The 129,891-nt window shown below is 38.5% G+C and overlaps 12 protein-coding genes and 1 pseudogene across 15 annotated transcripts in view; 6 read left to right on the top strand and 7 right to left on the bottom strand.

Annotated features, from left to right (window-relative positions):
* Positions 1–24,519, bottom strand: part of LOC146490102 (uncharacterized) — a 179,016-nt gene extending 154,497 nt beyond the window's left edge. The window contains exons 1-4 of one of the 2 annotated variants that reach the window (XR_014865802.1): positions 24,370–24,519; positions 22,424–22,753; positions 20,017–20,283; positions 17,933–19,674 (exon numbers count right to left, since the gene is read on the bottom strand). Coding sequence is in view for 1 of the 2 variants with exons in the window: in XM_085114759.1 (XP_084970885.1) it covers positions 19,313–19,674; positions 20,017–20,283; positions 22,424–22,753; positions 24,370–24,430 (1,020 nt within the window). In the remaining variant the exon portion in view is untranslated. Of the gene's footprint in view, positions 1–17,637; positions 19,675–20,016; positions 20,284–22,423; positions 22,754–24,369 lie in introns of those variants that run through there. The other variant, XM_085114759.1, reaches the window with a different exon arrangement.
* LOC146490112 (histamine H2 receptor-like) lies at positions 8,312–14,682 on the bottom strand. The gene is made up of 2 exons (XM_085111867.1): positions 14,422–14,682; positions 8,312–11,575 (listed from the first exon to the last, which is right to left on the bottom strand). Exon 2 carries the CDS (start codon positions 11,313–11,315, stop codon positions 10,287–10,289), a length of 1,029 nt encoding a protein of 342 aa, XP_084967993.1. The 5' UTR covers positions 11,316–11,575; positions 14,422–14,682; the 3' UTR covers positions 8,312–10,286.
* Positions 24,520–34,831: 10,312 nt separating the features above from the next.
* LOC146490113 (uncharacterized) lies at positions 34,832–38,420 on the bottom strand. The gene is made up of 4 exons (XM_085104840.1): positions 38,312–38,420; positions 37,704–37,893; positions 35,607–35,728; positions 34,832–35,431 (listed from the first exon to the last, which is right to left on the bottom strand). Exons 1-4 carry the CDS (start codon positions 38,330–38,332, stop codon positions 35,216–35,218), a joined length of 549 nt encoding a protein of 182 aa, XP_084960966.1. The 5' UTR covers positions 38,333–38,420; the 3' UTR covers positions 34,832–35,215.
* Positions 38,421–47,135: 8,715 nt separating this feature from the next.
* LOC146490114 (G-protein coupled receptor 54-like) lies at positions 47,136–50,693 on the top strand. The gene has a single exon (XM_085104918.1). It carries the CDS (start codon positions 47,324–47,326, stop codon positions 48,287–48,289), a length of 966 nt encoding a protein of 321 aa, XP_084961044.1. The 5' UTR covers positions 47,136–47,323; the 3' UTR covers positions 48,290–50,693.
* A 3,180-nt stretch (positions 50,694–53,873) lies between these two features.
* On the bottom strand, positions 53,874–58,486 carry LOC146490115 (uncharacterized). Its single transcript, XM_085108371.1, has 3 exons — positions 58,474–58,486; positions 57,436–57,683; positions 53,874–54,998 (listed from the first exon to the last, which is right to left on the bottom strand). Exons 1-3 carry the CDS (start codon positions 58,484–58,486, stop codon positions 54,180–54,182), a joined length of 1,080 nt encoding a protein of 359 aa, XP_084964497.1. The 3' UTR covers positions 53,874–54,179.
* Positions 58,487–59,575: 1,089 nt separating this feature from the next.
* Positions 59,576–63,890, top strand: LOC146490116 (uncharacterized). The gene is made up of 2 exons (XM_085108008.1): positions 59,576–59,669; positions 61,911–63,890. Exon 2 carries the CDS (start codon positions 62,002–62,004, stop codon positions 63,628–63,630), a length of 1,629 nt encoding a protein of 542 aa, XP_084964134.1. The 5' UTR covers positions 59,576–59,669; positions 61,911–62,001; the 3' UTR covers positions 63,631–63,890.
* Positions 63,891–67,430: 3,540 nt separating this feature from the next.
* LOC146490117 (uncharacterized) lies at positions 67,431–68,721 on the top strand. Its single transcript, XM_085118728.1, has 2 exons — positions 67,431–67,791; positions 67,904–68,721. The coding sequence occupies exons 1-2, from the start codon at positions 67,751–67,753 to the stop codon at positions 68,646–68,648; spliced, it is 786 nt and encodes a 261-aa protein (XP_084974854.1). The 5' UTR covers positions 67,431–67,750; the 3' UTR covers positions 68,649–68,721.
* Positions 68,722–68,802: 81 nt separating this feature from the next.
* Positions 68,803–71,091, bottom strand: LOC146490118 (uncharacterized). The gene is made up of 2 exons (XM_085110851.1): positions 70,290–71,091; positions 68,803–69,818 (listed from the first exon to the last, which is right to left on the bottom strand). The coding sequence occupies exons 1-2, from the start codon at positions 70,948–70,950 to the stop codon at positions 69,406–69,408; spliced, it is 1,074 nt and encodes a 357-aa protein (XP_084966977.1). The 5' UTR covers positions 70,951–71,091; the 3' UTR covers positions 68,803–69,405.
* Positions 71,092–71,102: 11 nt separating this feature from the next.
* On the top strand, positions 71,103–76,106 carry LOC146490119 (uncharacterized; annotated as a pseudogene). Its single transcript, XR_014857061.1, has 2 exons — positions 71,103–71,199; positions 73,813–76,106. The product of XR_014857061.1 is annotated as an uncharacterized LOC146490119 (transcript).
* A 1,220-nt stretch (positions 76,107–77,326) lies between these two features.
* LOC146490120 (protein canopy homolog 2-like) lies at positions 77,327–86,894 on the bottom strand. The gene is made up of 7 exons (XM_085122578.1): positions 86,770–86,894; positions 83,696–83,807; positions 82,889–82,956; positions 82,389–82,436; positions 80,674–80,871; positions 79,253–79,349; positions 77,327–78,993 (listed from the first exon to the last, which is right to left on the bottom strand). Exons 2-7 carry the CDS (start codon positions 83,790–83,792, stop codon positions 78,881–78,883), a joined length of 621 nt encoding a protein of 206 aa, XP_084978704.1. The 5' UTR covers positions 83,793–83,807; positions 86,770–86,894; the 3' UTR covers positions 77,327–78,880.
* A 63-nt stretch (positions 86,895–86,957) lies between these two features.
* LOC146490121 (GTP-binding protein Rheb-like) lies at positions 86,958–95,268 on the top strand. The gene is made up of 8 exons (XM_085129903.1): positions 86,958–87,123; positions 87,230–87,301; positions 87,469–87,536; positions 90,739–90,821; positions 91,850–91,906; positions 92,059–92,106; positions 92,606–92,687; positions 93,970–95,268. Exons 1-8 carry the CDS (start codon positions 87,072–87,074, stop codon positions 94,063–94,065), a joined length of 558 nt encoding a protein of 185 aa, XP_084986029.1. The 5' UTR covers positions 86,958–87,071; the 3' UTR covers positions 94,066–95,268.
* Positions 95,269–99,019: 3,751 nt separating this feature from the next.
* LOC146490122 (uncharacterized) lies at positions 99,020–106,709 on the bottom strand. Its single transcript, XM_085105004.1, has 4 exons — positions 106,526–106,709; positions 103,900–104,022; positions 101,983–102,108; positions 99,020–99,475 (listed from the first exon to the last, which is right to left on the bottom strand). Exons 1-4 carry the CDS (start codon positions 106,665–106,667, stop codon positions 99,093–99,095), a joined length of 774 nt encoding a protein of 257 aa, XP_084961130.1. The 5' UTR covers positions 106,668–106,709; the 3' UTR covers positions 99,020–99,092.
* A 2,547-nt stretch (positions 106,710–109,256) lies between these two features.
* On the top strand, positions 109,257–121,165 carry LOC146490123 (uncharacterized). 2 transcript variants are annotated; one of them, XM_085113863.1, is made up of 8 exons: positions 109,257–109,280; positions 109,578–109,827; positions 110,372–110,547; positions 111,762–111,876; positions 112,834–113,006; positions 114,657–114,869; positions 116,297–116,486; positions 117,968–121,165. In XM_085113863.1, the coding sequence occupies exons 1-8, from the start codon at positions 109,271–109,273 to the stop codon at positions 119,469–119,471; spliced, it is 2,631 nt and encodes an 876-aa protein (XP_084969989.1). In that variant the 5' UTR covers positions 109,257–109,270; the 3' UTR covers positions 119,472–121,165. The 2 variants fall into 2 exon arrangements, with proteins under 2 accessions (XP_084969989.1, XP_084976483.1); XM_085120357.1 differs by having other exon boundaries at positions 112,834–113,000.
* The last annotated feature ends 8,726 nt before the right edge of the window (positions 121,166–129,891 follow it).

The following is a 129,891-nucleotide window of genomic DNA, read 5'->3' on the forward strand; positions in this document are numbered from 1 at the left end:
GGACGGAGGCGACACTCAAAAGCTTTGCATTGATACATCGGGAAGGAACGACCATGGCTTTGATTATCCTGCTAACAATATTGAGTTTCAAAGAGTTCATCGTATTGGTAAAGCGAAACCGATTAAAGCAAAGAGGGCTAATTGCGAGATTACTGCGTTTTTCTGACCGAGAAAGGGCATTGAGATCCGGATTTACAGTTAGATCAACAAGGACACAAATTTTTAAGTCTTTGCAATGCTTAGCGGCTGTCTCGCTGCGATCCACACGTCACGAATCATAGCGAACAGGTAAGTGTAATTGTTCTTTTTTGTGTTTTTTCTTCTTCTTCTTCTATTTCTTCTTCTTCTTCTTCTTCTTCTTCTTCTTCTTCTTCTTCTTCTTCTTCTTCTTCTTCTTCTTCTTCTTCTTCTTCTTCTTCTTCTTCTTCTTCTTCTTCTTCTTCTTCTTCTTCTTCTTCTCTCCATCGTCCCTGCTTCGCCCTCGAAAGTCATGAGGGCACTGCCTGTAACCTTAATTCAGTCCAGGTAAAATAAAACCCTTGCTATTTTACCAAGGGAAATTTATACTGGGGAAGTCATTTTTACCCAGGGTGGTGTGACCACGTCTATTATTCACATCGCGACTAAACAAAAAATGTTTTTTATGTAACCTTATAATTTACGCAAACAACGAGGAAGTCGTTGTCGTTGTGGAAGTCGTTGTCGTTCTCAGACAAATATCACTAACGATATGCATTTTTCATTTGAGAAATACTTAAAAGCCCAAGACCAAACCGCAAGTACGTAGGTGATATTCATTGCATTCTACGTGAAGAAGTCCGTTTAATACCAAATTGTATGAAGGGAGCTATATTTTGCGATATTATTAGTCCTTGTTGTGAGCTTAACAGGAGAGTTAGATTGCTAATATGGAGCTATCCTGGATGAGATGACAACATTTCGCCAGTTGACAATTTCGAGAATACTCTATTTAAGTACGAAGTTGGGATTATTAAAGAGATATGATATTGAAGAAATAGCTATATTACAAAGTGCGTAGGTACTTGAGGTCACTTATAGGATAAAATGTAAAATGATTATCTCAGTGTATTTCTAGGGTAAATATGTCGCTCCAAATCGATTATTTAAATGACTTCAATCGACAAATTCTCTTACTTGTTATAGAGCTTGTATTCATCAAAAAACCTATACAAGTCAATTATCATTAAGCTTTCTGATTTAATCAAATAACATTTACAAACTAAGATGACACGGCTTGATTTCATCACTTCAGTAAGTCGAAAATAGGATATTTTCCAACATTCAAAGAGAACTGATATCTTCTTATGTTAAGACTAACCTGTAATATGAACAGTATAATTGTCAAGTGATTGAAAGATTTTAACGAAGTGAAAAAAAAAAAACCCAAGAAGGTTTATGAGAGCAATGCCAAGTATAAATTCACCAAAAGTTACTCCATCATCGCTTTATGTCTGTATAGAGCCACCTTAAATGTCTTTCAAAGTCGGTAATTGACTTTGCGCTTGCTTACATGTATATCGAATAATTTCCCGCAAATCGCAGACTAATAGTATTCAAAGAGAGCGGAATAGGCTTGACGCAGGTTTTAAAAACAAAAAAAAACCATAAGGTATGTAAATCTGCTTTTACTTTACGCAATTCTACTATCTTTAAACAACTTGAAATCTATTGAGTGTGGTACTTATTGTATGACATTAGAAATAGACTCAATGATTGCTTCAAAATATTATATATATGATATGGCTCTCGTCCTAAGTGGTGTTAGGCATAATGATGTTTCTTTATAAAAGCTTTTTTTAATTATGTTTATACGAATTATAGACAAAAATATCAAAAAAAAAGTCATCCTTAACCTCTTAACAGATCTCCTTAGTTTATTTTGTTTTCATAAATGACATTATTTGTTTTACTCAATGCTGCTAACTAACCATTAATGAAGCCGTGGATCGTTAAGGCTGATTTAGACGGTACACTGAGCTATGTTGTATGAGAAAAGATGGCTGTGTTAATCACAATTTCAACTTCCTTACGATTTTAATACTGTTCGCAAGTAGCTAGCTAGCAGCGTGTGCTAAAGAAATTGTACACGAATATCCTTATGAAAGACACCACTTTTCAATCACGCTTGATTGTAGAAAGATAGTCAATCTAGTCTTAGCCGTTTGAACGTTTTAAACTAGTTATAATTGAAAAATATTCTGCGCTTCGAGCCCGTCTCGGTTTTTCACCATAAAGACTTTGGAAATTTTATTTAATGTTTGGCTCAACCTTAACCTTGTGAAAAAAAATTAGTTGCAAGGAAGCGTCGATTTTTAGACATATTTTAGAAACCAACCCTTCAGTATTGGTATTTCTTTCCGACCCGTTTTCGAAAGGAAGAAAGGTGAGAGGAACAAGAACAGTTGTCACCATAGTGCGCGCACCGGCACATTGAATTTCTAAGGGCGTCTGTTACGCTGACTTTTCCTGTCTTCTCTTGGATTTGATACTTAAATCGCCTTGGAAACTTTGGATAACTGAAAATTAACTTCGTTTCCAATGGAGTTTCGAAAAGGTGCTAATCACAGGAATTAATATCAATGAAATTAAATGACTAAATATGTTGCATATGTGTTGTTTTTTTTTTTTTTTTTTTTACTTACTCTAAAAAGAAAAGACCTTATCGTGGCTTTTCTGTTCATCTTTTGTTAACGGCAGTAGTACTGATCAATAATTTACGGATAGGTAAATCATCCGAAATGTATATCGTTATGTATAGAGGTTTTGTACTGTAGAAATAATTATGAAATGTGAAGCAAGGTTTAGCTATTGATATTACGATTTAGTCTGGTGAATGAAGCCAAGTAAAAAAAATGTTTGCAAATTGTTACAAATATCAAAAATTGCGGGTTTTTTTTTTAATTAGGAAATTGCTCCTACGCAACCTTTGCCGCAAAATGTTTACAGAACAGCTAACATTTGACTAATTAGTTTCAGATGCCGTCATCACGAAAACAATTTAACTTCAAAAGCTGCACTGAACCAAAGAAAAGCATGTTTGTTTTTAGAGCAACAAGATTATAGAAGAATAAGCTTGACACTACAATCTAAAATCGTTTTCCATGAACGTGTTTTGTTCCCAAAGTCGAATATCGATTTTTTACTAGAATCGTTTAGCGTAATCAGTCATCACGATAACAACTATACTCAAAAAGCTGTAATAAGCATTGTTTAAAAACCACATTCGTTTTTTTTTTTGGGACACCAGTGGTTTGACCTTACGGTTTGTCGCTTTTTAAGAATGTTTTTTGCTCCCAAAATACGATATCGAATTTTGTTACCAGAGTCTTTTAGCCGAAGTCTTAAAAAAGGCCAAATGTGACATTTCAGTCAAATGAAAAGACTGGGATAACAGATTGGCCCAATTTGGGCATAGTGCCCAATTCCTATATTGGAAACTTTGAAAGCAGAGCTTTGGAGACCGCCCCCATCCCTCAATATATGTGGTAGCCACTTGTTTTTGGCACGATGACCAAATTAATGAAAATGGAGTGAGCCCTTTTTATGCCATTGATAATCATTCAAGTTGACTTCGGGGAAGGAAAAGAACGGCAGAATTCAATTCCTGGAACCTTGCTTATATGTGGTCCATATGACTCAACAAATGTCACAGTGTAGTGGAAACCGACTCGTACTGATCAGTATCAGGATTTCCACAAGTTCACCGTCGTCTACAATCTGCTACTTTGAGCTCAGACTTTGGTTTATGAAGAAAATAAGCGAGTTAAAAAAAAAACTCAGTTTTGAAAGCCAACGGCTATCCAAATTGGATACTAACAACACTAAACACTGAATCAAGCACAATAGAGTTCGAAGAATTCCGTAACAGAATAGAATACAAAATGTAAAATATATCCTAAGATCACCGATTCGCAACTGTTTTAACAGTCTTAAAGTTTCCCTTTGGGGGCAAGTTAGTAGCCTTGCTAACGGCTAGTCTGGTCTGGAATACTCCGGCAACAACGGATATATCAGAAGTGGCGGATACGGTTTGGAGTTACCCTACGAGTGTGTATTTCAAGGTGAATTATTTTCTTGCAACTGGTTGAAAGATAAACTGACCAAGGAAGGATTTATTGCAAACTGGCTGTAGAGGCTTCTTGTACGTGGTATTTGCATTTCCGCCGATTCTTTACTCCTTATTTTTTTTACCAATGCTGACGCAAACTTAGAAGTCTTTTGTCAAGTCACGCTTTTGATGACATATTCGTGGGTGTTAATCTTTCGCATTTCCGTTGTCTGCAATGCTGACTTGTAATAAAAGTTGTCGTTTAATATAGGTTTGTAACAATAGAAATGAGCATGTGCACTTTGGCCACTTTATTCGAGGTGTCCGCTTGATAAAGGTTTCATTTACAGTAAATACATGAGAAATGAATTTTTGGTATTTGGGTTCCTTTCGTTTTAAAGCGAAAAGCTCCAATTTAAAGAGAGGGCTCAGAACACACACAAAGGGCATTTAAATCTCACGAGGTCACAGTTCTCCGCAAGCCTTTCAAGTCTCTCAGGTCGCAATTAGAAGATGTAAGGGACAAAACGCAAAATCAAGTAAACGTGAGGAACAGAGAACAATATCTATTATGAACAATAGGTGGGTTTTTACTAGGCACGTACTTGAGTGTGATCGGGTTTCGCTTTCACTTGGGTGATCGCTCTTAGTTGCCCAGTAAACAGACTAGAGTTCAAAGGGCCGAAGTACAGTCTCAAGGGAGGCTATACCCTTCCTTACCAGCTCACTTATGAAATCAGAACATGGCAACCCAATTACTTGAATGTCAATCTTTCATCACCCAATATATCCTGATGGCGAGATTTGGTGGCAAACTCTTGTGGGTTTGGAAGATTTGTTTTAACAATACTTAGCCCGCACATAACGCTGTTTACAACTTCCTAACAGGATGAGAACGACCCCGTCGATTACAATTTGCTGTATTGTTAAATTTTCATAACTCGAAAACGTCGATAGCACTCCTTTATTTAGACACCAAGAACAAGATTTTCCTTTTGTTAATAGATTAATACCAATGTAAGGTTGCGAACAAATCCACTGACAGTTGAGAGTGCAACGGAATCTTTTCGTTTTGGCGGTGTTGATACGTTGCGGATCCCTCAAAGAAATACTATTTTTGCCGACAGCCTGCCGGCCAACTTTTTTCCTAGCGGCAAATACAGTTTATTCATTTCAATCAATCTCCGCTCGGTTCCTGCCTATATGTCGTAAGTGCACTTGAAGCGCTTAGTGTGAACCCCTTATTTGCGGCAAAAGTCTAAGTGCACTTCAAGTGCACCTAACCTTCAAGAGCACGGCTTCAAGTTCACCTGAGTCTTTAGTGTAAAATTTGCCTTATGTGACAAAAAAATATCGTTTATTTGAAATAAAAGTTAAGGAACACCTATCAAGGAATTCGTCAGCTGAACATTGCCAGCTCACGAGATACCAAACCTTACGCTCTCCTTGGTCAAAATGAGATACAAACATTATTACAATATTTTTAATGAGAACTATATCAATGTGCCTACAGGTGCTAAATAATGGTAATTGAACTGAGTGGAGTGCAATTTGGTCTGAAATCATACGCGGTATTTCAAAATCGAACGAGCGCGCTGCGCGAGTTTGATTTGAAATCACAAGTATGATTTCAGACCAAAATTTCACGACACAAAGTTCAATTACCACTTTATTACACCTATTTTGAAATCACAAGGTTTTATTGTCAATATTAATATTCTATTTGTTACTTCATTTCCATTTTGATGGGCTAAAGAAAGGATGCGATTTAGAGCAAAAAATGGTGCAATTTGGGAATGAATCGCAGTGTTGAGAGCCAATCAGATTGCAAGGATCACCAGTGATTTCAAAATGGGTGTAATAAAGCTTGGAAACAACTTTTCCCTGATTCGTTTGTCTCCTGTAAGGCCAACTTTTAAAAGATATACAAAATAATTAAAGACAATAAAATTAAGGCAATAGTTTTGAGCTTCTGCATAGGATAACTGTTACTAATCGAGAGTTGAAAAAATTTAAAATTACAGCCGATGATCACTGTAGTCAACGTTCAAGTCAAGATTCTGTAAGTCACACCTTTTTGGGCTGTCCTATTATGTCCTCAGTCTACACTGATATCTTGAAATGGTTCAATTATGTGAGTAACTTAAAACTTACTTCCCTGAATGAACAGATTGTATTCCATATGAAAGATGAAAAATACAGGAGGTACAGGAACGTAAGGCTGTAGAATTTGCAATGGCACGGCGATATCGCGACAGCTTACTGATCTGAGCGTAAGGATATGAGCTCTCTCTCTCTCTCTCTCTCTCTCTCTCTCTCTCTCTCTCTCTCTCTCTCTCTCTCTCTCTCTCTCTCTCTCTCTCTCTCTCTCTCTCTCTCTCTCTCTCTCTCTCTCTCTCTCTCTCTCTCTCTCTCCCTCTCTTTCTCTCTTTTTCTCTTTTTCTCTTCAACAAAAGAGTCACCTACTGAAATTAATCAACTTAATCAAATAAAGGTTTCCATATCGCTTTAATTCGTTTATTGTTAAAAGGAACAGGAAAGGTAAGGAAGACCGACTTTGTAGCTAGAAAAACATTTTCAGACGCTTTCTTTTGTCACTTTACCTACAGTTGAGGCAGAAATTGTAAATACATTAAATATAACCACTGAAAATCATGGTAATATGTCGCGTTCCCTTTTGCTAGCTTTGACTGGACCATGAATACATCAGAGTAAAATAGAAAAATAACAGTAAAAATAGATATGTTTCACCCTCGAAAGTCACTAGGATACCTGTAATCTTAATTATCCATGTCAAATAAAAGTCCTTGCTTTTTTACCAAGGTAAATTATACTGGGAAAATCATTTTTACACAGGGTGGTGTAACCACGACTATTATTCACATCATGACTAAACAAAGAATTGTTTTTTTATGCAACCTCAGAATTTACGCAAACAACGAGGAAGTCGTTGTCGTTGTGGAAGTCGTTGTCGTTCTTAAACAAATATCACTATTTATTTATTTAATTCAATATTTTATCCAGGGGCATCCAATTTAGCAGAGCTAGTTTAAATGGAGCCCTGACACAGCACAAGACAAAACACAAAACATTGAAACAAAAAAAAAAACTAGACAAATAATTAAGTTATAAATGCAGCTTGTACCGCGGGCGTTACTGCTTAAGATGGCACTTTAGTTTGGTTTTAAATTTACTGAACGCCTCTACCAGTCTAATGGTTCTCGGGATGGTGTTATAAGTTCGAGCACCGTTTATTCTGAAGCTCCCCTGATACTTGGCAGTTTTTGCGAAGGGAGGGCGCAACAAATCACGGCTTCTGGTGTTATAGCCATGGTAAAGATGCGCGTGCCTAAACTCTGAAAGTAAGTACGAAGGCGCTATTCCGTGAAGACATTTATGAACTAAAAGGCATTTGAGATAATTTCTGCGCGCTTGTAGGTTGGGCCAACCAAGTGTTGATTTTAATTCCTCAGCCCCTACTGATCGACCATCAATAATGCATGCAGCACGTCTATTTAGCTTATCTAGGTAATCTTTGCTTCCAGCCCCACAACTGTCCCAGACAGGCGAACAGTAATCAAATAATGGCAAAACTATAGTATTGTAGAGCATTAGGCAAGTTGGCTTGGGGAGAACCTTACGCGCTTGATGCAGAACACCTAATCTTGATCTTGTTACCAATATATTCTATGTGGTCCTTCCAAGATAGAGTGTTGTCTAGGAGGACCCCAAGGTACTTGAACTTGTTAACCCTTTCTAAACGCGTTTTAAGAAACACTTAAAAGCCCAAGACCAAACCACAAGTGTGTAGGTGATATTCAATGCATTTTACGCGAAGAAGTCTATTTTGACAATTTAGTCTTTGTTTTGAGCTTAACAGGAGTGTAAAATTTGCAAATATGAAGTTATCCTGGATTAGATGACAACATTTCGCCAGTTGACAATTTCGAGCATATACTTTATTTAAGTACGAAGTTGGGATTATTAGAGATATGATATTGAAGAAATAGCTATATTACAGAGTGCGTAGGTACTTGAGGTCACTTATAGGATAAGATGTAAAATGATTATCACGGTGTATTTCTAGAGTAAATATGTCGCTCCAAATCGATTATTTAAATGACTTCAATCGACAAATTTTCTTACTTGTTATAGAGCTCGCATTCATCAAAAAACCTATACAATCAATTATCATTAAGCTTTAATTCAATCAAATAACATTTACAAACTAAGTTTCCTGATTTGTATTACATCTGCAACCACCCAATCCTTGAACTATGGTACATGATAAATTGAAAGGACAAGGGTAGAAAAATTATGTACGTTGGATTTCAAGTAAATCAATAAAACATTTCAAAACTGGCCTGTAGTGGTATTTGGCAATAGTATCGCAAGTGGTATTTCAAAATTGAGAAGTAATTGTGATATTTACAAATCAGAGTGTACGATACCCGCCAATACCGTTATATAGTATTGCCCAATACCTTCCTTTTCTACTATAATAAGTATGTACAACATAATCATATCGAAAGAATTCCGCACGCATTAAAAGGAATATGTATTAACATATTATAACAACGTCTGTTTAGACGTTCTCTTGATACGTCCTTTTTATTATTAAATTCAACAGTGTTCCACGAAATCGATTTCAATAAAACTTAAAGGCCAAAATGTTGACATCATCAAATATGCGTGCTGAAGATTATTTGAAAAACAAAATCTACCGGGCAGTTTCTGTAAAAAGAAAAAATAAAAATTGCAAGAATTTGTAAGCAAGCGATTTGAAACTCTGAAGCTGGCAAAAGTGAAAACCAGAAAGGCTTTCATGCCGCCAAAGCCGAACAACTTCAAGGCACAGTTGGATACTATTTTCTAGTCATTTTTAAAAGGTATTCTTTAGTTTTTGTTCTATTAAAATTTACCTTACAAACTCTATAGTTTGAACGGATTTACGATTTATTCCAAATCAAACATACGCGATTATTTTATTTTTGTATATTTTGATTGCACACAACATTGTCCAAGATTTAAATCAAAGTTTTCTTTAAACTCAAATCTAGAACGTGCAAAATTCTCCATTAACTGATTTCGATTATTTTGGTTACTGACGTCATGGTGGTATCTATTTTGCCAAAATATATACACTTCCAAACTTCAATCCAACGCCAACCACTGGTGTAAAATATCACATCGATCGATAAAGAGAAGACTGCCCAGTAGTTGCTTGAAAAGGGGAAGTATGGTCCATCAAATAACTGTATCGAGCCACCTAAAATGTCTGTCAAGGTTGGGAATTGACCTTGCGCTTGCTTACGTGCATGTATATCGAGTAATTTCCCGCAAACCGCAGACTAATAGCCCTAAAACCCTAAAAGTATGTTAATCTGCATTTACTTTACGCAATTAGACTATCTTCAAACAACCTGAAATTTATTGAGTGTGGTACTTATTGTATGACATTAGAAATAGCCTCAATGATTGCTTCAAATATATATATATGGCTCTCCGGTTCTGTGATTGTACAGTCATGATTTATCAAGAAAAGTAAATAGTGTACCACCTCAAAGTGTTGTCGCATACACTCATTTCTTTTTATAAGAATATTGGTTTTCCGGCCCCGGCTGAATATTCTTATTTTTCTACCGATGTTAGGCTGAAATTATTCCAATGAATATTCTAAGATTATAGCGTATGGCATTTTCATTTTAGAATGTATTGGGGTATCAATTACAATTGTTAGGTGTCCAGATCTGTATCGAGCTGTAATTAGCCTCGAATTTTGGTTAGAGCAGGTTTTTATCTTTTTATAAGCTTGTTTTACCGTTTAGAGAAAGGAAGCATTTTACAGTTTAGTTTAAACATGTAATTGTAAAATTCTTTTTACAAATGTTCAAAAAACAAAATTATATTGTTTCAAAATTTTAAACTAAGGTTTGTTTTTAAAATATTCTTAAAATTTCGCAAATTTCAGCCTCGATATTCTTATAAAATAAATTATTATAATATTATAGAGTGTAGCCTGGGTTCAACCTCAAAGGGAAGTTTCAATCGTTATCATTGAGGTATTTTTATATATGTGTTCAAACTTTGTTTGCCTGCTATAATTTTGAAATTTATTCCATGTTTTAAACAACTATATACGAACAACTATCTCGTTATATGCAGGATTAAATTATTCTGATGGGAGGAAAACTCAGTAAGAGATGTCGTGTCGTTCTTAAGAAAGAGCGATACTACTCAATGGAATTTTGTCAAAGCAACCAGGTTGATTTTTGTAAAAGTAAGATTTTAAAACGCTTTTAAAATCCTCTTTAAAGAACGTGTACAACAGAGGATTGACAAGAGAGGTGCCAAATCTCATAAAGAGAAGAATCGTATCGACAATCGGTGGAACATGGATTGCAACATTCTCGTCATAGAAAATTCCACTTAGAAAGTATGAAAACCAACCTAAGATAAAGGCAAGGATCATTGAGCCAAAAATGATCACCGCTCGCTTTTGGCCCCGTTTTTGCCTCATGCGTCTTACACGCGTAACATGAGAGAGCTGTCGACCAATTTTCTTTAGCTGTGATCGAAGGACTAGAAAAATTCGGACGTAAATGATTGCAAGGAGGATCACAGGAAGCACGACCAGGAATACGAAACAACAGTAGCTGTAAATAGCGTCGGCACGTCGCTCGTGTGTCAGCGTTTGGGTGGAGTCTAGGCTGATCCAAAACAGCTGAATAAGTGACACACTGAGTGAAAAAATCCAGATGAGGATCAGTGAAGCCACTGTTGTTTGCTTGGAAATGATCTTGCGGTACTGCATTGGGTGGATTATCATCACATAACGCTCAAAAGTGACAATCACCAGATGTAGTATCGTGGAGAAGGCGATAAACCGAGATGCAAGATCCATGGCAATGCAAGCAGCAATACTGTCTGCAAATGGCATGAGATTGCAGGCAAATATCAAAGGAATTGGAATCAATCCTGATAGTAGATCGGAAAAAGCCAGACATGCTAGATATAAGTTGGTAGTTGTTCGCAGTTGCTTGTTTCTGTAAACCAAAACAATGACCAGTGAATTGGCGGCAATGATGAGACAAGCGAGGACGCCCAAAAACACAAGAGGGAGATGGATGTCACTCGAGGATGGAATATGTTTGTTTGTGGTATTGGATTCATTTCCCGACAGGTTCATTGTTTCGGTATCATCGTAATGATTTTGTATGCTACCGTTAAATAATGTGTTGTTCATGATTGACTTCTATCCAGTCGTCGTTTTGGATGTGATAGCGTCCTTTTATAACTAGCCCCTAGGATGCCCCTTGATAACTTAATCGTCTTAAGGCTAGGCGTACAGACCTTTGTTTACGTTATACCAATGTTTCTGAGCCGTGTAACAAAGGTTATTACTTTGTTAAAACGAGCCGTATTGCAATCTCGAAGTAGGCTTGTTATCTTCCTTTACGCTGAAGGAAAATCATCTCTGCAAGTTTCCAGGGACCAGTGACAAACCTGTTAAATAGCAAACAATTAATCAGTTTTCATTAATAATTTTTCAAAAAGGTACAGTGGATCAAAATGTACCATTATGCATTAGTGCAGTGTACCAGTGTTTCGCCATTCTATTTATCGTGTGCCATTTTGAAGTGTTTTTAATAATCTATATGTCTCCCAATTCCGTGAGAGATATTAAAATCATCTCGGAAATGAATATGTCATCAGGTTTAGCTTTTAAAAAAAATAAGCGACATATTCCATATTTGGATCAAAGGACACCCCAAAGCAGCAAACATAACTTTTGTTTAGCTCACTGAGATTACTATTCTAGTTTTCTAAACTTATAACAAACCTGTCTTTGGGCATGGAATCCCAGGATGCCGTTGGATTGCAATTTGAAAGAAAAAACATCTTTTGATTGTGTGTTGGAAAACTCGTTAAAACCTTTTATTTATTATGTGGGTCTTTTATCCATTTAAAAATAAAGATCACTTGAAATCTTTCTATTGTTGCTTTTAAGGCAGTTCGTGTATGGGTAAAAGCTACTTACTTTGATTTCACAACAAGGTTTGACTGAAAACCTTTAAAAATTTCCACCACATAGCGCCTTTAAGAAATGTTCCCTACGGCGTAGGGACCAACCAACCATCAAACACAGAAGCTATGTTAAAAGCTTTTTTATTAAATGCATAAATTTAGAGAATGTATGTAAAGCCCGACATATGGTCAATAGTCGGCTTATCGGATAGTTAGTATCTGCCTATCTCTCGCGGTTTTCCTCCTAAGCAACCAATTTAGGAGAGCGGAACACTCATTCATTTGACCACGTAAAAATTATCGAAAGAAAATAAAATTTGCAGACTTTATTCATCGTCCTGAACTTCTGGTCTTTTTTTCTTATTATTTTGCCACTCGTACTTTCCTTTATTAGTAATAGCATGAGTGGGAGTTCATTCGATACAAACCGGATAATAAAAAACTCGCGCGGTTTAAAGTTGTTGAGTCAAATACGAGGATGAAAAAGATCCTCAACGCAAAATCTAAAGAGTACGTCTTTGTAAATTATATATAACTCTGGTAATTTCTTGCTTGAGTTTTCAATCCTGTCCTGTAGGGTGTTGACTAGAGTCTTGGTAGACCATGATGACGTTGTTACACAGCTGTTAATTTCAATCAACGACAGCATACCAAAAATGCGAAAATGCCCTACTGAGAGATGAATAATTTTATAATAAATTTACCAAACTTGACTATGGCTCACAACTATAGTAAACGAATCACAGAGGGAATTGTTTATGGTCTTTTCACTTATCCTATGCCACCAACAACTGTGAAATTACTTCCGAATTACAAAGGATTGGCATCAATCCATATGACCTTTTGGTTTTGTCGGGGTCCAAGAGTTGAAAATCCGACAACGTTCATAACAATTGAAATGGCCATGTATTTCCTCTTCGTCGGTTCGTCCCAATAGGTTTAGGGCATTCAGTGATCAGTGCTTACAAGTACACTTTTTTATATAAAAACCTTTTTTTATAAGAACGTTGAGGCTGAGCTTACTAAAAGTTAAGAACATACTAAAAACATTTTAATTTCCACCAAATGTTTTTTTTAAATGAACAGTATAAAATAACAGAATATATACGGATAAAATAACGGATATACGGATAAAATAACAGTCTTCAAATTTTAAAACGCTCAACCTCATTCCCCAAATTAGACGTTCTTGTTAAAAGAAATAACGATAATAGTAATAATAGTAATAATAATAATAATAATAATAATAACAATAATAATAATAATAATAATAATAATAATAATAAATAGATAAATAAATAAATGAGTGTAGTCCATTGACGAAATTTCCTGATTCTGAGCGACCTCAAGCTTGGAATTCAATTTTTCAGGAACTTAGCGTATGAGACCCGGATTTCTAACCTTGTCGCTCAATAGTCAAACCTCAGTTGTTCCGTTGGAGTAATGGCTTCAACAAGTTTTCAATAATCTGTCCACAAAATCCTGCAATGTGATCATTCAAATGAAAGCTAGTGGGTAATACCGTCCGTAGCGATCGCTTTTGATATTTTAATTATTTTCCGTTGTTATGAACTCTGGCACGACATGATTCCATTGAACAATGAACTAAGTCTCAACGTCTCCTAAGTTTTCAATTTGTCCCTCTTGCTATCATCAAACCAGTCTGCCCGGAGATTAAACCGAACGACAACAATATAAATTTCTATCACTCAGTAGGGCCCAATAGGCGTTTCTACACAAGGTTCCCCGATGGCTTGTTAAATCGACTTTGTGTCAATGAGAAGTTTCAGATTAAAATTTCTGATATTTGTCGGTCTTGCTATTTCAGCTGTCTTACAGTTTATACTGTGGCTATTAGATTTTTTTATAAAATCGCTCTTGCATAAAAGAAACAATATTCTCCATGTAAATATATTCTTCTAGAGAAAAGCCGATGGGAAAATAAAGGCTACCTGGGATTACTGAAATGACAAGTCATGTAAAATGTGTTAGTCAAGTTTATGTTTCAACGAGCGAGAGGGATCGAGGCGAATCTCATCATGATTCAAGAAAATATGACATCTTGAAATTAAAACTGTAAAACACTCTCTTGCGACATTATGGTTATGAAGATTTCCTTATAGCCGTAACCTAAAGCGATATTCCGATCAGAATAAAAAATTCGGCGACTGCTAGGAGTCAAACTGTACACGAATTTAAATTAAAACAAAAGCGCGGGTTCGCCAAACGTTTCTACGATTCAACTGGAACACTGCCGGACTAAAAATCCAAATCCATAAACTGAAAGAGAAGGTCATTTAGGAAGAAAATGTCTAAGAACTTACCTTCTTTATTTGGATCTTTCATTACCAATGTAGCTTAAAAGAAATGTTAAAACATTTCCAACGTCAATTAAACGTCGCTTTGCTTTTTGCTAGTGGCTTGCTCAGCTAGAGTTTCAACACGACTGTCATTTGCTTAAAAAATTAGTGCTCTTTAGCCAGCTAGCCAACCTTGCATCTTATGTTTCTGTTAAATGCAACTGGAGTGAAGTTGTGTCAGCATTTATACTGATGTGCGGTTTCTTTTCATTGTAAAGAAACTGACTTTTTTTTAAAACTCCCCCGGTTAAAAAAATAGAAACCAAGCTTTCAATTTGCAAATGCATGCATTGAAAATCAAATGCTTGATTCTGATTGGATAACAGGTGTACCGGTGACATCAATGAATTGAAGTAAGTTGGGGCTTTTATAAAGGGGATAAATATTCAAAAATTCCAGGTGAATGACTGGGGTGTGTTTGTAATTTTATTCAAAGCCCTTAAACAATCTTGTCAAAGGTCCTTTTTTTATTCCCTGACAACCTTGTCTTAAAATTAACAATTGGCTTTGCAGTGTAAATAAATATTCATGCTGTTTTTTCTCCATTTCATTGTCTTCTTCCCATGCCCATAAACCCCATTAAGAAGCAAATGTTCTACTGGGACTCAAAATATCAGCGTGCTATCCATAATTTAACGCCGAAACAATGGCATCGCCCGGGAGAAACCAGACCCTCGTACTTCTGTACTATAAAACAATGATCGGTCATTTTCCTTTACCTCATTGATGTATAAACTGGAACTATGGAAAGAAAATATAAAATACAAATAATAATTGCCAAAAAATGTGAGCATATGCCGTTAAATCTCTCTAAACGAGAATCACACCTGAAAGTCACGAAGTCACTATTAACCCACGTTTTAATTCGTCCGGCTAAGTGAAACACTCTTTCATTTGGTCATGGATCGGAATTGGTCGCTCGAGAGAATTTTAACTGTGTTCATATTTGTAAAAATATCCATATGATATCAAGAAAAAAACAAAATAACAAACTAATGTTCTGAACCTTATTAAATTTTGTAAATTAAAATTGATATCTCTTCGACCCACGATTGAACTCTGCCGAATTTGCGGATAGTCTCGTTGGAGATTAGTATATGAATAAAACTAAAAATAGAGCAGATTTCTCCTGCCACGGTCGTAATAATTACAAGGAAAGAGCCGAGAATAGAACCTTTCATTTTCCTTTATTGGGTGAATGAAATTATTTTTTGGCTAAGAAGTAAGGAAACCCTTAAACATTCATAACACGACGCTTCAGGCTGATGAATAGGCCTTATCAAGGCCGTTTTCGGCGCCATTTTGACGAGTAGTCAAACACGGCTTGAAATAACAGTGTTTGTATGGAAATCCGATATCAAATAGTTTTCAGAAAACGTCACTTCTGAAAAACTCATGTATTGGAAACTTTTGGCACTAGGAAAAGGATTTTAAGAAAAAAATTGGAGGGATGTAGCTGTGCCAGAAAGCGGCCAGTCGTGTCTTGAACTTTCCATACATTCCCTGTATTTTTTCCCGCGAACTATTTTTAGTAGCAGCTCACGGCTGGTTCACTATACAGACAAATGTATACACTACATGCATTTCAGTAAATCCGCAACGCGGACGTGACGAGGAAACCTGTCAAAGTACATTGCCTGCTGAGATATGGTATCAAGAACTCAGTGCTGATTATGACAAACCGAGATGTGTGTCATCATTGTTAATGTTATACAAAACATGCCCTTCAGTATTTTGGTCAATTTACATTTGTTACCTTGATTTTATATGCAGATTAGAAAAATGAAAACGTTCTTAATCGACTCTCAACCTGAAGAACGTTCTTAATACGTTCTTAAAATTTTGGTTAATTTCAGCCTCGACGTTCTTATAAAAAAGGTTCTTATAAAAAAAAACAGAGTGTACTTTATCTGTATCTGTCTCCAAATAATAACCAATCTCGAAAGTTAAGAAAAAGACGGCACAATTTTAAGCTGTACAAAATAAACAAACAAACAAACCCAATCACAAGTCTGTTCAACAACGTTTATTGAAATAAACTGACTTCGCCAATTTTTCATCCGAACTCTCACATGAAAGAAGGCATTATTACAAGCCTCTACAAGTGATTCGGGTTTACTTAAATTAAAGTACCATTTTAGGAAATCCGTAGGGTAGTACACGAATACATGACCCCACCAAGTTGTGAGAGTCGCCATTTTCCTTAGGGAATTCTTACAGATGTTTCACCTGTATTTTTGACAGGTTCGAGCATATTACATGTACATATCATTATCTTCGTTGCACGTTGGACACAGTCGTCCTCTTTCAAATGAAAGTAAATACTTAATTGATTTATTAGTTAGATATGTCAAAATGTACTACTGCTTGCGCTTTCAAGTAAAAATGCATTCAAAAATACTGTCTCTTCGAGCCAGCAAAAATTTATTATTCTTGTTGTTCTTGTTGTTGTTTTTCACGGCAGCAAGTGTCCGGTAGGTAGATTTAGCCTTCTCTCGTCTCGTGCTTTCTTTCAACACTGCTTTTTACTACTGAAGAATTGGTAGCTATTTCTGATTTTATGACACTACAGGGGTGTCCATTTGAGATAGATTGCTTGGTATACATTGTGAATAAAATTTGGTTTAATTTTCCGGTCAGTCAACAACATTAAGGTGTTATCTCTTTTAAGAAACCCTTTGAAAATCCGAAGGAAACTTATCCATCAATGGAGCACAAAAATAATGGCCATATCTTCCTTAAAATGGCTATCATAATCCTCGGAGACTATTCATAAATGTTTTGGGGTGCGGATGGCAAGATGGAAATGGATATTCACTTCTGTTGTGTCTACTGATAAAATTGCTAATAACTGTTTGTGGCTCGTCGTTTCTTAACGAAGATTCGCTTTATTTCATCTCATTGGTAATTTACCAGCAAAGTTTATGTATGAGTAAGGTGTTTCATATAAATTAAGGTACCTTTTGACAAGGAGACGAGGTAATAATCTTGACAACGCTCCGCTGGCTAAATTTTGAACAGTTCATAACACATGGTAGTAATATGCAGAGTCGGAATCCAACATTCTCTTTCCTTGAAAAATTGACCTTCGACTTCTCGAACTTTTTTCACTTTCCATACTTCTGCAAATATCTTCAGTCGGTTGGCTTATGTACATGTAATCAGTCTCAACAGCGAGAGATATTTTCAATTTTGTTATTTTATTCTATATCTCAGTAAATTCCGGTAGATGTAAAAGGACATTTATTCGTTTATAAAAGAGTTTTTTACACATTAAAATGTCTTCTGTAGTTATGAAACTTAAAGTACAATTATTTTTTTTAAACTTATAAAGAGACAATTATTGTAACAAAGTAACTACATGACACCACATAAATCACATTGCATGCTACAATAATACTAATGCGGTGACAACGTCACAAAGCGCGAAAGGAAGTATAGAATTTGTAGATATTAGGATTGGGTTTCTTGCTACTCAGTTGTACATGGCTTTCATTGACGCAATTTAAAACGTTATTTGTGTGAGCAGAGTCTTTAATAGTGAGGCCTGAATCCACAGAACATACAACATGACAAGCCGGGCGTGTGAATATGCAATCATGTTAATGTTTCTGAACGTATAAAGAAATACCAGTCAAGGCTTTAACTAAGCTGGGTTCTGTTATATATTGTCAGTATGTTTTGTATCGTATTTATTTGTGGAATTGTAACGTAGCAGCACATCTTCTAACATTTCTTCGCTTGATCTCCTGTGCCATATAAGCTTGGAGGACTTCGAGCGTAATTGGATTTTCTGCAGGTTATTTTTTAAGGTTAGTTATATTATATTGAATACTGATTATTGTTATAGTTAAATATGTCAAAATGGAATTTCACTCTTTGAAGGAGCCGTTTGACATGTTCCAATTCACGATCACGGAGCTGAAGCGACGCCATCGAGCACATGGTTTTAAAATGCGAAGATATACTCCTAAGGTTACCTTTTTGCGTTTAATATCTCGTCTAAATCTTAAACATTGATCATGAATTCGTATCTGTTGGTAAAAAGCGCAATACTTTTTGCTGAAAACATCTTTTTTATTTGCCCGTGTGAAATTAGTCCCGTAATTTGATCAGCTGTTATGTTCCCGTGGAGAAATGCATTTCTTGACTGTGTTTTGATGCGATTGCATGGGAAAAAAACGCAAATCATAACTAATTTTAGATTTCTTCTTTTCCAGCCAAATTTTCAGGAAATGTTGCTGACACGGCGAGAGGAATCATTTTCTTTTTCAATTTTTTGTACAATTACAATGAATTATATAAAATTATAATAAAATGTTTTGGTTAATTTTTGTTATTTTACATGTTATAAGATTTGTTTTTTTTTTTCAGAAAAGTGCTGAGTTTCTATGATGGGATTTATTTTTTTCTGAGAAGCCCATTTTATACACTTTAAAATGAGATATTGTAAGCCATATTGCTGTAAATAGTTGTCGAGATATAGAATAAACTTTCGATGTAGTAAGCTATTACAGAGCTGTAACGTATATTGACAACAAACCCTAAGATTGCGTAGTACGCTATACGGACTGAAAATCATCTTCAACAGAGACATGCAGGTTTTTAATGATAATTACCCAACGTGATGGCCAACCAATTTCAATGCTCAACAAAAGTTTAATTGAAAATCTCTTCCTAACCCTTGGTTATTTCTAGTTGTTGTTATTAAAAAGGGATAAGTTTGCTGTTTTGTTGCAGTAGAAGGCATTGGTTGGTTTATTTACACGTTTAAGAAACGCCTACAATGATCAAGAGATCGGCTGAAAAAAACTGCCACTGTAATATATTTTCAATAGTTCCCTTTTATTTCCTTTTATATCAGGGAAGATCTGTACTCGGAGTAGTAGCAGAAGTAAAGTTTAATGTCTTTGGCAACCAATGATTCAGGCAAGTTACCAGACCACAGGTTTTTGTTTTCCTTGTCTTCACAATCCCAGAACAACCATTCCTCCGTAACGCGCATGCCCATGACAGCTTGACATTTGCTGGAGTGTTTTAACAGAAAGAAAGGATGACGCATGGGCAGTTCGATTGGTGCTTCCGCTGACCCATCTGATCTACAACAAAAATACACGACAGTATCCTTGCCATAAGTACCGTCCGGGAGAATACCAGTGTGCATGTTATCATTCTTCGTGTCTTCGTCGTCCCACTTGATCCGGCCTTCACTGAAACCTGTTGTCATGGAAACCAAAAAAGTAATTTACAGTCATTTAACTTTCTGTCTAGAGGAGACTTTCTTCACTTGCAATAATCAATCATCCACGTCTTTTGTTAAACTTATCATGTTGATAAGGATCATCCATCCCTTTCATGAATTATTTGAGTAAAAATCACCGAAAGCAATGGGGAAAGTAACTCCATTAGCGCGCTTAGAACGTAACTCCATGTAAATAAATTTAATAGGCCAGAGTACAGACAACAGAAATTAGCTTTGAAAAACTCAAATGAGATAATAAAGATGACCGGCGTTGCTTAACAACCATCAAGACCAACACATTTTCAGCTTATTCTTACCATGTGGGCATTTCCCCTTTTTGTAAATACAGTACTTTCCCGCCGGCCAGTCTCTGGATCCACCTTTGTTTTCTTTCACACAAAAATGCTGAGTGATCTCGTTGCTTTTCTGGCGACCTTTTAAGTGAATTGGCCGTGACCAGTTACTTAGTGGACTGGTGTCCTCCGTGTTTTGCTGGAGAGATCCCTCTGACCAGCTCACCCTCCTTGATCGTGGGCACCCACTGTCCGGCATTGGTAAAGCGTATGTCCCTCCCGGCCATCTTACTATATGAGTCAAAGAAACCATAGTTGCAATAAAGTTTTTGCAAGCGTCAAAGCGATATCAAAGATGCTGTAATTTATGTTGGAAGTAATTCAAGCGTATACCAAGTTATATACAGGCACGTGCTTCCCAAGGGATATATAACGAAATGTTTATTTTATCAGTGGCTCCAGTACCACAGGTTTCGTGATCTTCCAAGGAGCCGAGCAGTTCAATCTAAATTGCAATAGATTACAATTATTTAATATATAAAGGAAAATTACAATAAAATTATATAGTAGGTCACCTGGTGATATGTTAATAAGTTGTTTCAGATATAATGTTTCCAAAATAATATTAGCTAGTGGCTTGCTAAGATGTTCCGAGTCCCGAACATTGTAATTGTGGATAGTGTTTGCCATAATGAATTTTTCACCAAAAATATTTAGGTACCTTTGCAATCATAGTTTTCAACAGTGTTTAAAATTCGTGTTTATCTCGTCTCTCACCAAAGCTTGGCCAGTTAAGATCACGAAGAATCTGGGCAAATCTAACGTCCCAGTCAGATTCAGCTATAATGCGAACGGCCCTGTTTTGTATTTATAGGGTTTGAATCAATGATTTTGGTGTAAAATTAGGTCTCAGATTTCAGTGTGTCCTGCAAATGGCTATGGGGAGTCGTTATTACAAAGTATGACAATTCAAACGAAAGCTGTTATACTGTTTACAGCACCCTATTTCCCGTGTGGTTGACGAGATTGCATGCTTCAACCAAACTGCGACCATCTTGGTCTGCAATGGTGAGCACAACTTGAGAATAGCCCTAAAACTACCCAGGCGGCTCCTTGTCAGGTTGTATGCCGTGGGAGCTCGGTAGTTTTTTGTGCTCTTCCCAGGTTGCGCTCAAAAGTGCGAACTAAGATGGCGAAAATCATACGGGGACATATGGGAATGTAAACAGTCTAGAAAACTGTTGAGAACTTACTAAAGGCTAATGTGCTTTCTTCAAATTGAAAACAGCTACAAGATCAGGATTCCAAATGGATATTGTAACGGACAAACTTTCAATTCTCTCACGGAATCTTTATCAAATGATGGGGCTGGGGAGAGTCAAGTGACAGAAAGTCAAGTTGAGGTTCGATGGAAGTTCGTATCCGCTGTCTCTAAGATTTTTTCCCTCTATTGGAAAATTAGTAAGGGGGTGTTTCAGGGTCCGAAATTGCGCTTTCCTGGTCGCCAATGCGACTAAAAATTTTGCACTGGCGACCAGAATTTTACAACTGGTCGCCAACGGGCGATTAACTATTTCATGCCACGATCATTATACAAACAATAACTTTGATTTTCAGCCAAATCGATTTAAATGAAATTCAAAGCCGCCCGCCAATTGGTCACTTACTTTTTACCTTTCCGCTGATTTTGAAGTATAAAACCGATTTTCCTGTTGTTATAAATCTACCAAAACGTTTCACAGCTATGATCAGCGTGTTTGTATTTAATCTTATTCGTTAGCAGAAAAATTGCCATTGCGGCCCCAAATGCATTCTCTTCGTTCTGATTCTTAAAAGAAAAATTGGCAAACAAAACGTTCGGTTTGTGTTTTACTGCGAAGGAAAAATGTTATTGACACTTTTTGGTGACCACAATTTTCCATATGGCGACTGAAAAAAAATATTCCGTCGCCAGTTGGCGCTTGCCTAAGAAAGTTAATTTCGGATCCTGGGGTGTTACGTGTAAAAACTCGCACCGGTGCGAGTTTGATATCGGTATGACATTGTGATTTCATACCGTGTTTACATGAATGGACACTTCTTGTCGACCGAAGTGATTGTGACGCCATATTAGACTGGATTTCGAAGACTGCGCTTGCGCTGCCCGTTTCAGACTCCCGAGAAAGTGATTTCATGCTGGAGGGAACGGCCGTACCGCGTTTACATGACATCGGGATGAGTTTTCGTCCCGGAATGAAAATCTCGCTCCGGTACAGTTACCGGGGTGAACTCGCACCGGTATGACTCGCTCCCGCATGAGATTTTGTGCTGGTATCATGTAAACGAATACAGAGTCACAAGTTGAGAACTGGAGTGAACTCGTACCGGAATGAACGTCGCACCGGTATCATGTAAACACCACCTAAGAAACAAACATTATCAATAAACGTACCAGAGCCATACAACTTTATCTTCATGAATCCTTCTGCAACGTCCGCCTTGTTAAAGTTAGCAACAAACACGGAGCAGGTGTATTGGCCAACGTCCCTTTGTGAAACGTTCGCGATGTGCAACGTGAAATTGCCCCTTCCTCCTGGGAGCCACTTTTCTGTAGCTTTCTTGTTGGTATTGTCTTTGATTTCTCGACCTTTGAATTTCCATACCGACATCGTATCCAAGACTTCCACGTTACGACCCAAACACACCAGAGTGACATTGGAACCTCGCCTTGTTATTATGGTGCGGTGAACTGGGTTGATCATTGGTATCAAGGGATTGACACCTGAAGAAAAGAACGGAGATGTTAAAAGTTTACCATTTATCCGTAAAAAGACGGCTGTTGTGTATGGATGACGCAAGAATCCATACATACCTCAGTATAGAACTAGGCATTGATGTTGTTAACAGTTCAAGGCTGCTGCTAACACCAGATTGATTGATTGATTGATTGATTGATTGATTGATTGATTGATTGATTGATTGATTGATTGATTGATTGATTGATTGATTGATTGATTGATTGATTGATTGATTGATTGATTGATTGCTGACTAACTGACTACGGCTCCCCTAAAATTAGAACCGTGAACCGGGCACGGGCACCATGTCTAAACGTAGCGTTTTGCCAGGGTAGTACTCGGGCACCATTCCTGGGCACGGGCAAAACAAAATTTCGGGCTTCAAATGAGAGAACGAGTCGTCTGAAGAAAGTCCTTTTCAGTGTCCGGGCACATAATCATGAATCGATTTAGTGACTTTTACAGCGATTGCCTTTTTAGTGAATAAAACGTTTTACTGGCTTGTTCATTTCATCTGTCTTCTTAAACTTCTTGGTACAATCCAATCTTTATGTAACGGACACAGTGACTCAGTCAAGTGTCGCAAGGAAAATAAGCTAGGTGTCCATTTTAGAGAGGTGTCCGTCTTGAAATAGGAGCGGATGTATTTACTTCTACATTGTTTTATACTTTGGACGCTTCTTTCTTTTTTCTTTTCTTTCTTTTTTTTTTTTTTTTTTAATTTTGGGCCCTCACTCTGTTATCAAACATATAGGTCAGGACAAACATCGGGAACTGATTCCAAAACCTAAAGTGTCTTGATCTTTAAACAAATGCTTGAAACGACAGAAATACATGGAGAATAGCGAGTGTTGCTATTGAGGCTTAAAGGAAGCTTAAACACTCTCACACCAGAGATCGCTTTTAAAGCGAAAATGTCACCTATTTTGGTGTCACTCTGAATGCCCCAAAACAATATTTTATCGTTAAAATAATGGTTCAGTTTTATTAACAATAACCGTTCTAGTGCACAGAAACTAGCATTAATTATGTTTGGCTGCGGATGGCTAGGATGGAAATGGATTGAAACTTGAACACATTAGCCATTTTTTTATCAAGTTCTTACTGTGTATTTTAGAAAAGTCGCAAAAAATAATTATAGTTAGTTCTCCCTTGGAGAAATTACTTAATATTTTCTTCCTGGTGCTCTAACAGTAATTTCACGTTAGCAAAACGATTATTTGAATTATTTGAGTAGTTTTGATTAAAATACAGCGCCAGCAAAATCGTCGTGACAGTCCTCTTTAAGCGAATGTCAAGAGAAAGCTCGTTCTATAAATTCAAATCGTTGAGAAGGTTAAGTCGATATTATCTGGATAAGAGAGAGTGTGATAGAAGCGGAACCAATAAAAAGAGGATGGACAAAACGAAGGGAAAAGAGAACCTCATCGAAATACATCTGGTTAAACATGTTAATGCTCATGTGCAAACTAAGTCAACATACAAAATTCTTCAGAAATGTTATTGTGAAATTTGTTCACTCTGCTGTCAAATATGGAATTGTCTTTTTTTAAAAAAAAATATTTTCCAGTGCGAAGGCAAAATCACCGGCGATACTGACCTGATATCAGGCAAATGTAGCCTAACGTGTTTAAAACAACCACAGCAAATCTGAAGCTCATTTTCTGTCAATCTGGCATTCCCCCATAAGTAAAGAAACTGTCTATCGATGGGACTCTTTTATTGCCTTTTTCCCGAAAGCAAAAGTATACGTAGTATCAAGCATGATTAGTAATGAATGACTTCCAAAGGAAACGTTTTAAACGAAATTTTAGAAGATGAACATTGAGTGACACCAGCCAAAGGCAGCCGTTCGAACTCTAAATTTTCTTTAAAAGAATGTGTATTCTGGTTTTCTCGAAGTTATTCGGTTTTAGATTACTTTCTTTTTCTTTTTTTAAAGCGTTCGTGTTTCAATAAGTGGGACATAATTAAAAAAAACACTTTCTTATCTTTGTTCTGACACATTCTGAAACAACTGAAACAAGACTTTCGTTTTATTCAAGGGCTGTGTTTTGAAGCTGGATCGCAAGTACAGACAACAGTTTCCAGATTGGCGTGTCCCTGTGATGCCACAATTAACAGTCAATGTGAATTGACCTTGTTGTGAAAATTTATGTCGCTGAACCTCCCATTAATGGTGCTTTCTTTAAAATAATCACTTTAGCATCGCTTTCTGGAGTCCTTGTAGACCGCGGCGATAGACTGGTTTGTTTTTTTTTTTTATCTTGTTTGTTTGTTTGTTTGTTGTTTTTGTTTTTTTTTTTTTTTCATTATCATGTTTCCTTCAACAAAAATATTTTTGTAGTCAGCATTGCTCCTCCCTCCACCTAGGTGAAAAATTTTCGAACCCCGACCTATTATAGAAATCTTTAAAAATTCTTCTAGACAAGACACGTTGCTTCACATTCTCTTTCTCCACTATGGCGTGGGAGAGTGGGTCGAGAGTTCAATTCAAGGTTTGAACCTTAGCTGGCGTAATTGTGACGTGTTTTTTTGGCTAGACACTAAACTGTCACTTTGCCTCTCTCCACCAGTGGCATGTACAGCCTAGAGGCAAAGGCCCCAACACGAAGGGGCTGGAACAACGGGAGGGAGCCTGGGATTAAGTAGGTTGAGAAGAAACAATGGTGATGAGGATGATGATAATGATGATGATTTTCCGTCAGTTTTTTGCTGTAACGGTGTCATTGTGAGAACTAGTTCTGCAGATTCTTCTTAATTGGTACAATGTTGAACTGGTATGTGCCTTTTTGTAGTAATTCGAAGGTCTGATAAAAATAACCATTCCCGAAATTGTTGTATTCTGTTCGCGAACCAAGCGTCTCCAATTTAAGTCCATGTCCGCTGTAAGATCCTGTAACCACAGTTTTTGCTTTGCTGCGTTTTAATTTTAGATTGTTTTGGGAAATGTTTCAGATTCGCTTTAAAAATTGTGCTCAGGTAACGGGCTAATGCACGTTTACTTTCTTAAAAGCGAGAGCGAAATCTTTCTGTTACCATGTAAGCAAAGGATTTATTCTTACTGTCGTCTGTTTTACACGAGGTTCGGGAACAATGCCATGAATGGGGATGAAGGTTAGTTCGAACCTTTGCCGCAAATATTTCGATAAGATTTGTTGTTGGTTCTTGTATCTCGGAAGAAATATCTTCATTCGAATAAAATGAAGATCACCGAATTAGATGGAACCTTTGACGTCGATATTGTCAATGATTCCCTGTTCTTGTTCTCGGTTCCACATTACGTTGAGAAATAATGTCATTAGCTAAGATAATTCAATAGATTTATATGTACTTTTTATCTCGAGGTTCAGGAATATTGTCGTACAAACAAGAATACGTTTGAAGATTAAGATCGAACCTTTGTCCCCAATGTTTCGAAGGTTCGAAAACATTGTCACGTATAGGTAAGAATGGTTGAGATCGAACCTTTGGCGCACATATTTCGAGTATGTCTATTCTTCCTGCTTTTCACGTGGTTCGCATCTCTAAGGCCAGCACGTGTTCTTTTTGTTTCAAACGCCATCACTTTGAATGATTGATTATCACGATAACTCACAAACACGGTAAGTTTATTTTATGCGAGAGCAAGTTTATAGTTCCCGAGGAAAAATGTTTGGAAATTCAAAACTGTGTTAATCCTGCTCCTAATTAGTAATAATTCTAATGTCTAAACTAGTAATAATCACAGATTATTGGAGTGCGTTCGATTCCTTACAAAGGACAAAACTTAGGTATGGTAGGCACTTTCCTGTTCGTTTTAATTTGACTTATTTCGTTCGTTTTACTCTTTATGCAACTTTTCTTTATTGCAATAATCATCATGTTCACAGAATATTTGAAGTTTCCTTTCCAAATTAATAACCACAGTTTTACTGCTGGTTACCCAGCCTGAATAAAGCAAAGTTAATGGGCAAATAAAAATCTTAACTTTGAGGGTGAAGAAACATCTGGAGCATGGGGGATTATTTCACTCTTCCACCCTGAAGCTACGAGATTAGGGGCAAACCCGAGTACTTGACAGATCTGACAGAGAAAAATTATAATTAAGGTTGCATGACATTTGCAAAATATTTTCGTAACGTCGTTAATCATTGAAGAACGTACTTTAACACAACACGGTATACTTTTACTTCTACTTGCTACTACTATTTACTAACAACAAGATTTCAAGGTATTTCTTATACGCTACGCGAAAATCCCGCTGCTATGAAGCGATAAACATTTTGAATGTGGAGATCGAATTAGCATATTGGAGGTCTTGATCTCCATCGGATAACCAAATGCGCGTGTACAAGCATAAAAATCTAACACAGAGATAAAAATACTACCGCTGGCGATCGACTATATATTTCCCATTTGCTACTAAATCTTACTATTTATTAGCTACTAGAAAGGTATTTTTTATACTTAACGCGAAATTCCCGCCTCTAGGAAGCGATAAACATTTTTCAGGTTGGGATCTAATTAGCATTTTGACAGTCTAATCTGATCTCAGACACAACTCACCCAAGTATAAAAATCTATTGCTCGAAACCTCAAGAATTCAGAGAGATGAAAGTGTTACTGAGACGGTACACTATTTGCTTTAACTTGCTACTACTCTTTACTTGCAAAAAGAAAGATATTTTTGATACTCTACGCGAAAATTTTGCTGCTATGAAGCAATAAACATTCTGGATGTAAGCTTACTCTACGCGAAAATCCCACCGCTATGAAGCGATAAACATTTTGAATGTTCCGATCTAATTAGCATATTGAAAGCCTTGTACAAGCATAAAAAATTATTATAGAAACCTCATGAATTCAGAGGGAGAAAAACTGTGCTACCGCATTGTTCATCACAAATGATCCCATATATGTCCTTGTTCGTCGAAGAGTGAAAGAAACAAAACCTCTAAACTTGAGTTGTGAGACGAACACGGTCTGCTGGCCGCTTTACACAAACTCTAGCGAAGCACGAAACAGAATGCTTTGCGCAACGAAATTGTGACGTCACTCAAAATGGCGCTGAAAAGGTGAACGGCCGATCGAACGAAAAAACACGGGTCAGCTTTCGCTTGGGATGCACAGGATACCTGCGCGATCACAGGCAGCCCAGAAGATTAGGAAGCGTTCTTCCTTCGTCGAACGCAATAAACGTTAAACAGAAAAATACTCTTTGGTGTTTGGTAGAATTATTTCAGAGCTTTGAAACTTGTGTGTGTTTTCAAACTGCCATGAGAGCCGTGCGGTGCTCAAAAATTCAGTTCTCGTCGAACATTGGTGGTATCGAAAGCGATTAAAGTGTCCATGTAAAGTTATTTTAGAGTTCTGAAAGTTACCATAACTGATCACGAACGGGTGATATAGGCAAATGGGAGGCTTCTTTAAACTTAGTTTTCCGGCCGGCCTATTCCAACTTGCTAATCGTTGCTCTCTTCCACGTTGAACTTTGCTTAATCGTCTCCACTTTTCTGTTTTCTTTTTCTCTCTCTTTCCACTCTTTCCACGTTTGTCAACAAATCCAACGAATACATATAAATTGACTTTGTATTTGTATTTTTTTTTTCTTCAGCCTTTCTGTTGTAAACGCATCTCGCCTTGCAACTTCCCTCCAAACAAACACGGGCCCATTAGCATTGTGGAATTGCTTACGGACGGACGGTCGGGCAAACAAAAAGTGACGTCATAACCAAACCAAAATTTTTTGCATTCATGGGTTTCCCAAATTTTCTTAGCTATGAGGCTCCCCGCGCGCCGAGCTCCGCTATTATGCTACGAACAAATCTATGATTTAAAATGCCAATTCTAAAATTTCTAAAAATACACAATGGCTATCTCTAAGCCCAAAAGACGGCTGAGCACTCGAGATTAATATTTTCCAAACTTTTAGGCATAAATCGAGGAGACAGTCAAATTCAAGTTTCAGCATCTTTATACTTCAGCTTCATTCCAAGCGAACGTAAAAACTTCAGCTCGAACGTCGACATTATCATACTGTATTAGATTTACCAGGTTGTAACCGTGTGAAACCTCATCGACTACCAAAACCTTTTTTTAGTGAAGATTGCCACATCGTAACGCCTTTCTCCATCGATCACTTAGCCATTGTTCAGCATTGAGCCCACGGTAAACAATGTCGACGTTCCCTGTCTCAATTTCTCTGTCGAACTCGACGGATTCGCCAATTGTTACAGCAGTGATTCCACAATCCTTCCTTTTAATATTTTCGATTCACAACAACAGCATGTTTTGAAACCACTAGAAGGATATAATTTTTTCATCCTGACTTTTGGAATCAACTCATATATGACACTCTTGCCAAATCCTTATGGAAGTACGGCTAAAGCGTCTTCTTCTAAGCAAACGATTGTTCGAATACATTCTGTCTGTTCATGCTTTAACGATTTGTGGATGAAGTCTTCAAGAGACGAAGTAACAGCAGCGAAAAATTCGCTCTTCGTATCTCCATCGACGGCCGCTATAATTTTGAAATTATAACGGAAGTCAAACATACAAACATTTAACCATTTGAAACGTGGCTCAAACAATCTTTTGTTTTTCGACCACGGCAGACGACTCGTATAGTAATTGAATCAGACGCTCCTTGTTTCTTCCTTCCTCCCGACCGCAGTCTGAAAAAGAAAAAAGAACGCCTGATCGCAGGTTATTTGAACTGAAGTTGACCAGACAGTATAAACTGAAGCAGCCAGCAAATAGTGTGAGGAGATGAATTAAGTAAAATATTTTATTAACTGAACATTGCATTACAGTGAAATCAAGAATAAAATAGTTATTTAAAGGATAATGCTTAACATACATGTCAACCCGGGCATGTTTGTAACAATAGAATCACCGGAAAGTCGTTTATTTTTAAAAGTTATGACAACTTGGCCAGATCGTGGGATTCTATTACTTGCGCGGGATTACTTGACACCAGTTACCAAGAACTTTCATTCTGTTGTAAGTTTCTTCGGTTCGCCTGGAGCAAGCAGCAATTCCAGAGATACTGGCACGTTAATCCCTCCACCTTTTTTCCATCGACCTTTTCACCGTACGTAAGGTAAGGATGTATTCTGTTGTTATGACGGCACATTATGCAACCCACGTTATAGTGTGGAATTCTGAGCTCAAAACTTTACAAATGCAGTCTTGACCTACTTAATAAAAGCAGATAAACATTGCCTTTAACATTGGTCTTAACTAGGGAAATAGTTATAAGGCAGGTTTGAAACAGGGTATTTATTTAAGGATCAGGTCATAAACAGGGTGTCAAATTAGGGTAGGGAAAATCGCAGATTTTGGTCATAAATAGGGTAAGGGTTTTGGGAACGCGGGCTGCAAACCCCTACCCAATTTTTTTGGAGTACCCCACCCCCCCCCCCCCCCTTCCGGGCTACCCAGCGTTTCTTTGTCCGGCTATTTAGGAGGCAGTAAACAGCTGTTGAATTGGAGAGGTTCATCGGAGAATTGGAGCGAAACAGGGATTATATGCGGAAGAAGAAGTGAAATCAAAGACACAAAACAACAGATAACACGATTTGATGATTAATTTATTCGTGTCCATATAAACAGTCAGCGTTTTGCCCAAGACAACACAAAGGACAACACTGCGTATTCTCCCTTCCCACTGCTCACGAGGTAACCGAATTAGAAATGGATATCTTATAATTCTGTGGTAAACTCACGAAAATTTGAGACGATATAGCGGTCGATATATCAGTCGACTCAACCTATTGTAAACATGATCCTGTTTTTTAAAGGACTCTTGAGTCAACAACATGCCACGACTGAACGGCTTCTAAATTTGCATTTCACACCCATAGACGTGTGAAAGGAAGGAGGGAAGCAGAACTTCTTGTTTAAACTTACAGGAAAATCACGTTACTTGTCAGACACTACTTTTAAGTAATCATAGAACTCCGGACGTGAATGTCAGGGGTTAAGATTATGCTAAACTACATACAAACAAACGTTTAAAAGCCATTAAGATACATTAGTGGCACGTCACAGCGAGATAACTATTAACAGTTTAATTAACAGACAGATTGATAATATGCAGTCGGTCAATTTAGTCACTCACGCAAGACAAAATAATAATAAAAAAAAACAACTAACAGGATCTTTTACGTTTAAAGAATCGCATTGGAAATTCTGAAAAGCAGAAATAGAAACATATCCTTGAGATTGCTTCACTTTCAGGCATCGAAAAGCACACCCTAAAACCTCACTTTGATACGTCGGCAGAAAGTGGGTATATTTTTACGCCTCTCAATCGCTTCCGGGACTGAAATAAATGCATCGTATAGCGTTTGTTCTTCAGAACGAATCACAACGTCTTGAAAGATCTGTAATTCTAGAATGGAACGATACCGGTTCTTATACCAAGCACTTAGCTCACGGAAAGAATACATATCTTAGTATATCCCTTGCAAATGAAGTCACTAAAAACTACAAACCGTGTAAATGTTCCAAAGCATACCACTTTTCAAGATTTTCTTTTCCACAACTTTTATTTTGTAATATAATTCACCGCGATTTCTAACCTGGCTTTACCGTTTTTTTAGACTCATGAATAACTTTGAATAATACGAGAAGGACATCTCATATCTCAAAATATCTCGGGAATAACCCCTCTGTTTATGAAACCTGTTCTTTTTTTAAACGTCTGATATAACAAGGGGTTTTCCCCCGGAACATCAAACGGTACATCAGGCATTGTACTGAATTTTTTTGCCTAAGAATCTTTTATGCTGATAATTGTAATTCATGGGTCAACAGACTGCTGCGTCGGCAAAACCGAGAAAGAAAGAAACAAACAACCTACCATATTTTTCTAACACAAGAATATTTATCTTTTGTTGAATGAAATTCTACCAGTCAAATTAACTCAGTTTCATAAGAATAAGAATAAGATGCAAGAAGAATAAGCTTTCCTATTTCCTCCGCTGTCACTGTAGCTTGTATGTGGCCGTATTGGTTATCACGTCTGCCTTGAACGCAAGAGACCAGGGTTCGAGTCCCTGCCGGTTTCATAATCATATTTTCACATAGTACGTTATATCTTGATTTTACACCTTAACTTACTTTGTTCCTTTGATATAACAGGTCATTACAGTTATCCTATGTGAAAATATGGCTGATTCACTTGGTAGTAAAAATATTCCCTGCTGTCTGTTTCAAGTATCTCTCTCTCACTCTCAGAGTAATTCTCGATTCAAAACAAGGACTCGTTCTCACTTTTGAGTCTACATGGACGAAAAACTCAAGTTTGACCGTTTTATTAAAAAAGCTCTAAAACCGCCTCACCACGGTGGAGCTCTCTTCTGCACTGCATGAAATGGTTCCATGTTTTCGGTTTGTGGATGAGATCATCATTTAAGACGTTTGATTGTTCCTCTTTTATTTATGTTGATCGGTCAGCTGTTTATTGGTGTCAGAAAAGGTCAACCGAGATTAAGGGAGGAGAAACTGACAAGTCTGTTGCTAAGGAAACCTCCAAACCTCCTTTGTTCGGTTCCTGAACTCCACTGAGCATCAAAGTTTGCCGTGTTTGTTCGATTCACGTTTCCTTTAAGGTCGGGGTAAACGTGAATTTGAATGGAATTTTAAGAGGTTTGAAGAAGGGATAAAAAAAAAAGAAAATGATTTTTAAAACACCAACAGTTCTTTCTTTTCTTCCTTCTCCGACCGCCGACTCTCGCACTGCCACACTTTCTCGCTTCCCCGAAAACAAGAACGTCGGATCGCAGGTTACAGTTCAAAAACCCCTGGAGCCCGGCGCGTGACAAGCCTTTGCGGCACGTACACAGTTGCCGTAAACATCATGATGAAGAAGTAGGTTCTTCCAAAAAAACGAATTCAAGACTATAGTGTACAAATAGATACCCTATTTATGGCCAAAACAGGTGCAAAAACCATACCCGTTGGGTCAACATATACCTATATAGCCCATATAAGGCAGTACCACCCCCCCCCCTCCCCTCGGGTTCGCCAGGACGATACTGACTGACAACGATCGCCTCGTGGTATGGAGAGTATGGCTGACTGTTCCTACCATCCGGGGCCTAAACAGTGCTTTTTTGAGCTGACGAGCTCATAGTAAAATTTAAATACTATCCGATGTCTGAGTAGCCAATTGAGTACGCGGTAGTCAATATGCTCTCTGGTATCTTAGTCAAAAAGTTTTTATAATAGTAAAGACGACAAAGACATATCAAACACGAACAGGCCACGAGTCATGTTGTTAAGTTCTGTGTACTGCCAGACTTTCAAAATCAACACTTTATTTCTGTACACAACTTTACAAGAATTAAACACAAAAGAAGAAAATTGATTAACTACCGTATTTATAATTACGGGTTGAAAGAAAAAATTCTAACAAGCTTTTATAATAACGTTACTGTAGCTGCTACACAAATATGATTACATCAAATTCTGAATTAACGAGTTGATATAATTCAGTTCTTTAAAACCCAGTATTAATATACATTTTGTCCTCACTCTCCTCACATATTTCGTATGGCACTATTTCGGGAGAATTCATTTAAACTTCAAGACATTTTATCTTTTTGATCATTCATTTATTCTCACAACATTATGTTTCATTCGATTTTGACGTTGTTAGGAGAAAATGGACGTTGATAACTAACGATTAAGCCAACTAATCAGCAGGGCCAGGTTATTCAAAAGCCGATTGACGCTAATCCACGATGAAAAGTTAATCGAGGTTTTCAGCTCGCTCATTAAAAATGATTTTAAAGGCTAATTTTAAGCTAGTGGGAAAGAAAAGTCTAAGGCAAAACTAAGAGACAAAATCTTTTGGACGAATCCTTACGGATTAGTTAATATAATCGAATCAAAGTTCACGTTAACCCAGGATTAGCTTAATTGGGCTTTGAACAATTAGGCTCTGACAGCTATTTATAAAAAACACTGAGTCGCTATAAATGGTAATTAAATAGGGAACTTAAGGAACCCGACGGCAACGCCAACGAAATCGTCGTTTAAAAACATTATTTCGCGTCACTAGTGCTTCTTTGCGATTATTCCAATTCATTTAACTTGTAAAATGTGGCTGAACTATCCAGGTGAACGGGTGGGAACAGTGTTCAAGAAGAGACAGAGAATGTAAAATTTCGCCGTCGAGTGTTCACGTTCTCCACAAAACCTTGGATTTGGTCATTTCACGTTGTTAATTGGCTGAGTGCGGCTAGAAAATATATCAAAATTTATAACGCGCGTGCAGGGTCTTTGTTTTTCTTACAACACATACAAAGAATAGAAAAGATATTTTTTGCATTTTCATTTTTCATTGTTCGTTATACTCAAAAATTGATTTGACGACGTGATTGTTCGACATAAGCTTCATCATAGTATTTTTTTTCAGGAAATGTGTCGATGGGCGTCTTTAATTACAGTGCCTACTTTTGTTACTGCGCAGACGTTCTGCGCATCTCTAGATACTCGGGTTTCCTATGGGTGGTGTCTACTAATACAGGGATATTTTTGCTCGGTGTAAAACTATACGGAGAAAGCAGAACTGACTTAGCAAGTGCTTTTGGTATCCAAAAAGAAAACTGGGGGTAACCATGCATTTTTCAGAGATAATAAATCTTCTATTTTAAAAAAAAAAACGCCATACATTGCTTTGTACTTTACTGCCTTTTAGAATAATTCTTGTTCCTTTTTTCTTGTTCCTTTTGCTTACCCCTAATTTTCGTTTTGGATTTCCATAGCCCTTGCTAAGATCTGCTTTTTCCGCATAGTCATAAGCCGCGCAAAAATACTTCGGTATTGGTAGGCATCGTCTTAAAGCTAAGTTACTGCTAAGCGCTAAACTTGGCAGTGAAAACACTCGCCTGCGGCTCTCTCATGGTTCCACTTGAGTTTTGAACATTTTATGACGTCATTCCATGGCCTATAACTGAGTGTAGGCCATAAAAAACTGCCGTCGATTTGGCATATGCATAGACCATGGAACAAGATGAGAGACCCAGGAGAACGAAGAAAAAATAAAAGGCGAATCTCATCTTAAGATCGCCTTTTTTCAATCCTGGGAGAGAGAGAGGAGGTGGGTGACGCTGCCGCGAACCTCCAAAGTCAAAATGTACAAAGTCTGGAAATTGAGTGGCTCGTACAATAAATTCCATCGCATTTTCATCTAGTAGAAAATGCCGTAGAAGCCTTTTCATTCTAGTTCTACAACCTCGCTTGAAAAGCCCTCCACCCCAGGGGAAAGAGGAGGATGAGGGGGGAGGGTTACGAGCCCACATTATTCCCTTTTAAGTTTCCCAGGGATGGGATGAATAGTGCCTTTTCAAAAACAGTGTGTTGATTCTAAAAACTGTTCAAGTTGCAAGTCGTTTACACAGATGACTGGATGACAAATGGTTGCATGTATGTGATGTGGTAAAGATCATGCGTCAATTGTTTTGTATTTTGAACCAGATCTGAGAGTCCTTCCAATTCTTCCACTTGCCGAAGGTCGCTTGTCCAGATTTGCTGCTTCTAAGTACCGCGGGAGGCCTCGAACGAGTCCTGATGATGTCGTAGTTGGCCTTAACATTGCGGTAATTCAAAGAAACTTGGTTCTTCTCGAATTTGTGGTCATTTCTAATTGGGTTGACACTTGATGAATTCTGCGAAAAAAGAAATAATAATATTGACGGAAACTGAAGTCTCTACTGAGATGACATGTCTTTTTTTTTTTTTTTTTTTGAATTTGAAAAGTTCTTTTTTTTCCTTGACCAAACCTCGTGGTCAGTTCCCCTTATGCGAATGTGTGTGAAGAAATTTTGACCGAAACATCCATACCTTCAGCACAAGCTTTCCATCCTCCACAGTCAGAATGTACCCTGGAAATCGGGCAGGTCGTAAAGTGAAGTCCATTGTTTGTTTGTTTCCAGAAGGCGTCCACTTCATTGTGTAGATAAACCCTGCGGAATTAACCACAATTAAAATGAACAAGGTCCAAGAACGGGATAAGAGCATTACAAGCTAACTTCGTCTTACAACACAGGAATACACGTTACATTTCCAAACTATGAAAACGATTTGCCCAGTTTTTGCTCTCGCTCATAATGATTCAAGGCAGTGTCAAAGCTTTTAGTTACATTTAAATATTATAGCAGAGATTCAGTAGGCTTCTTTGTATTCCTTTTATCCAGCCTCCCTCGAAAAGCCCTGAGTGCGAGGACATTATCCGAACCGAACACCACAACACCGCAACAAACAATAGAATTTAGCGGGGCTTATTTTCAAAGTTTTACCCAGCCATTCCCATTTCCAAACACTTTCTAATTAATACAATAAAGAATTGAAAAATTGTCAAATACTTGTGAAATGTTCGTGGCCAGCCTGATGCGGCATTTCTTCTCGGCTAACCGACTCTTCAGAGACCTTCAGAATTTATAGGCAAATTCGTTGAGCATCACGCCCAAAGTCCCGTTCGCACGGAAAAGATTCATCTCCCCTCCCCCAACCCCTCGGCGGAGTGATAAAACTAGTTATTCTAAATAATAAACCCCCGAAAGCAGCAACCCTCCAAAAGGAAGAAGCCCTGAAAATAAAACTGAGTCTACGCCAAGTCGGCCAGAGAGAAATGTATCTTTGTAAGAGGCGTTTTTGGTGTAGGCTAGAATCATGATTAAAATTTTTTATAGCAGCGGGCTGTTTGCATTTTGAGGGTAGTTATCAAAATACAAACAACTGGTATTGAAGGAAATATAAGCAACGATTAGGAATATGTAGCCATACTACGCACCAAAATATCTAATAAAACTAATCAAGCCGATTAAACCTTGATAGTAAGCAACAGAGAAAACAAATATAACAAAAAGTGAAACAAGACGCCCACGCATGCGCATTGGAAACCAGATTGTACTAATAATTAACTGTACCCGACATCGTGCGTTGTTCGAAAAGTACTTAGTGGTAATGGAGAACAATATATGCTATGGTCTTTAAAGTCTGAAGGTTAATCTCCTTAAATTTTATTTGAAGAACGACCCTGTAAATCCTCTGGGTCAGTTTTCAAAAGACAGCTTAGACGGTGTTTCACAAGACCACGTTCTAAACCATTTTCAATTTTGCCAACAGTCATATCTAAACATTGTCTGCTGCTGACACTAACAAAAAAAAAGGCTTGCATCCCAGACTAGAAAACTATGATCTACTTAAAATAAACCACTGATAAACAGACTTGGAGGCTCATTGATTGTCGCGGCCTAAGTTAGACTCTGTTTAAATAACTGGCCCTTTATGTTTTCTACGGCTGTTCGGGTGATATGAAGGAAGATTGGCCAGATCACGTTATAAACTCTAGGTAACCGAAAATAGCCATCACCCAGGTATTTCCAGGCCTGGATTCTTTAAAAAAAAATTTAAAAAAGAGAGAGAGAGAGAGAGAGAGAGAGAGAGAGAGAGAGAGAGAGAGAGAGAGAGAGAGAGAGAGAGAGAGAGAGAGAGAGAGAGAGAGAGAGAGAGAGAGAGGAGAGAGAGAGAGAGAGAAGGGGGGGGGGGGAGGAAAAGAAAAACCCCCAAATTCAAAAGGGTTATTGCTATGGTAACTTTACACTGTGACGCACATTGATGCCCGAAATTTTTTTTTCTGGACGGATGAAAATATGCTTACCAAGCATTTGAGAATATTCTAAGGAGACGCTTAATTTTCGATCATGATCTCTTACAGTGGATTTCGAAGTGTAATGCTGACGACTGCTACTCTGAAATGGCGATCATTCTCACTAGACGTTTGATTGTGGGGCAAGCAACATTTCTGTAGACTCAATTGTTTTTGCTGTGGGCATGTGATGACTTTGTGTTCCCGCTGAAATTATTTGGACCAGTTTTCGACACAGTGATCATTAGAAAAGAGTTTAGAAAATAGAGAAACCAAAATATACTGCTTACTTGAGCCAGGTTCATCTTTTTTTCCAGTGAACGAAATTCTGAATACGTTCCCACTTTCTGGTCGTTTTTCACACTTAAGAAAACTTTTCGCTCTGTGCTCGCGTTCAAAGGATTGCACAGTAACTTGGAATGTTTTCTCAGAGGAATCACCAAGCGAAACTCCTTGACAAAACGTAGAAACCACAAGAACCTGAACAAAAAAAAAGAAAAGAAAAATACCCAAGTTAGTTAAGCGTAAGGTTTTTAATGACAGCAACGGAAATCAGTGCATAGCATGATCGAAAGTGACGATGCATATGCGGTGAAGCCAAGCCTATTCCATCGTCCGATATTTGTTTAAAATTGTAATATTATGACGAAAATAATTGAAGATCTTGTGTCTATGTGTATTTTGTGTCAAGCGATTTAAAAATAAGCCGTTAAATAGAAGTACTTGTAAATCCCGTCCTTCACGAGAAATTCCATACTGTAAAATAGTTCAGTGTGAACATGAGTCAGCCTCAACGCTAACGTATTAAATTCGTCAAACTGATACTGAAATCCTGTAGTATTTATCATCAAGTTGTCATCATTTTAAAGGTCAGAAATTAGGTTCAAGTATAACTCACCAAGATCCTTAGTACATCCATTTGAAAGATTTGTAAAATAGGTCAGTTTTGGATAGTTTTTGATCCTCACTTTTCACTACAAGACCTTTATCGCGACTGATGCGGTTTAACTGAAACAACGGGATTTATTTAGTACTTATAGAGAGATAACTTATTTTGGGGGAAATTTCCCGGGAACGCCAAATTATTTTCAGATTACAACACTTTCTAAAAATCTACCTCTTACGACACTTTCAGTATTTTTTCCTTGAGAACGCCCAAACCTGCAGTTTAACGTCATTATTTGAAAGGTCCTTATATGATACATCAGCATAGTTGCGGGCAGTTTCGAGAGTATTATGCCGGAAAAAGGCAGGAACCGGCGAAAAAAATAAACATTAGCAGTAAGTGTAGCGGTTTTCACTTTCACTTTCAATAGCTTCTAAGGAATCTGATGACTTGGCAACAGTTCATTGAAGTCCCTTTGACAAGCCAATTAAAGCCGTCACAATGGAAATGAGACGTAGATATAACTGTCAGAAATAAACAAATACTCCTTCGTGAAAATGTTCGAGGAGAAAATTTGTTGTATTTAGATTGACTAAATAATCAGCTTACGTTATGTTACGAAACTATGAAATTATATAAGGCAGTTCGTGAGGATTTGGAGCAAGTTTAACAAGATACAGTACAGCTACTGTCGCGTGCAAACTATCCTTTGCTTTCGAACCCTTATGCGGTGGCCAAATAACCTTTGTCGATCTCGAATGTCCTTACAGTAGCCAAATGACTAAAGCTGTAAAAGCCAAATATATTCGCAATCTTTTCTCTATCTGGCAATATCTTGGTTGTTTATTACAGGTCCGTTTCTAGTTGTAATTTGCGCGCTATTTTGGCCGTCGGCGCGAAGCGCCGGTGATTTAATCAAGTGTGGAATCAAAATGATTGGAGCCAATGCAACGGGTTCTTCAAAAGAAATTTTATGCATCGTAGGCGTGAAATTAAAATGAGAACTGTTTAACGAGTTTTATCTACTGAGAGTTTATATATTCTCAATCTTATCTGGCCGCAGTAAAACAAAACAGTTTTTGTTGTCAGGTTGTAAGAATTTAAGTCAACTCTTAGTAAGCGTGTAAACCTTAATCTGCATATGTCATCATCAATCTTGACTTGCTTGCTTCCACAGTCAATAATAATACCGCGAATGGGCAGCAAGGCCCTATGCAATTGCAATTTTGGATCCAGGGAAGAAAACCTAAAACGTGACCGTGAAGGTGAGAGTTAAGGAAGAGAACTTTCCCATTTCGTGATATTGAAAGCAAAAATTTGAACTATCCTGTTCATCGAAACCGGTGGAATTATTCAGTCACGCATTGATGGAATGTTTTCTTTTGTCAACGGACGATGCTTGGCAATGACAACGCAATCGTTTCATTAAAGCGGCATTCGAGCTGCGGCGGGCGAGCTGTATAACTTATAGCGAGGTAACTGAAATGCATTTTGCAGCAATTAAGATGTCACAAAATGGATTTTTACTTAATTATGTTGTGGTCATTGTTGATGCACGCTGATTGAAGTACTTCGCCTTTGTCTTAAAAGGCCGTCGATAAAACCAGGAACATGGAACATTCCGGAACATCCCGGAACATTCCGGAACATTCCGGAACATCCCGGAACACGAAAAAAAAAATGATAATAATAAAAAAAATTAAGATAAAAAACAATGAAATAAAATAAAAATTAAGGAAAAATGAGAAAAAAAGTGTTTTTTTTTTTTTTTTATATATAAAATGAAATTACATTGTATCCGAAGGAAATTCATATAAGAAGAAGTATGGAGTAGGTGGGACGGTAGGATAAATGTGTTGTACCTGACCACACTGAATGAAAGCGCAAGTACTTTCCCGCCATTTGCAGCACCTGTTTATCGTCCGCTGCACCAGAAATGGATCATTTCCAACTCGGCTGGAATACGCGAATGAGCACGAAACACCCTCAGGCGTTTCTTCATGGTATTTTCTCCTTTCATTTTGCGCGAAAGTGTTTATCGTCCGCTGCGCCAGAAATGGATCATTTCAAGCTCAGCTGGAATACGCGAAGGAGCACAGAACACCCTCCGGCCTCCATCGTATTTTCTCCTTTCGTTTTGCGCAAAATCCCTGTTTCAAAACCAATTATCCGGTAAATGGAAGGGGTTTTGAAGCTCCAAACAAGCCAAAGTAGCGTATTTTCTTTAGCCGTAAATAACAGTCCTCTTATTGTTAAGACACAGAGACGGTCAGGCGTCTTTTACTGACAAATAATTATGGCTTCACCTACATCTTGCAACCGGGGGTAGAGCGCTTCTTGAAACTCTTGCCTAATTCCACACCAAAATATGTGATTTTTCCTAACCTATTTCAGACACGACCTTCTTGTCAATTGCATACCATCCAAATTCTCCAAATGATCATGTTAACCCGCTACAAACATACAAGAAGCTAAATTGGTTCAAAGACCGATATGAATGTCAAACATGTGAGTAGGACTTCGTTAGGCCTTCCAACGTGAAAATTATATCCAATTCCAGACCAGCCTCACCCTATTCAGCAAAAAGTGGTCAAAATCTATGCACTACTTCACACAAAAAAAGGCTTCCGCGGTCAAAAGCGCACTTAAATTTGAACAGGACTTATCCTTGTTAATCACAAATTGATAGAAGACGTTGTTTTTATGTGCGTCATTCATGGAAAGTTTAAATATCTTCTTTTCAATTCACCATGAGGGTCGTTTTTCATTACGAAGGTATTACGTTGTAGGAGTAATTTAAGGAGGGGGTCTACCTGAAAGCCGTTTTCACGCCGCTTAAAATCGGTCCAACGGAAATATCTCGTTCGCGTTTCAAGCAATACAAAAACCCTATGCTCATTACACAAATCAATGTTTTGGGTTGTTTTGTAAATTTTTGGGTGATTTTTAGGTATATTTGGGAGGAGATAGTTTTTCTCAAAAGAGTAGTAAAATTAAGAGAAACAAGAAATATTGAAGATTTAGGGAAGTTTTAAAATTAGGATTTGTAGTTAATAATTAATAGACGGATACCAAGTTAGTCCACTAGAAACTCGGGGTGCTCTTGCGTGGGTATCAACTGTCTGTTAGTGTTCCAAAAATCACCGTCTTTCTTCTATCCATCCTTAAAACCTCTTCAAATTTCACTCAAATTCGGGTGTACCCCCACCTTAAATGTAAAAGCGCTGACTCGGAGAAGTTAAGCTTTAAGGATTGTTAAACACTGTAAAACATCTCTTCTAATGAAGACCTTACCTGATAATATATATTGCGAAATTTCGCTCTCTATGCAAACGTCGTCTTGAAGTCAACATTTAATTTCAATCATTTAAGTTTAAGTGGGAGGCTCCCTAAGTTCCTCATAACCCAAATTGCGCCTTCATTCAGTGTGGTCAGTTACAACACCCCATTAATCCTACCGTCCCACCTACTCCGTAATGGGCTCCTGTCCGTACTTCTTCTTCTTATATGAATTTCTTTCGGATACAATGCGATTTCATTTTATATAAAAAAAACACACACTTTTTTTCATTTTTCCTTCACTTTTATTTTATTTCATTGTTTTTTATCTATTTTTTTTATTATTATCATTTTTTTTTTCGTGTTCCGGGATGTTCCGGGATGTCCCGGAATGTTCCATGTTCCGGGTTTTATCGACGGCCGTCTTAAAATCTTTGTGCACGGTTGTCACTTTTGCCTGAGGGGACGTCACGTGAGCCTATTACGAACAAACAGTTATCTAATGGCTTTTGCTGCCACTTAGCTTTCGAGCGTTTGAAAACCGCAGTCACGTGCACGTCATGCAGAATATGTGTGCCACTGGTTCAGTGAAGATGGCTAAATTCCTTATTAAAAGCTCCATGACAGCCAAATAAAAGGTGGATTTCCACGGTCGCGTAATTCTACATAACGGAAGTAAATTTACGTTCCTAAATCTCAAAACCAGAGAAAACATATTGACAGTTTACCTCGGTGAAATACGTCGAACAGGGTCAAAGTTTAATAACCCAAGTAAATCAAAACAGAGAATGAGTACGAGGTTTATAATTTTTCCGCTGACACGAGACGTCTATACTTTTCCTCTATTTTGTTAACGTACGGTCGTTAACGCAGGTGGTTAACGAAGAAGGAGAATTGAAATTTTAAGCGCATCATAAAATCGTAATTATATATCGTGATTTTCATGAGAACATTTCAAACCTAAATGAAGAAACCTGCTTAAATTAGGCCATATCATAGGGAGTCGAACTTTCTCGTAATTTTATGAAAATAAAGGCTAGAGTAGAAGAAAATGACAACTAATTTATTTATTTTAAGAGCGGCTGACTGTAAGAATCGAGAACTGCATTTCAGCGACCACTTGGTCGAATTTCGTATATTTCGTCTGAAGATATCCTTGGATAAAAAAATCATATTTTAAAGTTCCAAGGTATTTTATTTTTTGAGAAAATTGCAAGAGTTCGAAATGCGGCCTAGGTGCCGTCACGGGCCGATGAAAACCACGAAAAGTTAGGTCAAAGGACGAAGCCCCGTTCACGGTGTAAAATAACTCAATGTCCTTGAAACTTTACACAAACCTAGACCAACCATCTCACAAGAAAATTAATACAATAAACATCCCAAACTCGCTGGCTGCTTTCTAAAGCATGCAGATTTGTGTACCGACGCTCCTCAAAATGGCCTTGAAACTAATGCCTATTTTCATTAAAATAAAAGTGTTTCTGGCATGTGATGTTCTCTAAATTAAATCTCATATCTCGAAAGACGAAGAAAAGAACTTTATTTGTTCCCAGTTTCAAGGTCTGATTCAAACTCTTTCCCACTCAAGGAAGATGGAATATGCGTACGATACTTGCGGCTCGCAATTCACGTCACGAATTATGAGATCAGGGTGTAGACAAAACCTGGACCCCCCCTTCTGGACCCCCTTCTGGACCCCTCAAAATTTCGGAAAAAATAAAAAATATATATTAAAATACATAACACTTACTGCTTGGTATCCGAAGGTTTCTTCGATTCATGGTACAGCTTAAAAACGCTTCACTACTGTCTCTAAAGTTCGTAGTTTCACAGGTAATTCTCTAGTGTAGTTGAAATTCGTTCTTGACAGCCGCCTGCTCCAGTAATTGCCTCTGAAATCGTCCCATAACTGTCAAGCCGATCTCCCGCCATTTTGTTCCGCCATCTTGATTTTTCCGCTGACCAGTACGAATAAGCCGTTACCTTGACAATCATAGCCCGACAACATGGAGGATTAAGGGACGGACCATTAGAAAAGTGAAGAAAGTGGGGGGGGGGGGGGGGGGATTTTCAGTTTGCAGGAATTTTTTTTTTTTTTTTTTTGCTCAGTGCATGTGCAGGAATTTTGTTTTCGGTTGATACCCTCTGCACGAATTTTTTTGTTGTGGTTGTTTTCCAGAAAAAAAAACTTTAAATAAAGGATTTTTTAAAAAAGTTGTACTTGTGGGCTTGGAATGATTACCTTTAACCCCTGAGACAATATCTAAAAATTACAGCATAATGGTCAAAACTAAACAAAAACAACGAAATTAGTGTCTAAGTAGTATCTAGTGCTGGTAGTAAAATCAGCCTCATACTTAAATAAAAGACTGGTCATCATTTTAAAATAATTTAAATCAAATTTCATGAACTGTCTGTTTATTGATTGTTTACTTTTCAACACATTTTAATAACAATTGATTCAAATTTTTTCAAATCTTATGAAATATTTCATAACAAACACTTCAAGTAGTAGTTTAATCTCAATTTACTTAAAATTTAAAAGTCAAATTCATGGTGGGATTGTTAATGTTTTTGCTTGATATTACATGGATACTCTTTTACATAACTAAATGCGTTGAGAATAGTAAGGGCCTTGAGGGTTTCAAATCTGACGCACAAAAAAACAATCCATTTTCCAATATTGATTCTGTCCCAGTTCGTAGTTTCAACGACCTCAGACAGATGTAATACAGCCGCGTGTAGTCCCAGTTATGCATCGGTTCAGCTTGTTATCTCAGTATTACTGGTGTCACCTTAATACCTCTACTCTCCATAAGCCGGAAACCTCTCTAAGCCAGACAGTTGGAGTCGGTTCCGACGATGTGCGTCTTTAATAGAAAGGGTTCTCCGTACTATATTGGAAGCAAATTTGTCCTACATCCTGATTTTTGCAGTAAAAGCTTTAAACATAAATTATTTTAAAACTATGTCGATTATTGACCGCCTTAATCCTTCAGTAAACAGCAAGTCATTCACAAGATACAAGGTACTTTCGACCACCAGATCACAAAGCACTTTGTGCGGTTTTAATTTGCCTACAGAGCACTTTGTGGTATTGACAATGAGCCACAGAGTATTTTGTGGTGTATTAAGTGAACACTTGCCCTTCAATCTAGATGCTCCTACAAACGTTTAACAGGACTTCTTGAAAATGACACAGTTTTTTAAATTTTGTAACCATAAAGCACTCTGTCGCCCAACGAATAAAACTACAAAGCGCTTTATGGATAAGCAGATATGCTGGAAGCGTTTTACTGACAAAATTGTTTTTCTTCAAAACTAATTGACCTATTGCTCGTGATTATTGGGTTTACTACCAGTTACAAACACAAAACAAAATACTGAGTTGTAGTAAGGGTAAATTCCAGCCAAAATTTAGATTTTCAAAACATTAAAAAGGCCATTTGGGGGCATTCTGGAAGATATTTTCTGTCACTAAAACACTAAAAGGTATTTTTTATATTAATTCTTTAATCTCCTTCTGCAAGAATTTTTTTTCTTCCGTCTCGGCTTGCAAGAATTTTTTTTATTCGGGCATTTTGGCTTGCACGAATTTTTTTTTTTTTTGTATTTTCCCCACCCCCCCCCCCCCCCCATCACTTTTCTAATGGTCCGTCCCTAAATTAGTTGTATTTCACGTTATGAGTTGAAATAAACTTATTTTTGCTGTTACTTTCAGTATTCCCTTTTGGTTTTCAATGGATACTAAGTCCCCTTTGAAGGAAATGGGAAATTCTCTTTGTATAATTACCGTAAAAGTGACCTCCATAGAAAGCTGGTTAATAATCACCTCTATCGTCCGAAACCAGGCCGAAACTGTCATCTTATGCAAACTGCTTCTATTTATATTCTGGTCACCTCAATCGTCAACTGTAAAGAGGGTCTCTAATAATTGTAAAGGAATTATCGTAAGAAAGACCATATTGGTTGTCAAGCTCGGTATAATTTCAATTCTCTCTACTGAATCAAAAAAAGAGAAAAATTCCGTGAGTTTTAATTTCTCTTATCGTTTAGTTATTTTTCTGCGAGTTGTTCGCTTTTGTATCGTATTTTCTATGTACTTACAAGGACATAATGGCACCCAAAGAAACGAAATTAAGCAAACATTTGTCTAAGAGCGAACAACAACCGTGTAGATACACAGACGTTCGTGAGCCACGGACGGCAACCGGAAGTAGATTTTTTCCCTATTTGGAACGTTTTGACGCCATCACGTTTGTAACGTCGAGCCACGGACGTCCAACAAGAAATTTTTTCGTCCGTTGTGAGGAGCAAAAACGCGCCAAGAAAGGAAACATTCGACTTCCGGTTGCTGTCCGTGGCTCACGAACTTCTGTGCTTAAGTTCCGAAGGACCCCGACCATTCACCTTCTTATAGCCCATCTTAATTGGATTGTGTCAATAATCCTTAAATTCAAGTATTTTTGCTGAAATCCTAGCGCCTTGCGAGTGATGACTTCTTAATTAATTATCCCGGCTCTGGCCTCCGTATATTATATTGATGTCACCTTATGATACAACCAGCAAAACGCCCTCAGTTCATCTTCAAGGTTACGAATAGTATATTTCATCGCATTGAAGCGACTTGCGTTTTACTGAGACTCAAGGAGGGTATCATTTTGTGAAAACATGGGACACCTCCAAGAATTAGTCAGTTGAGGCATATTTCATCATGATCACGTGATGCATTTTGGCCAATTGCACACAAATATTTCAAGTCTTCTAAGTTTATGCGTTTAAGGAAGCCTTTTATTGGGACTTGTGTCCGATACCCGGATATATCAGAACATCTCGAGTTTTCCGACATGTACACATCCTGACACCATGTAGTTTGTTGCAAGAATTCGTCGTTAATTTGTTTTTGCTCGCTTGAATACATTTATGTCCTTGGATCTGAAGGAGTCACTATGCCGCTAACATAAAAGAGAGTTAGGGATGGGATGGGAGGGGGGTTGTTGGTTTGTGTGTGTATTCATCTGTTTCGAATGTGCACGAAACACGTGTCGGTTATAATTGTGGCAAAAAACTAGAATAAGAAAAACAACATCGGGCTTTTTAATTAGCATCTAAAACCACTTTCGACCACGGCATGGCTATGCGTCAATAATATTTTCGTTTTTCCTCGTTTATACCTGAAATTGCGATTGATTATATTAGTTATGAGGAAAAACCTAGAACTTTTTAGTCCACGGGAAACGAATGAAAAAAATATTTGTTTTCCAGTGTAAACCAACCTGGGCAATTTTAGAAATTTGATGCCACTTATTGAACTTTCCACTTGTCAGTAACTCGAGCCGGCTATGATTGAGTGGTTTTAGAGTTTCGAATTAAAACCGCCAAAATCATTTTATACAAGATATGTCTTCACGTATAGGCTCTGTAAACAACGTCATAAAAACGCCTCTAATTCCATGTTAGTTAAAGACTTTCACCTGCCCATCATTCGAGCTGGAAATATCCCCACCCCTACAGATGTTCTTTGGTTTACAACTGGAATTTTCCGCATTGAACGATGTCTTGGAAAACAAAGAAAATATGCTTACTAAGTTTCTCAGCGAAAACCTGAAGTGCTCTAGGGATAATTTGAAAACAAAAAAAAAATCTACATACTGAAATCTGACAATATTTTCGTTTTTCATCGCCTCCGTCTTGTTCCAGCTGCGTAACTAAGCATCAAATTTTGTGGAGAAACCTTAAGCAAAGATGCTTCAAAACGTATCGGTGACAGTTAGCGACAACCAGACGAACGTCTCCTTCGAGCAAGAAAAGGAAAATGAATTTTCCACGGAAAAGGGACCATTTACGATTTGCTATCTGATTATGACTCTCATTGGTCTGCTGGGGAATTCGCTGGTAATAACTGCAGTGCGAAAAAATCGTAACATGCGGTCGACAACAAACATTCTGTTGGCGTTTGTTGCTGTGGCGGATTTCATCTCGCTCGTCTGCTTCATTCCGTTTGCGCTGCTTCTGAGTTTTAGGCTTCCCAGCGGAATATTTGGTGCTGTTTTATGTTGGATGTTCGCCTCGTGCAACGTCGCCAGCGTGACTGTAGTTGTTTCGATCACGACGTTGACACTGTTGGCTATCGAGAGATACCATGCACTCCTAAAGCCAATGAAGAACAGGCTGCGTTTAAGCAGTAGCAACGTTTACTACTGGATCTGTGGAATTTCGCTATACGCCATCGCTTTGATCGCCCCTCTCTTCGTCTTCACGAAGTACGACAAACCACGTAGAACATGCTTGTACGATTTTGGGCAGAACGGGAGGCGCATCTACTTTTCACTGTTTGGTTTCGGGGTTGCCTTGGCATTGTTCATAATTTGCTTCTGTTACTCGCGAATCATCAAAGGATTTTACTTTGGAAATAACAAGGTTTGCGCCAACGAAGAGCTACAACACAAACGAAAGGTTGTTAAGTTACTACTCCTGGTAACCTTGGCTTTCATCGTATGCTTCACTCCTCGCGCGGTGTATTTTTTGTTTTACACTCACGACAGGGGTCTTTTTCATCAAATTTCTTTATTTCTGTTGCATTGCAACTCGGCTGTAAATCCTATTATTCTTGGTTTTCAAAGTAAGAATTACCGTAGAGAGTTCAAAACGACAACTGGCGAAGTCGTAAGCAAGATGAAGCGGGTAAGATCATTATGTAAGGTGGGTTAGACTGAACTTTCGCATTCAAATGCAGATTTAGAGTCTAAAAAGCGCAAATAGACTTAAATCTTTTTCGCTTTTCAGCCGCAGAAGCATAAATAAGAAATATAATTATCGAACAGACAATTTGCTTCAGTAAACTAAAAGTTGAATATTTCAAACTGAAACAGGTGTTTCCCTTCGCCTTAAACACCGAGTTGATTTTTAATTAATTTTAACATCTATCAGAAGTCGTTTATCTAAGAGCGTTTTCCAATTAAAAAGAGAAAACGTGATTGCATGCTCGTTATTCACCAGGAAACAAATTTTATATTCAGGAGATTTAGCGAAATTAATTATAAAAGAGTATGAAGCCCGTTTATTCGACATAATTACCAGTTTCATCAAGGATTGGCATTCAACAGAGGATTTCGTTTACCTTGTTTAACTTTCTCCCTTTTTTTATTGCTCAAAATGGAAGTTAATTAAACTAAGCTGAAGGACAAAGCAAATTTGACAGAAATTTCCATTGTAAATGACAAAAATCGGCACTTTCATTCGGGTGGATCAGCATGAATGCTTCAAGACATTCTTGACTTTCTAAATGGATTTACCAAAGCGATTAAAAGAAAAGATCCGCACCATTTGCAACATCTCGCATTATTGGTCCAGAGAACAAAAGAAAGAACAACAAAACAATGCGTCCAGACACATAAAACAATGGAGCGGCAGGTTATCAGGATCTAGTAAAAATATAGCTTAGAAAAGGTGCAAGCCTACTAAATGAATCCAAGCCAGTCTACGGACCAAGCCGGAGTCGAATTCATACAGTTCTTCCTTGATCAGGCAGCTTTTGACGGAAGATTCTGTGGGATACAAATGTCATTGGCCGTTTTATACCAGAGAACGGCATTGTCCATCTGGACGTCGAACTTTGGCAAACATTTGTTGTTCTTCTGGTTATTGGTCTCTAGTATAAATACGGCAATTGTTAGGAAACAGAGCTTGGGATTCATCTTTGCCCAAAGTACAGTGTAGGAACGCTCGGTCCATGAGTGCAGCTCCTTGCGGGTAGATTGTCGATTTAGGATAAACGAATCATATTTTGTAGCGAATTATGTACCTTAATAACGAATCATAGACCCAGACCTTTAAGTGTCTCATGGAGACACACCTAAGGGGACCTGTGCCGTTTGCAATGTCTCACCGTGATTATTGTCAAGAGGACAAAAGAAAAAACAAGAAAAGAATTGGCCTTAGCACAAAAAACAGTGAAGCTGGGTCCAGTGAAAATAGAGCTCAGAAAAGATGCAGGCCTACTACTCACATAGACCTGGAAGAAATGTTAAAAGTGTTTATAAAGGCCACCTTAAAAGGCAGCATTACCAAAGATCAGCTTTGTGGAGGTCCCAACGACCCTTATGCAGCGACAACGACGACGGGGGGAACGATAACACCAGAAAACAATAGTTTTAATCAGCAGAGAAAACACTGGCTCTGCAGGTGCATTGCATACTTAATGACACTCCTTTGCCTTCCTCTGCAAAACAGCAACGTGAAACGACCACATTCAAGGTTTTATGGAGAACTTGAATGCATGATGATTAGTTTTCCTTTTCTCTTTCTGAACTTTAAAAGGCCTCCCCTACAACGTTAGTTTCTGGATAGTTCGGCCACATTACACAAACTAAATGAGTAAAAACTATCGCCAATTGATTCAGGAAGCGCGAATGTAACTTTTAAGTTCCGTTGTTGTTGGCGTCGTTGTCGCCTTTGCTTAAGGTCTCTATTACAAGTAGCTAATGAGACTGAACTGTCGTTAAGGTCGGAACACACTTGGGGACGTGTAATAGGGCATGGAACAACGGACAGGTCCCTTAATGTGCACTGCATACGAGCCCACGTTGCAGCGAGAGAACACAAGAAGAAAACCACAATGTACACGTTTAATATATATATTGGATATGTATCCTAGTAGTTCCGAAAATGCTACAGGAACCATTGTCACGCTATGCAAACTTTTCAAATGATTCCCGGAATAAAATTAAAGCAGGTAACTTTAGGGACTACACGAAGTTTAACCAATAGCTGAGGTAAAGCTAACCTAATTTACACGATGGTTTTACCAAAAGTAAAAGGCATCGCTAAAATATATTGTAAAAACGCACAAATATTTAAGCATCAAATACAATTAAAAACTTTGAATGAATTAAATATTTCTATTCATTATTGGTACATGGTGCTCATACAAAATTTCAATCTGGGTGACTATAACAGTGTGATTTCAAGTATCACATACTCTTCAGTGAAAAACAATCCACCGTTTGCCCCAGTAACTAAGGATAAACTCTACAGACGGCTAAGAAAAGGCTGAAGTTTTAACTGATAACTGGAAAATGACTAAACATTGAGCAAATTTCGGCACCCGGCCAAGGCATTTGACTTCCTCGTGATTTTCACCACCGCCCAACCCACCACCTCTCCCCTCCCCCCCCCCCCCCCCCCTTCCCTTTCCACCCGGAGCCTGTGAAATGTATTGGTCTACTTACAGTTGTACACTAACCTGAAGATATAGCAGATTAAATAACATGGACGAGAGACTCCGCCTAAATTCGTATTAGACACAATTTCTTTTAACGAACAAACCGCTTTTCTAAACCATGTGAAAGTATATTTTTAGGTGTTAAGCCCTGTTTGACAATCTTCAAACATGCAGTGCGTAAATAAAATCCCAGTTTTCAAAAGTCCTTGTATACGAAAGATTTTGTGCACCTCCTACAACTGAGATCTGGCCCTCGTAAATATATATATGTTATTTGCCGGGCGGGAGGTCCGTATGGGAAAAAACTGTGCCCGAGGTCTTGAGTACGGCCCGAGGCCGAAGGCCGAGGGCCGTACTCAAGACCTCGGGCACAGTTTTTTCCCATACGGACCGACCTAGACCGGCAAATAACTTATTTATTTTTTTCTGTTTGTTTGCTTTTTTTTCGCTGGGACGTTTGTAAGAGTGTAAGTTTAAGGCTAGAGGAGGAAAGTGGTAACAAAATCCTATGAAACAAATGTAAATAGGGCATCAATTTAAGTGGCATGTTTATAGGAAGTTTAATTTTATTTTCACTCGCAAGTTATCATGTAAAGAAAAAAAGAGAAAACCATTTAAGAGTCATTGAAATGACAATCATCTGTCAAACGTCGTGGATGAATGTTGACACGCTGCAAATGATGACACGCATGTCCAAAAAGTCTAAAAATATCGATCGAATGATAAACATTATGAATGAAGACTCAAACACGGCGAAGTTTACTTTTCTTAACGGTTCGATACATGTTTAAAACGTCCCTGGATTTGTCAAAACTAACTTTCCAAAAGCAAGTTCAAGTTAATCTGAGTCTGGGTCATCTGAGATGATAATGTGGCGTTTTTGAGGCTTTGACCGAGCCGAGCTTTCACCACTGCTGCAAGGCGCTGTATTGAAAGAGAAATTGAACGTGCAGCCTTCAATTTTACTGATGTTCGAACCAGCAAAAAAACCAGTGAAGGGATCCTCGCCTGAAGAAGCTTGCTTGTCTTCTCTCGGCTTGACTGGGTGCTGCGAGACTTTGACTGCTTGATTAAGCGGTGCATCGTTTGAAGAGATGGGAGATTTCGTTTCGCTGCTCAGTAGCAAGGACATCTTTCGCTGGTGGTCGTCGGAAGCAGTTTTGTAGGAATCTAAGCTTTTTAAATTCTTACCGGTATGTCCACTCCGCTGAGCTACATAATTAACAGGAATTTCTGCATCCATCACCGTTGAAATGTAGGTTTTTCGCACAGAATGGTTGATTACATTTTCAGGCAGTCCTGCATTCTTCGCAACCTTCGTCAAAAATTCTCCGATCTTGTTTTTTCCGAGAGGAGCTCGACTGTACCACACCGGATCTGCAGGCTTTCTTTTGTGGTTTATTGCCAGGAAGAAAGGCGCCTTGGGTCTCTTCATTTCTTCAGGACGTTGGCTGGCGAACTTTAGATACAAATAAACTAGCGCTGAATACTTCTCTGTGTACCTGGCTGTTACACTCAGCCATCTTTTTTATGGACGTCCATGAAAAATCTGCACAGCAGAATGTTGAGCTCGTTAGGAGGAATGTTTTCCAAGGTTCTTGTCTCTCCAAGTGAGGAACAGTATCTTCGCCAAATGTTCAGATCGTAAGTTGTCTTTTTTTTAATGTTATCAAGGCGAAGTGAGTGAATAAAATCTTGAATTTTGCTTAATTGCCTGTCTTGTTCAACTACTTCATATTTTAATGCCGTCGTTTCGTTGGAAGTTTCTTCTTCTGGGCAGTAAAATTCACTTTCGCTGTGTACACTCTCGTCTGAATCCATTTTCTTCAGAATTTATATTTTCCTTACATATTTCTACGGGAAGTTGTTTACGTGTAACTGTCGCCTTTGTTTGTAAACTTTCGCAACAATTTCAATTTGCCGCGAATAGCGCGGATAAAAATCCGGACCGTGGTCCGTATCGTAAAAAGCTGGACCGGTTACGAGCGCGCAATTAGCCAATCAGATTCGAGGATTTGAGATTCTGGCCCGCGGAGATGCTTCAGAAAAAAATAAAATGGCATACCGTAAAAGTGATGCTTCGATTCAATGGCTTACAATGATTCAATGTTTTTGTTCATGCTACAGAGACAGAAACACAGAATCTACCCACCATCTTGTAACTTAACGCACCAGTTCGATCTCTATCATTTTAATCAGTGAATGCACAAATCATTTTAAAAGTGTCGATATGACCTGCTCATAAGTCAAGGTGTTGGGATTATCTCGAGGCTTAGGCATTTTCTGCCTACAGTACCCTTTTAAGAATCTATCGTTCCTTAATTAAACCTCACATCTCTTATGGATTAGCTACCTGGGGACAAGCTGCCGCTTCCCATCTAAACAAAATTCTTCTGCTGCAAAAACGAGCCCTTCGTTCTGATAGTAGAACTCATGCCATCCTTCTGTTTGTCAGTTCCGGTCTTTTGCCTCTGAATATGCTCTATTTTAAACATATTGCTACTCTAATGCATGATATTTTTAGCCATCGTGCTTCTCCAAAAAACTCTGAACCGTTCACTCGTTCTGACCAGATCCATTCTCACTACACTAGATTTTCAGAGTCGGGTAATTTTCATGTCCAATTTTCAAGACTCAACCAACAGCTGCTGTCCTTTTCTAGAATTGGAACGAGAATTTGGAATAAAATTCCTCCTTAACTACGAAAGTTACGTAAAACACTTTTCAAGCGTAAACTGCATGAATTGCTTTTAAAGGTTCTGGAGACTGAGGAGGTGTATGTTGATATAAACGCTGCAACTCGTATCAATCTTATGTCACTACTTAGTTAGCTTGCATTTAACTTTCTAAATAATAATTAGTCATTTAGGTGTTTTAATTATTCATTTATTTAATTTTCTTATTTAATTCTCTTTCTCTTTGTTTAATGCCGGAATCATTTCTATTTTTGTGCTGTTAATTTTCTGTTCCTTTTGAGCGTGCAAACAACTGTAAATGCTACCCACCTCGAATAGCCCTTGCTGATTGTGGGTATGTAATATTGTAATTTGTCTTTTTCCTAATTATTTGTTGTTGTTGTTGTTGCTGTTGTTTGTTTGCTCGCTCTCCATATTTTTCCTTACTTCATCAAATAAATTCCGGATTCACTGAATGCTATGCTAATGCATTGTGTTTGTAAACGCACAAATAGTGAAAGAATGCAGCCAGACTACATCTTCCATGTAAGAAGCTAATGCTATCAAAGGGGCTTTAAGAATTTGAACAATAGAAGCCTACGACAAACCCAATCGGTGCTAAATAGACCGTCTTAACATGTCGCGGAAATGTGTACAGGGTACGAGTCAGTCCGCTAGCTTTATGTCTTCTGCAGTTTCAAAACTAAAAATCTCCAAGCCAGAACTGTGACGTAGACCTCATAGAGGAGGTGCAGCGGAAATCAGGATTGGTTGCGCCATAGAAACCGAAGTTATCCTCATTTGACCTTCCTCCATGAGGTTGCCCATTAAAGTCACAACCGTTGTCTTGGCCAAACCAGCTGTCAACATGAAGTGAAAGAGACGAACTGTATCCGGTCAACACTGTGCAGTTGGTACAAATATTTCCCCGGATATTGACAAACTCAGACAAAATGCAACCGCCATTATTACTGGTTGGTTCCGGAAATAGATCCAAACTTTGGAGGGACACTCTCCAGTAATCTCGGTAGTCCACGCCAACGGTCGAGAAATTACAAGTGGCTCGCCAGTGAGTGGAAACATTCCGGACGGACTTCATACGGGACATAGACAGGCGGTACCTGTTCCATCCAGGAGCATCCTGATTTACTGGCATATCGTGCAGAGAGAAGGCTTTGCGCCGGAACTCGGCATTATTTTCCAAGGCGTGAGACTGGATCAGAGTCCATGCTGCACCGGGCTCTGACGCAAAGTCGCAGTAGACTGGGAATGAGAAGTTTTGTTGGTCCATAATGTTGTAGATACCATTAGCCGTTACGTTTTGCTGCAGCATGATGTGTTTACAGGATTGAGGTGATGGAAATTGACACCTGTGTCCCTTAAAGCCAAGTGGGCATGCGCAGCTGAACCTTCTTTTGGTGACGTCACATACTTCTCGGCAAGTGCCGCCATTTTGGCAGAGGGCGGAGTTGCAGCATTTGGTAAGACAGCGTAGACCGTGGCAGGACTGGAGAGGAATTCCCTGAAAAGCAATATTTTAATTACTAGCTTGTCAAATGATGAACAATATTTGCTGAAAGAAGAGATGGAAACAGTTCCTAAGAATCGTCAGCAATCAAAACGTGGATTGGAATGTGATAAACTTACTTATTAGTTTACTTATCCAGCCTCCCATGAGATTTGCCTAGATATACTTGACAGTTATTCCACGAGCGAGCGTTGGATATGAGATCTATGACAAATACGTCGAGTTTGCTATTATTGTCTCTTATCCAACAAGTGCGAGTGGACAATTGTTTTATTAAAACAAATCAAGAAATATTTTAGATCTTGCTGATTTTCCTTTGCAAGAACAACCAGAAGACAATATAATGGTCGCTATTTCTCCGGCATGGTAAAGTGGCTCATATACCATACTGCCGCAAAGCCAGTCAAATTCCTGGGATTGTATTGCAGAAGACAATTTAATAGTCGCTATTTCTCGGGCATGGTACAATGGCTCGTATACCGTATGGCCCCTAATTCAGTCAAATCCTTGGAATTGCATTATGTCCAGTTTTTACTAACAATAATATATACTCTATGTTACTGACGCAAACAAAGCACTAAAAATCCTCTATCGCCAAAGTTCTACGATCCACAATGGTAAGCGAGTATAAAAACACAAGTCTTACAACAACGAGAAAGAAAATTTATTAAAAAAATATTAATCAAAAGTTAATATCAATACACTAACCCGCAAATAACTGTTGCTATTCACGGCGGGTTATCATATAAGCGCAAGAGCATAAGAATGTGACATACTGTCCTTTAATAGCGTTTGTTGCTGAAGTTATTAAACTCGTGGAGCCGCAGTAGTTCGCCCTCTCCTGATGCATGAACTATTGCTGGTGATTTGCTTAAAAGGAACCTGCTTACGAGAGGGGAAAATGCAGTTCAACTATGAATAGTAAATGAGAGAATTAACTCTGCAGTAAAAGTTAAAGTGCTGTGTTTCTCCCTACTGTACTTCGTTAACTTTCACTGCTGAGTCTGAGTCGTCAGTGTTGCGCGGTGTAACACTGATGCAATACTCATTGAAGTTAACTTTAACTGCAATAGTCACATCTCACGCAAGACGGTTTTTCTCACCGGTACAGAAACAGACGTAACGCAAAATTTAGTATTGTCTTTCAGTTTACATTAAGCAAGATCGATCAAAGTTAATTTGACGTTTTCAAGAAAATGTCATAAATATAGAAGCCAAAACCAAGCACTACTAAATACTTTTCATGCCACAGCCAGAGACGTAGCCAACCATTTTCTCCATTAAGCCCAAGTTGTACAGCGTAAGTCATGTAATATTATATCAAACTTTGCCAACGTCCAACTGACGTAGGAACAGGTGGTCTAACTAGTTTTAATTTAAAATTCATATAGACTGCCTGGCATGATCATGTGCATGATTATTACGGACTAACCATCACTCAAATGCAAGCCTTCTTGGTTTGCTCGCACAGACGTCGCTAATGACTCTCTCGGGGGTCAATCGGCATCTCCCTGTATGCGTGCATGAGAGCCAGAGATGATAGTCGCTTTGTCAGCATGGTGGACCGCACGTATGTTTTCACTCTTCTCACTGATGCTAAATGATTTCTCCGGTGTAGCAGTGGACACTGGCATGGTGAGGAGAATGGTAGGCACGATGCGACATTTGGATAGAGATCTTGTAAGGCGGAAATCAACAGTCAACTAAATTTTTGTGCGCAAAACGCTTTTAAAGTTCCATAGTAACATTTCTTTCCTTTATTATCTTTCCAGCATTTTTTGATATATAATGTTAAAAGCCATTATTTTATTTTTCAAAATTAAACGTTGATATAGCGGGTTTTCGCTTTTGAATAGTCAGGAAAAGAAAATACGGCCCTTCGGCTGTTAAAAAAATTAATTACGAAAATTCTTGTTAAGCCCGTGCTTATTATGGCTTTTAAGCCATAATAAGCCTAGCCTTTAAAAAGGCTAGCTACGCCCCTGCCCCTGACATCAAATCATTGTTTGACGGTGACAAAACTAGCGGGTGGGCGAGAATAATTTAGCTCGTAAAATAACTGAGTATGCCAACCCTACGCAGTGAATTGTGGCTCTTTGTTTTGCCATCAATGAAAATAAACCCATTTTTCACTTCAGTTTCACTTAATTCAGCTGTAAAGGGTAAAACGAAAAATGCATGTTCCTTCTTGTTTGGAGATCCTAAGCAAAACGAATTTGAAGACAAAGCAGTAAGCCCGGTTAGAGACTCCGTGACTCTTGAAATCGTCGTCACTATGCCAACATGGCCAAATGCCTTCCTAAAGAACATATTATTTTTTTTCGTTTTACTTCTAAAAGTTATACTTCTTATGTAAGAATAATATGAATGCTTCCGAAATAAATAATATCTGCGTGTTCTTAGTATGATGTTTTGATGACATTGTACTTACATTCTTGTTGTAATATGTTCTGACAAGTTCGTAGTAAGTGACTCCTTCCTTTTCTTTTAGTGCGTCTGGCGCCAGTTTTGTGGTAGCATCGTCTAGCTCACAATTCCCAGCTTTGTTACCCTCGTCGAAGTTGAACGAGAGACACTCGCATTTCCTCAAACAAATATTAAAACATTCCTCCCAGGCGGATAAGTTCAACGCCTCGAACACGTAACCCTCTAGCGAATGGTTTTGCTTCGTGTTGGTATCTAAAGACAGAGATATTTTCTCACACAATCCGCTTACACATTGGCAACACGATTTTGTGATGAAGAGCTGCAATATAGCTAAGAAAAACAGAATTAATTGACATTGAGCCATTCGTTGTGAATCTTAATGCCCATTCGTGGAATACTTCGTTTCTCTTTCTCTATTTGATACAAGAAGAACTGGGAAACATATAGTTAAATCAATAATTCAGATTCTCATTAAATTTTAACAGATTTTAACTTTATGCCCACATCAATAATAAAGCAATATTTACTTAATTCCATTTTTTTTTTCAGTTTCATTATTACAAGCTGAAAGTAAATAATTTATAAACACGTCATGTCGTCATGTATATAACAAAGACTCATAAACCTTGAACTCACTAACTGTGAGAAAGATAGCAGGTTGCAGCCAGTTCTTGCGTAAACCATGAGATAATTAAGGAGCTCAGGATTTGTTAACTATGACAGTTTTTAGTTGCTTTATTTTAGTGGTGCACAGCAGCGTTCAATTTAGTTAACTTTGCTCAGTTTTAAACGACTTCCCTCCCTTTACATCTAACCAAGATCTATCTAGGCATGAAATTAAATATTTTTTCCACATTCCACTGAAAATTCCCGAAGAAAACACCTGAGTAATCAAAATGGCGGTATAGAAAAGACGCTGGAACACTGTGATTAGAGGATTTATAGATATTTATTTTAATTCGCTTTGCCGATAAAAATATAAAAGCCAACGTAGAAAATATTAACTTCCTTAGTTTCAAGTTTAAGGAACCGTAAACATAACCTGTAGTATTCATTTAGGTGTAAACGGTTCCTATAAGATCATAACTGTAATTGAGCGTTGAAGTGTTATTGTAACCTGCGCTAGCCTTTTGTTAAACTTTTATCCACCTGTGTAGCTTTTGAAAGTAATTAATGTTTCAGAATAAGCTTAAGTTTCATCCAATAAACTTTCAGAAATGATTGTTGTATTCTGTAATCTGACTCGTTGGAAAATGATGTAATTCGAATGGCTTCTCTAGCTTAGGCTTAAATACAAGTGCTTTGTAAGATTTCCCTTGGTTACATCCTTGTTTATGTTTTGACTCTACTCGAGGTTATAGTTTTGGCCTACGTTGGAGTCAAGTTTTTTGTGGTTTTACTGTCTCAGAGAAATTGGCTTGCCGCAAGGGATCTCGGTCCTTCCCGCAGCCAGCGACTGTTCCCCAGGAAAAAGGGCTTTACCCAGGTGATTTTAAAGAGCTAGTTTCCCCGTCCGTCTTTGTGAAGGCAGAACCTGTTTTCACAACACGTTGCAAAAATATCCCACGAATTGAGGAGTATTTTGGGACGACACAGTTGTAGACTTTTTAGAGGATCAAATTTTGTTGTTGTTGTTGTTGCTTTTTTCACGGAAAAACTGTAGCGAAGAATAGCGAAGGCAAAAATCAAGTGTGTCACGTGACAAAATACCCCGGAAAAAAGGCTATTGTTTTTCATTTAGTTCACCTGATTTTTTGTTTTTACCTTTTTTGTTAGAGGCTCACCACCCAAGCACCATTTATGCAGGCGAAACGTTTTCACTTTGAAACTGGGAAATCGGAAATAGAGAATCCTGTTGGCACTTGAAAAGAAAAGTTGGGATAAAATAGCCATACTGCTCTGTCACTCTCCGCTTGTTAATGTTTCCCGGGCGCAATTTGAGTTCTCATGATAGATATGGCTTGCAAGCTGACTTTCCAAGGTTCAACACGGTAATTGCTTTGTGCTTTAGATTTGCCCAACACATGGTAGATTTTTCGGGCGCTTGATATGAGGTAATGACATAACTTCCGGTCCAAGACTTCCGCTTTTACAATCGATCACAGATTCCCGCCTTTTTGGTCACGTGATCACATGATATTTGGCAAGGTGAGGAGTATTTCTAACCGCACGCGTCGTTATTTTGGTCGTTTGTCGGGCTTACTTTCCTATCTCCTGTCGTCTCTACAGCTTTGCAAGGTTAGATAACATCAGTATATTTTACCTACTATGTTTCCTTTGTTCATATGTTCGTTTATTTCTGTTTTATTCGTAGGTTCAGTCGTAGCGCTGGCCTACTTCGGCGCGCGAATGAGTGCGTGGATAAATTTTGTTTGCATGCTAAATTTTGAGTCTAATAATTTCATAACACCGTGCCAGTTCGATTCTTTAGCCATAAATTTGACTTTAAAACGTTATAATTATTATGAGTGGTTCTTCCACTCGTCCTAGCTATAGTTAGCCAGAGTAAAATTTATTGGTGCTTTAGTTTCATCGATCACTTCTTCGACGCTGTGGCGTGAATTGAATAGCCCATTGACTCGTTGATTGATCCATTTGGAAATTTTTCACGGCCACTGTTCACTTTTACACCCATCATTTCCAAGGATCTGACTTTGTTTAGGTTTAGTGCCCTGTTATCAATTAAGATCCGGCAAACATCTTTGTACGCCATCCATGATTGCTCGCGATATTTGCTCTTTCGTTTATTAAGATGTTCGAAAGTCTGGGTGAACTAGATTGCTCGCAAACACCTTGGGAGTTGGTCTTATGCCGTTGTGTGGATTTAGAATCCAGTAGAGTGATAAAATTAACTTGCAACCAAAGTTATTAAACGTAGAAACTCCATAATTTCTACATCCGAATAAATTCCTGGAAACCCCGGAAGTAGGCTTTCTGATTCTCAGAATCAGTCACGCAACATAGGAGCAGTCTGTAGATACAATTTCGTATACGTTTCATTCGCCCCTTCCTTGCACAAACGATAATATGAAGGAAGAAAAAGACTCTGAAAATCATTTGTAGACCTTTTAAGCCAATGACGCGCGGTTTAAGTTTAATATGCTCAAATATTGTGTTTCATCAAATGTTGAACAGTGCTTCATGCTTTCTTTTGAATGTTGTCGTTGGTCATTCAACAGGTTGAACCGTGTCGGACATTGTTGCACGGAAATAAAACCATATTCTATTCTATTCTATTCTATTCTATTCTATTCTATTCAATAACATATAATGAGTCTATCGATTATTTAGATTATCGTCTATAAACCACCGATTGTTTATCGACTCTCGACATGTTTTTCTCGACTCTGCTCTGAGCACTTAGCCAACAATGTCCCAGACTTGCGATCAACATATAGTATGTGATAGTAAACTGAAATGTCCACGTTTCAAGTAATTTACAATGGTACCAATACGAACAGACGTAGATATTTTGCATTTGTTACTCATTGGGCAACAAATGTTGAATGATGTTGAAAGCCTCTACATAGTGGGTTACCATATAGCAACAGTATAGCTTGTCAAAAACAGCCCTAATTTTACCTGTAATTGGTTATAACTAAAAAAGTAGTTCAGTGACCCCCATATATTAGTACGGAACTGTAATCAGCATACTAAAGTACAGTTTTTTGCAAAGTTTGAAAAAAATTCCTCCAGAGCCACCTTAAATTTTCATAAAAATGAGGTGGCTCTGAACCCGTATGGAAGAATTTTTTAAAATTTACAAAATGTTATATCTTATGAACCTAGTTTAATGGCCTTAGCTCACACGAGTCTCCTGTAGCTCAGTGGTAGAGCATTCGAACTAGTATCCGGAAGGTCTTAGGTTCGACTCCTGATAGGAGCACTCGGATTTCTTTTTTCCGAGTATGCCTGTGTCACTTTCTAGAATAATACATCATTCTCATTCTCATTCATTCACCAGGCTGAAACATATACCATCACATTCATTTCATGCTGATTGTAGTTCCATAACAAAAAAAGTAGGGTTTACCGAGCTCGTTTTTCAGTTAGAACTAGGGGTGTTTTTTAACAGGTCATACTGTTGTTGTGGTAACGAATTATATATATATAAAAAAAAAATGATCATGACTTGTTCACAATTGTTTTGGCATGTTTCTGATACCATTATTGTTGTTTCAAGTGATAAAGAATGGTTCTTTTGGTCTTTCGAAGTATAAGTGCTGAAAAGTGATGGAAACCAGTGTCAGCCACCTTAAATATCTATATAAAAAGGAAGACCAGTGTTAAAAAGATCTCGACTTTTTCCTGAGGTTTGAAAGCAACAGTTTGCTGATAAAATTTATCGAATTATTTGGGAAAATCACAGGGTTGATACATCTTAGTCGACTTCTTCTTCTCTCTGTAAAATCTCTTCTGTTCGGAAGTTTTATTTTCTGGATATTTTCTCCTCACTATTGTATTTTCCTCCCCTATAAGGTGGGACAGAACTTCTTATTGCAAATTGTCAAAGATCTTAGACGCACTGAACGATACTTGAAGGACAACAGGTGCTTCTTGGCTGGAGACAATGAAAAGAGCAGCAGGTGAAGATTCCTTCCCAGAAAGCTCATCACCAAACGACAAGAGAAAATGCACGGAAACAAAATTGTGTACGCCATTCTGTCCGACTGATTGTAAGTTCCAAGGTGAGCATAACAGCTTGATACCATCTCTTGCTAACCTGCAAGAGTCTGTTAAAACTAGTCTAAATGATTGGAAAGCGTCCGTACTTGGAGCGCAGGATAAGGTTAATTTCAATCAGCCTTTAGAGGATCCGGATCCTGAGTTCTGTTATACGTTACTGCACTGGGCAGCAATGCTTGGAAAAGTTAAAGCCGTCGAGTGGCTCTTGCAACAAGAATTTATCGATGTCATTGGGACACCAAAAGATCTTGTTTGTCGCCAGCCAAATGTGGCCAATAAAACGGTTCTATTTTCCGTAGTGCGATGGCTTCATGAGGGTGTAAAGACGCGCAATATTCACGATATCTCGACAGCCTTGGTCAAAATATTTGACGTGTTCCTAAAACGAATTCCAGACGTGCTTCTAGTTCAAGAGGGTCAGAACCAGGATACTGTGCTTCATTTGTGCGCTCGGGGAGAGGAAGGCTCCAATGCTCCCTTCTTTAGCTACCTGAGACGAATTCTGGTGAAGCTGCACGAGTACTCTGAGGACAGAAAAGGAGTGCCACTGACAAACATACTAGAAAGAAAGAATAAAGCGGGTGACACATTTCTACACCTACTCGCCAAAAGTGATAATAGAGAAGAGGCAGCCATCCTCATTGACTTTGCGAGTGGAAAATTCTTTGGTGAGGAATTTTTAGAACTACAAAATGCCGAAGGGAAAACTGCAGATGAAATTTTGAACGAGGTTAAATCGGATCATGAGATTTTCCAGCCCAGCAGCCAAGAAATTGACTCTCATCTGCCATGCTCTTCAGAAACAACTAACGGAAGACCTACCGCCTGTGATCCTGTTTGTGGAGTTGATCACCAGGAATGTCAGAGCCAATCAGCTTCGCAATGCAATGCCGGAGTTGATCCTGAAGCTCACTCTGCCTGTGGAGAAAGAGAGGAAAAACGCGAAATTTCTTATCCCGAAGATTGTCGAATAATATTGAAGACAGAAGGAGATCTCCAAAGTTTGATGGAAAATCCGACTTGCTCTTTAAGACCATGGGAAGAAATTCACACTGGAAAATTTCCAGAACCTGTGCCAGATAGAATGGGATACCAGTTGCCACCTCTGCGATCAATGGACGACAAAAGTGGTAGCGAAATCCTTTCATCGGCTCAGAAACATGACGAAGGCCTGGCAAAGAATTTGGCTGCCAATGGCAAAGGCGGTACGTCAACCCAACCCGCAGTCAAGGCGCAAGGCTGTAATGAAGACAACAACAGGGACTCGTTGAGCAGAGCACAAGGTGCGGTCAGACAACTGGTGCGTGAAGAGGAATTAGACCTGAACGAAGACAAAAAGAAACTAGAGGAAGCGAGGAAGGCAGTCAACGAATACGATGAACAAATACAACGGCTTCATAAGGAAAGAGGTAAGAAAGAGGCTGAAGTTCAAGTTTTGGTGAAGAGAGTGGAAGCCAAAGAAAAAAGACTGGAGGACCACAAGGAATCTTTGTGGAAGCTGGGGAATAACTGAAATTTGTTTCCCCTAAACCCTCAATTTTTTCATAGGTGACAGCCGTGGGGAACTTGGAAGGTTGAGGGAAGCAAAACGTACTGTATTTCTGGTGAGCCTAATCATGAAGTGTTTTCTTGTCCCGAAAAATACTGCATGGGAGAGAAGCAACCACATCGGCGGCACTTGAGTGATGTCAATTCATGAGGGATCTATATCAGAGACATATAGCGATTCTCGAAAAGATAACAAAACCGGGGACGGCGACAGCAACGTTGCTAAACAACTCAAATGATTCAGTAGAAGCAAGATGGCTGTCACATTCAGCTTAGCTTAGTTAGCGTGACGTTGCGCATCTTTGTTGGTCTTCCTACGCTTACACAGTGGCTGCTAAGACACTGCGTGGTCTGTCTTCGGCAAATGCTTTTTATTGCAGCTATTCAATTAACAATAGTCGTCCGGTTTTGTTAATTTTGTTTTTAAACCAGTCAGGCACCGAAATTAAGATTGAAATGGATGGCGATTTGAAAACTTTTGGCCAGCTGTTGCAAGTTCTACCGTTGTGTCGTCACTGAACGAACTATCCAACGTATTAGATCTATTTCTTTTATAATTTTACGTTATAATTAGAGGGCCTGATTTTAAGGCTCATTGGCAGAGGCACATGTACATGCACCTGACTGGCGCGGTAATGCAATGAATCGGCCCGGCCAAATTCGTGCAGCGTGGGGGATGCAAACGACTTTTATGTCTCCTTTGTAGCTTTGACATTCTTTTAACGAGTAAAGATAACAAAAAATATATTCTACCGAAACACTAGAAGGGCGTTCGCACTTGGTGTCAGGACACAGTTCTCGTTTACTGGCATAGAACCGCGTGTTCTGTTGTCATACGGTGCCTACAAAACCTTGCAGGAACCTTTGTAGGTCGTCGGTAAAATGAAATTTCGAAACAGAGATCTGTGGCCGTACTAGGACCCGGGTACGCAAACAATTGTTTGCAGATTGGTTTCCGATCCACTCCGAGCCATTGCCAAGTACAAGGCAAATGTGCAGCCCCCGTTCCCGAGCACCATGTTCAGTTTCTGGTTTCTGTTCTCATTGCAACTGGTGCCCGGCAGTACCATGATCGGGCACGCTGCCTGGGCAACAAATGTGAACGTCGTCCAACATGTACATATTTATCGTGGACAATACATTACTACTTCGTGAATCTGATTGGTTCTGTCATAGTTAAGTATCTGACAATTATTGGACGAAATCGCGTCGTACATGGGCTGAGAGCCAACGAGGAACGAAGCGCTGCGTTGGCATTTCCGGAGCTTATGAACGACAAGTTGGACTCGAATGGTTGTCTTTTTATTACATAGACAACCCCCGTATTATTAGAAATGTTGTAAACCTATTCGAAGAAACTTTTCTGTTAAATAAAACACTTTCCTTCATTTTATTTCGCTCAACGTCTCTACTTGTAGGATATGGCTGATAGCATACCATGAAGGAGCCAATCGCATGCAGTGCGCGGCTGCTGATATCCAGGAGTTGCTTATGCAATAGTAGGGACCTTAAGCAGCGACGACGGCAACGGCAACGAAAACGTCACCTGAAAATACATCTATATTTCATTTGTGCTTCTTCGCGATTATTTCAACTCGCTCAACTTGTACAAAAATGGCGAACTATCCAGGAACCAAATTGGTAGGAGTGGCGTACAAGTTAAGGAAGAAAATGAAAAATTCACCGTTGTCAACGTCAACCGCGGTCTCCACAAAACCTTAAATGTGGTCATTTCACGTTGTTGCTTTGCAGAGGACGGCAAAGAAATGTACCAAAATGTAAAACGCACGTGCAGAGTGATTCTTTTTGCTCGTTAAACGTATTGTTTTGCGGCATTGCCGTTGCCGTTGCCGTCGTCGTTGCTTAAGCTCCCTATTCGCTGATAGTCAACGATGGCGTCCACGTCGCCTTTTAAAACTGAAGTTTGGTTTGACGCAATTTCTCTTGCATTTAAGTAGTCCAAGTTGGCTTGAATAGTTCTGCCCTAAAGTAGTTATAGTTTGATAGATGTATTTTGTCAGTCAGGAATACTGGCATACACGCTGAAAGAAATTCCGAGTACTACTTATAGGAGTCGAACCTGTGATCTTTCGATTTCTAGTTCGGATGCTCTACGTACCACTGAGCTACAGGAGACTCGTGGGAGCTATTTATAGTTTTCTAACCAAATCATTAGTACTCATCGGTGGCTACATGTTCCTGGAGATTACGTTATTGTACAGATGCTACAAAAAATACCTCAATTTTACCCATGTAAACATGATTATGATTTAATGTCACCAAGAATTAATATTTTTGTTTTAGCTGTTCAGTTTCTTAAAAGACTGGAAGACCAAAGAAGAATTAGCCCAATTTATAGTAATCATAAAAACACCGAGTGTAGAGGTGGCCCGGACAAATTACCCACTCAAAAGTTTTTGTTTTGGGTCGTTTAACATTCTGTCCTACCTTGTTTACGGTGATGGCGCTAAAGTTAAAATTGGCTCTTGAGGTGATGTTGGTCACTGAATCAACCAACCGTTGGTAGTGAGATACAGTGAAACCTCAAATTTGGAACACTTCAGTAAGGAGACACAAAGCAGTTTTAAAACGACTGGCCGCACCGGAAACAGTGAGTCAGTTTGTTTCCCCGAGACCCTCAATGTTCGCCTCGGGGAACATTGACGTTCTCGGGGAAACAAAACTCACTGTTTCCCTTAGGACCAGTCATTAAGTGCTTATTGTCGGTACCGGAGAAACATCTTTGTATCAGGGACGGGGACAGCTATTGAACGTCCGAAATGCTATTGAAACCCGCCGTTGAGGGGACAACTAGGCAATGATTTCCTGGTACACGAGCAACCACCAAAGAGGATTGATAAAATTATCGCTCGTAATCTAATCACAAGTGATAACAGCTTTCAAAGCTTGACCTAATTTATTGTTGATTATATTCCAGTCAAGAAAACGGGCTTTTTATTTAGGTAGTTAATTATTAACAAAATCGATATCAGTCCGACCATTTTTCATAGGAAACCTTTTTTAGGGGGTATTTTGATCTCTTTAATGTTGTCTCCACGATGTCCCTTATGGAGGTTCCACTGTGTGTGAAAGTCACATATTTGAACTGGGGATAATTGCAGAGGCAGGAGCAGAGCCTTTGTCAGCTTCGTGAAATCTACTGGTTATTTCACGTCAGTGTTTTCGTTCAGTCTATCCTTAGAAAAGCCCCACCAACCTACGTGGTCAAACAAAATGTTCAGCCTTGTTTCAGCCACTCTTTAGGCGCTTCGCTCGACTATCCGCGCTTTAATATGCGATTGTTTTTCATTCTGCAATTAGTCAGTCTGGGCTCTTTTTTCTAGGGGCTCACCATAAATGGCCAAGCACCTGCCACGCGGGCGAAACGTTTTTACTTTCAAAGTGGGAATAGAGTTTATTAGACTTTGAAAAGGAAAATTGAGAAGATATATTTGCAAAAAAGAAGAAAAAAAGCCATGCGGCTTTATCACTCTCCGTTTGTTTACGTTTCCCGCAATTTGTGTTCTCGTTCTATTGCTTGCAAGCTCAGTGTCGAAGGGTCGGCACAGTAGACGATTCGTGCTTCAGATTTGCCCTACACAACATGTTAGATTTAACGGGCGCTTGATCAACCTCTGAAATGTGAAATGATGACATATTCTTGACCCAGTCTTCCGCTTTACCACTCGATCATGCCCGATTCCCGCCGTTTAGGTCACGTGGTGTCAGGTAATTTTGCGCGGTGAGGAGTCAGTTCAATAATAGGGAACTTAAGCACCGACGACGAAACGAGAGGACGACGACGGCCGGAAGTCGAATTCTCACATTTGGGCGTACTGCGCATGTCTTTGTTTGAGATTTCGTCGTCCACGTTGCGTCCACGACGGAATTTTTCCAGGAAAGCCGTTCTCTTGAAAACGTAAGTAGAAGTAGCGTCGTTAGGACTATGTTCAAAGGATTTTGATCTATTTTCACGAAGCTTGGTACCTGCTAAGGTTTTAGATTGCGAGTGGATCGCATTGGATGAATTTTTTTGCTTCTTTTGCAGGCATATTTCACAAGTATTTATTGAAACTCTTCTCAATATGGCCGCCTCCCTTTTGCCAGAGGAAGAAACCGAGAAAACGTAAGCTACAAACAGCTATGTATTTTGGTAGATTTTTCTTTTCGATACAGTGACAGCTTAATACATTTTTCGACCAACTTGGAACTTATTTGTTGTTTTTTATTGCATCTAGAAGCAAGTACTTCCAGTGGACGACAGATCATGATGTTATTATGTGTAGGGAAGTGCTCGTGAGCGAACCCTACAAATTCAAGCTAAGAACCCCTGAAAGAGGACAAGCCTGGGAATCCTTAGCTCAGCAGCTCAACAGTATTCATCAGCCGAAGTTCAGAGTAACCGCCAGATCCGTGCGTGATCGGTTTTCACTGCTGTCGACAAAGTATGCACAAAAATTAAGAATGGAGGAGAGAGCTTCAGGTATCGAAGTGGAACAGACAGAGCTAGAGAAACTGATAGATGAAATCTTAGAGCGAGAGAAGGACGCAAAGAGGGAACTAGACTCAAAAGACCGTGAAAAGAAGAGTAAGGCCGACAAGGAAAAGGCTACAGCTGAACAAGTCAGGAAGCAAGCAATGGAGAGAATGGTTAAGCGAACAGGTGATGACCAGGAGAACAAACAAAGGAAGCCAAAGATCAGGCGAAGCACTGTTGATGCTATAGATTACTTGAGAGAGAGATCAGAAAATGAGAGGGAGTATAAAAAAGAAGAATTAGAGATCAAGAAGAGAGAACTTGCTGTGCAAGCTGAAAAGCAAGATCAAGCTCAAAAGCAACAACAGGCTATGTTTTCAGCATTAATGGCTCAAATTCAGCAGCAACAACAGCAACAGCAGAATGTGCAAGCAATGCTAGCAGCACAACAGCAGCAGCAAACCAAGCTTCTGATGGCATTCATGGAGAATAACAAGAAACAGTGAACTTGTTAAGCTTAGTTCAAGACTGTGAGTAATACTCTCTCATAAGATCAGTTTAAAAGCAATTTGCAGTTGAATTTTTTATGAACCCTCCCAGTTACTAGAGGTGTCTCTTAAGTTTTACATTTTACATTTGAATTGTTATAGAGCTGAACCAGAAAAATGGTTGTTGCACGGTGTAGTGTAACCAGTGTAGAATTTAATGTTTTCATGGCTTCTAAACTTCACACAAATGTCAGCCGTACTTCCTATTGCTTATTTTGCAATTCTCTAGTGCATGCAGATTGTTGTGTTTTGAGTTTTTCATGAATAAACTGTGTTTATTATATTTGGAATGGTTGTGTTTGTGCTTTTTATTCAGTTATTAACCTTAACCCTTTGAGCCCTAATTTCAAAGAACAAATTCTCCTATCTTGTCCTCATACTTTTCTTATAAAAGTACTAGGGAAAAGTTATTAAAATACGAAAATTAACCTTGGGTGATCAGATCCTTAACTCTCATGACCTCAGGGGTTGAATAAGCATTGATATTACAAGGAGAAATTTGATACGGATTACTGTTAGGGCTTAAAGGGTTAATTAAGTAAAAAAGGAGAAAGAAGATTCTTTAATGGATTTTTCAGTTCTGTTTTATTTTTACTCTCTAGTAATCAGTCAACCATCACTTCATAAGCATTTTTCTGAACTGCATGTACGTTTGGCTGCACAGCTTTCATATATAAGATATTACAAGCCACAAGTCGTTGGAACCTGTTCACTCCTAAGCAAAATAGTCTTCAAGTCTTGGTGGTCTGAGATCAAAATAAGTTGAAGTCAGGTTTCCATAGAAACATGTCAATGCATTTCGAAGTATGACAGAAACCACATACATTTTCCCAACATTGTTTAAAAAGATTTTCAAATTTTTTTTGAAGTCGTTAAATTTAAAAGAGTTAATAATGTCACCAAATAGCCATTCGACCGAGCTCCTAACAGCACTCATTTTGCCATTGTATTCCTCCATTTGAGGAGTTAGAACACCATACTTGAAAGGGCCTTGAAGGTGTATCCTTAGTGGATAAGCCGGGTCACCATACACACAGAGTGGCTGGCCTGCTGGATTAAACGCAAACTGCTCCAAGTCATGAAGCAGCCCTGAGTCAGCTAGCATGCCTGCGTCATGCTTCCTTCCTTCTAAAACACACACACCAAAAAACATTATTATTAGCTAATTGATAAAATAATTTATAAATAGGAGCTGCATTCATGTATATTTTAGTTAGGAAGGAACTGGACAAGGATTAGGGTTTGAGAGTGACTTCATGCACCACATTTTATCACCCATAGGGAGCGAAAATGTCAACCACTTTCCTGAGGGTAGGGTGCGGGTGGGGGGCGTGGGGCTTACGTAGGGGAGTATTGGGGACTTGTGGAATGTTTGTGCCCTAGAGGTGGGAGGCTTCATAAGATTTTTAATGGAAATAACTTTAAAAAGCAACAGGAGCATGCCTTAAAGCATTGCCTCACATCTGGGTGAAGAGTGAAAGGTAAGTGAGGACCCCACATGACAGTTGTTTAATAAACAAAGTAACAAGTACCCTTTGTAAGACACTACCCAGAACAGTCTGTCAATATTTTGTACTTCTTAATTATTTTATAACTTACCAATTGGACCATATAAGTTTGCTATCAAACCATTTGGTAGAGCCACGCTTTGAAACTTAAGGGCGTGAACCCGCTTGTGGCCATTGTAAAGAATTCGTTGGTGCTCTCCAGGCCGTGAAATGGGTCTAACGGTGCCATCTATGAACCCAAAACAGTTGTCCAAGGGAGCTCCCTTAGCTGTTATAGCATCAACGTAGGTCTGGAGGTTTGCAGGACTAAGAATTTCATGATTCCAGTGCAGTACCTTGTGTCCATGGGTATTGTAAATGTAGTCAAGCATTTGGTTGGTAATCATACTTAGAACTGGTACAGGTTTAGCAAATCTGTGAATCATATCGCCATACCTACAAGGGTACGACATTCGCTTGAGCAGCATGCATAGGCCTTCAATGCCGTCACAAACGGAGCGTTGCTCACAGATTATGGTGTCTGGAATCCGTAGAACCTCTGCCAATGCTCGCACGTCTCGTTTGCGAAAACGAAACTCTGCTACACTTTCAGATTCATCGATCTCGTCAAGGTCAAAAGGTGCATAAACATCGTACGGAAAATCAGGGTCTCTCGAAGAATAAAGATCATGAAGTATAATAAATTCTGCATCATCAATTAAGCCATCATCGTGGCTGATTACAAGCAAATTGCGAAAGTCTTTGAACGCCATAGACAAGCCAAAACTATCGTGAGTGGAAGTGCCGTTGACTCTCCGAAAGGTCGTCTGCTTAACTTTCAGTTTTCCCGCCGAAAACGAAACCCTTGGTCCAGTCCTTCTCGGGTATGAAGCGTCGTCGTCGTCCAATTCGTCGTCGGTGCTTAAGTTCCCTAATATTGGATTTCTAACCGTACGTGCCGTGATTTTGGTCGTTTGTCAGGCGTATTTCTCCATCTCCTGTCGTCTCTACAGCTTTGCAAGGTGAGATAACATCAGTATATTTTACCTACTATGTTTTCTTTGTTCATATTTTCCTTTATTACTGTGTTTAATAGTCGAAAATTCACTCGCAGTGCTGGCTTACTTCGGCACGCGAATTGGCGCGTGGTCTTAATACCGTGCCAGTTCGATTCTCCAGGCACAGCTTTAAAACCTTATGAGTGATTCTTTCACTCGTCCGTAGCTACAATCAGGCCGAGTATAAATTAGAACCTTAGTTTCATCGCCGATTTCTTCTATCCTTCCTCCTGATGCTGCTTTTGCGAAGACAATTGTTCGCTTGTTGATTATATATTGAGCCATTTTTTTTATATTGGCCATGTTCATGTTTACACACATCATTTCCACAGATCTGACTTTGTTTAGTTTTAATAACCTGTTGTCAATCAGAATAGATCGAAAATGTATCATGAATTAGTTAAAATGTTGCAAAGTACACTATTGGGTTACACACCATGATCAGTGCTGCGTTATTTGTTATTTTGTTAGGAGAACTGGATTGCTGGCAGTCGCCTTGGTCTTGTGTGTTTCCAGTTTCGAGTACAGCCGATAAAATCAGCTTGCAGCGAAAGTTATTAAAAGAAAGTTGATGTTAATTTTCTGTATGCGCTATTCGTCGAGAAATTTAGAGTACAATTTAGTAAATTCCTGGAAACCCGGAAGTAGCTTTCTTTTTCTCGGAATTGGTCACGCAACATTTCATAGAAACCATTTTTGAGACGATTGCTGTGCATTTACATGTTATTTGCTGTCTAATTTTGTACAAACGTTGATTTACATGATGAACGAGTCTCTATAAACTCAGATCAACAAATGGTTGATGTACCTGATGTACAACAAACAAACAATCAGTGTAGAATCATGCTGTCTTAAATGTTGCCATAAGCCATTGAACAAGTTGACAGTTGTTGAACACGGATGAACAGAAATATAGCCATGCTCTACTTGCAATACTTGCGTTCAAAACATTGAAAGCAATTTGTAATCAGGGTGCCAACAAGTCTAGACGTCCAACGTGTTTGAACCCTGGCGTGCCCAAAGCATGAGGAAAAGCATTCGAAATAAACAATTTAGCCAATTTATTGATTGAGTTTACTCGCAGCACGAGTCAAGCTCGAGCCCGAGTCAAGTTCGAGTCACGAGCTAAGTTCGAGTCAGGGTCCAACTTTTACTTTTCTTTTTTTCTTCTTCTTCTTCTTCTTATGTCTTCTAGTTGTTATTCTCTTTTATATAATGATGTGCTTGTGATAAACGTAAAAAGTTAACTTTCAGATTTGCAACATTTTTCGTTGTCGATCGCCACTAGAGCCATTAAGTACTGCTGTGATTCACTGCTATTGTGGAAATGTAGAAAGATATACGACATCCGTTAGTGTTCATAAATTTCCTAGGAAGATTAAGACCTGTCGGTTGCATACACCTGAAGCAGAGATCCCATTTCCACGACTGAGAAAACGGACGGTGATGAAGTATTTAACCTGCCTGACTTAAGCGCCATCTTGTTGCGTCCACAGGACACCCAGGATAACATAGAAAGAATCTATACCCTTCGCGGGAAAAATGTAGATTTAATTTTCCTAATGAGTGGGTTTCACAAGGCGTAGTGACTGACGCTTTAGTCACCAACAACATTGGACAAACCCTTTTAGGAAAATTATAGATGGCGAGAATGAATGAAGACTGGTTAATTTGCTGCCAACAATGAACAGAGGGCGCGGAAGCCGTGTGGGTTAGGGGGAGGAGACGGCTGACATTTCAGACTACTCGCGATCGCGTTGATAATAATACTTCGAACATCACTTGGCACATCATTATGAAAGCAAGAATCACAATCACAGCCTTTGATCAAGACGAAAACGAGGCAAAGGGGAAAATATAACAGAAGGAAGGGAACCTGAGTCGAACTTGACTCGAGCTCTAACTTGACTCGCACAACGAGTAATTAGTCGATTAGTTCAATCCATTGACAAAAATCTATACTCGCAACATCAAGTTTCATTAACACTTTGAAAATCCAAAGGACACGTTATAATCAATGGCACTTATGGCAGCTGAAAAAAATGACAGGCCTTTTTTTAACGGCTAGTTTAATGCAATTCACATGATTACATCACTTCACCTTTATTTTACCCCGGATTTACATGAGCAGCTGTATAGCTAATTTCTTCGAGAAATTTTCACTTAATTGTGCATGGATCTTGAAGCAGTTCATGTGTGAAAAAGCACAGCTGAAAATAAGCCTTTTGAAAAGTTCTGTATAGCAGCCTATTGCTTATATTCAAAATTTGAGACATTTGAAATCATTTTCTCAGGACGTTATCACTCAGGGGTTGAAAACGTGCTGCACAAGTAGCATCACGAAGGCTTCGAAAAGTCCTGTTTATTAAAAGCGTAAACTTTTCCCTATAAAACCATTAATGCTATTCATCACAATGACATTGGTATAATACTCTTTTAGTTTCTCATATCTCCACAATCCAAACTTTTCAGTTTGATTGCCTTGACATTTCGTCTTACTTCTGCATTTTCAGCCTTCTCTTTTTTAAAAGTTGTTGAATACCCTATTAATGAGTTACTTTCGGATTTGTTGGACAGTTTTGACACACTGAAAGATAACTGAAGAGTGAAAGTTACTTCTTGCTGGAGGATGAAACGCTCAGCAGATGACCAATCCTTCGAGGAAATTGCACCCCCAGATGACAAAAGAAAATGTACGGAGACAAAACAGTGTACACCATTCTGCGAGCCCGATTGTCCATCCCGAGGTGAGCATAATGAATGGATTATTTCCCTTGTTAACCTGCAGGAAAAATCGGGTATAAATAATTGGAAAACGTCTGTGGAAAAAGCCAAGGATGCAATTGATTTTAACCAGCCTTTGCCTGATCCCGTTTGCGAGTACCGTTATCCGTTACTGCACTGGGCAGCAATACTTGGAAAAGTGAAGGCCATCAATTGGCTTTTGAAGCAAGAATTCATCGTTCTCTACACCAATGCAGACGATACACCGAGAAGTCGTCTGAGTGTGTCCAATGAAACTGTGCTCTTTTCCACAGTGCGATTTCTTCATGAAGGCGTTAAAACTCGCGAAAAACACCACATCATCACTGTCTTCTCCAACATACTTGATGCATTCCTGAAACATGATCCAAGTGTGCTTCTAGTTAAAGAAGGGCAAAGCAAGAACACGGTACTCCATGTGTGTGCCGAGGGAAAGGAAGGCTCCCTCACTCCTCCCTTCATGTACTTAAAACGACTGTTGGGAAAGCTAAAAGAGCACTACGAGAGCAATCCGGAAACACCAGTGAGGCCAAGGGACTTATTATTAGCAAAACGCAACGATGATGGTGATGCCTTCGTTCACGTCCTTGCCAAAAACATCAAGAATAAAGAGGCAAGAGATGTCTTTAAAAAATTTAAAAAATCGCGACAAGAAAACCCATGACGACATTATTAATGAATTGAAGCCAGACCCTGAGGTTTATCAGACCAACAGCCAAGAGATTAAAAGCTGCTTCCCAGGTACTCCAGAAGGAGATGAAGAAGATGACCAAAGCGTAAGCACTCCTGGTACAGTAGATGACCGGGAACGTTCTAGTACAGGAGAATACATTGAAGAAGAACCTCGATGTACGTTATATCCTCAAGATACTTTTGAAAGTGGACAAGAAAGAGAAATCACGTCGCCAAGCTCCCAGGGTGACCGAAGGTTAAAAGACCCTCCTTCAGAGATATTTCCAGACTCAGGATCGGATGGAATGTCGCAGTCTTTGGAAGAAGCAATTGGAACCCGTTCTCAAGATTCAGGGTCTCAGGAAGAATTAGTCCAAGCAAATCCAGTCGAACCAGTCAATTTACAACCAGTCATCGTCACTGCCTCAAGCACACGTGAAGGAATACAAGCCTCCATCGATAATTATTTAAACAACAAGGAAGTTGAGCTGATCGAAGCAAACCGCAATTTGCTGGAATGTCAAGAAAAGATGGCTCACTGAAGAAGAGAAAAAAAGAAAGGCTGTCTTGGAAAATTTGGAAGAGGAAATCAATAACTTTAATGGTTTCTTGCAGTCGAAAATTGTGAAGCCTTTTGACGATTCTGTCCGACAGTAAAAGTAAGTTTGTTTTTAGCATCTTGTAGCCAGCGTACCTGGTAGCGCGATTTTATTGCTCAGGAGCTGTTTCAGGCAATGCAATGAGAATTAACGCAATGCCGCGTGACTCAGTAAGGCCTTATTTTTCCTTTGATGGCCTTCCTGCCTTTCCCATCACAAGCTATCTCAAGTATTTGTATCGCAAGGTTTCACTAGCAAAGAGTTTCTGCATGACATTGAAAGAAAGCCATGAATTATTACTGGCTAAAACTATACTTTCCAGCTTTATTTTTGGGATACGTTGATAGGAGGTACTGCATGCACTTTTTCCATTCCATATGTACAAAATTGCTATTTCCATTTTGTTTTCTTGTGCCGTCAACAATTTGGTGCTATTGTGACTAACCAATGGGAATCAAGTTCCCGAAATTTCCAACCGAAACTTGTGGAAAAATGGAAAGCACAGATTATGCCCAGTAGCACGATTTTGAAGTTTCTGGAGTAATTTATCGCTCAATATGCTGAATCGAGACATTAAAAATTGCATTAAATAGACCTGCACTTAGAAAATAGGAGCTGAAAAAGGAAACCAAAACATGAAGTTTTCAAGGTTATGACAATCATAGGAACACCAAATAATCATGAATGATATGCTGAATCGAAACAGCGGGCCAGAGACGGTAGAAGAACCTATAGCACCCGCCTCAAGACATCAGCCAATTAAAACATGCTTCGGCATATTCAAATGTCATTGGTAGTTACAGAATATGTTTAATAAAACTGCACTTGTGTACGTAAGGGAGTGATTGGTGTTAACTGACATTAAATACTTGTGCATCCGCTCTTGCCATCTTTCAATTCCATTAGTTCCCCTTTTGCCTTGCTCCCTCACTCCTCCTTTCCTAGGCTGACCCACGGGCGTTGGGATGTTTTTATAACAAACCGGCAAACGCCCCGCGCGCGTAAGTTGATTTGTTCGTTTCTGGTATTACCTTCATTCTGCATGAATTTAAAATTAATTAGACCAAACTAAGTATCTGAGTCTCAAGTCTTATTTGTCATTATCGTTCAGGTGCCAGTTGTTCAAAGAGCGGATAACTTTATCCACTGGATAAGTCAGTATCCGGCGGAGCAAATGTACTCCAACGAACGCTGTTGGCAAGTTTTCCACACAATCCCATACTTAAATTTGACATATGCTTCTACTCTATCCACAAATTAAAGGGCTATCGGGAAAATCTTGCACACATTTCATCAGCCGGATAGCGACCTATCCAGTGGATAAAGTTATCCGCTCTTTGAACAACTGTTCCGTGGATGACCATCTCATTTTTACTTCTGGCTTAGATGTGGTTTATCACGAGTTTATCGTCTTTACGATGAAAGTATCATTGAAAGGAAGTGACAGTACATGCTATTAGGAGAAAATCACCAGGTGTCGTCGTCAAATTCAATTCCCGGGAGTAGGCTAATGCCCATCCTCCGTGACGGACAATGTGGAAAAAAAAAATTGGGCGATTTGTACCGTTTGCAATGTTAACGCCTTACATGGTTGGTCGAGAGGACAAAAGAACGAGCAAAAGAACAATGCTCCCAGCCCAAAAAATGCAGCTGCATTTTAACAATTTCTCCTCAGTACTTTGATAAGAAAAATATGGGAGCAAGATAGGAGAATTTGTTTTTTGATGTTAGGGATTAAAGTTACGGTTAAAGCTCTTCCGTCCAAGGACTAATCAATCGGCGAAATTGATCAGATATCGAAAAGAGACCCTCTGAAGGGTGGTTTTCGCTAGCGACATAAGCAGAGTGAAAGCAGCTAAGAGATCAGAAGAGAACGAAAAACTGTAGTGACCGGATTATGATCTGGGAGCGAAACATGAAAATAGTATAAACCATGCCCCGATCTTATTATTGGGTCTGTCTCTTCAGCTCCCCCTCCCCCCCCCTGCCCTCACTTCACTACACCCCATTTTGTAATTTCACACTTTCAACACTCGAATAACAAGGACTAAGGAAGCTGATGGTCTTTCCATTTTGTTGAAAATTTATTTTTAATTGTGGTGCACTTGTAGAAAAACAACAAACTTTTAATTTACTTTAAAAGCTTGGTACAATAGAAACTATGAAAAGTCAAAAGCCTGAGGGCGCTTTCCATTCGACCAAAAAACAATACTTCAGGGTGCGAAATCGAAATGAACAGAAATTTTCAGGAACAAAAATTTCGGAATGTTGGGCATTCCTCGCAACGTTGTCCTGAGCGTTCCCGAAAATCGGAACAACAGGAAAATCCCGCTCCATTTGGCCACTCCTACTCGGGTCCAGTTTCCCCGGCATAATTTGATTGGGTTATTTCGCTTCACGAAGAAAACTCGTGAATGGAACGGGTTTGTTTTCAAGTCGGGTGCGGTTAGGCTTGGAAAATACTGTCCCATTCGCCACCTAACTTTTTAGAAACTTCAAACCGAAACGTTTGGCCGAATAGAAAGCACCCCTTGATTTATGCCCTACTTGAAATGCGCAAAACCCAGAAAGACCAATGCCGAGACTTACAACTTCGTGTGGTCATAAGCACTATCGATTACTTTTCCGTCGCACCCAAATACCGCGGTATGAATTACTTTCCCGGGAAACCCAAATACCGCGGTATCGATTACGTAGGTATCGACATCAAGCCTTATCGTCCCATCCCTTACGGGCTTGTACCATGCACTGTCGATTACTTTTCCATATTACCCAAATACCGCGGTATCGATTACTTCCCCAGCAAACTCAAATACCGTGGTATCGATTGCGTAGGTATCGACATCGAGTCTTATCGTCACATCCCTTACTGGCTTCAAGCTTGATAAGAGTCACTTGCCCAAGTAGCAGGCCTTTTTAGCACTTTCGTCGAGGCGCGGTCCTCGTCTAAAATCGTGCTCAAATATTGTGGAAACGCCCTCTACGCAAGTTTGCCTGCCAAAACGAACCTTTGTCCAGCAACTTTAAATTCAACCATGATTTGTAGACAAGAAAAAACTAAAAGTATATATTATGCAATGAATTCGAAAACTACGATTATTTATGTAATACATCAGTCAATTCTAGCAGTGCTTAAATCCTGGGCAAAAGCCTAATTATGGCAAATGTCTCGTAGTGGGGGTTAACCAGCTCTTTAAATGTCTCGTGGTTAACGAGCTCTTTAAATGTCTCGTGGTTAACGAGCTCTTTAAATAGACCTCGGGCCAATTGCAAAAAAGTGAAATCGTGGCTTCTAGGTTCATGCACATTTTATCGAACAAACAAGCTAAGAGAAAGACAATGGTGGGTCTACCTTTCCGTGAATGTGTCATCTCAATATGACCTCCTGAGAATCATTGGTGGCCACAAAAGATTATGTGAGGCTCGACTAATGCCGCATTCGAACTCAACAGAAGCTCGATCCTCGAGGCATGACAACGTGAACAAACGCCACACCAGTGCCAGAGCAGAGGGAGGGGGGAGGGAGTACAGGATGGGGCTGGAGGTGGGCCTTGCTAGAATTGACTGATACGTAGCTAGCTTAGTTCAGTGTATAAATTCTTTAGTGGAGGTCAGAGTTCATCATGATCTGTTTCTGAGGTGCCATTCTCGGAGTTGTCTTCATTATCCTCGTCATCTTCGTAATCAGATTCAGAAAATTCTTCGTCATCATCGATGCACAGGCCTTCAACAAGAAAGAAATGTAAGGTCAGTAAAAAGGAGAGATTTGTTAATTTAGATATTGGGCCGGGACGTGGCTTCACCTGAAAATGCTTCCTCAATTCAATCATTTGGATCTCTTTAACAGCAACAACAGAACCAGCATGCAGCATGTACACATGTCCGACACTGGACAGATAGCATCTTCAGACAAAAACTTCAGTTATTTCAAGACCCTGTAATTACTTGAAAACATCAGTCTTCCAACTGATGTTTTTCCTTACCTGTAGTGGTGCGACACATGTATCTTTTAGGATCTTTGCGTTCTTTCTTGAAGGACGCTATAATGTCATCATCATAATCTTCTATTATACTCTCACACTAAAATACAAAATAAAGAATAAGCAAAGTCTTGTCTGACCATTGATTACTAGAGTTACAAGCCAGTCTGCAGGGCACGGCACATGTACGCGCGAGTAGCGTTTGCGCAGGTTTGGTATGCACGTCAAAAGTTCCAGGACGCACGCCAAAGGAATTTGCTGAAAACGGCCCCTACCAATACATGTACCGTTCAGAATGTTAAGTTTCCACTCTAACTTAAGTATATATCAAAAAAGTAAAAAATGTTTGTTCTAGTGAAATGCCTTTGCACGGACGAGATCTCGGCGAGTTCTAACTGTTATACTCTGTAGACTGGGTTGCCAGTACGAATGCCTTAATATTTTAACGCTTTGTAAATTTTTCGCTCTGAAGTTTGAATTTCGAATCGGAGAAATCTCCCTCCCCCACGAGCTTACCTCTGTGCCCGCGTACAGCCGTACAAGAGCGAGTCATGACTTTAAGACAAGTCTCCCGTTCTCTTCAGTCGACGCTTACAAACACTCATTTTATGTAAGATCAATCCCAGCATGGAATGCATTACCACCTGACATCGTCAAGTCTGGCTCTTACTCGGAATTTATTAGTTCTTTATATGTTCTGCACGTATCCGTTGGCCGCTCCATAGCCGGATTAGCTTTGCTAATGGCAATTGTTATTATTATTATCGTGCTAATTAAAGATTAAAGAGAGAAAAACAACGGGTAAGCAAGATAGTAAAATGGGCAAGTCTGCGATTTTAAGCGCCACAATTCTGAACACATTAACAGAGATGGATACTATAGGAAATTACGTAAAGGTAAATTGTTATAATTCGCGTTAAATTATACGTTTATCCCTTTGGGTGTTAATCCTAATAAATTAAACGTCAACTTCTGCGATACTAATTTCAATCATTTTAACCCAAAAGTTTGAATCTTATCTTGCATACTAGGGGCGGTTTTATCTTTTCAGCAAACTACGATCTTTAAGTAGATCTTTCGTTATTCCTTTAGTTGAGTTAATTGTTACTCTTAGAAGTAAATGTCTCATGACAACTTATTTTTCCTCGACAAACTTTGACATTCCATAATCGTGTTAGTAACTTACTCTCTTAGAAATGATAGTTTCTGGCAAAAACATTCAGCGGCCGGTAAAGGAGAGCAAGGATTTAACCACTCAGCTGTGCATGAAGATAGGCAGGGAATTTAATTTTGCATAGGCAAACAGCAGCGTTCTTCTCATAAACGTCACTGAATCTTAATCAGTCAATGTAAGTACTCTGAAAAATACATGCAAACATCACCTATCCCAAATAAGCCATCAAATAAACAAAAAGAACACTTACTGCATTTTTAAGCTTTTGTGCTATGTCTCCACTGATGGCGACATTACTTAGAGTAATTGCCTCTCCTGAGCGGGACGAAGTTCTGATGTAAGACTTCTTGCCAGTTTCAGGATCAGTTGATTCTGCGTAAGAGTTCATCTTTTCGCACATTTTGTCCAGTTGTTCTATAAGATGGGTCTCTGATCTCGCATATTGAATCTGAATAGAATTTAGAAAGATGATCCAAATTAGCTTCATTCAATGCATGGTACTTACTAAATTTTATTGAACGTCATGAGCATTGAAGTGGACGGAAAAATGTTAATGTGTTTATACTCTAGTTTAAGGATGGTGCTTTCTTTTGCTACTGCGCATACGTTCTGCGCATCCCGAGATGGTCTTGGAAACTCGGGTTTCTTACCAGCAGTGCCTGCTAAAACAGAGATATTTTGCACGGCTCATAACTACGTATGAAAAGCAGATCTTGGCAAGGGTTATTGGAATCCGAAAAGAAAATTACTATCAGAGGTAACCACACATTTTTCAGAGATATTCAGGAAAAAATGCCATATCATTGTTTAGTATTTTAACGCTTTTTTTTTAATTATTGTTGCTTAATTATCTTTGAAAAAGGCATGGATACCCCCAATTATCTTTTTGAATTTCAACATGCCTTCCTAAGATCTGCTTTTTCCGGATAGTCATAACCTGCACAAAAATACCTCGCTATTCGGACTCACCGTCCTTAAATAGATTCCCCCCACAGAGAGGAAAATTTTGATTCGATCGCCTCCCCTCCCCCATGCCTGTGGAACGTCTATGTAAAGGCTCATGCTTTCCTGCTTTTGAGACCCCTGCGCCTTGGGGGTGAGTATGGGTGTATTTTGTTTTATAGGATCAAAAAAAAAAAGATCCTTCAAGTTCTTTGTACATCAGATTTAATAGGATCCTGCAATATTAGTCAAGGGATGCTTTCCATTTCATCAGATTGACCAGTCTGACAAACTGTTGTAAAATGGAGCAACATTTTCCAATCAAACCAAGCCAACCAAGAAAAATGTCTCTCACCATTTTCTATTCCTTTTCCCAATCCTACACATTAGTGAAAATCTACCTAGTGAAGAGAAGTATTTAGGCAACAAACCGTTTTGTCAAAATGGAACAGCAAATGTTGGACCGACTGGTCCAATCGGTCAAAGTGAACCTCCTTCAAAAGCAATCCTTTTATCCCGGAAATTTTCCCATTGTTCCGATCCATTTCATTTCATGGCTTAATCCCAAGGATTCCCTACAGGATCCCACAAGATCCTATGAGATCTGTAGAGCAACCTGGAAGATCTTTGCAGGGACTTCAAGGATTACTGCAAGACTATGCAACATCTCTGAGGATATGAAATAAATGACTTGTGATGGTATATTTTCCAGCCTGGTGAATGAATAAGAATGATGTATTATTCTAGAAAGTGACACAGGCGTACTCGGAAAAAAAGAAATCCGAGTGCTTCTATCAGGAGACGAACCTAAGACCTCCTGATAGGAGCACTCGGATTTCATTTTTCCAAGTATGCCTGTGTCACTTTCTACAATAATACATCATTCTCATCTCTGAGGATGTTTGATGATTAGAAATGTAGATCCTAAAGGATCCCTCCATGACAGTTTCTCAGCAGACCTTCACAAAATTTTTCCACCAGCGCAGCATTACAGCATTTAGCGCACTGAATAGTAAACATTACCTTTCTGGGATTTTGGTTTCCTTTTGGATCCACTCTAAAACTCTCAACCTATCAACACAGAGCACAACAGATGAGATGACAAATGGTACTGGTATTCATTCATCACACACCTGTCACGAACCTTAGGTGGATTCTTTCAATGCAGAGAGTGATAATATATTTTTGCTCAAGAAATCAACAACGGAAACATGTTCCATACTAAAAAATGAAGCCTTCATATGTACTATACTGCTTTACTACAAGAAATCAGAATGAAATACGTTACACCCATCACAAATCTGGTAATATACAGTACCTTAGGGTTGTAAACTCAACAAAAATGAAGGGTGACGGGAATACACTATACTTTTTGTCAATCCTAGAAAAGATCAAATCCAGGAAATTTCAAGCCCAAAAGAAGTCACTTAATTGCAAATTTCAACACCCCTCCCCCCTAAAAAGGCATTGCACCTTTGCACTCCACCAACTCCCCCCAGGCCCCCCTCCAATTTCAAACCTACCTCCAGGGTCTTTCTTGGATCGACTTGACTAATTTCCCATTGAAGTTCATCAGCAATAACATGGCATACTGAAAATTAACATACCGGTAATGACTGACATCTGTGCATATTGACCTTGCAGGAGTAAGTCTCTGTAATCTTTTATTATTATTATTATTATTATTATTATTATTATTATTATTATTATTATTATTATTATTATTATTATTATTATTATTATTCCTGGTTTCAATGGTTACCTTAGTTACAACAGTTACTGTTGATGATGGTTCTTGCAAAGATATGAGGTAATTTATATATTAAGTTGAACCTGAGTGCCATTACAACAGATGACATTGTCATTTGTGACAGTTACCGTCACTGCAGTCACAGTGTAGCTTCACTGGCATGACATTTACATGTAGGATTAACAATATTAGTAAACATTTGTGAAATAAATGTGATGCCTGTATTTCAAGCCTGGCGAATAAATGAGAATGATGTGTTATTCTAGAAAGTGACACAGGCATACTCGGAAAAAAGAAATCCAAGTGCTCCTATCACTCCTGATCGGTGTCACTTTCTAGAATAATACATCATACATTATTTGTCTTTCAAGCTACAAATTTGTGGTTCAATCAAGTGCTCAATTCAGGATATCACTTTTATGGTATCCCTTTTATAGTTTTAGTAGTTATAACTCAGCTATTTGAAATTGTACACTCTACATCACATGGTTTCTCTCCACCCAGAAATACATGTAGGTATTGTTGTTAAGGTCACACTATAATTATCTCATCAGAAAAGAAAGTTCAAATTTGAACATACCCCCACAATAAAGTTCTTTATCCTTAGCAGCTGATGCTGTGTAAAGAAGAGTTGCACTGAGAAGGAGCAGAAGGGAAAAGCCTTCTACAGCATCCATATTTATACTAATTCCCTGAATATATGAAACAAAAATAAGGTAAATAAGCATCTATCACTTTTTACAGCTTTCACAGGCAATATTATAACATCATGGCTTCAACTGACAAACGACTAATATTAAACATCTCAACTTTGTTGACCAATCACGTCAACAGCAAGAGGCATTTATACCATCTACTAATGTTCCACACTTAACTTGACTCTGAAGACGATTTCCTCTCAGGTTGTTGAAACCACATCTCAAACAGTCCTTCTCAGGACTACACTCAATCACCCAGATGATCATAATTTATTGTAATCCATGTACTTATGATATGACTCCTGGGTTCAAACCATTTACACGATGATTTTTATTCCAAATAATTTGCATAGTGATCAACACACTCTTTACACAGAACTTGCCAGAGCCCCCATATGAGTAGAGATCACTTAATTGTCCCAAAAAAGGTTCCATAAAGTATATTGACTCTAAAATACCCAATAAATAACCTAAAGGCAGCTCCCAGAGGAAGTTTTTCACCCCTCAGAAAACTCAGCTTTTGCACAAGTCAATACCACCCCCACCCCTTCACCCCTTGGAACGTCTGATGACATTTCATGTAGTTTCTGGAAACATCACACATTCATTTCAATACAACAGGTGGTTTATTGTAGCTCTTGAAGAAAATCTCTGAACTTAAGGTCATTTAATTTATTTACCAGGTAGGTCTGTCACTCAATACTGAGCATTTTGACCGCTCTAAAAAATAATAATAATATATTAATTAATTAATTAAGTAATTAAATTAAAATAAAAAAAAGGTAAGTAGATATAAAAAAATTGCACTTTTAAATACAGCCAGTGACCTGGACAATACAATTTCCCTTGGGAGATTGTTCCATTCTGAAGTTGTCCTTGGATAGAAAGAGTACGTATAATAAATTATCTCTTGTAGCTATCAGCTGTTTGTAAGCATACTCTTTAGAGCAAGTTGAGTACAAATGATCTACTGGTTGGAGTTTGATATCTTCGCAGAAGCCAAGCTTGTTTCGCATTTTATACAGCATTGGTAAGCGTGCTATGGTTCGCCTACTTTCAAGTGTCTTCCATTTCAGGGCTGAAAGCATTTTGGTGACACTATCTTTGCAGTTGAAGTGGTTTAAGACCCAACATGCAGCCTCTTCTTTGGACCATCTTGACAATGTTGATATTTTTGGCAGTATATATATGGATTTCATACAGTTGAACAGTATTCCTGAGTTGGGCGCACTAAGGCCTTGTATGCCCAACATAACTAATCGAACAGTTCGGTAATCAAACTTAATTGAACCCAACCGAACTTAATCGAACGATTGGGTTCGATTAGTTCGGAAATCGAACACAATCGAACCAAAAAATTTGTGTGAGAGTTCGATTGAGTTTGATTTCTGAACCCAATCGAACCCAATCGAACCTAATCGAACGATATAAAAAATCACTTAATATATGTCAGTTCAGCAGCGGGACTGTCTTAGCATGTGTATATAAGTAAAAATAAATAACAACTAATAATCACTTTATTGAAAAAACCTTTGGGAATAAAAAATACAGTGACTTTACTGTAAAATCGAAAATGACATAAGTTCAATGGACCATAAGATAACGCAAATTAGTTGCGAAGAACGCAGTCTTCAACACAACATCCACAAGATAACGTGAGACTAGTAATAATCAAAGATTAGGTAGGTGCTTTCGATCGTTATTTTTTTTTTTTCGTCGATGGTTTTGTACTGACAAGAGGAACAGCGAGGAAAAGACCGAACAATCAACATGGAGTGAGATCCGGGAATTCCGTGCCTTCATTACTGATGCCAACAGTGACGGCTGCACAATGTCGAAGCTTGTCATGTGAGATCGACGCCAAATGTGCCAGCCAAACAAAACGGCACCCTGAACTCGCATGGCATCACGATCGATACCCGCGGGGAATTTGAAACAACTGGAATAGTATGCGTTCTCCTGATTGTCGAACGCAATAAATTAAACTGCCATATTGGTAAGTAGAGGAATTAAAAGCAACAAGAGAATTGTTAACCGTGTAAGGTCGCATGGATTCATCAAAACGAAAAATAAACCAATTTTTGTCTGTTTTGTTGCTGGAGTCATCTCCAAAACAGTGTGTGTCCTCATACTCCGGACACAATTTTCAACCAACAATCGGACCCGGGGAATCCAATCAGAAAAATATATATTCACTGATGGAAAATCAAACCTAATCCGCAAACTCGACGGAACCCATCGAACTAATCGAACCCATTCGAACGTTCGATTTGGTTCGATTAGCCCAATTTTTTTGTGAGGGTTCGATTGTGTTCGATTATCGAACTCAATCGAACCCAATAGCGTGATTGGGTTCGATTGAGTTCGATTAAGTACGATTAATCGAACGTTCGATTTGGTTCGATTAGTTATGTTGGGTGTATGCCGTTTCCTTAGTCTTTGGTGAGCAGTGTCTTAGGTTCCGTTTGAGAAAGCCTAAAGTTTTGTTGGCTTTATTTGATATGTCATCATGCATCTCACAACCCAGCCCTATTTTATTCTACCATCATCCCACATCCAGTCATACTGAACTGACGCAATATACAATAATAATTATTATCAAATGTCAATGATTTTCTAAATTTAAAATTTACATGGCATGTAAAATGCACGTTGGAAGCCGGCTTAATTTCCTCAATTTCATTTTATTCTCCGCGAATTTGACAGTTCATGGATGGATGAATTCGACAATTCATGGATGGCATTTAACATCAATCTCATTACCATTCCTGCCGCTTTTATACTATAACTACCAAAAGAAATAAATCTCCAAAAGACTATTTAATTATTAAAAGAAGTGCAGACATTAAACGATATTAAAAATCGGTTTCCATTGAATCCAAATTGACACTGAACGAACCAGCAACACACCACAGGCATACTAAAATATGAGTTTAAACTGAAAATTAAATAATACCTCAATTCAAGATCCTCTAATTGCTGGAAAATGATCTTCGACTGCCAATAAATAACCAATATATTGAAGAAAGAACTGAAAGAATTCTTTTTCATGCAATCTTTTTCATCGATAGGTATTAACCGCTGTCTGACTGTCGACACTCCTCATCGTTAATAGCATTCTGGGTATTTATTTTTCTTCTTGAATTGCGCCGGCCATTCTAAAGATTTCCGAGAATGTAGCTATAGTTTGGTTACGTCGATTTTATTTGATATTTAACGAATTTCACCTCAGAAGAAAAAAGCAGTTTTAAGCTCACAATGGCACCAACAAAATCAAGGAAGATTGTTGTCATGGGCTTCCGTTCAGTCGGTAAAGGAGGCTCGTGTAGAACATTGCTTGTTCAGTTCGCGATCATGTAGCCTCTCAAGATTTTCTGCCAAGTTTGCATGGACTAAAAGTGTTTTTTATGTTTCAGGCAAGTCGTCAATCACGATCCAGTTTGTGGAAGGGCAATTTGTGGATTCTTATGATCCTACAATCGAAAACAGTAAGTGCGTGCATACAGTTTTCTTTATAAGTGCCATTTAATTTTCGCTTTCGATCTTAGTGCCAGAATTTTCTGGAATCTGAATTCCCAGGAAATTCATAAGCTTACTGTAAGTAAAGCTTATAATTTAGAAATGGCTCTTTCTTTATTTTATTATTTTTTTTCAGCATTTACTAAGAAACTGAAACACAATAATCAAGAATACGTCCTGGAACTTGTGGATACAGCGGGTCAGGTAAACATGATATTATGTTGTTTTTGGAGTGAATTTGATCATGACTTGTTAGATTTTGGTAAGCTAATGGTTTGTACTGTACTATTGTCAACCCATTGTCTTTATTGTTTATCTAGTGGCCAGTCCATTCAAGCTTGAGTGCACTTTTCAAGGAATAAGAATTAATTAAAAATTAATTGAGTCCTTGATCTTTTTTGAGTTTAATGTTTTGGTACGTAAGCTTAAGCTTATTATTTTATTTTATTAGATTCGATCGCCTATTACATAATACAGAAAAATAAAGGAATAAGTATATGTCGAAACAACGAATAATAAATGTTAAATTAGGCAGGGATTCCACAACAGCGGTAAGTCAATTACAGTGGTCCCAGAGTTTAAATATGGCGATTAAAAACAGCAACGAAAATGGACAGACACATTACGTGAAACGTTACATGACGGACAGATAGTTTTCCAGGCTCGTGGGTCCTCTGGGTTATGTTCTAAGGCGTCTACATAGTACTTGTACATGTTGCATTTGAGCTTATTCAAGCTTTAGTATACTTTATAAGTTATTTTAAGGCTTGTGGTTTTAAGTTACATTTAACCGCTTAAATCTTAACTTCTGCTCAATGCATATTAATTTCTGACATAATTTATGAGGACTACATGTAATACCAATCTGATTTAATTACACCCAGCTAGGTTATTAAGCACTTCAAAATTACAATATGAATACACCGATTTTTATTTCTGTTAAAAATTCAAAGCACAGTTTTAAAATTTAATACGGGTAGCTACCTTCAATGACAACTTTCTTTCAAAATAAAGCAGATTGAGGTACAAAAATGCTCTATCTGTAGTAACCGTAATAAATTTATTAAAACAAAAGAACAATGTAAAGCAATGGTCTTTGGAAACTGGGCAAGTCATCCTTCCCTAGAAAAGACTACAGTTATATGTGATCTATATTTAGTAACACTTGGAAAATCCAAAGGTCACTGTCATCAATGGTAACTGAAAAAAATAATTGTTGTCGACTTCTTTTGCAAAACAGCGCTTCTCATAGGTTTTATCACTTGTAAATAATCTTATTTTATCTCCTGCATGTAAACTATGGATAAAATAATTTTTACAGCTTGAAGGGGATATCAAATTGATCAAGTTGGGCTGGCATGTTCAAGTTCTTTCTTTGTGTCTAAGACAATACTTTCTTACAGCTGTCATTCTGTCATAAAAAAAATGTCACATTGCTGTGTTTAGTTGTTGGTCAAGAAGCATTTCATAAACCACCAGGGTATTTGTGAATATATTGAGCAAATTGTTGATCAAAGCAATAGGATAGTTTGCTATAAGACTACTGCCTTTAAATCTCTATAAAGAAGTATTAGAGTCGGGAAATATACTGGTCATATAATGAATGGACTATTGAACCATGAATTGTTTAGTTTTTGTGACTTTTGCATTTTGACATAAATTTCTGAGGCAACTAAATACAATAAGCAATAATATTTTCTTCACTTAAAATAAACATTTTAAATAATAATTTAGAATTTATATTCAAAATGTAAAATTTTCACAGTACTTTAAGTTTTTTAAACCCCCTTGGTTGTGAGAGATGTACAGCTACGCCTGTAAAAGTACCGAATTTCCCCGTTTTCTGTGTGGCCCCATATACATGTGCTGGGCAAGCAAAAACATGCACAAACTTCAAGTTTCATTTGTTAAAAGAAAAAAAACCTGGCAAGCAGGCAAACAATGTCTATAGCCGAACATGATATGGGTGTAGCCTGCAAGTGGTCTGGACCTGTCTTATTCAGTCAAACAAAGTACATAGTATCATAAAAATTATGTTGCAATACATATACATGCACTTAACACTTGTAGATCAAAGTACATTAAATTATAGTTATATTAATACATGCATGGACTTAGCTAAATTAGATCAAAGTGCATTAATTTGTAATTTATGTTGGACTTTCAGAGTGTAGTTAGGCTGTAGGGGCCATTATATCTCGAATCCATATTTACATGTATCATCAAATTTAATATGAATTGGATTTGTGTTTGATTGTTGAAAACATTAATTTTATGACTCTACATGTAAAGCCTTAGAAACTGATTTTGCATTCAGAGTGTAAATTAAATAGGAAATTGCAGTGTAATTCTGAATCTTTAAAATTATTCAAACGAACAAGAATCTTCTCAGGGCAAAGTGGAAATTTTATTCTCAACTTGTAAAGTTGTGTAAGCCAAACTGTAATTTCTCTGATCTACTGACCAAGACCCAATCGTTCAAAGTACGATTAAGCTAACCGAAGGTGTAATCTTTTATTCCACTTTAATTTCTAACCAACAATGATAATTTTTATTGATTTTGCCAAATAATGATCTGGCCTTTGATGTTGACTTATGGGCCGTTTACTTGAACTAGAGCAGACGATATTATTCCCGTATAAAAACTGGTTCTGCTTGCATACATGAGTGGTCTTATCCTGTGATTGCATGAGGAATTAATCTCGCCTGAGATGAAATTCATCCCACCTGAGTTGAATGTCATCAAAACATTACACTCACTGATAAAATGACTATCCCACTGAGGAGTATCACTCAGTTTTAAACAGGCTGAATATTGCTTTGTGGCTTATTATAAGGCTTACTGCTGTGTAAAATAATTATTTACAGCCCTGTAATTGAAACTGGAAACCAAACAATATTATTATTTGGTTTCCAGTTGCAATTACAGGGACATTTCATCCCAGGAAGCCCATTTACATAGACATTTTTGTTGTGTTTCATCCTGGTGCTTGAAAAACAGGGGTGAAGCCTCCCTATGGGTAAGGTCAACTCATCCGAATAGACAATACCATCATATGCACATATTGTACATGTGAACAGCAACATGGTACCAAAGTTATCCTGAGATGAAAATTCATGTCTGTAAACAGGCCCAGTAAACACTCTGTCCAGGCATGCATTTACAGTGTACAGCTGTACACACTGTACAGCTGTACAACTGTATACACTGTAACTAAGTGTATTTGCATGTACCAATTGGTAAATGAAGTATTCGTATATTGTATTTGAATGTATACTGTCATGCACATGTACAGTGTACACTTAGAGTGAATGAATTGATAAAAACAACACAACTGTAGAAACAGTGCAAGACTTGTTGATATAAATTATTAGCAGTTATTCTTCATTGTTCTTTTGTTCACAGGATGAATACTCAATATTCCCTCAATCTTATTCAGTTGGAATTCATGGATATGTACTTGTATACGCAGTAACATCAGCAAAAAGGTACACTGTTTGAAACAGATTTGTCCTATTATATATGAGATTGCACTGTGTGCTTAACTGGATGTTCTAAGAAGGAAGCTTTTGCGTAACTGCAATAGCAATAGTTTTATTATAAATTGTACATATGATCCATGGAAAGAATGTGCCTTATAACAGCTATTGTACATGTACTTTCCATTGCTGGACAAACCTAGTGATCATCATCTAAAAAATCTCTTTAAAATATCACTATTTGTTCAAACATTTAGATTAAAGAAGATGATCACCAGTTCTAGGCAGACAGTTAATTCTAATATTATCTAAACTACATGTAGATATTAATTCTCACAATCAATACCATAAAAAGTATATGGAGTGCTGTACATATGTATATGGAATGCTGCTGAGTACATATGTATATGGAGTGCTGCACATTGTACATATGTACAATGTAGACTAATGCATGATGATACTGGGGCTGACATGTAAAGCTATCAAGGGTGCAAATCACATTACCCTACTAGATATCCTTGAAATTGGCTTAAATTTAGTCTCTTTCAGGTGACATCATCAACATTTTATGGGCCATGAACTCATGGAAAAAAGATGTCTCTTCACCTTTTATGTCCACAGACAAATTGCCTAAATGCCTGGAACAAGATAATATGTGGTTCCAGTCAATTTTCTTACCTTGGGAATAGAAGGGGGGGGGGGGGTGGGAGTGGGGTGCAGGTGGGTTTCAAATGCCAAATTTTTAAAGGAAATTAACAAATTGGAATTTACTGTGGAGGTGATGGAATCCAAACTGAAAACCTTTGATAAGAGATATGGATGTGTGTATTTTCTACAATATCAATTTGCCAAAGATGCATAAGGGTGGTGGTAAGTCTGCCTGAAGAAATTGGCCACACGCATGTACTACTGCGTAAATTTGAGGTTAAATAAAGTTTATGATGTTATGACGAATTTGTGGTTCAAACACACTATTTTCTAACATTGTGATAACACCAGCACCGCTTAGCTTGCATTGTCTATTCTTTTGTCTTTAGCTTCGAGGTTGTAAAAGTCATTCATGAAAAGTTACTGGACATGTCAGGGCAGAATTAGTAAGTGCTCTGTTTAACTGAATATTCTATTAACTATATATTAACGATGGCTGTGCTGTAATAGTAGTGATTGTGTTGAAACTGCAGTTGATGAATTCCTGCAAAATGAACTTTGTAGTGTTTAACTTGATTCTCTTTATTTGTTCCCTTAGTGTTCCAATGGTTCTTGTGGGTAACAAGACGGATTTGCATTTGGAGAGGTAAACGCTTATTTTACAGTCCACTCTAATTCAATTATCAACCAAAGTTAAAAGTTGATTCACCTGATTTATTTATAAACTCCACTGACCACAGTTTGAAGACTGAGATGCAGTCAAATAAATTATTACTTGAGCTCTATGGCAAGATAACAGTCAATGTGTTAACAGTAAAAAAAAAGAAAATTAAAAAAAGAAGAAGAAATGCTTGTCCTATGCCAATATTCTGCAATATGTAGCAGTTTTTCCAGTGTATATGCGTGTACATGTATACACTGTATATCAATTTTTGCAATTACACTTTAAAGTTTAATGTGGGATGTCCAATTTATATCAGTCTTTTGGCTGAAATATATGCTATAGATGCATTGTTTCACATTGCCATGCATATTAATTTTACACAAACAGTTTTTAAGCTTGGGATAAGTTGGCTTCACAGTCCGGATGCCATAAGACTTTAGAAAGTCTCCAAATGCCTTTTTATTTTAATTTTGCCTTGCAGGGTTGTGACTTATAAAACTGGGAAATCGCTGGCTGACTCATGGAAAGCAGCATTTTTTGAATCGTCAGCTAAAGAAAATAGTGTAAGAACATTTTTGAATTCATTTATTTATTGTACTTGTTGCATTGATCTTAAAGCAGAGCACAAGTTAGCTCAATTCTGGGGATACAGTGTACAGAGAAAAGGGTTGGTTTTGATGCCTGGGTCTTGAAGAAAGTGTTACACTGTACTCTTGTTACAGTCAATCTACGTCACGCATCATGCATGACCAGTATATCTGAGAATGAAGTGAACATTAGAATTCCTCTTTGTCATGTCCATCATTTGAATGGAATGTTGATCATTTCTCTGGAAATCTTTCTGAAAAAGATGCATTAACTGAAAAAGTATTTGAAATGCTTGAGAAACAATAATATTATTGTTATTCTTGTTATTCTTGAAATACTTAATGCTGTATTGTAAAGAAAAATTAAAGCTTTATACTGTCAATAAACAAGGGAAATTTCTACTGGAACTCTGACATCTCATTGGCGATGTTAAAAACTGATGTAAATTTCAAAATTCTGTTCAAATTTCAAAATACTGGTCATGTGGCATGGATTGATTGTAATACACATACATTGTGTATACATAATTATACACAACTGGGTCATTATTTTGCAGAGTGTTAGACTCTCACATTGTGTGAAAAGGATGGTGTTTCATCCATTTGGACTGTTAAAAGGACCTTTGTGGGGATACAGTATAAAAACCATGATTGTAGTCACCCTCAGAGGGACACTTAAGACATTTCGAGGGGGTTAAGTGGTTGCAATGTGGTGGTCAGAATGGACAAAATGGTGGTTACCAATAGCAGCTTATAAGCTAACCTCAAATTTCATTTCAATAAATTCTGATCATTGTTATTTGCCTTTCAAAACTCGTTCTCAAACTCATTAATTCAAAACCTTGCCAAAGACAAACTAAGGAAATCTTGCACCATGATGTGTTTGGATATCTGATGAAAAGTCCTGCTTGTTTTTGCATCCTTAATTTCCCCTTCAAAATCAGTTTTTTTGAAAAGTTATATCAAACACTCATCACAGTGTTTCATCACAATATAAAAAACCTCAAATTTATCAAAAATACTCCGCTACGCGTCGTATTTTCAACTCTCTTCTCGGTGTTTGATGTGTGATGAACACTGTGTCTCGTGTTTGATATATTACATGAAACATGTCACTGTATGTACTTTTTCAAAGCAAGGGTACCACCACCACCTCCATCATCATCATCATCGTCATCATCATCATCATCATCATCATCATCTTCATCCCAGTCATCATTGTCATAGATGACGTACTTTCTGTTTCTTTTTCCCGCAGAGTGTGCAAGAAATTTTCCAGACTCTTATTAGAGAAATAGAAAACCATGATCAAGATGGAAATGTAGACAAAAAGGAAGACTGTACCATATTATGACAACTGCGCCAACAATCAGATTACCAAACATAATCTATTTTGTGATAAAATCTCTTTTGTCATCCACTCTCTTTTACAATACATATCTGCCCACTAATATCTATTCAGGGCTTTCAATAAGATTTGAAGTGCACTGTAGCCAGTGGCCCCCATTGTATAGGTATCTGTCAGAGAGCAATACATGAAGCTGAAAACTCATCCTCTTTCATAATAGGGAGAATTTCTGGTAATAACAAAATTTGCTATTACCAGAAATTTCCCCTAATTTAATGTTGTCTTTTACATATCCAACTAAAGAAATATGCAAGGAGAAAGAAAGAAAGAAATTATTTTACACTCTTCTAATATTCTCAGACTGAATTTGGCTCAAATGACACATGAGTTATAGCTAGCAAGGCTGGCGATTCGCAGTAGAATCCCAGCCAGATCTCCGGCGGGAGCCAGGTCTTATTGAAAGCCCTGTTATTATCTGCAAATTTATCATCTTGAACTTCTCTCGATCTCATACAAAACCCTTGGAATCTGCTGCATGGTAACTTGTGCTGGGTATATTGAACTCTTGCCATTACATTTTTTCCTTTCTCTTGTGTTTTTGTATTTACCTGCGACGGGTGTGGGATTTTTCTAAATATAACTTGTTGTGACAGCATCCCCAGACATGCTGTTCATTTTTAGTTGCTATGGGTTTTTCTTATGCAGTCATTCCTCTCTTTATGTCTTACATACATTTTCCTTTGGCTCATCACGTACGCTTGGAGAGAAAGAAATATATTATGTGACAAGTGCACTGCAGTGAACATCTATAACATCAGGGGTGCTTACTATCTACGCAAACCACCTGGATGAAAATTTTCGGCATAAAATAATTAATGTGAAATGATTTAGTTTGTCTTAACAGAAGATGGATAACATGCAAAATGTACTTTGACCAGAAGCCCATAATTTCAGAAGTACTCCAAATGCAATGATGCATACCATTTGATTTTCCAACTGGAATTTCCAGGTTTTCCATGTAAATGGTAAGCACCCCTGTTATGGCTTGTCGTGTAGCACACTGTATGTTTTACATTTGTTTCTGTACTTGAATGATGGCTATATGTATGAGAAGCTGCTCATTGTTTCATTCATGTCGCATGACTTTGCCAAATGAATTAGTCAAACAGCTTACAGTGTCTGGAAGGCAGGGTTTCCATGGCAACAACATGGTAGCTAAGAGTCACTCTCTTATTTCTTCAGGTATCACGTATAAGCTCCTTTAATCTTAAACACAAACTTTTGCAAAAAAATTGTTCTTTTCAAGAAGGGAAATGAAACAATGTGTGATATTAATAATTTCTACGGTAAATGTACTATGGTGATCGACTCCTGTATGCATGTATAGATACTTTTTATTCACATCTGAAGAAATTTTCATTATTTCCCACTTAAAATGGTGTCGCATAATCCACTGCTGGAAATAAAATCAAAAGCTCAATAAAAACTTGGATAATTTCTTATTAAATTTCGCCATTAAAAACAATGATTGTGATATCAACTGCTGGTTTGTTTTAGTGCATTGAGAATATCATTGTAGTTTTTAAAACTAATAAAGGAACTTTGAATTGCATGGACAACGAATTGCACAGAAAAATGTCACCTTTTTTAATGACATGTAATTTCTTTTGCCAGTTTTTTGTGCTATATTCACCGATAGTAAAATCCAAGTCATCAATTAGACAGGAAACTTATATTAATTTTAAATCAAGGGCACACGTAAGGTCTTGTCCATGTTACCCTCTGTATAATCTATTTAGTAAGTAGAGACTTGTTTTCATTTCTTATTTTAATAAGAAATGAAAACAAGTCTTGAGCAACTACTACGGCATCACCAATGTAAACGTTACTTGAAAGTATAAATTCAGGTTATTTGAGCTAGTTTGCGCTTATTCTAACTTGTCCAATTTGTACAATGTAACCGAACCGAGAACTAAATTGATAGGAACAGCGTTCAAATAAGGATATGGAAAAATTTAACGTTGTGTGCTCCCGTTTTGCACAAACCTTGTCTTTAGACTGCAAAGAAATGTACCAAAACGTACAGTAAAAACCCACAGACAAGAACCTGCATTTTTCCAAGTTAGCCTCGAAAGGTTCTTATAGGTTCTTATGTACTTAAGAAAAAATTTTGTTGCTGGAAGAATGTTGGTACTGTCTATTGTTGATATAAAATAATCATGCATATAATTATGTCTAAATGACTGCAATCTAAACAAATACAAACCATTTTAACATGTAAGTTATTTTATTTCTCTCAATGCTTTTATACCGATGAAACATGAATTTTAAGTTTTTAAATGAAATTCTATAAATAAGAAGCTGTTTTAAATTTTAGGCTAAAACAGGTTTTTATGTAAAGGAGGTCTAAAGGAAAATCTTAGCCTAACATGCTCTTATGTGCGGGTTTTTACTGTATAACACACGTGCAGAGCGATTGTTTTCACTCATTATTCCTATTTATTTTGTTGTGACATTCTCGTTGCCGTTGCGGTCGTAGTTGCTTAAGTCCCCTATCACTGATCAGGAGGTTGCTGAAATGATCAAAATGAATATGCCATATCCTTGTCAAGCTACTAACGTGTCATTTTAGACGATCAATTTTTTTCTTTTTCATATAATTGTTACAAAGTATTAACTTCTATACGTCCAAAAAAGAAACAGAAGCTGCGAACATTTCTCACAAATCGACTCTCCCCCCCCCCCCCCCCCCGTACTTCGTACTTTTATTTCGTATGTTTTAATTAGTGAAATTCCTTTGTTTATAACGCTTTTGAAAAGACTCTGAAGAGTGGAATTTTGGATTTAATAAAGATGATTCTGTAATGGCATTCGTGATTCATCTGTTTTACTGTGAAGTTGTTTTTACCTTTGCCAGGGTGGTGCTCTTAACACTGCATCTAGCACTGTAAAAGTAAATTTATGATACAAATCACAGTCAGCTCAGATCGGACGCCACTGGTAGCCGCCCTCAGTCCATATATTGATCCCACCTCACCCATGGATGAATAAGAAAGACAGATGGAACCAGAGATAGAAATAGACACCACACCGGGGACTACGTCCCCTACTCTTTTCGAACAGTGTGTGTTTTTTGTTTGTTTGTTTGTTTGTTTGTTTGTTTGTTTGTTTTTAAACGTTCCACAGCCTAATATGATAAACAAGTGTTGAGGAGTCAGGACGGGACCTACGATTTATCGTCCTTATCTGCTAAGACAAGAAAGTCTAACCATTTCCAGATGTCAGAGCAAAGGCAGCACTTTCTCCTCAGTTATTTTATTAAAGACCCTGAATGTTGGTCCGGCCTTGCCGGCAACCTCCCGCACGGTAGTCCGGTGCTTACCGATCAGCGGTAACACTTCATAATTATACTCTAACCACTTCTGTTAAGGAATGTTAGTATAAATATAAAGTACTTTAAAAAGATTATTCATTCCTATGTTATCCTAGTTTGTGAAAGCAAGAGCAACCCACCCACCTCACCCGGGTTTAAGGTGTTGTCTCTTCAGTAGCATCACATTTGAAAAAGCGTCCGTTTACCCCATCTACATGTACTGAGTCTGTTTGTGGTAGTAATAGGCCTTATCACGGTTTTCGACGTTATTTTCACGAGTAGGCAAACAGGCTTGAAATAACAGTGTTTGTATGGAAATCCGATGTCAAATAATTTTCATAAAACATCGCTTCTGAAAAATTCATGAATTGGAAACTTTTGGCACTAGGAAAAGGATTTTAAGAAAAAATTGGAGGGATGTAGCTGTGCCAGAAAGCGTCCAGCCGTGTTTTGAAATTTCCATACATTTGTCTGTACAGCAAGCCAGCTGTGAATTGCTACTAAAAATAGTTTGCGGGAAAAAATACAAAGGCATTCATTTAAGCTGCTTATCGCCGGTACGCGCAAATGTTTCAGGAAACGGAGAATTATGTACAGCTATGGTTAATAGGTCATCCTAGATTATTCAATCCCGCTGTCATAGCGAACAAAGAAGCACATATGATTTACAGAAAGATGAACAACGAAACTGGGTCTTTACAAGCTGCTGGCTTTCACAAGAAAACAATTTAAGTCGAAATTTCTGCCTCATCAGCCTGTTGTGTTGGTCAAAAGTAATACCTTACTTCAAAAGAAAAAAACTTTAGTTGATAGAATTAAAAATTTACATCAGTGTTGACAGTTTTTGATGCATTTCTAGCCATTTAAGAAGACTTAAGTTAAAACATTTTCCGGGGGAGCATGCCCCCAGACCTCCCTAGTTGTCTCACGCTAATGCATTCACTTAAGCCCCCTCTCCAAAACCAGCTGCGCGGACCCTGTAGCCCGCGAACAAATGAAATAGAAGATGTCTGCACGCAGACTAATGGCAGGTCGAAAGCTTTTAAAATCAGAAAAAAATACAGAAAAAATATGTCAGACTTACCTATCACCGCGACATATGTCCAGTGCAACTGCTACCAACGTTTACAGGACATTTGTATACTTATGTACAAGGTAAAACACATGTCCCAACAGCATCTGTAATATTTTTAGGGATCACACCTCTGAATATAACTTTAGGCAATCAGATTTTTCTATTCCTAGATATAACACTGTCACTTACGGTAGGCACTCTTTGCGGTTCTTTGGACCCAAACTATGGGGAAAACTGTCAACGGCTGATAGATCTGCCAAGACACTCAAAGCTTTCAAAAGCCGTATCCGGACAAAAGATCTTACCAATATAATGGACACCGGCTGCAAGGGCTGTACCCTCTGCTCCACGTGATGGAGATTAGATGTAGACTAGATTTTAGATTTGAGATTTGAGATTTCTGATTTTATTTTTGTAACTGACATCTACGAATACTGTATTACTAGTATTACTATTATCATTATTATTAGTTAGTTTTAAGTTGTGTCCCCATTCATTCATTCATTCATTCATTCATTCATTCATTCATTCATTCATTCATTCATTCATTCATTCATTCATTCATTCATTCATTCATTCATTCATTCATTCATTCAAGTACTTTTTTCCATCTTCATCAAAAACTAATTTCCTGGTATCAGGTTTGATTCCAACAGCAGTCGCGTCACCCGAGATTTTGTAGTAACATTTAAAGGGTATCTCGATCTCACGAACTCTCGTAATAATAGCATCATCTGCCACTGGGATTTCTAAGACTGTGTTACTGTAGACTACAGCGCCATTCCTGTGTCTGGCGGTCGTACCACAGCCGGTCAGCGAAGTCGTCAGAATGTAATGGGTTTTTGTTTCCGTGGCAACGCAATTGACATCTCGAAGAGTAATATGTTCACGGTTCAAACCAAGGAGGAGAAGTTTGGGCAGAGTGATTGACATCTCGTTTTGCCGGCATTTCACAGAAACACCAGAGGCTATGAGAACAGACAAACGATTAAATATGCTTCACAAATACCCAACACTTAAAAGACATTTAAAAATAATATTGATAATATTTTTTTTACTAGATACGGTTTGATTCTATTAAAACCTGAGTGATTTTACAGTTTCCTGTCATAAATCAAAATTGTAAAATATCAACATCTCATATATAAAAGCTAATTTATATGGGTTTGGTTCAGAAGATAAAAGAACAACTTCCACTGATGTAATAAAAATATATATCTATCTTATAAATACTTATAAAAAAGGAAAAAGCTACTGACCAAACTTCTATAACATACTACTGAACGCCTCTCTAAAATAATAAGTCTTTAACATGGTTTTGAAGGTGTTGAAGTCAGTCTGACTTCTAATGTTTGCCGGCAGGGCATTCCAAGGGACAGACGATGAAAAAGCCCTATCTCCTAATGTACACTTAAATCTTATGAAGGATCCTGCAGCGATACCCCTAAATGCATTGAACGTAATGAATAGCGTTCGTTATGTCTAAATTGTATAAGATTACGCAAATATGCTGGTGTAGAAAAACGAATTACCTTAAAAGTTAATATTGCTATTTTATAACAGTTTACTAATTCTATACTTAACGGGCAGCTAATGGAGGGTAAAAAGAACAGGCGATATATGGTGAAATCTAGGTGTATATGTAATCAGACGCGCGGCGGTGCTCTGAAGGTGCTGTAGCTTTGACAAATGCACTGCTGGTGACCTATACAGTAGGCTGTTACAGTATTCAACGCGAGCCATTATAACTGCTTGAGCGAGCAGCTTGGTGCTGTCATACGTTAGAAATTTCCGTATTTGTCTGATATTATGAAGATGGTAATAAACTGACTGGCAGATCTTATTGATATGTGAGATTACAATCAAACCACGCTCCTCGCACTGCACGAAAAATTGGATTTGCTCTTTTTTTTTTTATTCGTATCAAAGATGAGGCCAAATATAATAACATTTTTAACAACACATTTGACGCGCATCAAAAATACGTCAAATATGTGACGCCTTTGCATATACCTTTGACTCGAATCAAAAGTGAGTTCAAATCATAATTAGCAACTTTGACCCTACCTTCGACGCGCGTCAAATTCAAATCAAATAGTTGATGTCAAATGTAGTACAACTTTGACTCCGCCTATGACGCGCATCAGAGGTGGATCAAATATGTGATATCTTTACAAATATCTTTGATTCGAATCAAATTTGACTCCACATTTGACGCGCGTGAATCAAATGCGGCTTTTGTCACCTGTGATTCGAATCAAAGGTGGCCTTTGAAATTCTTTTACCGCACATTTGATGTTGTGCAAAGGCGTTTTTTCGTGCAGTGTAGATTCCGCACAGCGATGGTCGCCACTGGCACCTCTATATCGCCGACCTTAAGATGGTCAAACCTAATCTTATCTAATTGTGGCGTAAATCAATTGTTCCCTTGAAGGAATACTTAGGTTCATACTGTCTTTGTTTTTCTTCGTATTTTTCCGTTAAAGTTCTGTAGAGAATTTGCTATCCTAACAGACATAATCTTAACGCTTTCTTAAATGGTTTAAAGCAATCTCCTGAATTGGACACAGTAAAACGAAAGTTTTGTATAAAATATATACATTTTTTTAAATTATATTTTATTAGTGTTGAGTGAGTCTTAGTATTTACAAGAAACAGTAACAGTAAACTATACAAAGTAAGTATAAACAGCATCGTTTTACAAGATATTATGAAGTATATACGTAAGTTACAATTGATTTTATGTGCGGTACATATGTATATTATCATACAACGGAAAAAAACAAGTAACGACAAAAATAAAGTGTTTAAAGAAAAAAAAACAGTATTAAAAAAATTACAAAAAAAATCCCTATATTCCAGTGAATTTAGTAAGTTTGTTGTTTTGAATAGCAATTTCTCTTTGTATATTAACTTTTTCCATTAAGAGTGACAGAAAGCTGTCAAACATAGTTTTTCATCGTGTAAGCATTTGCAGTGTATGGAGTATTTTACGATGAGAAGCGTGTAGTTTAAAGCGCACATAAGCATCTTGTTGTCAAAAATTCCATATAAAATCATGCTGTTTGATAATGTGATATTTTCCTTAGTTTTACTGGACCACCAGTTTTGAAATAAATTCCAAAAAGATAAAGTTAAAGAGCAGTGTAAGAACATGTGATCTAAAGAATGTCTGTCAGTGAGACATTGAGGTCATATATCATTATCTGAAATTTTGGCTTAAAAAGGCTAACTTTTGTTGGAGGAATATTATGAAAGATCTTCTATTGGAACATTGATTTCCTTATGTCATTTTTTATCTGGAAGGGTAATTCATGAACTCTGTTTATGTTTGCTCGTTTTGTATAAAATATAATGGAACAGTGTACTCTTAAGCACCGAAACTAATTTTAGCTATTTGTAGTGTTAAAAATTGTTTAATTATATTCACGTGAAAATAGAAAGTAAAGAACGTCAAAAAACGTATCTCTCTCACCTACGCATGTATGACGATCTGGCGCCAAGTTCAACTCGGAGTCTGGACAATAACAGACATAGCTTCCGGGTGTGTTTTTGCACTTGTGGGAACACCCGCCATTTACGTTTGTACACTCGTTGATATCTTCAAATAAAAAGGCTTAAAAATTATCCCTCAGTCAAATATTTGATTGAACTAACATACACTAAGACGAACGAAATGTTTTCACCAAGGTCTGGTTATAAACTTTCCACATACTCCTTTTCACCTTGTTACGATGCAGGCATCTTTCTTCAACATTGATTAAAGATCTAATAACGGTGAATTACTTGAACAGTCGCTGAAAATTCTTGAAAAACTAACAATTAAAAAGTTGTGAAAGAATTGCGATGCTATGTTTTTAGCCTGGTGAATAAACGAAAGAGGAATTCGTCAATCAGTGGCAAGGTATACTCGGAAAAACGAAAAATACTCCTGTAGCTCAGTGGTAGAGCATCCGAACTAGTAATAGGAAGGGCTTAGGTTCGACTCCTGTTGGGAGAACCGATATTTTCTTTTTTTTCCAAGTATGCGTGTGTCAGTAACTGAAAAATTCCTCTTTCAATTAATAATTTGTTTGTTAGAACATTTTGTAGAACCGATCTACATGTTGTTTGGAAGACTTAGTTTCAGTTACCAACCGAATACAGTAATTTTGTATTTCATTACGCTTTAGACCACAATTTGTTTGAAATGACAAAAGAAAACAATGAATCAAATTAAAACATAAAAGGGAAATTTTCTGATCTCAATTCTGTTGTAATTTAATGTGCAAGATAGCATTACAACAATGCAAGACGCATTTCGACACTTTTTTCCGTTATAGAAAAATGCTCTTACTTCACCCAGCTTTCTATTTTCCTTTGTCGCTAATAGTACCGGCATGTTTACAATGGCGACGTTAAATTATTTGCCACACTTATTTGGAAACATTGTTTTGCTGCACAAGGGCGTCTTATGAAAGTATGCCAGTAAGGGACTCTGCAATAATTATCTGGAGGGGGGTTCTAAAATTAGCAAAGTAGGCCTTAAAATAAAGTTGCACCCCCCTTGAATTAAAGTTAAAATAACTTCTTGTCCACCCCCGTCTAGAGGGGAGATTACTTTCAACCCCCCCCCCCCCCCCTTCCTCCCCAACCTTCGAGAAGGAGATAGCAAGGGGTGACAGGCCTGCACGACTTCTAACAATGGAAACATTTTTGATGTGTAACCTCTTTATATTTTTGCTCTGACAAGCGTGTCATTTAGAGATTCTTCTTTTTTAAAGGAAATTAGTGGTGGCTCTTTGTAGACTTTCTCGTAGGAAAGGCTGGTTTTGTATTTAGTACCATTTTCCCATTAAAACATGTTTGAGATTAGGCACGTTCTATATCGTGTTTACCAGTGTCCCACAGAGAAAGAATATCGTCAATGTAACATTTCCATTTCCAAACTGTAGGTTTTACGACGCTGTAGCAAGCAATGTGAGTTTGCAAGCAAGCAGACTGTATGGCAGTTTTGGGTTTTTTATAGCCACTTATGTAGGATGGTAGGATCGACAATGGTACATTCTGATTGGTCCTTAGTCAGATTGCTGTAATTTCGATCCGATGTGGGCTCAAGCTATGGGTTGTGTTTTAGTACAAGGTTTTGAAGCTGTTAATATTAATATTTCTTAAAAGATTCCAAAAATTGATTTTGATTAGCTTACATGTAATATACATTATCTTGAGTACATGGATTGAGATCAGACCTCTCAGTTTAACTTCTAACCCCCCTACAAATGTTTAAGAAATTACATCTTACCCCCCCTACCCTGCGCTCTAGTTTAAGTTCAGGCCCCCCTATTAATCTTAGACCCCCCCCCCCTCCAGATAATTAATGCACAGTCCCTAATTGGACAGTAACGTTGCCTACCGTTTTGGCAGTTGATTCCTTTGTAGCCGGGTGGACAGGAACATTCGTATCCGTTAGAATCATCAGCTCTTGAACAAATCGCACCGTTTTTACAAGGATTGGGCTTACAATTATCAACAATACCTGCAACAAAAAGCAGTTAAACCACCTCAACATTTTTCGGCAAAGGGAGTATAGACCACGCCTCAATTTCCTGACATTTGCAGTTCGCCATTGAAAATATTTTACCAGATCAGATCTGTAATTTTCTCCGAAACCGCTTCGTAAAAACTCCCTTGTTTAAACCCTTAATAGTTCTATAATGGAAAAAAATTGAACGAACATTCGTACATTTTTCTCTGTGCATCATCTAATTATCTGGGCCCGGTTATTCGAAAGCCGATTAACGCTAAACCCCGATTAAAAAAAGTTAACCGAGGTTTTCATTTTGCTCGTTAAAAGTGTTTTTTTAAAAACACTATTAAAATATTAAAATATTAAAAGCTATTAAAATAGCTTATTTTATACTAATGGTGAAGAAAAATCTAAGTCAAAAATAAGGGACAAAAATCTTTTGGAAGAATCTTTATGATTAGTCATTAATCTTGAATCAAACTTCAAGTCAACACAGGATTAGCTTAATCGGGCTTTGAACGACTGGACCCTGGCTGCTGTCTTCTTAACCAGAGGATCGCTCGCGCGCATTCCAGGAATAATGAGTTCGAGTCCGTGGAAACAAACGCTCAAAGTTCGCCAGGCTGGCGAGCGTTACTAGTATGTTAGTATGCTTCCAAGTAAGCAACTTTTTCTGAGCAATTTGACCTGTGACAAACGTAGCAGTCTTGGTCATTGCTAAAAATCCAGGTCGCTTGCTCGTTTTGAAGTGTGAACGAGTTTTGTACGGAATAAACCAAGCTTGAGGTTCATGTACAAAAATCCTATTGACGATGTTCAAATTTTTGTTAGTATATTCGTTTTTACATCTGCCGTCTCTCACTGTTAGGTGATTGCCAGAATTGGAATTGTTCAAATTACGTTGTTCATAAGTTTGTCCATCAAATCCTGTGGCACATTGGCAAGTGTAGCTATCGCCTTCGGTGACTGAACAAGTCCCTCCGTTCTTACATGGGCCACTGTTACATGGATTGACTACCGAATAAAAATAAAGTATTGATTCGGAGAATGGTGTGCGTTTTTGAAGACTCGCACATGTATATTGGACACTTTGTTACGAACCAAAACGTAATGATATCCACAAAATGTAACACTAACGCAAAATGTAATGTCCAAAGCGGCTACACAAAAAATAAATAAAAATTGACGCAAAATGTAATTAATTTTGACTTAAAACGTAACTGAACGTTGTCAAATCAAAATAAAACTGTCGAGGCAAAACTGTAATAAATAAATGAAAAATTTAACGACAATTAAGGTAACATCTCTCTAGAAAAATTGGGATTTGTGCGGGTAATCAAGGGAAATCTGCGATTTTGCTGCAGTAGACACCTGTAGGTTTCAACTCGACTTTGTTTTGAAACAGATCAAGGAACAGTTTTGCATTAACAATTGCATGTAAAGATCATTTGAAGAGAAACACTTACTTAGTTTCAACCAATTCTATTACCACTGGTTCAGTTGTATGGCGACGTTTGGAGTTAAGTGTGATAGGTACAGTATCGACTTCCCAGTGCGTGATGTTTCATGATCAGCTAATTGATTTTCAAGTAGATTCATCTTCTTCAATTAATTTTGTTGCTATCGTCATTGCTTATGTAGTTTGATGTCTAAAGAAAATTATATCTTGCATTGCCTTGTTGTGCTTCACACTCAGGTAGTAATATTACATGCCCCAGCTTGTAAACAAGTTTGTACACAGAGTTGTACTGGAATTTTTTGGGATCAGTCTGGAAAAAGAGCATTTTATTCTGTAACTCTTATCCTCACTGCCCAGTGCATGACCAAAAATTGCATATCTGACCTAGCAAGTACACCTTAGGGTGAATTTTTATTTTTTTTTTTTGTTTTATGCCAACCACAATATTACAATACTCAAAATTTAATTACGTTTTGTGCTACTTTTTTTACATTCCATTTTGCCTCAAAACTTATTAAATTTTCTGTTGCTATAACATTTTGCGCCCAAGGTTATTTTGCGTCAAAAGTTATTAAATTTTGCGCGGTTATTAAAATTTGTATTACAGTGACTCTAATGATTTCGTGGCACAAGACCTGCTCTACTTGAATTTTTAAGCAATCAGTAAGGCCAATGTAAACCGCCTTTATACTTTGGTTAAATGTAGTTTTCTAGATGGTCACTGCATGTTGCGTTATTACGTTATGCGTCAAAAACGTTATTGCATTTAAAGTTGTGAAGTTCTCACATTCTGCATCAACTGCCTTATTACATTTGAGTGCATTTTTTATAAAATTTTGCGTCAGGACTATGTTTTGCGGCACAGCATCATATTTCTCGGGACAAAATGTTTTGGAAGATTGTTAGAAGCATACTTTCGTTTTAAGCGTGAGTGGATCCCCATAGTAAAAATGGGTTGATACACTAACACTTCAATTTCCCATGTGCTGATTTAAATGCTTCCAAATCGGGAGAAAAATCTTCTTACGATAGCTATCGAGTAGAATATCTTACCGCCAGAAGAATCCTCGATAAATGTTCCATCAGGTAAACGATCAAGCCGTTCATATAGTGACTCCGTTTCTCGCAATATTCTTTTTCCATTTGTAGTAAAGCTGCAAAAGAGCAGCAATGCTAGTACGACAGCGCGACTCATGTCCAATCTACAGATAAGAAATACTGGCTTCCTCCTCACAACAAAAATGGCCGCTGATGTGACTTTTGTCGTATTTAATTGTCCTTTTAATGGCTAGGGTGCTATTTGGTTCGTTGTTTTGTTTTAATTAGCGATGATTTATTGCTCTTGTCTTTGTGTTGTTAAGTAGTATTCGTTACGATGAAAATAATAATAATAGTAATAATAGTAATAAGAAGAAGAAGAAGAAGAAGAAGAAAAAGAAGAAGAAGAAGAAGAAGAAGAAGAAGAAGAAGAAGAAGAAGAAGAAGAAGAAGAAGAAGGAGAAGAAGAAGAAGAAGAAAAAGAAGAAGAAGAAGAAGAAGAAGAAGAAGAAGAAGAAGAAGAAGAAGAAGAAGAAGAAGAAGAAGAAGAAGAAGAAGAAGAAGAAGAGAAATGGATAAAGGGTATTTGCATCGTAATCGGGCTCCAAAACATTTCCCTTTATGAAAGAGTGATACATTGTAGTGCTGCATGTAACTTGTGAAAATCAGTTACATTTCAAACATTAGCTTGCCGTGTTTCAAAGTTGATCATCTCTTTTTATATTATCGTCTGATGTCCTCTTCTTATTATTTTTGTAGAACTGTCAAGGACTGGCATGGAATGCGTTGCCAAGCGAAATTGTTCATATCAAGTCCGCAGACCAATTTAAAAAAGTCTTATTTGAGCATTTTAACCAATGATGAATTTTAATATTGTACGATGATTTATCTGGCTATGATATTTTTATCCTTTTTATCTTTTGTAGGAGACTTTTATCATTATTTTCAACTTTATTTCATTTTACTTAGCAAGACGTCTTGCGTGATGGCACCCCTTTGCAGGTTTGAATATTCACCATAGTTAGTAAAATGCAATGGCTATGAAGGCTAACAAATTCTGCATACTCGTGTATTTGCATATATTGTATTTTTAGTTCTTCGAGTGAATACATCAGAACATGATGTTTAAACCTACCTCTTGGCTGTTTTATTGATTCGACATGGTGTCAGGAGTTATAGGAAACTAAAGCGAACCAAAATACGTTGAACTATCCGACCTTCAAACAGTTTAACACACCGAGTGAGCGAACATGGCAGCTGGCGCAGGATTCAAAACCCCGAACATGTTTGGGATGAGTCCGCAGACTTGCGAGACGAGCTGGCGAAATTCAAGCAGTACTGCAACCTAATTTACAGCGGGCCCTACTCAAAGAAGTCGGAGAAAGAACAAGCCTCGTTCATTTTAATGTGGATTGGCAGGCAAGGATTAGAAACATAAAACAGTTGGACCTGGAAAAATGCAGAAGACAGCGCAAAGTCAGTAAAAATTTGGAAGCGATTTGAGAAACACGTGGCGGCGCCGAAAGTGAACCACAGGTTAGCCAGATACCAGTTACAACAGCTCAGACAGAAGCATGAAGAACTTGTCGACATTTTTTTGACACGTTCCCGAAATCAAGTCATGAGTCATAGGCCACAAAATTTTCAGTCATCGATTGTATTGATTAGTCATAGATGACATCGATTAGTCATCGGTATAATCTCGTGGCTACACGAACCATTCATGTAAAGATTGATAACCAGAAAGCCATTTATAATAAATTATGTGGAACATAATAATATAATTGTAATCAATGAGTAAACGATGGATAATCAATAGGTAATCGATGAGTACTCGGTAGCATCTTAGTCACTGGAAGAGCGGATGAAAGGGTATGGTTCATGATAGAAATCATTTAGTGATTCTTCTTGCCGCAAATCGGAGGGTAAGTTGTTCCAAACAGTACCGCACCACCATCGCTAAAGCTGTTCTGTAGAAGTTAGTTCAAGACATTGGAACTCCGTAGCCTCTTAAAGGATACTCAGTTATGTCACTATAGTTTAAAAATAGCGCGCTTGCCTTCCTGTAGTTAAATTAACGGACAGTGATTGCCGGTAATTTCGGGTGCGGTGTAGGTTATCAGTCGATCACATAACTACTCTGAGCGAATGGAAGGACCAGCTCATTTTTTGTCAGAGTTTAAAAAAAATTCGTATTCACCTTACTTTGTGCAGCTCATCCCATTTCGGCTGTTTCTGATCACTGTAAGAACTCGGCTTTATAGCTGTTGAACTGTTGGTTGATAAAATCTGAAAAGTACAGCACGTGGAGAACGTCTATGCTTCTGCAAAGGAAGAGTTTCTTTATGGTGCAATATTTGCTTCAAATTCCAGAATCGGTTTTGCTTTTGTTGTCCAGTGGGGAGATATCTACATATTTTAAGTCATTCATTCTTTAGTAAAACGCAGAACCAGAATGTCAAAATGTTGAAGGGAACTGTACCTTCACAGCCTTTTGAACGTTGCTCTGTTTGCCTGAAAAAAAAAAAAAAAAAGGTTTTCCACAATGTACAACATATGAACATAATGCTACATGTAAGTAAACGTACCTGGTCTACTGTTCTTATTTATCAGTTTATGGAACACTTTTAAAAAATGTATTTTGTTCACCAAAGATTAGGGTCGAAGAATTTTCTGCTGTGACAAAAAATCCTCTGCACGCGATACGTGCATATCTAACGGTGTTTCCCATCGTCCATTGCAAGACTTGTCTTGGCCAAGATGGCGGAAGGTATGTGCAGTCGTCGTTCTGTATATTTGTCGTTTGTTTACTCCCAGTTTATTGCCTTTCATTAGACCAGAGTTGTTCATAAAAATCACATAAATATGTTACTATAGACTGTAGTTTTATAAGTGGATTATTATGATGTTCTAGCCATAAAAATTCGCGGTTTCTTCGAAGGTACAACGCTCGGCAACGAAAGTTGTGTGCTTATGCCTGTAAAGCACGTGCATTTAGCTGAATCGACGTTTATTTAAAATATTCACTTATAATTGTAAATTATTGTTCTTTTGGGTCAATTTTCAGTCGTGGATAAATCGAAAAGAGAAGATTCAAGCGTCCTCGCCAAAGCTGAATCGAAGACGGATCCTCCAAGCAATTTGTGCTGCTACTCACAACGAGTTTGTCACTTGGAGAAATTGAAAGGATTTGACTTTTGCCACAAGCATATTTTGGAGGATAAAGCAAGTCCATTCAAACCTTGTGACTTTGTTGCCAAATCGAATGGAAGGAGATGCCCTAATCCAGCTCCAAAATTACCTGACAAAGGAAAAAGGTGTGTGGGCTAATTGAAGTACAACAACTATAGATATACAGGGACATTAATTTTTTGCAAGTGCACTGTATGCCTAGCCTTTGAGCTTGTCTGGCAGCTTTTCAGTCACCAATGAACCACCAAGCCACTCAATTGCAGACCCTACTCATTATATGCTATACCTGTACATGTAAGTGGTCTGATAACCCACTGATCATAAGCCACTGACAGGTCTGTAGAACATGATACCAGAGACATGTACCGCTGCAGCACAACAAGAAAGCGATCTGAAATGCAACATACACTGTAGGTTGATTATGCACTGAGTCCTTCAATTGTTATGTTGAACTTAACTCAAACATTTGAGTCAGATGCCATGCTTTTGCTGAAATTAATTCTCCCATTGGTATTGGCATGGCAGAAACAGAACCTAATTCTGAACTTAAGACCTTAGTTAACCGATTGGGTTGACTTGCATGACTTCCCTCACTTATTTAACATAACATTTGCTGTCAGGAATGCCCAGAATCTAAGCTCAACAAAAAATTCTGTTAAAACATTTCAGTTTTTGCATCATTCACACTCGTAAAGCTGAGCTGCGTCGAGCAGTGGAGGAGAGAAGAAAGAGGAGACACCATGAAGGCGATGGTGAAGAAAGCTATGATGGGGATAAAGAAAAACGAAGGAGAACATCAAGCTCAAATTCTCAGAAGAGTGACAAACTTGATGGCCATTCCTCAGGTGAAACATAATAGCCGGTTTACACGGTATTCCAGGTTTCCATGGTTAGGGAAACGTCAGTGAAAAACATGATTTTTTTTCAAGGTCTGGGAAAAGTCAAGGAATTTTACATCAATTTTAGGGAACTTCTAAATCCTAATGCAAAGTCAGTTAAAAGTCAGGGAATTTGATTTTTGGCTAGCCACTGGGTTTGCAAAAGAGTTACCTTGATGGCAAAGGTAAGGTTGTTTAAAAAATAATCTGTAAAGGAGCTGATTTCTGACTGGCTTCAATGCTGGTTTATTGCCAAAGGATTTGTCTTTGGTGGTCAGTTTGAATTGGTTAGTGGTCTGTGAATAGTCAGGGAAAAGTCAGAAAAGTTTTTTATCCAGGTGAGTAGCAACCCTGGTGTTACTGCTGGAAATAATAATTTCTTATCAAATGTCCATTGTCTGACCATATTTGTAAATGACATAAGACACTTAGCTGCTCAAAATTTGGTATTAGACACATTTTAAAACATGATGTCACACTTCTTTTTCTTTATTTTTCCTTTATTCATAATACTCTCTCAACTATTTTATTCGAATAATAGAAATTCTAGCTATTATAGACCAAAGGAGTGCTGTTTTTTTGACCCAGTAAGTTGTCTATTTTTACTGCACATTAGGTTAATAATTAACAAAATGCTAATTTGTGAAAATGTCAAAAACACGTGGGCTGCAATGGGTTAAGTTAGAATTCTTAGCCAAAGAATGGGAATTTTGCAACTGCTATAAAATGCTCCACAAAGGCAAAACTCTGGATAATAACATTTTGCAGTATGTCTTCAAAACAAGTAAAGATTTGGCAGGACACAATCATGTTCTGCTAAGCAAGACAAAGTTCCAGTACTGTACATAGTTCATGACAAATGGATTTGTATCCTTGCAACCTTTCTATTGTTGTTAATTTTTTCATTCCCCTGCCCCCCAACCTGTGTCTTGATTCTGTTTTGTTTGAATGGTTGCCACACATCATGTCAAATTGGAATCAGTGTGTTCACCATTTTGGAGTTCATGTAGTTTCTTTACTGTTTGGGTGATTCCACCATCCATTTTTCATAACCAAGTCATGTAAGGCCTGAAGGATGATCCTTTGCCATCTATTCTATCCCCTTCCTTTGACACCAATTTGTGGGGGCAATCCAGTAGTCACTGAAGATACAAATTATTATCTTATCATTTTGTGTTCAGATGAAGAGGGTGTTGGTGGTAGTGGTGACGATTATCTGAAAGTAGACAGTGCATGGCATGGCGATATAGACAGTGATGCAGACTCTGTCGACAGTGAAGAGGAAGATCCCCTAAAGTGAGTATTAATGAGTTGAGTTTAGAGAACTATCCCTTACTTTATAGCATGTACGGACTGGAAAACAGTCATTAAAAAAGAAATTTGAACGCACCAGAAATCAACGGGACTAGGGAATGACACTGAAAGAGGTTTTTAGCCAGACTTTGAAAATGTTTGAAGGATGTTTTCAAAAGTAGATATCCACAGTAAAGCTGGTACCCTTCTGACTAAAGCCAAGCACTGAAAGCATGGACTGTCACAAAAATCAGATTTTAATTTTATGTCAATATACAGTATATTGCATCATAAACACAGACCCGTACTATACAAGGAACCTTAGCCTGGCCAAGCCGCCAGTCATTTCATTGTGAACACTGAGCTGTGAACATTGCAGAGTCCATGCGGCAAGATACAATAGAATATTGACAAAATAGATTTAAAATTTGTATGCATATTACATGTACCTTGTGAAAGAAGCTTGAGATTTGCTTATTTGTTTTTGCAGCTTGATTGTAACAATATATTTTGTCCAAAATATTCTTTTATGTAACAGCTAAGGTTATTTTTTCAAGAAATGTTTGGCTTTATTTCTTGAAATACTGATTTCACAATGTTTACATGTACAGCTGTACTTCCTATTTGCTCACTTTGTCTGCCATCATTAATGTGACATTGAAGCGGTACATGTAACTGTGTGACAAAAGTGGGGGGAGCTATCCCTTTTATAGCGCGGGTACCAGTTTATACAAGCTTTTTAAAGTTTTGTAATTAAAGTTTTATTAGTGCATTAAATTTTAGTTTTTCTTCCCAGGATGTTTGTTACTATCCAGTTTCAAAAACTGTTTCTTTCTTAACGATCCACAGAAAATAAGTTCCATCCAACACATTGGACAGTTTTGAGTTCCATGACTTAAGCTTATTTCACCTACCCTGTAATGAATAAATGAATTAATCTTAAATGAATCGTTTTCTTAGGCATGCTGGTGTGTGGACAGTTGAAGAAGCAACAAGGATGTGTCGGGATAAAATGATCAGGCTGCGTTCATTGTACATCGCCCAGTTCAAGAGATTACAGCACGTGTTAAAAGAGAGAAAGCGAAAATACTGCCAAGCTATACAGGCAGAAGAAGAGGAGGATACAGGTATAGGTACGTATAAAGGATGGTGCATGGTGCCTACTTTTGCTACTGTGCAAACGTTCTGTGCATCTCTTGATGGTTCGAGAAAAACAGGCGTTGTAACGGCGGTACCTGATAAAACAGTTATTTTTGCGCAGTTTATAACTACGCGGGAAAAGCAGATCTTGGCAAGGGTTATTGGATTCTGGAAAGAAAATTAGGGTCAAAAATCCGAGGGTAAATAAAGATATAAGACCATAGATTTTTCAGAGATAATTAAGCTTCAATTTGGGAAAAAAATTCTATACATTGTTTTGTATTTTGGTACTTCTTAGAATTATTGTTGGTTTATTATCTCTAAAAAATGTGTGGTTACCCCCCAAGTTGCTTTCTGGATTCCAGTAGCCCTTGCTACATGTAAGAGCTGCTTTTCCTACATAGTCATAAACCACGCAAAACTACTTTGGTATTAGTAGGCACCCTCTTTAAGTAGCAACTTACATGTAGTAGTAGAACCATGAAATTCTTCCTAGTTCAATATGGACTTATAACTGCCTACTGTAGTGAAATCTGCTTCCTTGGGAGTGCATTTGAAACTCCTTTAAGATGAGGCCCTTGAAGCTGTATTCAAGTGTCACTTACAAGAGGCTGGGGGATACTCAGGTATAATAATAGTAAAGTAGCTATATTAATAATTTTGGTCTGGTTGCTTGAAAGCCAATTAACATAAATCCCCAGTTAAAAGTTAACCAAGGATTTCATCTTGCTTGTTAACTGAGATAATAAATCATCTTCAATGTATCCATTTTATTATGTTGTAATTAATACTTAAACTTAGTATTAGGTATAGGATTTTGTAATTTACTGATGAATTTTTACCATGCATAAATAAAGTTTTTACATCACATCACAAACCCATGAAAGGTATTCACCCCTCCCCCCCCCCCCCCCAACTTGAACAAAGATGATGGCGATAGCAATGAGAACGCCACAAAACAATAGGTTTAACGAGCCAAAACAATCGGTCTGCACGTGTGTTTTAAATTTTGGTACATTTCTTTGTTGTCAGCAAAACAACAATGTGAAATGACCAATTTAAGGTTTGTAGAGAACGTGAGTACTTGACAGTTGAATTTTTCATTCCCCTTCCTTACTTGAACGCTGCTGCTATCAATTTAGTTCCCGGATACTTCGCCCACATTGTACAAGTTAACGAATTGGAATAAATGCAAAGTAGTGCAAGTAACCCGAACTTATATTTTCAAGCGACGTTTTCGTTGACATTACGGCCGTCTTGCTTAAATTACCTAATAAACTTGAGTACCCCAACCCCACTTATGTCCATAAATGCACCTAACCCTGATTTTCTGTACTTTGTATAAAACAGGCCTTTTTGTCATATGACTTCATGTTTGACAGAATTATTTGTGTTTTAGTTAGAGTTTAGGATAGGGGGCACTTTGTGATGTCTCTCATACAGTTCATGCTTCTCATTAGCGTGCATTTCTGGGCATATCCCCAACCTGGTGTAAGAGGCATCCACCAATGTCATGTTTGTACATGTAGATGTATGTCACAAGAAGCTCAACCAAGTGTCTGCTTAGAACAGGTGTCCATAATTATCACAGGTTTTACTATAATGGCGATGTTTACTTTTGTGTCCATACATTGTACTTGTAGGAGAGTGCCATTTGACACCCACCCAGCTACTTGGACATAAGCGTAGGCACGAGCGTCCAGGCGTTGAAGCTTTGCTACACAAGCAGGCTAAAGATAAGAAACAAGGCACAACCACACGGCCACTGGGCGTGTCCACTTTACGCTGTACATACTCCCCCGGGGGTAACAGATGCACTGAAAAGGTCTTGCCGCTCACTAAACACTGTATGAAACGTATCCTTTACATTTCAGTGTGTGCATTGAACGCTGTACCAGCTAAAGTCTGCATGGGCTGAAAAACTGGGCTGGCAATATATGGACCATTTTGACTGTAATTGATGTGATGACCTTACAGTATTTTGTAATTTATTTAATCTGAGAGAGATGACTCAGTTTTTCTTATTGTTTTTCCTCGTTATTATTATTTATCTATTTATGTATTTATTTATTTATTTATTTCTCTATTTATTCGTTTATTTATTTATTTCAATCATTTTAAGGGACATCTAATTAGCTAGGACTATTTAAAATTGAGATCTGACTACAAGTAAAGGAAGAAAGTAATTCAACAACAACAACACATTAAACACCAAATGCTACAAAAGACCATTACAACATACTTTTGAGGTGACAGAAATTATCCTTTGAGATGGCATTTATTTTTGAACTTGAATTCATCACAAATAGTTCTTGTATTGTGATGAAGTGTATACTGCCCAGGCCTTTCAATAATATACGGTCTTTGAATTTCATAACCCAACTAACGATTTGCTTGTTTTTACTGCCATCAATCATAATTACGGCGACAACCGACTGACCACAAAAATACAGAAACCGACAAAGTGGATTGCCAATCACAGTGCACGAACATGACCTTTTCACCCCGTTTGAGCCAAACGTTTTTGTTTCTAGGAGGTGAGCTGCAGTTATTGACGGCATAATGAAAAGCGTTACGGTTGGTTGAATCTTGAAATTCAGAGTCCGCATGTAATTCAAGGGCGCAGTAAAAGTATGCAATAGTTTTAGATTAAAAGTAATTCAATAGCTTCCCTAGCATTTAGAGGCTCTTGCGAGATCTAAGCACAACCGGTCACGATGTCTGGTGTTACATGCATGAATTTAGTACGTATCTTTAAAAGGACACTGTCACGGCGATTTTGTTGTATTTTGGTCAAAAGGGCTCAAGTATTTGACAAAGAACCTGTTTTATAACATGAAATTGTTCTTACAACATCGGGAAGAAAATATTAAGGTTTTTCTCCTAGGAAGAATAAACCACAATTAACTATTAGCGACTTCTCTAAAATACACAGGAAGAACTTGGAAAAATTGGCCAAATTTTTCAAGTTGCAATCCACTTCCATCCAAGCCATCCGCAGGCAAACATAACTGATGGTAGCTTCTGTGCTCTAGTATGTTTATTGTGAACAAAACTAAATCATTATTTTAACGATTCCATTGAAAGAAATATGTTTTTTGGCTATTCACAGTGACACTAAAAATAGTTGACACCGCCCCTTTAAACTCTCAGAGACCCCAGAGAAGATAAGGAAGCACAGGGCCATAGATTAGATTATACTACCGTACATTGTACACAACTCATGTAGCCAGTCTTTAATAATTTTAATATCTTGGTGCCCGTCTCCTTGACCCAACAGCAGACATCACTAATGACCCTAATCAACTGCTGTTTCAGAAGTGCACATTCCCCCCGAAGGGCGACAGTCAGTGTGAAAGGAATGTTGCTAAGATTTTTACCCACACTGCTTGTAGACTACACATGGAGCTACCAGCAAATATGAAAAGGCCAGACGTAAACAAGGACCTGCAAGATGCGACGGAAAGAGCAAAGTAAGTTTGGATTTGTAGATCAGAAGAATGTAAAGCTACGGGCAGATTGCTGGCAGTCTGACATCCACATGTAGCTTCCATGAATGGTTTCTATAAGATGTAACATTTTTTTTTTTCACGAATAATAGTAGTTGTACAAATTACAGCGGTTACCAACAACACTCTATCCACCGTCCTCAAAGAAGTCGGGGTGCTTACCACTTATAGGAAAAATCCGGTTGGTGTAACCGTTGCATAATGGTAAGGGATTTTCCAAATTCGACCGACCAACCAGATGAGATTGCGCTTACCAGGCTATCAGGCGTTTCGTCCCGCTGTAGCTGGAAAAGACCTGGAAACGGAGGATTCATGTAAATTGTAAGAAATTTTCCCCAGTTCCATTCCGAATGGAAAAAGAGGAGTACCTCTGAAGATACTCTGCAATTTCCGGACGGAATTTCCGGAAAATTACCTTAACCATTTGACTTCAAACCGAAGTTTCCGGATTTTTTAGCCAAATGGTTAAAGCCGTTGAACCAAGAAATTGACAATTTTACCTGGGAATAGAAGGTAAAACGTTTTTAAAAAAGATTTTAAAGCCAGTTGAAACTAACGGAAAAGGTGTTGTATAGACAGTACTGTATTTTTCAGTTTTCGCTGCCAGTGATAATTTGCTAACTTGCACCCGTCGCTGAATTTTTCAAATAAGGCAACTGGCTCATAACACGGTTGTTTGAAGAGGACCATCCTTCTGGGGTAGGGGGTGGGGGGAATCGAACACACCACCTATCTGAAATCTCATGAACGTTACCGACAAAATTTTATTGGCTTCAAAATTTGATTTCACTCAGAAATACTCGGCTAGCAATTGCTAGATAAACAAGAAAAGTTAGGTTTGAATCTCATTGTCATTTTTTACTGATGGATAGAAGGATGTTGTGCAAGCAGAAACCACCATCTGTTTGTTGGTTCTTGTTGGGGTATAGTAGTTCCTTACCTTGTGTCATATTAAAATTTAAGAGTTTTATATCCTGTGAAATAATCCCTCCTTTTAGTTTAAACTGGCTTGGAAATCAACTTTTGATAAAGTTTTGTCATCTCTCAGCATATAAAATTGTCAACTTTTTGCTCTGTTGCCCAGAAATCTGGTCAGAGTTCAAAATAATTTGAAAGGCTTTTCTTTGATTGAGGTCCACCAAAACACGACTTTATCCGCATCTTTTGAAGGCAGAGCCTCGCGTGTTATTGGTAACCGAGGTAAGAAGCCATTGAGTCATACCATACCATATTTGCCGTTTATTTGTAAACGATATTTATACACGAGTCATCAAACTCGCATACAGTTTTCAATGAGTAAATGGATACAATCCTAAACCGTGACTCATGAGAACAACGACAGCCGAGCTATTTCTTTTGTAATATCTTGGAAAATGAGATAATTAGTTGGGATATTTTGAGTTTTGAGAGTAACCGAGACAGAGTCCACATGTTTTGCTTTGCAGACTGAGAAAAGCCAGAGCTTTGGAGCAAGATGACAAAGTTGATGTGCCAGAAGCTCTTCAGCAGAAATCAAGTGCTCTTGTGCCTCCTGCGACCAGCAGCCAGACAGAGGAGGCAGTGCCCACCACGCCCCAACCAACACAGGCTACAACGTCATCGCATTCTTCCTTGCCAAGTGACACTTTATCCACTGGCTCAGAGAAAATGGACATTGATAGCCATGAAGGTAATAGTGAATTATCAGTAACTTCGGCTTCAACGACGACATCTTCTGCCAGCTCAATTGTTGCTTCAGTCTCCGCCTCCACCCCCGCCTCGGAGAGTATCTCTCCTGGCTTGGCTGCTGCTAGTCTTGTGGCGGTTTGTAGCAGCCCTCAGATACCACTGCAGGGGACGCCTTTGGCGAGCATAAGTAGCACAACAACGCAGGTGGCAGACTTAAAGTCTATGCCAGGTACCAGTACTGAACAGCAAGGGATTGATAATGTTTCCTTGGAGAGTAGTAAGAGTGATGTTGATTCTAAGGTGGCTGCTGCTGTTGCTACTGGAGAAGGCAGCGTAAAAGGTACCAAGGAAGAGGAGGAAGTTGATCAAAAGAGCACAGCCTTGAAGCCTCCAGAAATGACAGAGAAAGGGCTGAGCTCGCCAGAGAGTGACAGCGCCACAACTGGCCAGACGGACAGGACAGGGTCTCTGACAAAACAAGTTGAACAGACAGACGAATCAAATGTGACAAAGGGAAAGGAAGAAGGCAGGCTTCCAGCGTCTTTGTCACAGACCACAACCCAAACTGTTCCTCAAGGCTCTTCTCAACGTACTTCTCCAGCTGATGCCTCGCATGAGACATCCAGCACTTCTTCAAAGGTAGTCTCTCCCACGGCACTGAAAGGTCCTTCTGGTAGCACTTCGCAGGTTACCGGAAAGATTGCCTCGTCATGTTCATCCAACACCTCAAGGGTGACGTCACCCGCTGCTGTAAAAGTAACCCCGCAGGACTCGTCTGATAACCTTTCAACAGTTATTTCAAAAGGTGCCCCACAAGGTGCAGCCAACATCTCCACGAAGGTCACTTCATCTGCATTGATAAAGGTTTCCCCACAGGACTCCTGTGATAACGCCTCCAAGATGTCCTCAAAGAGTGCTCAGCATGGTGTCCCAAAAGGTGAAGGTCATAAAGCTCCATGTGCTTCCCAAAGTGTCTCTCCAGTCCCACACAGTTTTGCTAAGCAAGCAACTCACGTGACATCAAGCGGTGTTGTTCATCCATCTCAGACGACAGCGGCGAGTTCTTCTGCTCCTCAGCCGTCTAAAACCAAGCCCGTGATTAACAGTGAAACACAACGTCCCACCGCTGTGAAACCTTTCCAGCACTTGCCGGCAGGAATGACTGCGTCAAGCTCGAAGCAGTTCAGTGCAATCACGTCAGTTATAACCAAGGAAAGTAGCAAAGACCCAAAGACAGATCCGGGCAAGACCCAAGATCAGGGCGATTCAGCAAAGCTGTAACAGTGCTAAATCTGTGTCAGTGATACAAATAAGGTCTCCATGTGCAAACAACGGAAAACTTTTACAAGTAGAAAAACTTTGACTGTTTGTTGTTTTCTACACAGAAAAGATAAGAGCACAAAAAGAACTGTTGCAGAGTAAAACGCGAATCTCTTGGGGACCGTTCATTTTCACCTCCCCCACCCCTCCACCTGGGAATTAAGTTTTCGGACTACCCCCATCCCCCCTCCCTACTCCCAGTCTCCCTCCGCACATCAAAAAAGGAGGGGTAGAAAATTGGGTTGCAGTTTCACACTAAGTTCAAAACAATTTTGTTTGTCATTATTGGGGATTTTTGATAACAATCAGCCTATCAAATTTCTGTATCTTTTTACCCGGCCCTCCCTTCTTTGAAGCCAATGTTCTGCACACAGTTTTCCCCAGCTGATTTAAAAAGTGTTTCTCCATAATGTGAATTTGGAGGAGACATTTCGAGTAAGGCAAAGAAAAGTACCAAAAGTTATAAAGCAAGTGTAGGTGTAGTGAACGTAAACACATTGTTTGATGATGTTATTGATGTAGCGTGCGTCGGCGGTCGGCTTCGTCTACGATGCAGCTGTTTCAACCTTGTCCGAGGCGCCAAATCATTTCGCTAAAATGGCGGGAAAACAGGGGCTCAGGGTTTGATGGGTACGTGGATACCGCGTTCGACCAAAGAGAGACACCCGGTGACGAGGTACATGCAGTATCTCTTTGTAGCTGCTAAAAGTCCCGATTCAACTCCGTAGATGATGGCTAATGTAGAGGGTAGGCTTATCAGGTTTTATTCAGCCATGAATCAAGGTACCTGCCCACAGAACAACCAGATAGCAGATCAATAATTTACCCTTCTCCAAAATGGCCGAAAATTCAAATAAGGTAAAATTAAAAATGTATACCAGCACAAGAAAGAGCACTTTTACTTAAGTAACCTTGCAAAGTTTCAGCATATGAGGTGTAATATCAGCTGAGAAAATGTAAGTTGAAAAATGAAAACTTTACAGACGTTTGTATGACTGGGGGTATGACTTATACCCCAAGTCATACAAGCGTCTGTAAATTTGTCAAATTTCATCTTACATTTCCTAAGCTGATATAACACCTAATATGCTGGAACTTTGCAAGGTTACTAAAGTAAAGGTGCTTTTTCCAGTGCTGGTATCAGTTTTTCATTCAATTCAATTTTAAAGGCTGGTTTCCATATGATCGCAGATCGCAATGAGGTCTGCGATCGTCTGCGATCATATGGAAACCAGCCTTTAGATAGAACATGGTTCTATCTTCTGCGATTGTGATCGCAGACCATCGCAGAAGTAGTTTCCATATGATCGCAGACGATCACAGACCTTATTGCGATCTGCGATCCGCGATCATATGGAAACCAGCCTTAACTCTTTCAAATCTGTTGCCGCCATTTTGGAGGAGGGTCTATTGTTTGTCTTTCAACCCTACCGTAATAGACACTTGAGAACGTCAATTGAACATTTAAATTCATATAGCTATTCAAGTACTTCGCGATTATTCCAATTCACCCAACTTGTAAAATGTACGCGAACTATCCAGGAACGACATTCAAGTTAAGAAAGAGAATGAAAAATTCACCGTCGTGTGTTCACCTTCTACACAAAATCTTGAATTTTGCAGAGGACGGAAAATAAATGTAGCAAAGTGTGCAACGCGCGTGTGGAAATAAGCCAAACTGATTGCAGGGGCGGGCTAACACAACAGCAAAGGGATTGTTTAATTGGGCCAGTATTTCAATCAGTGCCACTGGTCTTCTGGCACGTGCATTTCTTGACCAAAAACCGTGGACTTACCCCTGGGAAAAAAGTCGATTTTTGGAAGAATAACAAATATTCTTTTAAAAACTTCCAATCGAATCAGTGTGTCCGAAAACTTGTTTTTCATTCAGTTCAATTTTACCTCATTCAAATCTGTTGCCGCCATTTTGGAGGAGGGTCTGTTGTTTGTCTTTCAACCCTACCGTAATAGACACTTGAGAACGTCAATTGAATATTTTAAAAATTCATATACAGTCGAACCTCCACTAACGGCCACCTCTCCACAACGGCCACCTCTCTACAACGGCCACATTTTTTTGTCCCGGCGGACAGTCAATACATTAGCTCTTGTTTAAACCTCTCTACAACGGCAACGGCCACTAAAGTGTGTCCCCATCTGCCAAAATAACCTCTCAACAACGGCCAGTATAGTTCTTTTTTGTAAAAACCTTTTTTATAAACTAATGCAGTCATCGACATTTTTCTTCGGAACATTACGTTTCTGTATCCATTCAAATGATATACGTATTTTGATTGTGTTCCATGCAGTAAGCATAAATTGTCTACAATAATATAGCGAATGTTGAGAACCTTACTCGTTATGTGTTTTTAACATTTTGATTCAAAACATTATTTACGTTTTATTGTGTATTTTATCTTTATATATTATTTAAGATTGGATTGCCATTATAGGCTACAGTAAGCATGAACTTGGCACAATAAACATGTTGTACTTCCCGAAAAAAAAGGTGTCATATTACACCCCTACCTCCCCATAACGGCCACCTCTCCACAACGGCCACTTTCTTCTGTCCCCAAGGTGGCCGTTGTGGAGAGGTTCAACTGTAGTTTTTCGAGGACTTCGCGATTATTCCAACTCACCCAACTTGTAAAATGTTCGCGAACTATCCAGGAACAACATTCAAGTTAAGAAAGAAAAAGAAAAATTCACCGTCGTATTTTCACCTTCTACACAAAATCTTGAAATTTTCCATATCCCGTTGCTATTTTGCAGAGGGCGGAAAATAAATTCATCAAAGTGTGCACGTGTAGAAATAAACCAAACTGATTGCAGGGCGGGCTAACACTACGGCAAATAGCTTGTTTATTTGGGCCAGTATTTCAACCAGTGCCACTAGTCTTCAGGCACGTGCATTTCTACCACAAGAGATCCAGCTACGAAACGTCATGTATTCAGAACAGTTTATCTGTGCGTCGTGTGGTCCCCTGCATTCACGCGTGTGGAGCGATTGGATTTGTTTTGTGGCATTGTCTGTGCTTTAGTTTCCGATTATTACAAAAGAAACTAACTGCGTAGGTGTCGTAAGTCATATTGTTCCATTGTTTTTTCACAAGAAGAACGCTTTGGTGTTCGTTTTCTTTTTTAACAAAATAGAAAAGGTGGGAAGGGAGGCAACATTGATGAAGTGGGGAAGAATCGGTACTAGTAAGTGAGACATAGCATCATAAAATGTGACAACAAGCCGTTCTTAAATTTATTGTAATTGTAAACTCGATCCCTCAATTTAAGTTTTGTAGTCTGTCATGTTTTTTTCGTGAGGGACTGCAGATAACGTGGCTATCTGCGTTATAATTATAACGTAATTGGTTTCAAGTCGTTTTAGTGTTTCAAACTGCGTTTTTACCAAAGCAACGAAAAAGCCAATTTGAAAGACGAAGACCTACAGTCTCAGCTTTCGTGGGACTGATCTCGTCAAGCTGCCCTCTCAACATTGGTTCGCAAGATTTGCTAGCAAAATTGCGAAAAACAACATTGAGAGGAGAAGTACAGTTTTAGCTTGGCTGTCAAGTGTCACAACGGATCACTGGCTACCAGGGTAGTTCGCTCAAAATCACGAACAACTTCAAGGAGATTTTGGAGCAAACGACTCGTTGACAACAAGAGATGGCGATTTCAACAAGAATGACGGAGGCTGAGCAGATGGCAAGGTACGAGACACAACTTGAGCCAAAGTCATGCCACTCGTGCTAACAGACATCCTAGAGGCACAGTAAGATCTGGGTGTCTGCCCCGATGGCATCACCGACGATGGGGTCAGAGAAGTCTTAACAAAGCTTTTGAGTTGGAAGGGCACCTGGAAGAGATGGAGTTTGCCCCGAAATGCTGCCAGAAGAAATACAAGAAATCCATGCACATTAGTGACACTACATTGCACTATATACCACACCGTTTGCACTGCATTCCTGTCTAGCGTGAAAAAACAATCTTTGTAAGTAAGGCAGTGCAATGTCATAGATGCACATTGTCAATTCCATTTTTAAATTAACTAAAAGCCTGTAGTAAGAACAGCCAGCACTATACCTTCCCTGCACATCTAAAAGTGCCCAAGCCAGATCTCAGTTGTTGAATTCATCGTGGAGGTGCATCTGAAAGCGGGATTGAATGCATTATAATAACCGAAGTTATCTTCGCTTCTTACTCCACCAGTCCTTGCTTGAAACTCACAACGGAATGCGTTGCCATACCAACTGTCCACGTGAAGCGCTTCATCCTTGTAGTAATCAACCAGGATCGTGCAGTCAGTGCACCCATAACCACGGACATTAGCGAGCTCTGAAAAGCAGCAGAACGCAGTATTTCCCTCCACAAGCAAATCCAAGATTTCCAATGACACTTTCCAGTAATCTTGATAGTCCACCCGAGCGGTCGGAAAATTACAGGTGGCTCGCCAATGAATGGAGACATTCCTGATAGGACCTTATGCGAAACATTGACAGACGGTAGTTGTTCCATTCAGGTTTATCCTGGTTGACAGGCACGTCGTCAAGGTAGAACGTTTAGCTCTTGAATGCGTCATTGTTTTGGAAGGAGTGAGACTGGATCAGAATCCATGCTGCACCTGGCTCGGAGCCAAAGTCGCAGTAGACTGGGAACGAAATATTTTGTTGGTCCACGATGTTCTAGATTCCATTGGTCTTCACTTATTTCAACACCATCGAGTCTTTAAAGGATCGTGGTGGCAGGCTGGTTTGGCACTTGTGACCAGCAAAAACCCAGTGGACATGCGCAGGCAAATCTTCGTCTGTTGACGTCACACACACACCACGACACGTGCCGCCATTTTGACAGGGGGCAGATTCACAACAGTTATTTTGACAGATCGGTTCAGAGCAGTATTGGAGTGGAACTCCCTTAAAAAGAAAAGGCTCCGAGGTCGTTTTCCTATCATTCTTCTTCCACCATGTTTACATATAGATAAGGGTAGCCTTCCTCACAGATGAAGTTTTGAGCGTTAGCCGCTTCGTCAGAGCGAATCGGACGAAGGTTTAACAACTGTCAAATCTTTTTATGGTGGCCAAATTATCGTATCAACTCAGCTGATTAAACCAAGCGTTGCTGGCAACTTTGTGAAGCGTGATTGCACGATAGTTAATCGAGGAACTGGTTATGAAACCTTGCCATGAAAACAATGGTGCTGTAATTTGTCTTGGAAGGACCGCGACCGCGCGCGCAATCCTTCGTTTTAACCTTCACACTACATTTGAATATCTTAACAGGAATGTCTCTTTTGGTCAGTTACTCAAACACATCAAAATCTGTTGTGGTTTGTGCACGGAAAAAAACAAAAATGCTAACAAAAACATATAACAAGGGAGATTTTCAGGTTTTATAAACATTGCTTTTTGTTAACTATGATTACACCAACAGGATCATGTATTTCTTTTGGTTGTTAATTTGGTTGTATTGTTTCTATTCCCATTAGGGGTTTCATGCGCCTTTATAAACCACTCCTTGCGCATATCACACCACTTGACGCCGACCAGTTTTTCTCGAAGTTGTTTTAAGTTTTTGTTTACGGGCTAGTTTTTCGTTTGTTATGCCCGGTGGTGAAGAACCTTTCGACCAGACAGTTTCTCGTGCTGATTTAACCGAGTTTCGTGGGTTTCTTCTGGACCAACTTAAAAGCCATACCGAGGAACTTTCGGCGAAATTTGAAAAAGCTTCAAACGAAGCCGAAAGTGCACTGCTAGTCTCCAAGCAGCTCAAAGCCGAAAGCGAACTCAAGTTTGCCCATCCCGGCAACGAGAGGAATTATAAGTTCAATTTTGAGATCGTCGAGCTCCTTGAGACTGCGGCCATTGCAGTCCAAGACAAGGATACGCCGAAGACATCGCAGATTATAAGCCAGGCCATTAGCTCGCTAAAGGAGAGGAACAGGAAAATCAGGATCGCCGATTCTTCCGAAGGAGGTTGGCTAACGGTTAAGCATTACGAGAGCAACGCCGTCGCCCTCGATTTGGAAGACGATAAAAAGATTCGTGCAGCGGAGAGGGAGGCTCTGAGAGATAAGAATCGTACTCGTGTTAGACGCAATGCTGAACGCCTGCAAGGCCGATATCAGCCGTATTCTCAGCCCTTCGGTGTCCGCGGGCAGTTCCAGCGCCCGCAGTTCTCAGTTTCACCGTCCTTCAGATCGCAGCAACAACCTCCAGATTTCTACAATCGGTCACGAGGAGCCTGTCGTTTCTTCGGTGGCTCAGGTCATTGGTGGAGAGAGTGCCCTGTTAGGCTCCCCGTCAGTCTTTCTCCGTTGGAAGCATGTCAGGACAAGCGACTGCACCAAGCTCAAGTTCATCAACAGCCCGTTAACTCCTCAGCTCAGTTCTTGGATGGTTTGTCCTCCGGTGTGCTTAATGTTTTGAGTAAGAATCCTCCACAGCCAGTCGTCCATCCTTCTTGTCATGTTGCCGGTGATGTGAATCAGGGGTTCAAGGAACTGTTGCTTTTGCAAGATAAGTTTATAAACTATCCTTCGTTAGATTTTTATAGTCAAAATTTGTTTGATTACGAGCAAAGTGTTGCCCCTGCGATTGTTAAGGGTCGTCTCAAAGCACATTTTCAATTCTGGGTGGACATTGGGGCTCCTTCTTGGGTCTTGGACACCATTTGTTAAGGGTATGTTATCCCTTTTGATTCACTCCCGTCTAGTGTTTGCTTATCTAATAATAGATCGGCTTTACTTCATTTTGATTTTGTCTCGTCAGCTTTTTCTGATCTGCTCAAATTAGGATTGGTCTCTGAAGTTTATGCACCGCCTACTGTTATTAATCCACTTTCTGTGTCTGTTAATTCGGAAGGGAAGCCCAGACTCATCCTTGATCTGCGACATGTTAATAGGCATATTCCCAAGGCTAAATTCAGAATGGAGGACTGGAGAGTTTTTCTTCAGTACGTCGTGCGCGGGGGATATATGTTTAAGTTTGATTTAAAGTCTGGTTACCACCACATTGATATCTGTCATCCCCACCAACAGTTTTTGGGTTTTCAGTGGCCCTTGGGAGGTAACGTTTATCGTTACTTTTGTTTTACTGTTTTACCCTTCGGGCTTTCATCCGCGCCTTATCTTTTCACTAAATTGTTTCGTCCGCTGGTACGTCATTGGAGGGCCTCGGGTATTCACTTAGTGCTTTATTTAGACGACGGGCTGGTTGCGAGAAGGAGTTTTTGACTGCCAAGCGTTGCACCGATGCGGTTCGTTCTGACTTAGGCAAAGCGGGCCTGGTGACTAATCATGATAAATCTATTTGGGTTCCTGTTCATTGGTTGGTTGGGTATTTCTTGGGATCTTGATGGTGCTTTTTTGTCCATTCCCCAACCTCGTATCGACCGCCTGTTAGCTGCCTTAATTGCATTTAAGGGTAAATTACCCTACGTCACTCCTCGTTTTGTTGCCTCCATTGTCGGCAAAATTATTTCGCTTTCACCTTGTGTGGGTAACGTGTCTCTTATTATGTCTAGATTTTTGCAGAGTGCAGTTTCGGTTCGCGATGCGTGGGATACCCCCCTTGATTTGAGCCGTTTTCAGCATTATTTACAATGCGTTGACGAAATTGCTTTTTGGCTGGTTAACTGTCCTAAGTTAAATTGTAAGAAGTTATTTGAGTATACTCAGCCCGTTTGTATTATTGGTACTCATGCCAGCGATTTTGCCTGCGGGGGACATGCCCTGTTCGTCGACAAGGAGGAGTTTGATTTGTTTTACAATGCTTTTTCCTCCATGGAATCGTCTCTTGACAGTAATGGAAGGGAGTTACTCGCCATTCTTTACGCGCTTAGGTCATTCAAGCCGCTTATCCAGGGTAAAGTTGTCAAATTGTATACTGACAGTAGAAAATGCTTCTATTATAGCTACCAAAGGTAGTACGTCCCTTAGGCTTCAGCGTCAGGCTTTGGATATTTTCCAGTTTTGTGCTGTTAACAATGTTACGATCGATTTCTCATGGGTTCCCAGGACGCTTAACGTATATGCTGACTCCATGAGTAGGGTTATTAATTATGATGATTGGAGTGTTTCTAAAGTCTTTTTTGGGCATCTTTCTGCTCTTTTCGGTCCATTTACAGTTGATAGGTTTGCTACCCCAGTTTCGGCTAAGTGCGCCAGGTTCTATTCTAAATTTTGGTGCCCAGGCACTGAAGGTGTCGATGCTTTCAGTGTTAGTTGGGCGGGTGACAATAATTGGATAGTTCCACCTGTGTATCTTATTAGTCGCGCTATCTTTCATTTAGAGGTTTGCAAGGCCCGTGGTGTTATGATTATCCCTTGCTGGCCTTCTGCAGTTTTTTGGCCAATAGCTTTTCCCATGGGTGGTTTGAGGGCATCCGTTATTCAAGTCCTTGAGTTTCCCGACCCTTCTTTTGTTTTTGCTCCCGCTCGTGAGGACCACAACACAATTTTTTGCCCACTAAGGTTTAAATCTGCGGATTTGGCTCTTCGTCTCGATGGGTCTGCTTGTTCTTTTTGATTTAGATTTTTGCCTGTGAGCTTCATAGCGGTATTTCACTTTTTTTGTACGCTTCATAGCGTCAGTTATATTTCTTTTGGACGCTTTTCATAGCGTTGCACTTTTGGTTTCTTACGCCTCATGGCGTTATATGTAATTGCCGTAGTTTGCTCCATTGCAAGATATTTTGCACGCTTCATAGCGTCATGTTTATACATTGTTGTCATATTTTGTTTTGTCTGTTTGCTGCGCTTCTTAGCGCCTACTCGTGCGTTATGCTTCATAGCCTTTTGGCTTGTTTATGGACATTCCGCCTTATGGTGGTATTTTCTTTCCTTGTTGTTTTTGTCACGGGTACTGTTTTCTCGTGATTTTCTGATTATTATTTTGTTTTCTATTTTATGCCGTTTGATTTTTTCTCCTTTTGTTTTTCTTTACAAGTTTCCATTACTGATGGTGCGGCTGGTATTCAAGCTTTGAAGCCTTTGTCTGTGTTGGTTCCTGTTTTTCTCGCGGCGAGCAGGGCACCATCGACTGTGAAAGGATATCACACGCATTTTCGAAAATGGAAGGCATGGGCTGCCAAGTTTCCTGAAGTGGAATATTTTCCTGCTTCGGATAATCATTTTGCGCTTTATCTCATTAGTCTACTCCAGTCCGGTTATTCGTTTTCTACCATTGTTTCTACTTTTTACAGCATTAAGTTTTTCCATAGTTCGTGTGCTGTTCGCAACCCTTGCAATAGTGGTTTTGTTAAAGCTATTTTGGAAGGCTGTAAGCGTCTCGCTGCTAACTCTGTCTCTTCCAAGAAGAGACTTCCTATTTGTCCTGAGCATTTGCATGCTCTCGTTTTGAAGTTTGCGGGTGTAGATGCTAGTTTGCTTGATATCCGCGACGTTTGTATTTGCCTTGCTGCCTTTGCAGGTTTTTTGTGTTTTAATGAGCTTGCTTATATTAAATGGTGTGATGTTGTTTTCAGTGATACTTATTTTTCCCTTTTCATCCCAAGGAGCAAGTCTGATCAATATGGGTCTGGCGCTACTAGAGTAATTGCTAGGACTGGTAATCCTACTTGCCCATTTGGAATGTTGTCTCGTTATGCCAAGCTTAGTGGTGACAGTTTAAATTCTACTCAATTTGTTTTTCGTTCCCTGTACAAACGCAAGGATGGGCGTTATGCCCTTCGAGATGGTTCAAATCTCTCGTATTCTAGGGCTAGGGAGTTATTTATTAATAAGTTTAAAGCTATAGGTTTATGGCCTCCATTCCCTTAGGATTGGGGGTGCGACTGCCGCTGCCAATAATGATTTACCGGATCGTGTTATTAAGAAGCATGGTCGTTGGAAGTCTGAGAATGCTAAGGATATTTACTGTAGGGAAGATATCCAACATCAACTCTTAGTTACTCTGAACATTGAACTCTAGTACGTTTATTTTTGTTGTTTCTTTTTACTTTTTTTCCTCCCATTCGCTTTGTCTATCTTGATAATTACTGGCGGCTCCCTCCACTACTGTTGTGTTCATTACTCATTCCACTTACATTAGAAATGATTTCTATTCGGCTGAGCGTAGCGATAGAGAATAGAACATAAGTTTGTTTGTGTTTCAGTTGACATGTTGTGTTAGTTATTTTGTCGACGGATTGTATAAGAAAAAAGTAGCTTAATCCTTCTTTTCTGTTGTACGGTGACTAATTAAGCTCACGAGGAGATTTTTGTCATTTGTGTACGTTCTTTGTTTCCCCCTGTACTCTTGGTATAATTGAAAACCCTGCAAGATATATACACATCGAAAATTTAGAGAATCAAGCCTTAAGTAAGGAGGAATGTGAAAAATGAAAAAAATGGAAAATAAAACTCCTGAGTGGGTTTGAGCTG

This window comes from Pavona decussata, unplaced genomic scaffold (genome assembly GCF_977016875.1).
Source record: "Pavona decussata unplaced genomic scaffold, jaPavDecu1.1 SCAFFOLD_1, whole genome shotgun sequence".
NCBI lineage: Eukaryota > Metazoa > Cnidaria > Anthozoa > Scleractinia > Agariciidae > Pavona > Pavona decussata.

Bases quoted from the DNA above. Each gene is read 5' to 3' on its own strand.
- LOC146490112 (XM_085111867.1), bottom strand. From the start codon at position 11,315: ATGAACAACACATTATTTAACGGTAGCATACAAAATCATTACGATGAT.
- LOC146490120 (XM_085122578.1), bottom strand. From the start codon at position 83,792: ATGGATGCTGTAGAAGGCTTTTCCCTTCTGCTCCTTCTCAGTGCAACT. The intron at 82,437-82,888 runs GTAGGTTTGAAA...CTGTGTTGATAG, and splicing joins ATCCAAGAAAGACCCTGGAG to GTTGAGAGTTTTAGAGTGGA. The intron at 79,350-80,673 runs GTAAGTGTTCTT...TTTGTATTTTAG, and splicing joins CACAAAAGCTTAAAAATGCA to TGTGAGAGTATAATAGAAGA.
- LOC146490118 (XM_085110851.1), bottom strand. From the start codon at position 70,950: ATGGCGTTCAAAGACTTTCGCAATTTGCTTGTAATCAGCCACGATGAT. The intron at 69,819-70,289 runs GTAAGTTATAAA...TGTGTGTTTTAG, and splicing joins AAACTTATATGGTCCAATTG to AAGGAAGGAAGCATGACGCA.
- LOC146490115 (XM_085108371.1), bottom strand. The intron at 54,999-57,435 runs GTAAGTACAATG...ATTGCTTTTCAG, and splicing joins GAACATATTACAACAAGAAT to GGAATTCCTCTCCAGTCCTG.
- LOC146490113 (XM_085104840.1), bottom strand. From the start codon at position 38,332: ATGGATGTACTAAGGATCTTG. The intron at 37,894-38,311 runs GTGAGTTATACT...TTTTTTGTTCAG, and splicing joins TGGATGTACTAAGGATCTTG to GTTCTTGTGGTTTCTACGTT. The intron at 35,729-37,703 runs GTAAGCAGTATA...TTAATTCCGCAG, and splicing joins AAAAGATGAACCTGGCTCAA to GGTTTATCTACACAATGAAG.
- LOC146490114 (XM_085104918.1), top strand. From the start codon at position 47,324: ATGCTTCAAAACGTATCGGTGACAGTTAGCGACAACCAGACGAACGTC.
- LOC146490122 (XM_085105004.1), bottom strand. From the start codon at position 106,667: ATGAGTCGCGCTGTCGTACTAGCATTGCTGCTCTTTTGCAGCTTTACT. The intron at 104,023-106,525 runs GTAAGATATTCT...TTTTTGTTGCAG, and splicing joins TATCGAGGATTCTTCTGGCG to GTATTGTTGATAATTGTAAG. The intron at 99,476-101,982 runs GTGAGAGAGATA...CTGTTCTCATAG, and splicing joins AGATCGTCATACATGCGTAG to CCTCTGGTGTTTCTGTGAAA.
- LOC146490116 (XM_085108008.1), top strand. From the start codon at position 62,002: ATGAAAAGAGCAGCAGGTGAAGATTCCTTCCCAGAAAGCTCATCACCA.
- LOC146490121 (XM_085129903.1), top strand. From the start codon at position 87,072: ATGGCACCAACAAAATCAAGGAAGATTGTTGTCATGGGCTTCCGTTCA. The intron at 87,124-87,229 runs GTAAAGGAGGCT...TTTATGTTTCAG, and splicing joins CATGGGCTTCCGTTCAGTCG to GCAAGTCGTCAATCACGATC. The intron at 87,537-90,738 runs GTAAACATGATA...TTTTGTTCACAG, and splicing joins TTGTGGATACAGCGGGTCAG to GATGAATACTCAATATTCCC.
- LOC146490117 (XM_085118728.1), top strand. From the start codon at position 67,751: ATGGCCGCCTCCCTTTTGCCAGAGGAAGAAACCGAGAAAAC. The intron at 67,792-67,903 runs GTAAGCTACAAA...TATTGCATCTAG, and splicing joins GAGGAAGAAACCGAGAAAAC to AAGCAAGTACTTCCAGTGGA.
- LOC146490123 (XM_085113863.1), top strand. The intron at 109,828-110,371 runs GTGTGTGGGCTA...AAAACATTTCAG, and splicing joins TTACCTGACAAAGGAAAAAG to TTTTTGCATCATTCACACTC. The intron at 111,877-112,833 runs GTGAGTATTAAT...TCGTTTTCTTAG, and splicing joins GAAGAGGAAGATCCCCTAAA to GCATGCTGGTGTGTGGACAG.